The 142,970-nt window shown below is 28.0% G+C and overlaps 3 protein-coding genes across 3 annotated transcripts in view; 2 read left to right on the top strand and 1 right to left on the bottom strand.

Annotated features, from left to right (window-relative positions):
- Positions 1-20,579, top strand: part of LOC100213614 (acyl-CoA synthetase short-chain family member 3, mitochondrial) — a 101,040-nt gene extending 80,461 nt beyond the window's left edge. Inside the window, exons 14-19 of the mRNA XM_065790996.1 lie at positions 6,439-6,514; positions 7,298-7,420; positions 12,331-12,430; positions 19,712-19,824; positions 20,102-20,164; positions 20,438-20,579. Of these exons, the coding sequence (XP_065647068.1) occupies positions 6,439-6,514; positions 7,298-7,420; positions 12,331-12,430; positions 19,712-19,824; positions 20,102-20,164; positions 20,438-20,512 (550 nt within the window). The 3' untranslated portion in view covers positions 20,513-20,579. The remainder of the gene's footprint in view (positions 1-6,438; positions 6,515-7,297; positions 7,421-12,330; positions 12,431-19,711; positions 19,825-20,101; positions 20,165-20,437) is intronic.
- A 6,546-nt stretch (positions 20,580-27,125) lies between these two features.
- On the bottom strand, positions 27,126-116,391 carry LOC101239878 (protein GPR107). The gene is made up of 20 exons (XM_065790995.1): positions 116,256-116,391; positions 113,859-113,972; positions 113,321-113,371; positions 98,778-98,869; positions 88,357-88,576; positions 81,945-82,046; positions 59,930-59,977; positions 59,657-59,742; positions 55,388-55,463; positions 54,892-54,965; positions 54,600-54,717; positions 51,272-51,340; positions 47,694-47,755; positions 47,563-47,606; positions 42,220-42,269; positions 33,302-33,349; positions 31,527-31,562; positions 27,469-27,512; positions 27,306-27,386; positions 27,126-27,220 (listed from the first exon to the last, which is right to left on the bottom strand). Exons 1-20 carry the CDS (start codon positions 116,340-116,342, stop codon positions 27,154-27,156), a joined length of 1,569 nt encoding a protein of 522 aa, XP_065647067.1. The 5' UTR covers positions 116,343-116,391; the 3' UTR covers positions 27,126-27,153.
- Positions 116,392-124,138: 7,747 nt separating this feature from the next.
- LOC136076958 (uncharacterized) lies at positions 124,139-126,386 on the top strand. Its single transcript, XM_065790994.1, has 2 exons — positions 124,139-124,574; positions 124,681-126,386. The coding sequence occupies exons 1-2, from the start codon at positions 124,317-124,319 to the stop codon at positions 124,963-124,965; spliced, it is 543 nt and encodes a 180-aa protein (XP_065647066.1). The 5' UTR covers positions 124,139-124,316; the 3' UTR covers positions 124,966-126,386.
- Positions 126,387-142,970: the final 16,584 nt, after the last annotated feature.

Below are 142,970 nucleotides of genomic sequence, written 5' to 3'. Positions count from 1 at the left end.
TAGATTTCTTGATAGTCAGAAAGCATTGCTTCACATGTTTTAACGCGACGCTCTTTTTCAAAGAAATTGAGAAATTTCGACACCAAACGTGGTTTGAGTCTTCTGAGGCCCAAATGATCCTTCAAAATCGCTTGCACCGACCCAAATGATATTCCAACCATGTCAACAAGGTCTCAAATGATTAACCGACGATTTGCAAGCACCAATTCTTTGATTTTGTTGATGTGGCGATCATCAATCGAAGTCGATGGTCCTCCGGAGCGTTCCAAGTCATTAACACGTTCTCGGCCTTCTTTGAAGTCTTTGTACCACTTGTAAACATTTTTTTGAGACATAGTCTCTTCACCGAAGGCCTTTTGCAACATTCGATACGTTTCAGCAGCAGAAATATCATTCCGCAAACAAAATTTAATAGCACTTCTTTGCTCAACAAAATTAGACATCGTGAAAATCGCCGAATGCACTTTTGGTACTTCAGAAACAAGTGTAAACAAAAAAAAATAATTATGAGTTTGACATGTAATTTGGCGCAAATGTTAATGACATTCCTACCAACTTAAAAATAAAAAAGATTGGACGATTGGAATAAGGCGGGAAGTTTAAATTAAAAATTCACCTTACTTTTTGATCACAGTAGTATATACTAGGATTGATATATATACATATATACACATATATATATATGTGTGTGTATATATATATATATATCATATTATATTTTATATATATATTTTATATTATATTATATCTATATATATATTAGGATTATATATATAATATATATATATATAATATAGTATATATATATATATATTATATATATATATATATATATATATATAATTGTATTATATTATATTATAATATATATATATATATATATATATATATATATATATATATATATATATATATATATATATATATATATATATATATATATATATATATATTAGGATGATATATATAATATACAGTGCTGCTCAAAAGTTTAGCACGCAGCCAAATTAAATTTTTTTTTTTAAATCTAAAAAGTTGAAGTTAAAACTAAAGTTTTTCGTTATTTTAAATACAAAATTTATTTTTAAAAATATAAGGAATATATTAAAAAAACAACAAAAAAACAACAACAATGAAATAAAAATTTTTTTGTCGGAAGTTAATCATATATAAAATAAGAAAGCAAAAGCTGCTCATAAGCATGCTTAGTTTAAAATAGTTTTTAGGCCATTCCTCAATAAGGTATGTTTCCATCTCTATTTTTTATGCATAATGCGCATCTTCTTATAGAATCAAAAAGTTTACGACAATATTCAACTGTCAAACCGTTAAATGATGAAATTTAAATTTTCTTTTAGATCATTAGCTGAAGTTACTGGTTCTTTAGTCAGTTTTTGGTCCAACATAGCCCAAACATTTTCAATTGGATTTAGATCAGGTGATCTTGCTGGCCACTGAAGTATTTTGATATTGTTTTGTTCAAACCATCCTGTTACAGATTTTGCTTTATGGCATGAAGCATTATCTTGTTGAAAAATCCACTCAGACTCGTTACCAAAAAAAATGTCTTTGGTAGGCATTAAATAGTTTTCAAGGGTGTCAATATATCTATATTGATTCATTCGACCATTGTATAACATGTGTAAACCTGGGCCATCATATGTGATGCAACCCTATATACCAACTGAGCCACCTCCACCTTGTAGCCTTGGTACTATAAAGCGACAATTATACTTTTCATTGTGGTGCCTACGGACAATTATTTTATTCTTATGATTTAGGACGGTGTAGTTTGATTCATCACTAAAAACAATTCTTTTTAATTCATAGTCACTCATTTTTAAAAGTATTTTACAAAATTTAATTTGTTTTAAGCGGTCTAATGGTTTTAATAATAGTTTTTTGGCAGCAACATAGCAACAAAGTTTATGGTCTATTAGTCTTCTATTAACTGTTTGTCTTGATATTTGGTTTTTAAGTGCCAGGTTTATTTCTTGTGCAATCTGTTTTGCTGAGTATTTTGGATTTTTTCTGGTGGTTCTATAAATAGAATTGTCATCAGTTGTACTTGTCATTCTTGGTCGCCCAGAACGCTTTTTGTCAGCAGTACTACCAGTTTCGTTAAATTTGACAATAGTTCTAGTTACACATGAAGGTAGAGTAACCTCCCATATTAAGGCCAATAATACCCTGTTTGATTTCTTGACTAATTGTTTTTTCCCATGGCAAATTTTTATACAAAAACTAAACAAAAAGGATTAATGAATTTAAAACAAACGTTCAAAATCTCTATATCTTAACGAATTTTTTATATACAAAATATTTTTTTAAGTATATTTTTTAATATCTTATTAAAAAGGAGAGTTAAATTTACTATTATGTAACTTTTTTTTAGCAATAAAAGATAAAAGTTCTCCTTAAAATCTTTAAAGAGAGTCAGCATGCTAAACTTATGAGCAGCTTTTTTTTAAGTTAAGAATACCAGCTAATGTATGTATTAAAAACAAAGGATGTGCTTAATTTTTTCAATTTTCTATCATATTTTATTAGGCTAGGTCTAATTAATTGATAATTAAAAAAAAAAAAATTTAAAGCTTTTTCGACTCAAAAAATACTTTAAATGATGTATATATATATATATATATATATATATATATATATATATATATATATATATATAATATATATATATATATATATATATATATATATTACGTTATTTTTTTGAATTTTTATGTGCACACAGTTTTTCCCCATTCTTTAGTGTTCTGATTGCAAATATATATAAAAAAAAAACATTTTTTATATATATTTGCGGCCTCATTTTCAGTCATATGTAAAATTCCATTTTTAGTTAAAATCCAAACTTCACTTTTTTCTAATAAAAATACAAAAATGTGTCAAGAAGAATGTATTTTATGTTTAATAAATTTTAGCTAATTTAATTATTTAATAACTATTATTTATTATTTTCTATTAATTTATTATTTATTTTTTATTTATTTTATTAATGTATTACTTTTTATTGATTTGCTATTTATTATTTAATAAGTTTAAATATAGTTATATTATACCATAACTGGGACTTATATTATGCTATAATTGGATGAATAAGTTTTCAAAGCTCAGTGGACTCTGATTGGTAGCTTAGGTTTTCCAATCTTGAACTTGTCAGGAAAGTCATACTGAACTAATCTGCAGGAAAGTCATACTGAACTAATCTACTCAACATTTTTTTCTTCACTTCCTGCTCTACTTCTTCATCAGCCACATTTAGCAGCACCAACTGCTCAGTCAAGTAACAGTTATGTCTTTGCATACTAGCAACCAATGCCGAATCACGGTTGGGATATTTATCTTTGATGCAAAAAGCATTCTGAAAAGCAGCAAGATCATTTGAGGGTGAATTTGTAACCAAATACGACTTTAGAAACCAAGGTGCATACCAGACAAATGTGAGGAAGACTGCTGTCTCTATCATCTTTCTTTCCACTTCGCTCATAATCATGGTGATCTTATCCTTTATTCTCAGGGTAGAATGTATAAAGCATCAGACATAAACCTATAGAGTATGATTTGGTCACCATTAATATTAATTTGTTATATTATTTTATTTATGTTATTTATTATACTTACACATTTATTTTTTCAATATACTGTATCTTGCTTCACAGTAGGCTCCAGGTTGATGGAAACAAAGTCCAGGTGCTTCTTCTCCCAAAAAGAAAACAAAAAATTTGTATAGTTTCCTGTAATGACTCCTGACAAATATTTTTTAGGCAAGGGTGACCCAGCCTGAAGCTGGCTCCAATCAAACCTAAATAGGTCTATCATTTTGTCCACCTCTTTCTAGACTAAACACTAATTTTTCTGGAGTTTTACATACAGCCTTTCCTTGGGCCCTTCGTCTTCTCTTCAGTCAAAGCCTTCATAAAGTGTGAGATGTATATTTCTAGCATATGTCTTTTACAAAGAAACCATATAAGCGAAATATTTAGAATAGACCTAAGGATAACAACAGCTTCAGAGTGTGTTCCAGTTTTAGATGCTGTAGTGTCACAGCAAACAGAAAATATTTGATTTATGTCAAAGTATTCTACCAAATTCAAAATTACTTCAGCCTGCTCAATACCTTTGGAACTTGGTGTTTGAACAACACCTAGCAGTATGTCATCTGTGTAATCCATATCAGGGGATGTAACACTGACCGCTATTCTTTCTACTGAAGCAGTTGTTTTTAGATTTTCTTCAATCTGTTTTGCTCTCATTCCATCAAAATAGCATTTTTTCCCTTCAGAGTGGTTATAATTTCTTGCCTGAGCTTATCTCCTAATATCTCAATCTTCTTGAATCTCTTTCTACCTTACTTCTTGATAGGGTAATATCTTCTAGCTTCACACCATTTTAATTGGTAGCAGCTGCTACTGAAGTTTGTTTGTATATACCTACTCTGTATCGGGCAGAAACTGCAGCAGTACAGTCAACCAGATCTTCAACACTTATACTTATCATTAGATTTAGTAGAATGATTGAATTAGTTAAATCTTCATCATCTGAAGAATCTAAAATAAGTTCCAAATCAGAATCATTTCCAGATAAATGAAAAGAAATCTCTAATTCATTGAATTTTACTGCATTCATTGTGATTCTACCTTTACCTCCTTCCTCTTGAGCTGAATATTTTTATTTTTAGCTGAATTTTGTAATACTTTATCTAGTTCTTCTGTTTTGCTCTCCTTTTTGATCTAGGTAGAACTGAATATCCTTCTTAGGCATTCTCAGAACAAATAAGATTCTTATTTACTTTTTGTTCAAAACTTGAACAAAAAGTAAATCAGGATCATATTTGATCCTGATCAAATATGATCCTGATTTACGAAGAGTTCCAGTTCAATGATTTGAAATGATGCAGATTTATGTACTTATTATGGAGCTTCATGTATCTTATTCCTAACACTAGATTTACTAATGATAAAATCATAAAATCCTGCTTTCTACCAAGCATCTTTGTGCTTTCTTCCAAGCGTCTTTGTGCTTTCTTCCAAGCGTCTTTGTGCTTTCTTCCAAGTGTCTTTGTGCTTTCTTCCAAGCGTCTATTATAACAGAGGCAACACATATTAGTTCAGAATTTTTTTGTTCAATTTTTGTCTTTGTGCTTTCTTCCAAGCGTCTATTACAACAGAGGCAACACATATTAGTTCAGAATTTTTTTGTTCAATTTTTGTCTTTGTGCTTTCTTCCAAGCGTCTATTACAACAGAGGCAACACATATTAGTTCAGAATTTTTTTGTTCAATTTTTGTAATATTTGCTTATTTCTTTTTATTTTTACTTTTGAGTTTTTTTCAATGAAGCAAGCGTTTTTTCAATGAAGCAAGTGTTTTTTCAATGAAGCAAGTGTTTTTTCAATGAAGCAAGTGTTTTTTCAATGAAGCAAGTTACTCTTTTACAAAAAATATTGCATTTTAGTTTCTCATTTTCAACACATTTGAGAATGCCACATAAAGTTTGCACAATATTTTGAAAAAGTACTTAATTATTAGACATGATGGTAAAGTTAGTATAATAAAGAAAGAAATCTATTTTTAATGTATTGTAATTTCAGTTATATTTCCATATATACTTTAAAAAATATTAAGTATAAATATGCAAGTTATGCAGAGCAATATAATTTTTTTTTCCTTTCAGAGACCTAAAATTTTCTAAGACCTCTTATTTCACAATTAAAGTCAGGCAACTTCAAAAATGAGTGATGTATAACTCATGATAACAAAACAAATGGTTTTTGTTACCATTATACTTTGAAATCAAAAAATTATCATCAAATATTTTGAATTAGGTTATTTTCTCTTTACCTTTGGATTCGGCACTTTCAAAAATGGTTAGGTACCAATTTTCAGTAATATTCCTCCACTAAAACCTAAATAATTCACACAAAAAGTATTGCTAAAAAATTTATAATAAAGAATGTGAGCCTATAAAAATTTTTTTTTTGCCTAAATTTCAAGATGACATATTTTTATTATACTTCAAGAGACGAAAACCATTAAGATTCCATTAAGATAGTCTAAGATTTCCTCTATCATTTGATTAAAAAATTGAATTCATGAGACTTGGGCAGCTCTGTGAGATTGTAAAAGCACAACTCATGGTAACAGAACAGGAAAATTGGTTGGTCATTTTAAAATCAAAAAATAACCATCAAAAATTAAAATTGGATTGGTTTCTCTACATTTTTGAATTCAGCAATCTCAAAAAAAATTGCGCATCAATTTTTAGTCAAATTCTTCCACTAGAACTTAAATTATTCACTAAAAAGTACAACTTCAAAAACCATAATGACAAACTTGGTCCAAAAAGTTTTTTGCTGAATTTCAAAATTTGTTTCATATTTGGTTTGATTGTGATGTCAATTATTTCATTATTGTTATACTTTTAGATTACCATTACCTCCTGGAGCAATGCAAACCTTATGGAACAATGACTCAAAATATGTTGAAACTTATTTCACTAAAGTATTAATTTTTTTGAAAATTAAGTTTTTTTTAGATTAAGTTTATTAAATTATTTTCAAAATTATTTTTATTATTAAATTATTTTTTTATTTTAATTAAAGTTAACATAAAAATTCTCAGTTGAATTTATAAGTTTTTTATTTAAAGTTCTTGTTTGCTAATTTACTTTTTTCATTTTTTAAAGTTGCTATAGTACTTTTATTAATGTAATGGAATACATTATATAATTTGTTTTTTATTAATGTAATGGAATACATAATATAATTTGTTTTTTATTAATGTGAGGGAATACATTATATAATTTGTTTTTTATTAATGTAATGGAATACATTATATAGTTTGTTTTTTACATATAACTTTTTTGTAAATCATTACCTTTAATTTTTTTTCAGACCATTTTCATAGATTTCATAGACCCAAACCCTTTCGTTACAAGTTGTATATTAGCAAAGGTTGTATGGTTACTGATTGTATAGGAGCAGGTTGGGTTGCAACACTCAGATTATTTAGGTTCATAATATTGATATAAATAGTTCACACCATTTAGTTGATATAAAATATAAATAAATAGTTCATACCATTTAGTTGATATAAAATAAAATTAGTTTTGTTGGGTGACAAAGTTTGTAGCTTTAGGGTGAAACAAAATTTAAACAGATCCATAAGTGCTCTTCCTTTGTAAAGTTGAAATTCAATAACTATAACTAAACTATACTGAAGATGTGAGGAAAATTGTGTAATAATAAATAATAAATATTTAAAATAATATTAAATTTTATTTAGGGTTACTACATGACAATGGATACTGGCAAGGTTGATGATAATGGCTACATACATATTGGAGGACGTATTGATGATATTATTAATGTAGCAGGTCATAGGTTGTCAACAAAGCAAATGGAAATGGTATTCAAAAGTTTGTTGTTGTTTAAACTTTTTATTATTAAAAATATTTGTTATATCTTTATAAATTATTCTGTATTTTCTAAAATAAAAACAATTATTAGTAAATCCCCTCACATTGTCACATTGGTTTCTTAAATTTGGTATCAAGTTGTCACTATTGAATATATAAATGATTTAGGGTCTCAATCACTATTTAAGTTAAGTAATATATATGTTATTTGAAAAAGATAAAGAAGATAGTTAAAGAGCCAAATATGAGCCAAATATGAAAAGCTACAAATTATTTAAATCAGGAAAACAACTTCAGAATTTCAAACTGACTAAATCATGAGTCACAGACAAAAAATGCAAAAATAATTGCAATTGGAGATAATAACTGCTCAAGAAGAAGAAAAAGAACTTCACAAGAAGAAAAAAGCTATGAAGTAGAATCTTGATTTGAATTTATAAGAAGGAATAAAAGTTTATATGCCTGCTTGAATCCAAGGGATCATTTAAAAGTTACACTTGTCAACAGAGAGACAGAATACATTTCAAAGCAAGATTTCTGTCAACAGAGAGACAAAAGCATTCCCAAGCAAGATTTTTGTCAACAGAGACACAGAAGATTTCCCAAGCAAGATTTCTGTCATCAGAGACACAGATGATATTCCCAAGCAAGATTTCCATCAACAGAGAGATTACATTTCCAGGATTTTTGGTACTATTTTATTCCTTTTCGTTGATTCAAAATTAAGCTTCATTTCTACTCCATGGTTTCACCTTCTTGTGCAGCTGCTATATCTAATCATAATGATTTTTCAAAAGAACTACTCTCTTGAGAACAAAAAGCACTTTATTATTGTAATAAATCAATGGAAAAAGGTGCTGTCTGATCCTAAGCTCCATTATTCTCAGTTCACTAAATCTTGTATCTTATCTCAGAAGTTAGGCTCTAGAGTCTTTTGGAAATTTTTTTCTGATTTGAGTCTTGAATCTTATGACCATTTTCTTTTTCTATTTCAATTAAACAGGTTAACCCATTGTTAGACATTCAAATCACTCCAGCTTCCATTGCTAAAGTCATATCTGAATTAAACTCTTCTATGGCTTGTGGTACAGACAACATTCCTGTCATAGTCTTAGAAAACTGTTCTCCAGAGTTCTCTTCAATTCTCTCTAAAATGATTTATTAAGTACTTGACTGAGTCTTGTTTTCCTGACTTTTGGAAAATGACATCTGTTGTTCCAATTTTCAAAAACTCCAAAGAACATTTTGACGACTCCAATTATTGTCTTATCAGTCTTCTTTCTGTTATTTGCACAGTCTTTAATCAACAAATTTCTCATATCTCATCTTGAGTAAAATAACTAACTATCAGACTATCAATACAGCTTTCAATCTTCTCGCTCTACCGCAGACTTGCTAACTGCTGTGACTGAAAGATTTTATTGTGCATTAGATGCGGAGAAGCTAGGGCTATTGCTCTTGACATACCTAAAGCTTTCAACAGAGTTCGGCATGCTGGTCTTCTCCATAAGCTTGTTTCATATCGTGTATCTGGAAAAGTTTTTGAGATTATCAAATTGTTTCTTTCTTTATTAAAGTCATCCTTGAAGGCCTACACTCTTCTTCATTTCCAGTAAATTCTGAGGTACCTCAAGTTTCTATCCTTGTTTCTGTTTTGTTTCTTATTTACATTATTGATCTACCTGATAACTCTATTTGCTGATGACTCAACTTTCTGTCTTGACAAAAATTCTTCTCTTTTTGATCACTTAATCTTAAATTTCATCTCACTTTACTGCAAACAACTATCGCAATACTGTCAACATTCCTATATTAATGAATGACAACCCTCTCACTAACCTCTTCTTTACATCTTCTTGGATTATCATTTACTACTGACCTTTCATGGAAACCATATATACAATCGATTGCCAAATTAGCATCAGCTAAGGTTAAGGTTAAGGTTGCTCCTCTTTATTGTGCTTGCTTTTATCTTACTCTTGATTCCATTCTCTACCTCTACAAATCTCTTATTCTCTATATTTTGTCTTTCTTATTTTCTACAAACCTCTACAAATCTCTTATTCGTCCCTGTATGGAATACTGTTGTCATAAGGTTCATTAACACATTGTAAATGTGTTTATGGACCTTATGACAACTCCATAAACACATTGTAAATGTGTTTATGGACCTTAAACTTAATCTTGCTTGACTCATCATTCAGCAAAGTCTCATTCATTTACTGTATCTGTCTCTGCATGCTCTAAAAACTTCTATTTGTCTAGTTTCTTTCTCCTCACTTCAACCCTTTGGAACTCTCTCCAATCTTCATGTTTTGCTGACTCATACAACTTCCCACTTTTCTTCCAAGTCTTCTGTCAAATGTTTCCTTGCTCTATAAGTTTGTTCTTTTTTTTTCCTAGTAACTCCTAACTTAACAGTGGTTGCTTGCAGCCTTGTTGAGAGTAAATCAGAATAAAAGATTCAGCATTTATCATCCTAAGCAGGAAATATTGTAGTACATATTTTCATCTATCCTATTTACTTGATGAGGATGAGATGTCAAACTGGTTGTCAGTAAATATATGTTTTTTCTTTGTCTTTGCCTGTGGTACTTTTTAAAGCTTATTTTGTACCTTGAAAGCAGTAGTAGTAGGATGCAGTTTACATCATATTTAAGATGGGTTTTTATCAAAATAATAAAATATATCTTTAGCTTAACTTCAAGCAAGAGCTTCTTTTGGTTAAAATTAAATGTTTAATTTTTTAAATTAATGTCCTATTTTCATTAAACAAAAAAACAACTCTTTTCAGGACTTATTCAGGAAAGTCATTTTGTTTTGGTGATTTTCATTAGATTTTAATATTTGATTATAAAGAATCCATGAATTTGCCAATTTCATTCAATGAATTTCTAAAAAAAAGTGTATATACTATTTCTTAAGTATAATTTTGTGCCTAACAAATATAGCATCCTTGAAATCAACACCTGCCATGAGATGATAGTACTCTTAAATGATAAATGAACAATTACTGTCTATCTTTATCCTTGTTTTTTTTGTCGAAGTGGTTTATAGTACCATTTTCTTGTTTCATTGAAATCTATTTCTTTAAATAATAAATTAGTTTTGTAGAATATCTACTGGCAATAGTTCATCTACTGGCAATTGAGCTTTCAGAGGAACCATACATTTTTGACATGATAAAAAAGCGTTTTGTGTAGTCATGAGAAAGATTTTTTATGAGTTGAATGTTTATCTTTATCATTAAAATAAATAAAGTAGCAAATTTTTTCAAATCTTTTAAATGTCATACAGTTTACATTAAACCTTAAACTCTGGGGATAAGATTGCACATTAATCATAATATAGAGTTGTAAATAATAAAATTGTCTCAGTTCTGATTGCTTACTTTTGTCATCAAATTTAATTCATTTACAATTTTTCAGCATCTCGACTTAAAAAAGATGTTGAAAACATTTTTAGGTTGAGCTCATATAATGATACGCACTTGGAAGACTACCATTCCCATAAAATTTGCTGATAATAAATAATAAAGTTGATCTTCTGTCACGTTTTTATTTTTCTACATTATTTTTTCCTCTTTTTTTTTTTTGATGATTTAAAATGGGTAGTTGGTTAGATTGATAGATGGACAGATTTTGTTCTGATCTGTATGTTTTCTAAAAATTCATATAAATTAAATGTTATAATTTGGTTTGAAAGAATTAGTTTGGTTTGTATGTTTTCAGAAATAGATATTTATTTTTTAAAAATTATTACAATTGTATTGCATAAAAATGAAGTTTGTTATTTTAATTTAAGATCAGCTTTTTAACAAAGTATAATAACAGCAACAACAACAACAAGCTATTTATTTTCCACAATTATTTTTACAATAGTTTTAATAATAATAATAGTAATAATAATATATTATAATAATATAAGATAAAAAAAATTAAAACAAATTATAGTAATAGTAATAATAAGTTAATGATTTATTTAGGGTGGTGTCATTCATACAGAAATCTGATCAAAGGAGTGACAACAATTTTTAAACATAGTATAAGTAATAATAAGCAAAGACATGCATTAAAACATATGGACCATAAAACACATAGATTAAAGCACATAGAACGTACATTAAAACAAATATGTAAAAATCATAATTTGAAGGTTTTAATAATAATAAAAAATAAAAAAATAAACAAAAAGTATTGATAACTGTAGTAATGACGAAAATTAAATAAAAATTTTAATCATAAGGATATAATGTCTAAAAGTTAGAATAAAAAATTCATAATTTTTTTTAATTGATATTGTTTAAGATGGAGTAAAGGTATTTTAGGATATAGTTTTTAGGACTCATTCAAAATGCATGCAAGGCTCCTGTTCCATTCACAGACACACTGATAAACAATAGAATTTTTACCATACTTCTGGGTTTTAAAAGATGGTACATTTAGTTTTCCATTGTGTTTATTTTTAGTCGAGTAGGAATTTAATAGTCTACTTTCTGTTAACAAGTTTGTGATAGGAGATGGAGATGGTTTTTATTTAAGGAGTCAAAAACATTAGAAGATTAGCATACTTTGCGCTGGAAATGTTGGAATGAAAAGTTTTTTGAAGGACTTTGATGTATTTAATTTAATTAATTGAAAGTTTATTATTCTAATGGATTGACGCTGAGATGATAGCAACTTGTTAATGCGATAGTTTCCAACTATCCAAACAGATATTTTGACTTAAGATCAGCTTTTTAAGAAAGTATAACAGATATTAGATCTGTAATCTTTTCTTTTTAATTCATCAGTTTGTTATAAATTTTAATAAATAATACTGTAGTTTTTTCATCAGGTCATTATGAATTTTAAAAACAATACTGTATCTGTAACAATACTGCTCACTTATCTTTTATTAGGCTATTGGAAAACATCCTGATGTTTCTGAGCAGGTTGTATTGGGGATGAATGACTCCATAAAAGGTGTTGTCCCTGTTGGATTGGTAGTATTAAAAAAACGTATGCTTTTTTCTTTCAAGTTTTTTTTCTTTGTTAAGTTTTACCATATTTAAAAGTTTGAAAAAAAAAGGTCAAATTAAATTATGCTTTTATGACATTTCTAAATTTTTTCTTAAAAGTTTAGCAAATCAAGTTATATTCGAGTGCGAATCAGGTGGTTTACTATTTATATGTTTAATAAATAAATAGGTTTTATGTTTACTGGCATTTTTTTATGTCTGCTGTTTTTTTTTTGTTTTTTTGTATTATTATGTATTGATTATTTTGTGTTATATCTACTGACTAATTTATATTTTGTCTACTGACTGATTTTTTCTTTTGTTCCAACAATTCTGCAACCACTAATTAATTTGGATGTTACTAAAATTTTTTGTTCCAGCATTTCTGCAGGCAACCACTAATTGATTTGGGAGGTATTAAAAAATAAATTAGCTTGTTAAAAAGCAAGCAAAAGCAAGTGGTTAAAAAAAACACTACACGAGTCAGAAAAAAGTAAAGAAGAGTGTTTGTACCAAATGAAAAAAAATTAGATGAATTAATTATTTTCTAAGCACATTGAAACAGTTACAGTAAAAGTGTAAAATTTTGTTAAAAAAATGAATTGCACAGAATTGAATTTTAGTAGGTGGATTACAAGATTTTCTTTATCACAAAAACCAACCAACAAACAAACGTTAATGTTTATAGAAAAAAGAAAAGAATGCAAGTATTCAAAGGTATGGCAGAGATTAAACTTATCTGTTCGAGCAGGCTTTTATGTTTACAATGGGTATTTGCATTTCACTTTTAAAAAACTCAGTAATTACCATATTATCATTTAATGAGTAATTAACATAATAATTATTAGTGATAATACCATTATCGCAATAATTATTAGAGTTAGAATTTAAGAGTCACTATTAACCCCAAGCTGCCACAGGGAAATGATCACATTTAACGTGGGCTGTCTTTTTTAACAAATCAAAAATAGAAAAATTTTAACTGCTTTTAAAATATTAGTGTAGAGAGTTCTGGAGAAAGCCTTGGTAAGACAGTAACTGGTTTTCTGGACCAAAAGAAAAGTTAAAATTTTAAATCTTTAAAAAAGTTTAAGTGAGAAACTTTGTCAATGGAGGATTGAGTAGATGTCTAGTTTTTGAACTCTGCTCTCCCCCCCCCTCTCCTTCTACAGCTACCATTAAATACCATTGACTGATCAAGCTGTAGGTGCAGTACAGTGCATATTCATTGACTGATTTTAATAGGCTAGGCACTCTTTTATTAAAAAGAAATGTTTCTAGATTTAAAACAAAAAAATCTAAACAGTTGTTTTGTCACTTTTTTGCGTCAAATCAGATACCCTCTCTCCCCTTTTTAAACATCATTAAAATTGCTAACAACTTTTTTCCCCCACCCTACCTTTTTTTATTGCATGACATAATTTGTGGATTTATTATGTTTTGTCTGGGACATCAGGAGGAGTGTGGATATTGGAATGTTGAAAAATTTAAAATATTTTCTTTTGTCTTTAAAAAAGGGAATATATAACAAAGCTCAATAAAACAATTTGTTATTTTGTAGAGAATTTGTATAATATTTCTCATTTTGATTTCAAATATGCAACTCATTTTTCACCATCATGTCAAGTTGTAAAGATATTTGGGTTCAAATCTTTAGCATTTGGGGCAAAATCCCTAATACTGTCAACAACAAAAATTATTCAAAAGTATGTAAACTAGGGTCTCAAAAAAAAAGAGTATTTTCATAGAGATTTTAGAAAAAATATTTTTTTGTAATAAAAATAAGTACTTTTTGTATTATTGCTGAGTAACATTGTGTTAAATTTTTTTAAGAGTCTTTAGCATTTTTTCATGTTTTATTGTCAATAAATTTTAAGGAAAAGTATTTGTTTACCAGAAAAATATTTTATTTTTGTTGACCTGTGTAATAATATATGAAAGATCGAATAATAATCTTGTTAATGACACTAATAAATATTCTTCAAAAGTTTCTTTGGCCTATCTTTTGAGATAAAGTGTGAGATTTAATAACTTAAGAAAAATGTTACTAAATCTAACCTTGTTACTAGACAATATCACTTTGCATTAATTATTATTATAATTTTTTTAAACATCTTTGCTTCCAACAAGGCTGCAAGCAACCACTAAGTAGAGTTGGAAGTTACTGGAAGAGAAAGATGAAGATTGTAGAGCAAGATAACGATTGACGAACGACTTAAAGTATTGCAAATTATATGAATCAGGAAAGCAAGATGAAGGAAGCGAATTCCAAAGAACTGTTGTTCGAGGAAAAAAACTAGACAAATAAATGTTTTTGGAGCACTTAGGAACAGTCACAAAAAAAAGATGAGACTTAATTAAATGACGAGTAACATGAGAATGAATTTAAGTAGATGGCACAAGAGACGTTAGCTCTTTAGAGCAGTGCCCATTATAGAATTTGTAGAAAAGAGAAAGAGAAGCAACATTATGACGATGTGATAATGGTTGGAGGTTGGCTGCAAGAGCAGGTCCAACTATGTTTACAATGTGTTTTTGCACCTTGTCTAAAAGAGAAAGGACATCATTAGAAGATCCGTACCAGATATGGCAACAGTATTCCATACAAGGCTGGATTTGAGATTTATAAAGATAGAGAATAGAATCTGGAGTAAGAAAGTGTCGAGCTCGATAAAGAATTGTTCTAGTAAAAAAAGAAGAGTATTATGGAGCAAGTGTGAGGCTTGAATTGAAAATGGAAAAAATGCTTCCTTGCCTGTCCAATTTTAAGAGGCTGCATAGAAGGCACAATATTCAGTAAAGAGATGGAAGACCAAAGAACAATATAAAGATAAACATGAAAGGCATTGCAGACTTAAATATGGTTTTGTAAAAAGCAAGATTCATCTAATAGGTTGATAAAAAAGATCCTAAGATTCCAACCTAATTATATGACAAATAGGTGAATTGATACATTGGTGTAAACACTATGTATATATATATATATATATATATATATATATATATATATATATATATATATATATATATATATATATATATATATATATATATATATATATTAAGGTTGCAACTTCATGATATTAAAAATTTATATTGTTTTTTATTTATGTTTATCTATGTCAAAAATTAAAAAATTAAGATGTTTTCTCGATAAATAATTTATAAATATAAATAATAATTTTTTTACTCAAAGTGTTCTCTATCAAAATGTCTTCATGTCTTTCTGAAAAAAGATATAATGAGACAAAATGTTTACAACTAAACTTTGAATGAATGAGTTTACTTACTTTAATATAATTTAAGTCGCTTTTAAATAAAGTTTTTCAAAATCGATTGTTTACAATAAACATATAAGAGACTGAATTTTCTTTTTTGTATTATAAACATAACAAAGGTATTTGATGATATAAATGTTAAAAAGATATACTGTATTTAAAATATAAAAAATTTAAGTTCTCCATCAACTTTACTCATTTCTTCTTTGTTTGTTTTTAAAATACTTTATATGACTAGATAAATTTTTTATTTTATTTTATTAAATGACTTGTTAAAGCAACTCAAAGATATCATAATTTAATAAAAAATAAAAATTGCTAAATTAAAATCCAAATTAAGATTATTTTTATTGCTTATTAAAGTTATTTTACAGAACAGTTTTCAAAAGTCCAAAACTTTTATCTTGATAAATAAATATGATTTAAAACATTGTCTAATATAATGCTTTAACAAGAATTTGGTTTACCATGAGCTGTCATCTTCAATTTTTTTTTATTTTTTTTATTCTGATTCACTCCTAACTAGTCTGCAAGCAACCACTATTAAGTTAGGAGTTACTTGAAAACAAAGAATATAGTTAAAGAGGAAGGAAATGGTTGTCAGAGGACTTAAGAAATTGTAGGTTGAATGAGTCAGGAAAACATAAAGATGGGAGAGAGTTCCAGAGGGTTGAAGTGCAGGGAAAAAAAAGTAGTCAAATAAATGTTTTTAGAGCATGCTGGGATAGATGCTATAAAAGAATGAGACTTTGTTGAATGATGAATCAAGCAAGAATAAGTTTTTGATTGATGGAACTAGAGATGATAGCTCCTTAAGCATCAATCATGATAGTATTTGAAAAATAGAGAAAGAGGTGCAACTTTACAACAATGGGAGAGAGGCTCAAGCTTGGCAGATAAAACAGTTCCAACTACGTTTACAATAAGTTTTTGGGCCTCGTCTGAAGGAGAAAGAACATCTTTAGAAGAGCCAGCCCAAATACGACAACAATATTTCACAAATAAAAGATTTGTAGAGATTAAGAATCAGGAGTAAGATAATGGTGAGCACAATAAAGATAAGCAGATGCTAACTTTGCAATCGATTCATGGTCAGAAGTGATAATCCAAGAAGATTTAAAGAAGAGACCTCAGTGAGAAAGTTGTCATTCATTAATATAAGAACAACAGTATTGCGAATATTGTTTGCATTAAATAACTAAGTTTTGTTGGAGTTAAAATTCACAAGCTTCTGCTACCCCCGATCTGTTTCAGAAGTGAGGCTTTTTATCAAGACAAGAGTATAAAATTGAGTTACCAGCAAATAGAGCCACTCTAGATGTATGGTTTTCAGGAAGATCATTAATGTCAATGAGAAACAAAAAAAAGACCAAGGATAAAACCTTGAGATACACCAGAAGTTAAAATAATCAAAGGATTAAAAATTCGGTTTACCTTGAGCTGTTATCATCCATTATTCAAAAGATTAAATATACTAAAGAAAGTTAAATTTCAATACTTATTTTAACTTTTTTTTTCAATTTTAATAATTTTTTGGTTAAATAGTTTGGTAATTTTAAAGTAACTTGTACCTTCCATGTACATGTTTCATCTTTATAATAGGCAAGTTTTAGCCATCAACTATTACCTATCAGCATATAACTATTAACTATCAACATATAACATAATTTTGAGGTCTTCATGGTAATGTAAAATATTACTATGAAGACCTAAAACGTTTTTAAAGATAAAATATAGTTTTTGAAAATTTAAAATATTATCAAATTTTAGGAGGAGGGGGAGGGTACAAATTTGCTACTTAATTTTTGCAGAAGGAGGTCATTAAAACGTGAAAAATTGTTATTAGGTAGAGGGTCCAAATTGTCAAAAATTGCATGACGTAGTTTATGAATGACCTCCAACTCTCTTGAAAACAAATACCTTTTTATCATTGCAAGAAGTAAATGCAAAAAAGTATTGTCTGGTGCTAAGCTCCATTTTTTTCCAACTATTGTCCAATCAATTTTATCTCTCTATAATTAGCAAAGTCCTAAAAATTTATTAACAAAATCTTTGATTAGCAATATTATAATATTTCATTTTGAGACAAATGCCAATTGAAACCCTTCATTTAAATTCTCTCAACATGAATTTTCTGGTAATAGGAAGCGTTTATTTGGTTTTCTTTGAGCAATTAATTCTCCAGCTCAGTAAACCATTGCTTGATTTGAACATGAGAAATGTTTGGCTGCTGGTGGCCCAAATTTTCAAGTATTCTCTTTGTAAGATCTGAATGCCTTTTAAAAAACTCAAATATAAAATAAAAAAGTTAGGTTTAGCAAATTAAACACGCATTAAGCAATCAGCCACAGTAATTATATTGAAATAAGTCATATTCAAAAAATTTAAGATAATAGCAATTATTTTCCTCCAAAACTCGGCAAACGACGAGCTTACTATTAGCTAGGTATTGCTTCATTATTGCTTCATTATTGTTGAGTTGATGCTCTGCTACATAATGCTGTTCTTTTTGTTTAAAAGATTTTTCACTATGCTTGGTACTTCGTTTTAAAAAATATCCTATTTCTGCTGCTTTTATCAAAAGATCTTTTATTCTTGCTTCGTCCTTATTTTTAAAGCAGGTTTGCAACATTAAAAAAAAAATTATCAACTTATATCTTAGTATAACTTGTGTATAACAATTTTATACTACAATACTAACTTATATTTTACATAGTAGCACCATATCTGTCATTTATTTTATTCCCGATTGTCTGTGCAGGTATGTTATATTTTATACTTGTCTTTGTCCATGAAAAATGATCTCAGACATCAGCAATAGCGGCCGTAATATTTCATTGGTCTTTTCTTGGAGTTCATTGAGAACAACTTGATTAAAAAATTATAATATGTTTATTGCTCAGTCATTCAGTTTTTTGAAGTGCAAATTTAATTTCAAATTTTAATTTGGTTAAAAGAATTCAAATCATGCAGCTGTTTAGTTAGTTTTAATTTTTTCTTTTGTTTTGTTTTGTCTAAAGAACGTCATTAGCAACCATAACAATTCTTTTTTAATTATTCAAATCCACAAAAGCAATCAAAAACATCGTTAAGTAAAAAATTTAAAAATCCACGAAATTTAATACTTTGGAATTTAATTTGGGGCAGATTTTTTGATATCAAAAAAATATAATTGTTTGCAAATTACGAAATATTTTTAATTTTGTTACTATTATTAACTGAAGCATAATTATTAACTGAAACGCAAAAAGATACTGTTATAAAATTAAAGGCATTCTGATTTTTTTGATCCCAAAGGCTGTCTGCACAAAATTCGATGCTGCCTGAAATTCATATTGTTGTAAAATGAAGAGTAAACCAAGATAAACTCAATATTATCTTCATATAAATGACATTTGTAAGAAATTATTTAAATTTATAAATGTATTTTACCAGGATTCACTTTAGTGTTGACTCAGCTCAACAGAAGGATATTTTTAATGAATTCTTGTTAAAATATCATAAAAAGGTTTGTTAAAAATATCCATATAAGGGTTCTCTTTCGTTCTCCTATTTGTTCTCTCTTCTTTCTTTTTTTTAGCATTTCATTTCTATTTTTTTTATTTTAAATGATTAGAGATGTTTAGGTTGATTTAATATTTTGACAATATGAAACATAGATACACTTCTTCTTCTTCTTCTTCTTCTTCTTCTTCTTCTTCTTCTTCTTCTTCTTCTTCTTCTTCTTCTTCTTCTTCTTCTTCTTCTTCTTCTTCTTCTTCTTCTTCTTCTTCTGCTGCTGCTGCTGTTGCTTCTACTTTTTCTTTCTGCTTCTTTACTTCTTCTACTTCTTCTTCTTCTTTTGCTTCTTCTTACTCTTCTGCTTCTCCTTCTGCCTTCCTCTTCTTTTTCTTCATCTGCCTTCCTCTTCTTTTTCATAGATTTATTCTTATTTATCAATAATCTGTGAATCAGAAAAAAATTTTCATGTTAACTATTTGTTTTTAATTAAATTTTTTCTTTAGATTGCACAAAATCAAATGATGATGTTATAAAAGAAGTAATTGCTTTGGTACGCAATGATGTTGGACCAGTTGCAGCCCTAAAAAAAGTAGTGGTTTTACCGACACTTCCAAAAGTAAATTTTCCTTAATTTTTTGTACTATTTAATACGACACTATTTTATAACTGTTCAAATATCCATTGCGTTTTTTTAAACACAAAGTATCACATGATTTAGCATTGCTTTTCAAGTTAGCAAGTCTTTTAGTTAAATGTTAGCAAGTTCTTTAGTTACAACTAAACAAGTCTGCATGTCAGCAAGTCTGTAAGTTGCAAGTCAGTTTTAATACTGTAAATAAGCAAGTTATATTTAAAGTTGTTTTTGAATCAATATTTTTTTGTTACAATTACAGACGCGAGCTGGTAAGTTTGTTCGTGGTGTGTTGAAGAAAATACTTAACGGTGAAGAATATCAGGTACACTTTCTGCATATGGAAAATTTCTTTTTATCGTTGTTTTTAGTTTTAAAATGGTTCACAGTTTTTCTCGAATTTTGTTGACTTGAATTTTGATGATTTCAAAAATTAATGAATTTTCATGACGTTGTATCAGATTTGAATTTTTATGACGTTGCATCAGATTTGAATTTTCATGACGTTGCATCAGATTTTTTGACCTAAAAGTTTATGATTGTTGTCAACTTTTATAAATCTGAAGATTTCATAAAATATTTTTTCTTCATTTTTTAGGTTCCACTAACATTGGATAACGTTGATGATTTTCACGAAGTCGAATGTATATTAAAAAATTACAAAAATTTATAAATAGAGTGCTTTTAAAAATATGCTGTTTACATTTAATTTTCTTTTTTAATAATTAAGTGAAAAGAAACTTTTTTTTTTATCTGAGCTCTCATAGTTAAAGATGTTTGAACCGCCCAACTCAAAATAAATTATCTTACGCGGTGCACCTTTTTTCTTTACACATTCTTTAACATCTGTTAGCTATAAAGCAGCTAACAAATGTGACTGTTTAAAAAAAAAGGGAACTAAACAGATATATTTGAGTAGAGTTCCATTTTACATTTATGACTCTATGCAGATAAAAAATGTTCATTCGGGTTGAGGACACCGCGACAGAACACCGCGAAAAATACTTAGTCTTAGTACATAAAATCCGCTACTTGGGGATCTTTGAAAAAACATCCATAACTAAAATTAAAAAATCAAATTAAAAACTTTTCTTTAAAATTAAATTACCCTTGAAGGATAAAAATCTATAATTTCTGGAAGAAATATCTACCACGACGTTTTCTACTCTTTAACAAAGAGAACAGTGAGATAAAATGGTGGGACTTTTAGGTCATGAGAAAAGCAGAATGTTGCGTTAAGTATCATTATTCAAACTGTGCACAATGGGCCGGATATAGGACATATGGTGGACAAAATTATTTTGATCGTTTTTTTTACTAAAAACTTTTACATGTCCAAAGAATAACTTTGTATTAAGATATATTTACTTTTATTATAAATTTTCGTTAAATAGTTGCTAATATTAAAAATTATTTAACAAACTTTAAAAACTTTAAAAACGCGGATTTATAATTTTTCAATTTCAAATCCTATAACTTCTCAAAATCGTGGAACTGAATAACAAACTCTTCTTGTGGAATAAAATTTAAAAAAAAAAAAAAGATAACAACAAGCCTTAAAAATAAAAAAGCACGTAAAAATTGAAAATCTATCACTAGATTTGAACTAGATTTCAAATCTAGTGATAGATTTTCAATTTTTACGTGCTTTTTTATTTTTAAGGCTTGTTGTTATCTTTTCTTTTTTTTTATCTATTATCGATAATATTGTATAATAGATTTGAAATATATCGATAAATATATAGAGATATATAGAGAATTTAAATAAATATATAGATTTGCAACTATATTATTGATATTATTATATCCCACGATGTTTTGAATAAGTCTTTATTATTTATCATCTCTATATATAAGAATGTAAATTTTTTATTTTTAATCTATTTGCCGCACATTCTGGATGAATAATATATTACAACATTATTATTATAAAGTCTACTAAGTTCTAAAGGCAAATAATCAACAGGCACTCTTCATTCGTCGCAATTTTCATTTTAACTTACCTGTTTGTAAACACTATATCCTGGAACACCATCAAAACCAGCCTTGCAACTAAACTTCAGTTTAGTTAATTCTTTAGCATTATGATTAGCACAGTAGTTTTTAACCATAACCATTTTAACCACATAGCTTTTTGAGAGTGTGTTTTAGAAAATCTTTTAGCAATATTTGTACTGAATAGCCATATATGAATGTTTTTGGGATAGCATTTAGCTTTTGAAGATCTAATACCATTAAATAAAGGATATATGTGGCCGCCGTTTTTTTCAGCACCATCTCTTAGAAGCTGGTATGTTGATTTTGATATATCACAATTAATAATTAAATCTAAAGCTTCATCAGGTGAATATATCTAACCAGATTTAATGGAATTTTTATTTCAAATTTCAGAAATTTTTGTGCCAGTTTTGTACTTAAACTCACTTCTTGGTTTCAATTTTGTTGAATTGAAACTAAGAAGTGAGTACTAACATTGTTAAGCTTATTCGTTTTGTTCAGTTACAAGCTTTTTCAAAAGAGCAACACGGTTTCCCAACTTCATTAACTTATGGTGTAGCATTTAATGTAGTCTAGATGTATTGAAAATCTTTAGCCAGTCAATTTTTATTACTTCTCATTTATTTTTGTTTACGAGAAATAAAAGTTGATTTCAAGCAAATAACATAAGTTATAAGTCATTATTTTAAAATGTTAAAGAAACTCAATGGGGAAGTTAGGGGCAGTGTATATAGTTCAAATAGGTTGTATACAATTACGTTCAAATATTAAATATAGGTTCTCGTAGGTTCCCAAAATTATGTGACGCTTTTTGTACAAAATAAAAGTACTAAATGTTAAAAATTTACTTCGATATTTTCAAGCCAGATTATAAGTGCATTATAAAGGCTGATCTTTACTTTATATTTTTTTCGTAAAGCTTTACTGTTAGATAGTTTAAATATACAAACTAATCCCGTAAACTCATAAAATTTTAAAAGTTACTGTTTACTATAGCTATGCATAAAAAATAAAAATTTAACCCTTTTTAAAAAAAAAAAAAATTATTCATTACATATGAAACCGCAACTGATTTTTGTGGTTTTAAAAGATACTATTATACTCAAAACAATTTTCAAGATTTTAAATCAGAGTATTACAAAAATGTTTTATTAAATGGTTTTGAATATAATAAATATTCATTTTTTAGGTTAGTCCACCACCTGGCCTACTGTGCTGTGTGCGTATCATTATTCAAAACTTATAAATATTAAATATTTATAGATAAAATTAATGTTTTTAGGAAAAAATCAGGGGAATATTTTCTGGAGGAATTTTTTTTCTTCTTTTTATTTGTTTTGATATTTTTTGTTTTCAATTTTTACACTAAATTAAAGTGTTTTTATTTAATCAGTGACTAAAGAGGCTCTATAAAAAGGCTCTATAAGGATGATGTGATGATTAACGCTCTATAAAAAAGCTCTATAAGGATGATGCGTTAATCATCACATGATGCGTTAATCATGTGATGATTAACGCATCATCCTTACCTTCTTTGACTTCTTTTGACTGATTATAACAGTATATATATATATATATATATATATAAATATATATATATATATAAATATATTTATATATATATAAATATATATATATATAATATATATATATATATATATATATATATATATATATATACATATATATATATATATATATATATATATATATATATATATATATATATATATATATATATATATATATATATATATATATATATATATATATATATATATATATATATATATATATATATATATATATATATATATATATATACACATGTATAAATTTGTGTTTTTTTGTTTATGATTTGTGAGTAGACAAGCCCAAAAATTATAAAACTTCTTAAATGGTCTTACACTGTCTATATGAAATTATGCTCATATAAATTTTTTTTTTATTTCATATTACTTTTGAACAGTTTTCCTAATTGACTTCAATTTTCAAACAACATGATGTGTTAAATACATGAATTTAAAAAATTCTCATTTTTATATAAAAAGTAGCATTGGCTTAGGCAGAGTTCAATTAATTGGTGAATATCAGTAATAGTTAACCTAGTTCTTTTCGCAAGATCATCTTTATCATTGTTGAGTATGTTAATAATTACAGGAATCGCTTTGTCAATTAGAATTATGGGGTACAAAGCTATCACATCAAACAAGACTTAAATTTTATTTGGGGAAATAACCCAAGAATTTCACTTCGTTTTCAAATGAAGAGGAGTTCGGTAATCTTGTTTTATTTTTATTTAGAGTTGGTTGTATTATTTTAACAAGATATTCTAAAGAACCATTAGGCGGAGTACCGATAGCGGAAACCACTAGTCTTATTTTATAGTTTTTATCTGATTTATGAGCTTTTATAACGCTATACAGTCGTGGAGGAATGCAACCAGAAGGTATCATTTATTTATTCTTTAAACAATTTTTTTATATTAGTTGAAATACGAGGGTATATACAACCCCAAGAAATATAGTATTATATTAAAAAGAATTTTATAAGGATAGGTTTATATACTATAGCATATGTTTTAACTTAATTTAATTCTTATTTGACTCTAGGATGATTGCTAAAATTTTAAGCATGCATCATTGAATACTAAAGTTTCAGAAACCAGGGACGTGTACAGGAAATTTTTAGGTGTTAAAAAAATATTATTCCCCCTCTTACTCCCCATTTTTTTAGTTTTGGCCGGATTAAGTGTATAAAATAAACTTTATAAATACTTACCATGAATCAAAAAACTTATTGTAATAAATGCTAAAAATATTTTTACAAAGATGTCTGGCTATGAAAATAGCTGTTCAACTAATGGTAGCTATGACGTTTTTTATAATTTTATTATATTTGAACTTTATTTAACACAATTCACAAGTATTTATAACAAACTTGTTAAAAACTCGTTTACTATATATAAACAACTCTGTGAAAAAAGGCTTAACTAAACATTTCGACTTTATCTACCATTTTTCAACTTCTCCGTACCACTTTCTTATAACCTTTTAGGCACCTTAGTAAAGAAAAGGTTTGAAAAATGCACTTTTTAGGCTTGTTCAAAGCATATTTGAAGGTGTTAATTAAAAATATTTCTAAGCAACGAGACAACATCTTTAAATGCTTGAATAAGGTTAAAACTATAAAAAATATCATTATTACTTGCTTGCACATTCGTGTAATTAAGAGTTATATCAAAAACATGTTTTGTTATTGACAGTGCAACAACAAAGTCAAAATTTTTTATTAACTTCAGTAGAAGATGTAGTAGCAGAGGTTAAATGTTATATTGATATTTAAAAACATTCTTTAAAAAAAGCCCCGTAGAAATAGTATCCATGCCATAATTTCACAATTCATAACATTCAAAGAAGAAAAATCAGTAATAGCATTTATTAAAACATTAAATTGTTAAATTTTTCCTTTTTCTAATTTGGAATTTTTAGTACTAAAAAAACGTATCGATTGTGCAGAAAAGGGCACAAAAATCATTTAAAACTCTTTCATAACTTAAGAAGTGATAATAATTATTATTGATAATAAAGTGATAATAATTCTCATTATGGATAACCAATTCGGCTAAATAATAATATATACTTAATAAGTTCAAAATCTGGATATAGACATCCTATTTTTTGTGTCACAAAGGCTTGATTATCCAAGAAAAACAAAGAACAAAGACTAGTTTTTATCGATACAATTATAAACAGCTTCTTCTTGTAATAACTCTGTCTTCCTTTCTTTATCTAAAGGATATTGTGATACTGAAAATTCTGCAATGTTAATATAATATTTGGTTGCCTAACTTTAATTGAAATGATGTTTTTCTAATGTTTCTCTTCAACGAACTAACTTTTTCTTTGAAGTGCTATATAAACTTGTGAATTTAGTGGCACTTTGAACTAATCAACGACTATATTTTATGTTTAATAAAACAAAAACCAGTAAGGATGTATGTTGAAAAGGTAGTCTGAATTTAATTTTTTATATTTAAAACTTTTTCCTAATTTTTAATTAAAAATATAATAATTAAAAAGTTATTACAAAGATACGCAGTTAGTGTGTCTACAGTCTAGTGTATTAAAACTGGGGATGTCCATTGATATATTTTAATGTGTACTTGATACTAACTAGTTTAGCCTCCTTATGATAATTAAGCTATAAAATTTGAAAAACTTTTTACTCAGGGTGTACGTCAAAATTTATTCTAACTGAAATAATCATTTTTATTTCTATTTAAACAAAAGAAAATATTTAAAAAATAAAGTTCTATAAAACAAAAGTTAATTCGAGCTTCTAATTAAGTTGTACAACTCAAATGTTAGTTTTAACCTCCATCAAAATACTGAAATGTTTTTTTTTATTTAATTGCAAAATTATAAAACCGAAATACTATTATGTTTTCCGGTTTTCAATTTCTTTCCAACCGTTTTAGATAATTAACCGTGCATAATTTGTTTAGTTATTGCTGTAGTTTAGTTTTAATAGTTATAATATATACAATAACAGTAAAACTTTAAAAAAACTTTTTTTTAAATAGTAAAACTTTTTTTTTAATAATATATTCAAAATGAAAAACTCTTATTTGATTCTTTTGGGTACGTCCAACGACGTAGCAGACATCCCCAAGAACCTGCAGTTCTCTCTTTAGAACTGCACACGATATGGTCGTTTTGAAAATGAAATAAGTTTCTGGTGTACTTTTTTTTAATTTTAATTTTTTTCCTCTGGGGTGTGCCTCAGACAGTTTCATTAGCACACATTAAATTTTGGATCAATAAATTTAATTGAAACTCCCAAACACTAAATAATAGAGTTTAATTTACAATTTGAAAATAGTTGCTACCCCCGCTCTTCGTTAAAATTTGAAGCTTTTTCTTTGAGTCTTTGAAGTTTAGACTGAACTAAAATTATATATAAAATCTGAAACAATCTAAATTAAATTTAATTTTCAAAACATTATCTGTTTCAAAATTACGGCAAACTTAAAGTACCAACTTATTATATATTAGTAATGCTTATTAAGTAAAATTACGATTTTCAAGTAATTAAGTAAAATATGCAAGACTAGTAATAAAATCAAACGTTCGGAATAAATTAAACTGAGTTTTTTTATTTACAATAAATAAAAACTCAAATTTTTTCTGTAGTTGTTGCAAGTGTTCTTTTTATGTTTCTTGTTTTTGGAAGTTTTTTTTAAAACAGTATATAAAACGGTTTTGAAAAAAAAACTTAATAAGAAATTCTTGAACAGAATAATTATATTTATTTCTAAACAGTGGAGTTGCTGCCTTTATTGACTCTCATTAAATTTTCACTGAAGGCGGAATGCGGCGAACTAAAATAACAATAATAAAAAAAAATTGTCAAAAAACATGATGAAACTTGGATTAAAATATCGTAAAAAATTTTATGAGACATACATTTCATTCATTTCCGTGTAGTCAGGTTCATCTTGAGGAACGTTTAAATAAGGATTATTGTTGGCTGGTCGAAACTTGTAACTAAAAGTTTGAATTTGAAAAAGATTTTTAAGAAATACTACACAACCAAAAACAGTAGAAGCAATAATTTAAAAAAACTCACCCAGTCATAACATAAAAAAGGAAAGTTCCCATTTCTGTGAAGAACTGAATTAAAAAAATATTTAAAATCATTTCAAGGTGTTATCCTAGCACATTGGTATATAAAAAAATATTCTTCGTGTGCACAATTAGAAAATAAGTGAATTTATTGAAATACTCCAAAATAAAAATCTTTGAAATTATTTTTTTTTAATTTAAAATGATTTTTTAAAAGATTATTTATTGCTTAATGGGAGTAACATCTAAAACAATTTTTTCACTAATTCTTATTTAAACTGTAAATTTTTAGCAATGTACTTAAACATTTTGAAACCCGATTCATTAGATTTCAGTTGACTTAAAAACCTAATTAACTAGATTTCAGTTGACTTAGAAACCTAATTCATTATATTTCAGTTGACTTAGAAACCTAATTCATTGAACTTCAATTAATTTTAAATCCAATTCAAAACAAAAGCATTACCAAAAGAACAAAAATTAAATCGAGTTATATATAAATCTCTTTAATTTTTGAAACCCGATTCATTAGATTTCAGTTGACTCAAAAACCTAATTCATTAGATTAGTAAGCAGGTTCCTGCACATCGCAGGCAAATTCTGCAATATCCAAGATTCACTCATAAAAAAATTGTCAAAGATTCATTTATCACTCAAAATGTGATGATTGTAAATGTTATTAGATTTATAGATTCTAGAGAGAGCAGAGTATATTTCATTGTAAGTTAAAATAACTGAGAAATAGTGAATGAAATCAAAATAAAAAAAGGCTTTTCTCTGCCTTTATAGATTAAAAAACCATAATCTTTGATATATTTAAACAAAACTGAACTTGCCACAAAAAAATTGAGGTTGCCACAAACGTAAAGGTCGTAACCAAAATGCAAAAAAATTTTCTGATCTTAGATTGGTAAGATTTTCGAAACATATTTTTTCCAGCAGTAGAAAAAACATTTTTTTGCACTGTTTTAAGGAACATTTAGAACTAAATTTTATGAAAAATAAAAAGACTTAACTAAAAAAACTTCATTATATATTTTATATAAAACTTATATACTTTAAAATATATACAGTAATGTTCAAATTATTATGATAATTGAGAAAAAATTTTAAGTTAAACTTTACTTTTTGTCATTAAAATGCATTATAGTAAATAAGTATTATGATTAATATCATACCTGGGGCATTATTGTGAGATTTTAGTGCCTGCATATTAGATTTGTACTTCGAAAATTTAAAAAATACGTTAGTAATGTTCTTAGTTATGAATATTCAATTTTTTCAATTATTTGCAATTAGGCAGGGATTATTTTGCAAGAAGTTAGGCTACCAGAAATGACTCGATTTGAGGTCCTGAAACCAGACCATCAACTTCATGTACAAAATCAAAATAGTCTTCAGTGTTTAATTGTTTTACTTATTTACTTTAGTAGCCATGGGGAAAAAAAAAGATTTATCTCCCCGTAAAAGGGGTCAGATTAAAGTTCTTTTGGAGAATATAGAGCTTAGTCAATGTCAGATAGCTTTAGAATATGGGGTGACTCAGAGCATCATGCCAAGAATAAAAAAGAACATGCAGCATGGCTCAACTGGTACTCCTAAACGTAAAGGAAAATGCGGAAGAAAGCTAAAGCTCGATCATCACCACAAGATGATCGAGCTTTGGCGAGACTCTCTAAATCTAACCGCAAGATGACATCACGCAGATTGATGTTTGAAATAAACACTTTAGGTGTTCAAATGAGTAGCAGCACAGTGCAAAGAAGATTAATTGAAGCTGGTTTGAGGGCGTACCGACCAAGAAAGAAACTGAAATTGACTGCTGCAATGATGAAGAAAAGATTATCATGGGCCAAACAATTTGCCACGTGGACAGCGGAGGACTGGAAAATGATGAGTTGTCTAAAGGTACTTCCATACTGTCCAGCAAAATTAGCGACAAACAAATTAAATGAAATTTAACCTAACTAGAAATTTAAATTACTAGAATGAGAATAATTGTAACAGTTGTAAGCCTATAATAGCAGTCTGTGTAATTCACTGTATATGTGTGCGTTTAAGGTATGTTTTTCGGATGAATCAACACTGGAAATATTGAACAACGATTGCCACTATGTAAGAAGAAGACCAAGAAAAGTTTCTTCCACAGTGTCTGGCGCAGAAGGTCAAACATCCAACTAAAGTCATGGTTTGGAGTGTGATATCTTTCAAAGGACCTGGATGTCTATACATTGTAGATAGCATGATGAATGCGAAACAGTACAAGAAAGTGATGAGAGCTTGTCTGATTCCTCAACTAGAGGACTGTTTTCTTGATGAGAACTGCATTTACATGCAAGATGGGGCACCCTGTCATACAGCATACATTATCAAGAATTACTTTGTTGACATCGGTATGGAAGTGTTGCCCTGGCCGGCAAGTAATCCTGATATGAACCCAATTAAAGGGGTATGGCACAATCTGAAAGACAGTAAACGAGGTCACCACTATTAACCAGCGTGACCTAATCGAACGCATTAATCATGTATGGTATCACAATCCGGATATCACACAGTTATTTTCCAAATACTATGCAAGTATGACGAATAGAATTGCAGCGCTTATAAAAGCCAAGGGTGGTGCAACCAAATACTGAAAACATATGCACAATGAGTAAATTGTATGCAGTACATGTATTTTTGCTAAATTTGGGCTTATATATTGAACACGAGGAGTAAAAACTAGTTTTTAGTGTAAAAAACAAGTTTTTTGTCAATTATCGTAATAATTTGAACAGTACTCTATACTATAAATGTTACAAACAGATTTAGAAAGATTTTAAAGACATTTGAATTACAAAGCTGAAAAAACACGTTTTCGAAAAGTTAGTTTGAACTAGTGACCACAAAATTTGGGTAGTAGAACATTAGGGTTATATTTTAATAACGAGTCTAAGAAGGTATCTACTATACAGTGTACACAAATATGAAAATCACATACAAAGTATTGTTTTTGTCATTTAGACAAATAACACAAGTAAATTATTAATTTTACTTTACTAAATTCTGTGAATACGTAACAAAACTTTATTTGTAACCACGACTGCAACCAAACTAACTGCATTAAAGATACTTTTAAAGCATAGTAACATAAAATAAGCTAATCTTGTCTTTTAATTTTATACTTAAATATTTATACATATAAATATTTCAGTATAAAATATACTATACTTATAAAGAAAGTTTAAGATTTTTTAAGTTTCAAATATTTCTCAAGGTTTTAATAGTCTAGACACAGCATTAATTTTAGCAGTATACGTATAACTCCACAAGTCAAATAACTCCACAAGTCAGATTGCAAGATTAGTCATAAAACTCTTTTGTTCCTTCATGTTCAAAAAACTTTTATCAGTATTTTGCAAAGATCAGTGCTTTGGTATTCTCTAGCATCTTTATGTTTTCTTGGCACATGCAGTTTACATTTTTTTAAGTCTTTTGCCAACCGCTTTTTGCAACTCTTCTTTGTTTTCTGTTATAACTTTAATTAGTGGCAGTCTTGTTGTTTTCTGTTAAGACCTACCTTAATTAGTGGTTGCTTGAAGCCTTGTTGGAAGTGAATATGTTTTGAAAAAAACTTTCAAAAGGAGACTTGAAAATTTTTTAAATAGGCAAATTGTTTTATTGTTTTTAATTTTATTTGCAACTCTTTCTCAACCCTAAACTTAAAACAGGTTGAACCAACCTTAAACTTGAAACACCTTTAACAATTGTGCAAAGAAACAGATTGAATGCAGAAGTGCCAGAAGCATCAGAGTGGATTTGAACCTTGAACCTCTGGATACGAGCGTTCTATTACTAGTATATTACCAAAATTGTTGTATTTTAATAAAAATATTTTTCTATATATTACCAAAATCCATTATTTTCTAACTGTATTAGAAAACTCCTTTATTTTATTCTATTTTAATAAAATTACCTCATCTAAATATTTTAATAAACTTACCTCAATATTTTAATAAAATTACCTCATCTACACATGTATATTGATAATAATAATAATAATAATAATAATAATAAAATTACCTCATCTAACCATGTATACTGATAAGGAACTGTTATCTAAAAACATTCAGTTAATAATGGTACAATAACATATGTAAGTCAACAAAAAGAAATCTGTTAAAATAATAAGAAGTAAGTTATAAAAGTTCATTATAACCATAAAAAAAAAATTGCATTTATTCCAGTTTTTATTAAGTTATTTAAAAATATTCAATTAATCTTGGTACAATACCAAACTGTTTTTGTACAATACAGTAACAACAACAACAACAACAACAACAACAACAATTACAACAACATTTATAAACAATAATCACAATATTAGTAATAGTAATAACAAAAATTGTTTTAAAAATAATTACTATTATTACTACTATTGTTAAAAATAATAAAGTAATAATAAAATTAAAAATAGAATACATTTCATTATATAATGATTATAGCAATATTTTTTTAATAATACATTGAAATCTACAGTGGGGTGAGAAGTATTAAATCATCTGCAAATTTTACTAATTTTTTCAGTTTAAAGAATGCGTGTTTAGGTTTTTATAATACAGTAAAAAAATTTTTTTTTATTATTTTACTAATAGTTTCTAATAGTTGTGTAAAATGCTATCTGATCTAATTAGGTTTTTTTTGGGACCAAGCAAGTAGCCACTGCTAAACAATTAAAAAGCCAAATATCTTTAGTAGGCATGAACCGCCACCATTTTTTAGTAGAACATGAGCTGCCACCATTTTCTATGCATTAACATAAACTCCTGTTTGGAGCAAACCAGGATGAATCACATTATTTATTGCACACATTGTTGTGTGCAACAAAGTATTTTTTTCTCATATGCAACCTTTAAAAATCTTTAAAAAGCTGAGTTACTTAATTTAAGTTAAACTGTTTCATACATTTGTGATTCAGAACATGTCATATGACCTAGTTAATGATAGCATTGATAAAAAATTTCCAATCTTCCATGGCAATGGATAGAAGTTTATCAGAATTCAGTCTAAAATTTAAAAGTTGTCAACATTCATAGCATAAACAAACTTACAAATCTAATTAATTTTGCTTTAAAAAATGTATGAAAAAAATTATATTTTTATAACCCCAACATCTAAGGAATGTGCCTAAAATTTAAAATCGACAAACTAAAACATGTTGAAAAGTTTGTTAAACTAAATTGTGTATCAATGAATTGTTTGATTTAAACAAAATAAAGAATTTAAAAAATTCCTTTACACCAAGCCATTGTTTTATGCTTTTTTTACACAATGCCATTGCTTTATGCTTTTTAAGTTGATGATTCTAATACTTTTCAAACCTCTGTAAATAATAAACCAAATTCAAATTTTTTTTTCTTAACCAATACAACAACAACAGCAACGACATCGATAATAATTCAAATAATAACTTCAGATAAAAACTTAAATAAGTCAACAAAAAAAAATCTGTTATGATGATAAGTTAGCTATAAAAGTCCATTATGATAATAAAAAAAAATTTGCAAAAACAACATTTGAGGGGTTAATAGAGCTAATAATTAACAGGTAATTATTAATATTATTTAGTTAAATACTTACAAAATATAATCAGAGATAAAAAGAAAAGTAAAAAAAAAATCTTAAAAACTTTTAAATAGAACTTGCTATAATAAGAAAAATATTTCATAAATAAATTCAAAAATCTTTGAATAACTTCACTTATTTTAAAAACATGATTTCAAAATTAATTAACAAAAAAATTTTTACATCATTTTTGATATAAAACTAAATTTGAAAAGAGAAAATTATTAGCTTACCTTTATCAAATAAACAATAATACGTGTGAAGTAAATATAGCAAACAATCTAAACAATAAATAGCTTCAAGGTATGTTGTATCATAGCAATAGACAATTGCTGATGACAGTATTGTCAGGGCAATACTATCATCAGCAATTGGGTCATGTGCAGGAACTTTTTTGGTTAAAAAAAAGAAAGTACAAAAATAATATTTTTCTTGGATGGGGGCGAGGTGTATAGAAAAAGAGAACAGGTTACAATTAAAAAATTACATTTTTTTGTAAAACAAAAGTAAAACAACTTTGTTATAATAAATAATTATAAATACTGTGAATATTTGTTATAATAAACAATTATGAATATATGACTATATTATTTTATGAATATATGAATTATGAATATATGAAAACAATTATGAATTTGATTAAAATTTATTTATAATAAACAAGTAACAGTTTTATTAAAATCTGTGATTCCAACTAGATTATATCTAGTATATAAATTATTTATATGTTAGATATAATCTAGCTGGACTGAAAATTATATATATTTAATATATATATATATATATAGCTTTTAGCATATATATAATTTTTCAACTCCATTATGACTTTGGTATAAAAAGTTGAGGGGGTCTTTTTAAGCCCATTTAAGCATTAAAAATGCACGTTATTCAAGAGTCTTTGTTTTATATAAAAAGAAACGAGCATTCATAAAATCTGAAAAAAAAAATGCTAAGGTTCACAAATGAGGCAAAGGGTAAAATGAAGGAAGTCCAAGCCTATTTAAACTTATTAGATATCCGTTACAATAAAAAATTTAATTAAATAGTAGATAATTAAAGCAAAATTTAAAACAATAAAATTATTTAGAATGTTAATGTATATTTACTTAGACCTTATAGTTCAGTGTATGAAAAAAATATTTAAAACTTCTTGTTTTTGTTGAAGACTTCTAACTGAGTTTAGATTCACACCATCCAAGTTTTCTGAATAGTTTACAGTCAGTTTGCTTAACAGACTTCATTTGGAATATATACCTACATGAAATAGACTTAAATATCCAGAAGAGCACACTCAACACACAGAGTAACTTTGTGGTTGGTTTTTATCTAAGAAGAGTTTAGTTTAGCATTAACTTTTGCATAATGCTCTAGAGCAAAAAGAAATTTGATTATTATTGAATCATGTGTTATATTATTACAGTACAATCTCTCTAATTCGAATTTTATGGGGAAAAATAAAAGTTTGAATTAGAGAGATTTTCGAATTATAGAAAGTTGACCTTTTTTTCAAATATTCTTTTCAAAGTAACGAATAGAAATCAAACAAACAAAAAAATAGTTATTCTTAGCCCTAAAAACAATATATATATTATTTGTTTTAAACTTTTAAATTTGAAAAAAAAAGTCAGTAATTGTAGAATGTCATTTATAAGCTAGTAAATTCATGTCACAATTTATATCTGTAAGAGTCTTCGTCAAATTATCTCCAAATTAATTTGCTTTTTCTTAAATTAGTCTAGCCTCCTTCCAAAGTTTGAAAATTTTTGAAGCATTTTAACTCTATCGCAAAATGTGAAGCCTTTTATCTTACCAGCAAGCCACTAATTGGTACATTATCAGCTCTCATTCGTTTAAACCATTTAAGTACAGCTTTGTTTACTAGGTAATACGAATCAACTTTCACCTGTTTAATCAAATTTCCTTGACAAAAAGCGTCAAAGATTTTATCTTTACTCTTTTTCTAGATTGAAAGAGTGTTTGGTGGAATATCAAAAATTTTCAAAACCTCTTTATTTGTTTTTTTCTTTCTTCAATTCCATTAGATTTTTTTATTTCCGCTTTAAATTGTTTTCTTTATGTCTCTTTGATGCCATGATTTTTTTTAACAGTAGAAGATAATTTACACTAATCGTTTTTCAAAAACTAACAACATTCGAAATTTGAAAAAAGATTTTGACGGTTTAATGAGCTTTTCACGTCAGAAGTTAAAAAAGTTCAATTTACAGAGAGAATCTTACTGACGGATCTAATTCGAGTTTTGGAGGTTTTTGAATTATAGAGATTCGAATTATAGAATGTTAAACGTAAGTGTTTCTTAAGCGCATTTCACGGTGACTTTGCATTTAATCGAATTATGGAGGTTTTCGCATCAACTTGTGTTACTTTTTCCAAGACATACATGTGGTAGTCAGAAGCGATCATTTTGTCAGCAATGGTACAAGCTGTTTCCGTGGTTGCATTACAACGAATGTAATGATACAATTTTATGCTACTATTGTATGTTAATGGAAATGCATAATTAATCATCTTTATAATGCAGCGAGGATGTTTTCAAAATCTGGATTTTCTAATTGGAAAAAGGATTTACAAAAATTCCAGAAACACCAAAATACTCTTTCTCATCAAGAAGCAATCGAGAAGGTAATAACTATTCCTTCAACAATTAAAAATATTGGTGAACTTCTCAGCAAAACTCATGCGGAGGAAAAAATGGAAAATAGAGCAATGTTAATAATAATAAAGAATATTCAGTTACTCGCCAGACAAGGTATTGCTCTGCGTGGTGATTACAATACAAAGATCATAAAGAATTCAATTACTTAATCTCAGAAGCAAAGATAATCCCTCTTTAAATACATGAATGAGAAAGTCGCAAGCTAAATTTACAAGTGCAACTATCCAAAATGAAATTATGCAGAAAATGGGTCACACTATACTCAGAAAAATTACATCCAACAATTTTAGAAAATGGTTTACTATTATGGTAGATGAAACCACAGATCAGTCCAACACTGAGCAAATGGTGATTTGCTTGCAATATGTAGATGACTTGGAAGTGCATGAAGTGTTTGTCCGACTTTACATTATAAAAAACGCATCTGCTGAAAGTATTACTGCAACTATCAAAGATTATGCAGATGAAACTTTCAATTAATAATTATTGCGGTCAATATTATAATGGTGCCAGCGTCATGACAGGTTAAACCCAAAACATTATATTTGCATTGTTATGGTCACCCTTTGAACTTAGCAGTACAAGATAAACTTAAGCTATCAGCATTATGAAAAATGCTCTGAACACTGTTCATGAAATTACAAAGTTGATAGCAAAATCTCCCAAATGTGGATGCCTTTTTAAATAGGTAAAAAAAAAAATTCTCCCTGGGACACCCGGTATTCGTGTACTCTACCCTACAAGCTAGACGGTAAGAGCAGCATCATTTTATTCTATATCTGGAATAAAATGATGCTGCTTAAACTATGAAGCTCTACAAGTTGCTTGGGAATAAGCTAAATCTGAGATAAAAGACAGTGAGATTGTTGCTCGAATAGGTAGAGTTACAAATGAACAAACTCCCTTTCTTGTTTGGAAATGAATTGGGCAAGATTATTCTATGCATAGTAGACAATTTATCAAAAAGTTTGCAAAAGGTTACATTTTTGGCTAGTGAAGGTCAGGAAGTTGTTAAAAGAACTTTGATTACATTGAAATCTATCTGGTCTGAAAAATCATTTGAGCTATTCTGAAACAGATTGAAATTAAACAAAAATTGCTTCAACTAGAAAAACCTGCTTTGCCCCGCCATCGCACAGTACCTCAGTAATAGGAGCATTTGCATCAGTATTATCTGAAAATTCTAGCTTGACTTTTTCAAGAAGATATACTTCGAAGCTATAGAAATGACAATTGGCAGCATTTAATCTAGATTTGAACAACAAGGATATTTAATGCTTCAAAAGATAGAATCATTACTTATGTTTCATCTGAAGGTAGTTCAATAAATAAAGAAGTTGTTGCTTTCTATGCTACAGATTTGAATGCTTCAAGACTGCATGCATAATTACAAGTTATGCATGAATCCACAATTGAACCATTTGACACTCTACAAAAAGTCCTTAATTTTTTTAGATTTGAATGGATTTCCTGTAAACCTCATTCTTATTTATTTAATAATTCCTGTAAACCTCATTCTTATTTATTTAATAATTCCTGTAAACCTCATTCTTATTTATTTAATATCTCAAATTGACTAACATATGCACTACAATGCGTATTTGTATGCTAATACAACACATAACTTTTTGTGTTTTACAGAGAAGCAAATGAAGTTGAAAAAGAACCATTATCAAAAATCAGGAAGCTGATAAAACTTATCCTTCTGATAACAGCAACAAAGACTACCAGCGAGAGAGCTTTCAGCACACTACGAAGAATCAAAACTTGGTTAAAAAGCACCATGAACCAAGCACGGTTAAACTGGTGTATGCTGTTAAACACACAGCTGATGAACTTAACATCATAGATATAGTTTTTTAGCCAAAGTAAAGGTAGAAAAACTGTATTTGGACAATTTCGAAAAGATTCTTGAAACTGCTATAATGTTTTATGAAGGTCTTATACTATATAAAACTTGAAGTTTGAAAAATAGCCAAAATGTGTTTTACGTTTCTAATCTATATTTTAATTTCCAAATCACGTACGCATTCAAAAATATTATATATTAAGGCCGAATTTTACTTTATATCAATAAAAACATTTTAAAATAATAAATTACCACAAAAACTTACGAGAAAATACATTTTAAAAAAAGTTAGTGTAATACAAACAGTTTAAGAATTACTACAGAATTCTGAAGAGTTTTATTGTTAAGAGACGTGTTATTTGCGTCCCTACTCTTCATAGCCCCCCAAATTGTCTACGACCATGAACTTAAAAAAATAATCTTTCAAAAGATTTTTAGAAAGACATGGAAAAATAGTTTTAAACATTAAAATTTTTCATAAAAAATACATACCTACCAAAAAAAAATTTAAATATAACATTTAATTTACACATAAAAAATCTAAAAAAAACATACAATATTTAATTGAAACTATTTTATTAAAAAAACAAAAATCTGCAATGAAATATTCTATATAATAAGGAAAGAAACTACAATTTCACTAGACTAACGTTAAATAAACTGAATAACATGACAAAGATTTCGGATGCATAACTCGGTTCCGTAAAACCATAAAAATTATATTTTAAAAATTTGATTAGACACTGTCCGACCCAAACAAGTTTTGATTGGACATTTTGTCCGGGACCTTTATATATAATGAAATTAAGCTCTGCACTGTTCTCATAATAAAACAGCATATTAAAGTGTGAATAGCTCAATGTACACAAACTCCTTTAATTGAATTTTTGGTACTTTAAGTACCAAAAATTCAATTAAAAATATGTTCTTTATGTTTTTTGACTTAACCATTAATTTTTTGTAAATTTCTTTCATTAGTTCTACAAATTTCAATATTTAGTTAATATAAGACCAAAATTTCTTTCTAATATATCACGTATATCACGTTTCTTTCTAATATATCACGTATATCACGTTTCTTTCTAATATATCACGTATAACACGTTTCTTTCGAATATATCACGTATATCACGTTTCTTTCGAATATATCACGTATATCACGTTTCTTTCTAATATATCACGTATATCACGTTTCTTTCTAATATATCACGTATATCACGTTTCTTTCGAATATATCACGTATATCACGTTTCTTTCTAATATATCACGTATATCACGTTTCTTTCTAATATATCACGTATATCACGTTTCTTTCTAATATATCACATATATCACGTTTCTTTCGAATATATCACGTATATCACGTTTCTTTCGAATATATCACGTATATCACGTTTCTTTCGAATATATCACATATATCACATTTCTTTCGAATATATCACGTATATCACGTTTCTTTCTAATATATCACGTATATCACGTTTCTTTCTAATATATCACGTATATCACGTTTCATAATCAAAAGCTCTTTATTGTCATACTTACTAAAACATTTTTTAATTAAAAATTTTTAATAAAAAAAATGTTTTTCTAAGAATAAACTTACTAATAACTTTTTAATTAGTAAAAATAATATGAAAACCTTATGTTTGGGTGACACTTTGAAATTCAACAATGTTTTTTGCATGTCTATGTATATTTGTTTCATTATTTTTCCATTATAAAACTATTTTCACAAAAATGAAAGTAAAACCTGGAAAAAATGCACCATATGGTCTTACTCTAATATAAGAAAAATTGCCTAATTATTCTAAATACTCAAATAATTATTCTAAATACAACCTTCACAAAAACTCAATTTGGTCATTTTTATGACTTTTTTTAGTCAAATATGAAATTGTCATGAAACATAATAAATGATAAGTTGAATACAATTTTTTACAAAAAAATTATTTTTTTTAGTCATTTTCCTGTTTAAAACATTATCAAACCCTCTTCTAGCAAGAAACCATTAAATATTTTTTTCAGATTCAGAATTTATAATCTGAACTCTTAACTCTTTTTGTTAATCAGGATGCTCCTGTTATCTCATGATGTCATCTCAAAAATTACATTAAAAAAACAACATTTTTCGAGTTATTATCAATCATTTTATTAAATTTAGGTAATAAGACTTAAAAAATATAAAGTATCTAGTGAACTAACACCCTAACTAGACTTTACTTTAATACAAATTATGCCAGCAGCAGGAAAAAACTTTCTTGTTTTTCTTGATACTTATTGGCTTTATTGTTAATAAAGCTAGATAAGTCCACAATGCTTCCCTGTAGTGTGTTGTTCATTAAATGCTTCCCTTAGTAAAAGTAAAATTCTTTTCTAATTTTTACTATTTTATTATCTATTTTTTATTTATCATTTACTTTATATTTTATTTTATATTCAATATTTAAATTTAGCAATGGCAACACAGTCCATTAAACTGAGGTTAAACTATGCCAATTTAGGCCTCAAAATTTATAAACATTTATCTGCACTTATTTTTCCTTGTACTCGAAAAAGAAATTATAGAACTTGAACTTTTTCTAAACAATATACTTCAAATTCCTCAGTGGCGCTCACTTGTCCAATATGAAACCATAAACTTCAAATGCCTCAGTGACACTCATTTGTCCAATATGAAACATATACTGCCAATTCCTCAGTGAGGCCTACTTGTCCAATATGAAACATATACTTCAAATTCCTCAGTGACGCTTACCTTACCGCACAATAAACACCATCAGTAAATAAATATATTTTGGACAAATTGAGAAATTTCGTTTTTAATGTGAGTTTGATTAGTTGAAATATTTTGTACACATAGGTTAAATCATGTCATCTGATAAAAAGCAGTAAAAAGTTTCAGTATACTTTTCTTGTCTTTATAGTGACATACTATTACATCTATAGAACACTGTTTGATGTTCCAGTAAGAACTCTGTATCTGAATCTTAGACTATGAAAAGCATAAGTTGAGTACATCAACTGACTAAATAATTTGAGCACATACATCAACTGACTAATAAGGGAGAACATGCAAGGAGTGCTGCTACATCTACTAAGGGTTTGGGATTTTGTTTTAACTTTTCATAAGTTTTTGTTTTTAATTCTTTTTCTGAAAAGTGCACATTTTATGAATTAAAGTGCACAAAATATATTAGGAAATTGTGTTCTTAGATACATGTTATATTAATGATAAATTGTTTCATCACAATTTTTTTTTGAGGGAAGATTAACTTTTTATTTATCTAGTTATATCTTTTACCACTGTTGATGTGTGCAACCTTTTGCTTTCCTTCTGAGTGTATATTTTTGAAAATTTTGAATGAGATTTTAAAGGAAATATGTTAAAAACCTGAAGATTATTGTTATTTTCCTGTTGTTCAACCTGACTTTGTTCCTATTCTGCAAGATTTTCTCTTCTGAAGTAAAAGTAAAAGTGAAATGATGAAAATTTGAAATAACTGAAGTGTAAAAAGCTTGTATGAAACTTTATGTTGTGTTTTTTAAAATGCAAATTAAAAAGTTATATAGAATAATAAAATGTTCAAATTTTACAGCTATTTACTAGTAATTCTCTTCATGTGTAGATTGAATGGATCACAAGCTTTCTGCCATATAGGAAACATATTTAAATATTTTGTAGAATGTGTTTCACATAATTTTTTTAATTTTGATAAATCACAGCATAAAGATATAATAGTTTTGTCTTTCATTATTAAATATCTCAATAACACCTTGTTGATCTTTGCATATCTCTGATGTCATTAAGCTAATAGAACATAATTTTAAAAAAATCAATGAACACACATTGAAATAAACCAATAGAACACATATTAACATGCTATGAACAGTAAGAAGAAAGGATTTCAATAACAAATAATAATATAATAACAAATAGTAAGAATTCTTCTTTGTTACTTTATTTTCTGTAAAAAAAAAAAAAATTTAAAGCAGATATAATTCTTAACTTTTAGATATAATTCTTATATTTTAAAACTCCTTCTTTAGTCAAATGTTTTGTACTGGTAAATTTTGTTAATTTTGTTCAAATAAAAATTTATAAATAAAAGTTTTCTTTAACTGATCTTTTTAGATACTTATAGGTTTATATACTATAATTGCCAAAATTCAAAAAACACACTTAATCAGTTTTTAGATAAAAATTGTTATATAAAAACAAGTGCTTTTCAATTAATGTCACACATATTATGTAGGTCTTTTTAAAATATAGTTTTTATAAATATTTCATTTTTTTCTTCAAGAGTCTGTAAGCCAAATTTAATACTTGAACAGAATTATATTTGCAAGTTTTTTTTTTATAATTTATTGACAAAGTGCTATATCTTTGAAATTATAGTTTTATATGCTTTTATTGTTTTTGAAGTTAGATTTTTTTACTAAAATTTTAACAGGAAAAAATAGCAAAAAATTTTTTTTTTACATGAGGACGTTTTATGATATTTAACACAAAAGTTAGATTATATAAAATTATATGTTTTCTTAATTTGAGTGATTTAATGTGGAATTACCCACTAATGTTTTCTTAAGTCTGTATATAAATGGGTAAGTAAAAAAAACTACCTTACCATAACATAAAAATGTCGAAATAGCTTTAACTTTTGAAGACTGATTGCAGCTATAAAATAAAGTTAATAAAATTTTACAAAAAAACTTTTAGGCACACTAATATAAAATAGTAAATACAAAAGCAAAAAAAAATAAATAAAAAATTACCCCCCTCCTTTTCAACACACAATACATAATTTAAGGTTTTCATTAAACATTAAAAAATTATAATTAAACCCAATGAGCATTACACTTTCAGTTTTATCAGATCTTAAATCTTATAAAAAACATATATGCAAAGTTTAATGTCAAAAACTTTTCTTTATTCTCTTGATATTTTCACTGATATGTAAAACGAATCTATGTGTTTCAAGTTTAGCCATACTACCACCATCGTCTCAATATCTAGCCATCATACTCAAACATTATTCACAATAGTCTCACTGTGTGTATTTAAAACCTATGTATAGCAGTTTACCCTTATTCGCTTCATATTCTCACTCTTATGTATATCAAATCAAAGAAAATCAAATTTCTGTTTATGGTCTTTTGTTTTTATCAGAGCTCAAAATTATATCTTAAACTGTATCTTGCAATAGTTAATAAGGTAAGATAAGTAAGAGTTGAGATGATAAGATGTTTTAAAAGTTAAAGATATCTTTGAGGTTCTACCAAGGTTTATTGTTATAAGCTTGTGAAAAATTAAACGGACAATTCCTCATTGTAGACAACTTGGTGGCACTGGTAATCGGAATGGATATATTAACAAAACATACCTCAATTACTATCAATTTTGTAGGAAACAAAGTGTCACTAAAATTTTGTCTGACAACAATAAACATGAAATGTACCCCTTATGCATAAATATATAGAATTAATATTGACAAAATTAAACTGGTCACTAAAACATCACAACAGGTTCCCAAAAATAACTCCTTCATAAAAGACAAGATGAATGTTATAACAAAAAATAATTTAAGTGAGCTGTAGTCCTTGATATGCACAATGTTTTGCAGTATCAAAATAAATAAAAAATCGTCTTGTGATCGATTATTCAAATTAATCTGCACATCCCATTGGATTCATACCTAACATCTCAAATTGACAACTTGATATTTGAAATAGCAGTTCATAAAGTCTTCAGCACAATTTTGAACTCAAATTGGCATATCATCATGTGAAAATAGGGCCTGAAAATTACAAGCTAATCACATTTGAAGCTAATGGCAAATTATATGAGTTTAAATGTTTACCATTTGATTGCACTAATGATGTACTAATATTTCAGCAGAATATGGATGAATTTATTCAGGCTAACTGGAAAAGATGCCCAAGAGTATGATAAAAATCTTAGTTGTTTTCTACATGTAGCTAAAATCGCTAACATAGAAATAAACAAAAAAAGAAACAAATTTAAAAAAACTTACATTGATTTCTTTGGCAATATTGTTAAAAATAGAACCTTGAGACCCAACCCAAAAAAGATGCTAAGCCTTTATAAGTATGCCAGAGCCAAATACTTTAAAAGAACTAAACCGAATTTGGTTTGCCTGCCTATTACACTAATGGATACACAACTGCATTGAGTTGAGTTTTAAGCCAGAGACAGTTTTCCAACTAGGGGCTGACTCCACATAAGAAAGAAGCAATTAAAAAGCTCAAAATTAAACTTGTAGAAGCTTGCCTAGCTTCGCCAAATTCAAAGTTCCACTAACTATTGAAACAGATGCTTATGACACAGCAATGGTAGGAATATTATTGCAACCAGGTAGACCCATGGTCTTTTTCTCAAAAACACTAACAAATGCTGAAAGAAAGCCTGCAAAAGTTGAGAAAGATGGTGCTGTCATAGTAGAATACCGTAGAAGATTGAAACACTTATTTAATTCAGTATATCTTTTTTAATGAAAAAGAAAATGTAGATAGTTTTTATGTTATAAAAAAAAAAAAAATCAACATTTTTTTTTTAAACATCTTCGCTTCCAACAAGGCTGCAAGCAGCCACTAGTTAAAGTTGGAAGTTACTAAAAGAGAAATGTGAGATTGTAGATTGTAGAGTAAGATAACGATTGACGGACAACTATAAGGATTGCAAATTATAAGAATCATGAAAACAAGATGAAGGAAGCGAATTCCAAAGAACTGATGTTCGAGGAAAAAAACTAGACAAATTTTTTTAGAGCACTTAGGAACAGTCACAGAAAAAGGATGAGACTTAATTGAATGATGAGTAACACAAGAATGAATTTTAGTAGAAGGCACAAGAGAAGCTAGTTCTTTAGAGCAGTGCCCATTATAGTATTTGTAGAAAAGAGAAAGAGAAGCGACATTACGATGATGTGATAATGGTTGAAGGTTGGCTGCAAGAGCAGGTCCAACTTTGTTTACAATGCGCTTTTGCACCCTGTCTAAAAGAGAAAGGGCATCATTAGAAGAACCACCCCAGATATGGCAACAGTATTCCATACAAGGCCGGATTTGAGATTTATAGAGATAAAGGATAGAATCCGAAGTAAGAAAGTGACGAGCTCGATAAAGAGATGCAACCTTAGCAGATGCTTATTTTGCAACTGATTTGATATATGGTTTCCAAAAAAGATTGGAAGTAAGAGCTAATCCTAGAAGATGAAGTGTAGATGTACTCATATATTTATGAACGGTGATGTACTCATCGAGTACATCACCGTTCATAAATATAGGAAGACCTAAATTATTGCGATAATGATTGGCTGAAAAAAATTGAGTTTTATCTGTATCGAAGTTCACCAGCCACTGTGAGCCCCATGCTGTAGCAGAAGTGAGATCCTTTTCAAGCTCAAATGCCCCCTCCAAAAAATCGGAGAGTGTTGGTTTCTTATCACGACAAGAATAAATGGTAGTATCATCAGCAAACAATGCCACCTTAGATGTGAGAATATCTGGAAGATCATTAGAGTATAGGTCCAAGGATAGAACCTTGAGGAACCTCTGAAGTTACAGAATAAGAAGAAGAGTGCTGTCCATCGAGGACAACTTTTATACTACGATTGGAAAGGAAGGATTCAATAATCTTAAAGATGTTGCCAGATACACCATAAGAAGAAAGCTTATGGAGAAGATCAGCATGCCAAACTTTATCAAATGCTTTTGAAATGTCAAGAGCGATGGCCTTAACCTCTCCACCTTTATCTAATGCACAATAAAACCTATCAGTTATTACTGTTAGCATATCAGCTGTAGAACGAGAAGATCGAAATCCATATTGATGGTCAGGAAGTAAGTTATTAGATTCAAGATGAGAAATTAAGTGTTTGTTAATTAAAGATTCAAAAACCTTGCTTATGATAGGAAGAAGACTAATGGGACGGCAGTTAGACGAATCAGAACGCTCTCCAGAATTTTTGAAGATGGGGATAACAGATGCCGCTTTTCAGCAGGCTGGAAAACAAGACTCTGATAAGCACTTGTTGAATAGTTTTGAGAGTATAGATGACAGCTCCGGAGAACACTTCTGCAAGACAATAACAGGTATGTTGTCTGGGCCACAAGCTGTAGAAGAGTCTAGACAGGAAATCACTTTAGATACAAAAGCTGGAGTTATATGAATGTCAAGCAATGGATCAACCTGTTTGTTGGCAATATCAGGTAGAACGCAACTAGTGGAATCAAGAGATGATATTGATGAAAAGTTTTTAGCAAACAATTCAGCTTTGTCTTTAGGTGAGGTGACAAAGTCTGAACCATACAAGAAAGGTGGAATTAAAGATTTGCCCTTATTATTATTACTATTAAAGATTTTCCAGAAGTCACGAGAGCCTAATTTTTGAGATGAGATACAAGATTTCATGACCTGAGAATAGACAAAACCTTTTTACAATTGTTTTTAGCAGTAATAAAAAGACGTCTGTTTTCTGGAGAATTGTTTTGCTGATAAATATGGAAGTAACGGTTTCGATTGCAATCACAGCAGCACAGTGCGAGGAAAACCATGGAGGAGAGTGAGGCTTGACCTGGAATCGTCGAGAGGGAATAAAAGTTTCAATGCCAGCCTGAAAAGTTTCAATGCAAGGTTGTCAGGAAAGCGAGTTGGAAAGTTGACTATTTGAGTTAGGGATTGAGAAAGGCAAAAGTTGTGGGCTTTAATGCCAGCAGAATCAGTGACACTAGAGCCAAGCCATCCAGAGTGGTGAGCATTAAAGTCACCAACAACAACTATATTAGCTGATGGATAAAGAGAGAGGGCTTGGTCAATATGATCAGAAATAACATCAAAAAGAGTGCAGTCTTGTGATGAAGGAGAGCGATATAGAACAAAGAGAAAGGCAATAGAGTGAAGTGGTGCTAAACGAAAGCACATGAAAGAATAGTCTGTGGATTCAAACTTAGTTTCACGACAAATAGGTGAATTCTTAAGAATGTAAATGCCCAGGCCAAGCATGGACTATTGAGTCTTTACGAATTAAAGGAAGATAACGATTAACACTAAGATCACAAGATGAGACAGCTAAACTCAAATGAAAAAGCAAAACCCATGCATTGAGTCAAGAAGATCCAGCATTCAACATCCTAAACTGGAAACAATGTATTAAAAATAAATCTGTGCCAGCCTAATAGATGAAGAAGGGGTGCAAGGCTGGTCAACAGATAGAATCTGTTAACCCCTTAAGAATATCAGTAAAAAACTTAAACATCAGTAAAAAAAAAGAGGACAAGAAACTGCATAAACTTCTATCCAACAGCAGATTGCTCAGGAGCCAAGTCAATTCCTCAGGAATAACTTAAAATCACTGATTTCTGATGAATATACAAATTACAAAGGGAGAGACTCTAACAAATCTATAACTAGCATTAATGTAAAATGTGAAAACATATTTTTAGGTGATTATTAGATTTCATACAAACTTACCAGATTTTTATTTCTCAATGGCTAAAATACTATTTAAAATATAAAGTGTGTTTACATATTCTTCTTATTTTATTATTACATATTCTTCTTATTTTATTTATTAATTATTAAGGTTCACTTAGAAGACCATCACATAGCACCATGAAAGAGCATTTAACCACGAAGCCAGCATTGAACCATGATCCTCTCCGTTCTCTAAACTGAACTATAACCACTGCGCCATGGCTGCTATTTAATACTAATAATTCTGCTAATTTAATTCTTGATTACAAACAAATCTTTTATTTTTTAAAACATCAATATATCTAATATAATTACATAATAGTTTCACTAAACAACAGATTTTTTTCTTTTTATTAAACATACTACATTTAAACTTGATAATGTCAAAATTTACAGTATACTTCACAATATATTTTATAATTAATTAAACTTTATGTTAAAAAATACTTATAACATTTTAAAAAATGTCAAAAACCTTTGCCATCAGTTTTAGCTGCCTCTGTCAGATGTCTTATAGACCTAAATTTAAAATGCAGATATCAATATATGATACAATGCTTATATTAAGTAATTTTTAACAAGTTTCATAATAATTAAACTTCATACCACACAACTGGAAGCAATATGGCTCCACAACAAACCAGATCAACAAAGATTGTAATTCTCGAGTAAACTTGCAATGTCAAGAAAAAATTATTAATACAAGCTGTGTCAGGTAATTAAAAATTAATAATACAATAAATAATGTTCATAACTTCTATATATGAACTTTGAATTATGTACTCTAACTTAAAACTTTTCCTATATACATACATACATATTTATATATATATATATATATATATATATATATATATATATATATATATATATATATATATATATATATATATATATATATATATATATATATATACAGTGAGCAAAAAAATTAATCATGCAGCCAATAGAAATTAATACAAATGCATTTTTCTCAAAAAGTATAAACTTTTTTGAAAAACTAATTTCACCAAAAGATAGCGCTTAAAAAATACATTAAAAATCATGTTTGAAAATAAAAAATTTGAATTTGTTATATCTAAAAAAATAAAGAACTAACTTTATTGAAAATTCCTGACAAAAAAATTAATCATGCAACAAGAAAATTCGAATGGTAAGTATCAAAAATTATATTATATTTAATTATATTATCTATTTATATTAATTTAAACTATATATTTATATTAATAAACTTTCCAGCAATGACCAGCATTGAAAATATAAAATCTAAAAGAAGCTACACATCTCATTCGATCGGACTTCGTGCACAAGTAATTGCGTTATGGCAAGATGGCCAAAGCCAAAGATCAATAGCTAAAACGCTATGTATATCGCCTGCAACCGTTTTGCAAGCCAAATCCATCGAGGAAAAGTTTAAAAAAGTTGGAAACCTTGAAAATACTGCGCATCAAGATCAATCTTTGATCAAAAGATTTGAAAATAATCCAAGATCTTCAACAACAGCAGCAGCAAAAGAGTTGGAGGAGAGTTTTGAATTGTCTCTCACACCGCAAATAATTAGAAATCGCTTGCATGAAGCGAATTTACATGGACGAACACCACGCAACAAGCCATATATAAGCCCAATCAATAGAAAGAAGCGGCTCGAATGGGCAAAAAAGTACGTGGATAAGCCACAAGAGTTCTGGGACTGATTTGAGTCATTTGGTCTGACAAGTCGAAATTCAATTTATTTGGCTCTGATGGAGCTGTAAAGATATGGAGGAAGCCAGGAGAAGAGCTTCAATTGAAGTGTTTGAATGCCACAGTTAAACACGGTGGCAGTAATATTATGGTCTGGGGATGTATGGCAGCGAGCAGAGTCGGGAAATTGGCATTTATTGATCAGAGAATGGATCAATATTTATATAAATCAATTTTGCAAGATAATTTAAGTTCATCTGGAGAAACTGTCGGGTTGAAAGATAATTTTATCTTTTAACACGACAATGATCCCAAGCATACGGCTCGTTCGGTCGTCGATTATTTAAAAGTTTAAGGGTTCAAAATGCTCGAATGGGTTGCTCAATCACCAGACCCAATCGAGCATCTTTGGGCTCACGTCGAGAAAAAATTAAAAAACCGGCGAATTTCGGAGAAAGCCGATCTGAAAAATTTAATTTAAGTTTTTGGTCAGATATCGGGTCAGATATTACCAGAAACTTGGTAAATTCAATGCGTAGACATTGTTTAGCCGTCATTCAATCAAATGGTGGACCTACGTGTTATTAATTTTCTTTATTTTTAATTTAATTTAATTTTTTAAATTATGCATGTTTAATTTTTTTGCCTTTTTTTGATTTTTCATTTCTTTTGTAATTTTTCGTAACTTATATTATTATTTTGTAATTTTTTAGTTCCTTTTTCGATAAATTCATATATAAATTTTAATTATTTGATATAAAAAGCATAAATTTTAACTTAATTTAGTTTAAATTCAGTTTTAAAAAGTTTTTACTATGGTGCACGATTAATTTTTTTTGTTCACTGTATGTATGTGTATATATATATATATATATATATATATATATATATATATATATGTATATATATATATATATATATATATATATATATATATATATATATATATATATATATATGCGGTAGTGGTGTAGTGGTAAGAGTGCTCGCTTCATAAGCGAGAGGTTCGGAGTTCGACTCCCACCACGTCCCTGGAAGTACCGCGCTCAACTTAGTTTCTCCGCGCAGCGGCCTTGCTCGGAAAGGTTCGTGTTTCGGAGTTAAAGAGTTGAGAGAGGGTTGTACCACGAATAACAAATTAAAAAAAAAAAAAAAAAAAATAGAGTAGCCTCCTCGACTGTAGTGGCCCCCCTCGGGCCTTGGAAAGGTGAATAATCTAAAAAAAAAAAAAAAAAAAAAAAAATATAACTTTATATATATATACTGTGTATAACTTTATATATATATATATATATACTGTATATAACTTAATATATATATATTGTATAAAACTTTTTATATATATATATATATATATATATATATACATATATACAGTTTCATTTACTGCTATAGTCGATAATGTTAACTCAAGAGTGCGAGGGATCTCGATTAATAACCAATGCCTTTCTAGCATTATAGTATACCAAGCTACTTTAAGTTCTGGAGATCCTTAATTCTAAGATAAAGTTTATTTCGGTATAAGTGAAAACACATTTAAATTAAGATATGCCAACCATCTTAAGTCTTTCAATTCACCTAAATATAAAAATGACACTGAACTTTCCAAAGAAATATGGAAGCTTAAATCGAAAAATATAAAACCTGTTGTTAAATGGAAAATAATAGCACAATGTAAGCCCTACAACCAAACATCAAAAGTTTGTAATCTTTGTCTCTGCGAGAAATTTCATATACTATCATATAAGGGAGAAAACTTACTTAATAAAAGATATGAAATAATATCAAAGTGCCAGCATTCAAAGAAATTTTTACTATCCTTTTTCAACACTGGGGACTAAAACCTTTGATGTCATTTTGTTTTTGTTTTGTTTTGTTTTTGTAACGTCAGAACTCGTTTCACCGTAATTTTAATTTGTAAATTTTTAAACGGTTTTTAAGTGACGAAATATACAATGGCTGATAATTGCCGAAAGGCATGAAATTCAGAGTTCCATCAATAGTTGTTTTTATTCATTTTATATAAATAAATAAATATTGCTCTATTATTTAATAATATTGAGCACTCTTAAACGCACAAGAGTATTATTATTATTATATCATAATAATACATTATCTATTTTGTATATATATGTGTGTGTGTGTATATATATATATATATATATATATATATATATATATATATATATATATATATATATATATATATATATATATATATATATATATATATATATAAATATAAATATATATATATATATATATATATATATATATATATAAAATAAGCATAAAAACATGCAGTATGAGATTATTTGTTTCTTTTTTTTTTTTTAATAATGGAAAAAAATTAATTGAATTGCTGGTTTAGATGAGCACTCTGATGTCACACTAAAATAGCCTGCTGCCGGGGGCTTTGGTACATACATTGACTGACAAATAGCCTGACTTGCAGCGGAGTACTGTAATTTTTTGCATCAAATAAGTTTTTGAAAAGATATCCAGTTTTGATATGATGCATTTCCTTCTTCAGAAGAATCAATAATAATCTGAGCAACATTTGTAATTACCTAAAAAAAGAGAAAAAATTTGAAAATTTAACTTATTATTTTAACTATATGAGTTACTACATGTTAAATATTTATTTGTTGAATACCTTTTAACTATGAGTTATTTTATGTTAAATATTTACTTGATGAATACCTTTTAACTATATGAGTTATGTTATGTTAATATTTTCTTGTTGAATACCTTTTAACTATATGAGTTATGTTATGTTAAATATTTACTTGTTAAATACCTTTTAACTATATGAATTATGTTATGTTAAATATTTACTTGTTGAATACCTTTTAACTATATGAATTACGTTATGTTAAATATTTACTTGTTGAATACCTTTTAACTATATGAGTGACTACATGTTAAATATTTACTTGTTGAATACCTTTTACCTTTTGTACAGTTATTAATAAGGCAACTAACAATTGCATATTGTATATTATCAATGCATATTTTTTTTCCAGTAGCATTTAATAAATGTGAGTAGGATATTTGTTATTGAAACAAATATCCAACTTGCATTTATTAAATGCCACTGGAAAATGTTTTACTTGAGTAGGCAGAACCCTAATGTTAAACCCCTGGTTCAAACAAGTATAATTATTAAGTAAATTTGATTTGATTTGCAATATAATAACTTTTTACTATTTTGCAATAATTGGAATGTTTTTGTGGGTTTATCTGTTTCACTTGTAAAAAAAATTTTTAATTTAATAAAGCTTTATAAAATTTCAATATAAAAAAATTTTAATAACAATTTTTATTTTTAAATTTAATTTAAATAAGGTTTGTGTTTTTATTTTAACATTTTCGAGAAATTTATAAAGATGTAGATATTATTATTAGATATTATAGATAAAGGTAGATTTGTTAGATATGCCAAAAGTAAAGCAATCCATATCGAGTAAATTGTGAGAGAATATCCTTCAGTATAAATTTTATTTTGCAAATTGTGTGATCAATTTGTTTCAGCAGAGAAAATATTTACTGCTAAACAACACCTACGAAGTGTAAATCATATTGAAATATGGAGTGTTAATTCTGCGGCAGCTTTAACACAGAAACTAATTGGGAGACAAGCAGTTCTATCAGATATTTGCAATTTGCTCACAACTTGTGTTTCATGACTTGTGTGGCGCCTGACTCACCACTATATAAAATTCGCAACAAATATATCATAGATTGCTTACTAAAGTATAAGGTAAAAAAAGTACTTTCTGAAACCACTCTTTTCCAATCTCATGTTAAATAACTATATAAATTTTGCATTAAAACCATTTTAAAAAAAATTATTATTTGTAGATCACAATTGAAGAAACAACTGATGCTTCTAGAAGATGATTATCAACTGATGCTTCTGGAAGATGCATATGTTGTTATCGAAGTACTGCATCAAGAGCAAGAATTTGCATAACAAAAATTTGTATTGAAATTTGCTGAGCTTGGAGAAAGCATAGCACTTAAGATTCTTGGAGAATATTTTGACAAAAATATTATTTTGTTTATTGTTTTTAATGCTGCACCATATATATTAAAAGCAGCTCGAGTAATACAAACATTTTACCGCAAAATAAAACACTTAACTTGTCTTTCTCGTGGACTACACAGAGTATGCAAACAAATACAAAACATTTATCAATAAAGCATAAGCAAATATTGATCTATATAGCATAAGCAAATATTGGTCCACTTAATCAAAAAATAAAATAAGTATTTTAAAAAGCTCCATTAAGAGTAAAAGTTTTTAAATGTTTACAACCAAGCCTTGCTTTACCACCACAACCTTAATAAGATGGTAAACTTGGATTGATGCAAATATTATGCAGACTATTTTGAAAAAATTACGCAAATGCATTAGATGAATAGGAAGTAGTTTCAATTAAAATCTCATAAGAGATATCTGCTGACCTGTCAATAAGAGTTGATATACATTTCATCAAATTATGGATTTCTTGAATTAACAATTAAAAAACTGGAATCTTATGTGGAACCACTTTATACACAAATTTGTTTATAGTCACAGAGCTGTTACTGGTGCTGTTAATACAATGTTAAGTATAGACAAAGAGAAAGCGAATTCAATTAAAAATAAATTAAAACATGCAATTGAAAAAACTATGGTTTTGATATATTAAAGAAAATTTCCTTAGAGCTATGCAGATTATTAATTAATCCAACACAAAATTATACTATTGCAGAAACCTTAGCTTTCAAATATGTCCCAATAACATCTGTAGATGTTAAATGAAGCTTCTCTATTTGTTAAATGAAGCTTCTCTATAAAGAAATACATTTTGTTACATAAGTTAATTGTTTTTACAAATAAAATTATTTTCGATGCTTATTACAATGCTAAAATAAAATAATGCAAATAACTAATTTTCTATTATTAGGTAAACCATGAAAAGAACTTTTATAAAGCATATTTTTATATTTTAAGTGCTTATAATTGGTTTTTCAGGACATAATTTAGGCGTTTTTAAAAAAAATTTTAGAGCATACTTTTGGTTGCCCTATATATTGTTTGAACCAGTGGTTTAACTTTAGGGTAATGTTCTGCCTACTCAAGTAAAACATTTTTTTATATTTTACTTAAGCCAACCACTATGATTATTTGAAGTCCAGTACCATTTTTATTTTTTATTAGCAAATTTTATCAAGCTCATAACATTTATGAAACATGTTGAGCAATTCACAATTCTGAAAAAAAAAGTTAAATAAAATTTTTAAAAAGAATAGCATTTTATTATTTTAACCTTTTGATTTCTTTTTAAAATTTTTAATTTTACTTACAATAAAGTGAAGTTAAATTTATTTTAAGTATAAATAACGCGTAGCATTTTTTTTTGTGTGAAAATAAACAGAACTATTAAGTACATTATAAATAATGCATAACATTTTATTTTTGTTAAAATAAACAGTTAAAATAAATAAAATAAACTATTAGGATGAATAAAATCAAAACAAAAATAATTTTCAAAATAATTTAATTATGGTTTAAATGATAGTTTACATTTTCTGAAAAGTTTGCCCAGTCTTACTAAACCTTTGTGAACTCTTTTGAAAATAGTGAACCCTTTTAAAATATCATGATTTGTTCAAATTTAAATTGTAAAAAAAGTTAAAAATAAAATATTATGTGCAAGAGCATTAATGATTAATTATTAATGATTTCAGTTTATATTTTTATTTAAACCATTGAGTTCACACTTGTTAATAAACTGATGCTAATGACTTTATTAATAATAAATAAAATGATTATTTAACCTGCAGTGGTATAATAATAACAAAAAGCTTCTTCTCTTTACTTGAAAGAACATGTTTTATAAAAAAATATCCAGTACCAATCAAAACAATTGTGGTAAACATTAAAGCTCCTTTCAACCTAAAAGAAAGGTTGTTCAAAATATAAACATGAAATGAATTTGTAAATATATATCTACAAATGAGAAAAAAAGGTATGAACAAAAGAGACAAAAGATATAAACAAAAGAGACAAAAGTACCACACAAAAGAGGAAGTACCATATGAATATACAAAAGAAACAAAAAATACATACAAATGAATAATATAGTATAGTATAGCCCAAGTTTGAACATGAAATCCTTCTTTTCCAGTTTTGAAGAAATTTATCTAAAACACATCAACAATTGATTATTATAAGAAAACAAGCAAATATAAAATATTTATTAAAAATATTATGAAAAAAATAAAATAAAAAGGTTTATCTATTTGATAAGTAAGTCCTAGACAAATGTTTGGAAAATTGTTTTTTAGAATACCTCTAACCATAAAACCTCAAAATGTACCTTGAGCTTTGGTAGAACCAAAAACAAAAAGTTCTAAGCCTTTACATTTTGAAGGTAGTTTGTAGTATTCATGTAGTATTTGGATTTGGATTATTTGGAGTATTGTTTGTTTAAATGATTTTCATAAAAATTTTTTTTATCTAATCATAGTATTTAGGTACAAATTGTTTCAGACAAAAAAAAATTATGTAGAACTTAAATTAATAGTTTAAATTTTTAAAATTTTTTAAAAAGAAATATAATTACAGCATGAAAAGCCACAGCAACTGCTTTAAGATATACAACTATTGCCATTAACCAATGGATTTTAAAAGTCCATTTTCTAAAAATAAACACACAATGTTTTTTATTGTAACTTTTTAAAATTTAAATTAAACTTTTTACTAACTTCTATAGAGCTATAGAGTAAAATAGAAATATAAAATATGTTTAGAAAAAGCGTAAAAAAAAAAGTTCTAAAAATTTCATGTTTACAAAAATAATTAGAAAATTAAAAATTTTTAAAATATTTTTTGCCATTATACATATAATTCACATATAGTTCATTGTTCACTATTAATACTTGAAGGCTTCAAATTATGTTTATAAGTTTCCAACCTCATATAGTTTTTTCTGCATAGCTTACAAAGTCATAAACAAGCAGCTTGCAGAAAATACTTTCTGATAAAAAAGCAAGTGTCCTCTTAACCTTTTTTGTATTTTCCTCATTAGTATTCTCTCATTACTAAATATTTTTGAATAATAAAAGGCATTTGACATCCATTTTGACGATTAGAACCAGCATAATAAACTATTATGTTCTCTGGAGAAAAATGGAAAAAAAAAAAACGTAATTGCTGTATCATAAACAAGTGCAACAACTCATATTTTTAATTGACAATTATAAGTTAAACTAAATGTTGTGTTTCTTAATTACCCCTTATGATGTCTAAATTACAAATTTCATGTTCTTATTATAAATCTAAAAAAATATTTTTTAAAAGTTTTAACAACTAAGATTTCGAATCAAAAAGTTGTAAGATAAAAAAAGCCTCTACTATTAATAGTAACTAGTAAATACGAACTTAAGTAATTATAAACTACTTAAGAAAAGGGGACCGGCTCTAGTTTGTACGAAAGTATTAATTTGTCAAAGTTTGTTTAACTTTAAAGTTTACCACACGATTTTTGTAACTTTTTGGTGGAAGGCTTTGGAGCTTAAAGCACTTTGCCAATTTTTCTCTCCTACTACTAAAAAAAAACTAAACAGCTAAAAGCTCCTCACTTTCGAAATTCTAAAAAATTCTATTTCTAGCTTCTTTTATTCTGTTTACTGATCTTGCTCTATGAAATGATATTTTAGAAAATGTAATCTTATTGCTCTGTAATGTTTTAGAAAGTGTAATTCCTCAGTAACATTTTAAAGTGTAATTCCTCAGTAACATTTTAAAGTGTAATTCCTCAGTAACATTTTAAAGTGTAATTCCTCAGTAACATTTTAAAGTGTAATTCCTCAGTAACATTTTAAAGTGTAATTCCTCAGTAACATTTTAAAGTGTAATTCCTCAGTAACATTTTAAAGTGTAATTCCCCAGTAGCAATTTAAAGTGTAATTCCTCAGTAATATTTTAAAGTGTAATTCCTCAGTAACATCTAAAGAAAATTTAGAGCCAACATCAACATCATCATTAATGGTGAAGTAAAATTTAGGTTTTGGTTATTGCTTCTGAAACAAATTCTTTTTTTTTTTGTCTATCATAGTTCAATGCTTGATTTGATGTAGCTCATTTTTAGCAAGTATTTTGTTTATTCATGCCATTTAATTCACTTGGGTAAATTGTTATTGGTATTCTAGAAACTTCAAACCACTAGGTCAATATTACTATATAAAAAATTTTCACTTTTATTCTGTTCCTGGGTTGAAAGTGTGTTTTCCTAACCCGTTAGGAAACCACTTTCAAACATAAAGGAAATCACTGTTATTCCAGAAAAACTTTGCTTTTGTGACCAGGACAATGATAATTTGAAAAATCATGTGTTTTCTAGAAAAAAAAAGTTCTAAGCCTTTTTTCAAAAACAAAAAGTTCTAAGCCTTTACATTTTGAAGGTAGTTTGATAGAAAAACATACTTCCCTCACCAGAAAGACATAAAAGATTTAATTAGAGACCTCAGGCTTACAAAAAAATAGTTTACAAGTCACGGATCTGAGGAAGCGGCTTTAAAGAATCTCCAACTTCTATATTCATCACGATAGGCTGTGCTTCTGTAACGATGTTGCTGATCTATTCCAGACTATAGGTATCGCATGTAATCCTATTGAATGGCGCCTACTCATAGACTATTTATCCCAGAGCCTCAAATACTAATTCACTCTCAACTAAAAGCAACCACTATTAAGTTGGAAGATACTAGAAAACAAAGAATATCATCAATATTATCTCTTGATTCCACTAGCTACATTCTACCTGATAAAACCAACAAACTGGTTGATCCATTGCCTGACATTTGTTTCACTCCAGCTTTTGTATCTGAAGTGATTTCCTGCTTAGTCTCTTCTACAGCTTGTCGTCTGGACAACATACCTGTTATAGTCTTGCAGAAGTGTTCTCCGGAGTGTCATCTATACTTTTAAAACTATTTAATAAGAGCCTATCAGAGCCTTGTTTTCCAGCCTACTGGAAAGCAGCTTCTGTTATCCCGATCTGACTGGTTTAACTACCGTCCCAGTAGTCTTCTTCTTATCATAAGCAAGGTTTTTGAGTCTTTAATTAACAAACACTTAACCTCTCTTAATAACTTACACTCTGATCACCAATATGAATTTCGGATCTTCTCCTTCTACTACCGATTTTTTAACGGTAATAACCAATAGATTTTATTGTGCATTAGATAAATGTGGAGAGGTTAAGGCTATCGCTCTTGATATTTATAAAGCTTTTGATAAAATTTGGCATACTGGTCTTTCTTTCTTAGTCAAGATGCAAAAATGCATTGTAAACATAGTTGGACCTGCTCTTGCAGCCAACCTCTAACCATTATCACACAGTCATAATGTTGCTTCTCTTTCTCTTTTCTATAAATACTATAATGGGCACTGTTCTAAAGAGCTAGCGTCTCTTGGACCATCTACTAAATTCATTCTCGTGTTACTCGTCATTCTATTAAGTCATATGCTTTTACTGTAACTGTTCTTACGTGCTCTAATTTTTCTTCCCTAGTTTTTTCCCTCGAACATCAGTTCTTTGAAATTCCTTTCCTTTATCTTGTTTTCCTAAATCATATAACTTGCAATCTTTTAAGTCGTCTGCCAATCATAATCTTGCTCTATAAACTTCATAGTTTTTATTCCAGTAACTTCCAACTCTAATAGTAGTTGCATGCAGCCTTGTTGGAAGTGAAGATGAAAAAAAAAAAGCAAATCCAACAAGGCAGCAGGATATGGGACATACAGTCTTGGTTTACTTGTTACCAATAGCTTGGTGATTGTGATGGTCTTAATCTGATCTGGAATAATTGAAGAAGTGAATTCAGTTGGCAATACTTGAAAACATTGAAGAGGAGAGTTTAGAATAGCATAAGAAAAAAACATTACTTCTAAAGAAATACTGGAAATTAAGTTGAACCTATGTTATATACACTAGCTAGACAATTATGCAGAGTTTGGATCTAAAAACATGAGTTTTAAACATAAATTGAGTTTTTTAAGGGAATTAATATGTCTTTGTGGTTTACAATTAAAGTTGAACACAAGTTTACTGAAGGACCAAGACATATTCTTTACTAGTTTAACCTTCTGAAACATTAATTAAATGTAGAAATAGTAGAGATTGTAATGCAAACATGTTCAGCCTGGTATGCTTTTTATGAGTTCATCATACAGACGCTTGCCCTTCATAAAGAATGTAAAGAAAAGAACAGCATAAAGTTAATTGTGAAAATCAGAGGTCCTGATTAAGAAAAACTTAATGCTGGTAATAAAAATGATAAATCATTCCAAAAATCAACCATTATGCAACAATGCTTAAACAGCCAACTAGATTATATCTAATGAGAATAATCTTACTTATGATCTGACAACAGAAAAAGTAAAACAAAACATTTCAGCCTATAAATAATGAGAGTCAGCCTTTTATTGGGCAGTCAATTGAAAGAAGAGTTTAACATTTGTTCATCATGTTCTCATAAAAGTTCATCATGTTCTCATAAAAGAGAAATGATTTTATAAGAGGGCAAGACTTATTCAGACAGTCGATGTCTACTAATTGATCAAAAGAGATTTAATTTTAATAAAAGGAATGTAAATTTTGTTTTCTTAAAAAAAAAAATTGTTAGATTCCCATTATAAAAATATTAAAGGAAAAAAATAAACAAAAGATAAAGTAAATGGTTATAAATGTCAAATGGAAAGTATTATAAATGTTATTAATAAAAATGATACAAACTAATCGATAAACTCCTATTCTGAATCCTACTCAAAAATTAAATTTTTATTCAAAATTTAAAAAAATCTAATCGCATAGAAACAAACCTTTTACCTAAATGTTCTTAAATAAATGCTCCATATTATTGCTGCTACAAAAAACAAAAAACTCATAAAACCAAACATTATTGGCAAGGGAATCTAAAGAAAAGAAAGTTAAAACAAAAACTAATAAAACTCTTTATAGTTCAAAACAGATACAATTAAAAAAAAAACATTAACTTCAGCAGTGAAGCAAAACAGGGAATTGGTGAATAAAAAATTAACAAAAGTTTAACTTTTTGTTCAACAAATAAATTGTAATTAATTATTTTCAATGGTCAGATACCTCTCCTGCTGCAAGAAATGTTCCAACATTATATTCAATCATGTGAACCTAATAGTTAAAAAAATATTTTTAAAAATTCAAGAAAGTAGTTTATAACATCATGATAAAAATCAAAATATATTTAAAGTATTTATGCATAAATAAATCTTAAATTATTCTTATGCATAAATCATTTGTAAAAAAAAATCATATAGAATATGTATAATATGAAATTGATATCGAATATACAGTATATATATCTTAATATACATTACATATATGTCCTCTGGTAACAAAGATAAAATATTTTAATATGCTTCCTGTGCAAATTAATCAAATAATGAATTTAAAACAATCCCTATCACACCGGAGTTTTTAATTTTAACATTTAAGTTTATTTTGGTAATATATTTTATCAGGTAAAGTTAAAGGACTTACAACAATCCCCACCACACTAGAGGTTTTATTTTGATCATTTAATTTTATTTTGATAATATATTTTATCAGGTAGAGTTCACAAATTTAAAACAATCCCCATCACACCAGAGATTTTAATTTTACCATAAACATTAAGTTTATTTTAGTAATACATTTTATCAGGTAAAGTTAAAGGATTAACAACACTACACATCACTCCAGAGGTATTAATTTTAATATTTAACGTTTCTTTGTAATATATTTTATCAGTTATGGAATTTTTGAAAGTTTGTTGTTTTATCAATACTAGCTAATTTTTTTCAAAATAAATTTTTTTAATTAAAGTCTTTTAAGAAAAGACTTTAATTAAATAATAAAATATCTACTATCATATTTTAATTCATAGTAGATACTTTATTATTATCCATATATATCTATATAATAATGCTGAACTTGAAAAGTTCTGAAAAACAGAAAAAAAATAAGATCATATTTTCAGAACAGCTACTGTATTTGTTTTGAAAACTTCATCCAACTAAATGAATATGGTATAAAATAATATACTTTTTCAATACTTTTTTGTATTTAAATAAACAACTTTCTGTATTCTTTTTAAACAATGTAACACATAACACTTCCAATAAGGCTGCAAGCAAACACAAATAAAGTTGTAAGTTAACAGAAAACAAAGAAGAGCAAAAATGATATTGTTCAAAAACTATAAACTATATAAATCAGGAAAACAAGACTTTGGAGAATATAAAATGAATATAAAAGCATTGATATTTGAGAAGAAAAGCAGTGATGTTTGAGAAGAAAAGCATTGATGTTTGAGAAGAAAAGCATTGATGTTTGAGAAGAAAAGCATTGATGTTTGAGAAGAAAAGCATTGATGTTTGAGAAGAAAAGCATTAATGTTTGAGAAGAAAAGCATTGATGTTTGAAAAGCAAAGCATTGATGTTTGAGAAGAAAAGCCTAGATAAATAATAAAAGTTTTTAAATGAAAAGTTGAAAAAAGTGATAAAAGTTGGTTGATGAAACAAGTAATAAAAGTTTGAGCAGCAATCAATGTAGTATTTATAAAAAAAAGAGAGAGATTCAACCTTATGACAAAGGAAAAAAAGCTCAAGCTTGACAGGTCCAACAACATTAAAGGAATGGCTGCATTAGCAGATGCTAGAATTGAAAGATAATGTTATCCACCTAGGGCAACTATAATACTGTAATTAGAATAAAATGATTCAATAAATTAAAAAAATTTATCAGATATATATCTGGGAAAATTATTAATGAATATGAAGCAAACCTAGAGGACTAGTATGCCACACTTTATTTAAAGCCTTTGATATGTCAAGAGCAATAGCGTCTTACTTCTCACTCACACTCAATGCTTCCAAATAATGAATGAAAAAACTCTTATGTTATAACAAAACAGCAGTAGAACAAGAGGATCAAAATTTGTATTGTCAGAGAAAAGAATCAAGATCAAAAACCGAAACCACAAATTCCATTTACCATCAAGTATAAAAAACCAAAACCACAGATTCCATTTACCATCAAGCATAAAAATCCAAACCACAGATTCCATTTAACATCAGGCATAAAGAACCAAAATGACAGATTCCATTTACCATCAGGGGTAAAAAACCCAAACCATAAATTTCATTTACAATCAAGCATAAAAAACCCAAACCAAAGATTCCATTTACCATTAAGCATAAAAACAAGATTTAGAAAAAATTATGCCCAGGCTAAGCACGGGACTTATGGAGTCTTTGTGAATCTAAAGTTAATAGCAATCAACATTAAGATCTGAAGATGAAACAGCCAAATTTATATTAGTCTAATAAAGTGCAAGAAAGTATAGTGCACTTAATAAAGTGCAAGTAAGTATAATGTCAAGTCTAAATCAAGTGAACTAAATTTTGCAAAAAGCAAGATTCATCAGATGAAAAGTTACACAAAATATTTAAAGACCACAAATATTTCTAAATCGCAATAATTTAGATCTTCCAATGTTTATGGATGGTAATATATTTGATAAGTCAACTACCCTTCATCTTCTAGGATTAACTACCCTTCATCTTCTAGGATTGTATATGTATTATGTATATATATATATATATATGTATATATATATATATATATATATATATATATATATATATATATATATATATATATATATATATATATATATATATATATATATATATATATATATGTATATATATACACTTATATATTGTCTGAAAGTTTTCTTCCATATTTTGTTGACAAAAAGTAAAAGTTAAAATGCAAGACCGGATTTTTTTTTTTTTATTAATTGATAGACTGCATGCCCCAACCAAACCCTCAGTCGATGTAGCAGCACTCCCTTGCGAGTCAGGCTATTTGTCAGTCGATCTACATCGACTACATCTACAGCACTCCCTAGCGAGTCAGGCTATAAGATAGTCGATGTAGCAGCACTCCGTGCATGATTTACAGTAAAAATAATAAAAATAAAAACATTTTATTAAAAAAAAGAAAAACAAAAACATTTGAATTAAAAAAATAAAAATAAAAACATTGTTTATATTGTTAAAAACATTCAGAATGTTTTAAAAAACATTCTGGTCAATTAAATTTGCGTTTTTGCGGCTTTTTTAAAAAACGATTAACTTGTAATTAAATTAATGGTTTTTACTTTCTGACAACATGCAAATGTTGGATGAAAGTAAAAAAAAATTAAAAGTGACATATGTGTTGGCGTAAGAATCACTTTTTTCCTTCCGCTCTTCCCAAAGACAACAAACTATAGATCTATATATATATGTATGTATATATATATATATATATATATATATATATATATATATATATATATATATATATATATGCACACATATATAAGGCTCTGAAAAGGTGGCAAAGCTAAGGTTTATCGGATATGATGGCTGATGGTACAAATTCTTGTGGCTTGCCAAGAAGAGATTTCAGGTGTTGGTATTTTATTTATGAATGAAAAAGTGATGGTTTTAATTGTAGCTACAGCAGAGAAAATAGAATTAGCCTCACCTTTATTTTTCATTTTAATTTAACAAAAATGGCAGTAAAACATTTATAAAATCTACTTTATTTCTTATTATCTTTTACTACATCTAAAAAGGTTATAAATTGGTATGTTTAATTAATTACAAATAGAAAAAAAATTAAAAGCATTTAATTTGTGGAGAAAATAGAATTAGCCGCATTTATGTTATATACAATAAAATACAGAAAATAATTTGTTTTTAGACTCATTTAATATTTAGTATTGCTTCCTGAATTTTTAATGACTTCAAATATGCGACTTGACATACTAGTCAAAATTACAGTCAGATCAGGTTATCCTGCTACTGGTAACATGTAACCCAGTACAATCTGCTTCATATCCTGCTGCCTTGTAGGATACGCCTTTTTAGCTAAAGGCTAGGAGATGACAACTCCGACTTAAAACACTCCCTGCCTAAGGGCTCTTGGTTGAGTAAAGGCTAGAGATGGTGTCTCGATAAAAATACTCATCTTGGGCAGATGTTAAATGCACCCGGCTACTGTCTTGTAGAAGGCCTCCTAGGCTAAGACTTAAGGGGTAAACAGATTCTATCATCTATTAGGCTGACGCAGATGTATTTTTAATACATTGTTTCCAGTTTAGGATGTTGAATGCTGGATCTTCTTGACTCAATGCATGGGTTTTGCATGTGTCTGTTTTTATGACTAGGCAACTCATTCTACTATCTCCTAATGAGAGTACAGCTCTAAAACTCAGTTTTATGGTTCTGAGGCCGGCTGGTAGTCAGGTTTCCCGAACTCTGTGGTAGCTCTCAGAGAGGCTGATTCCATCAACAGCTGAAAAATATCAAAGTATTAACAGTGCCATGTTGCGCATGGATGGTGCCCCTGTTTGTACTTTTGGTGTGCATTGCGGAGGCCACATTTGGAGCCCTTTGTTACGGCTTAGGGTTTATTAGTAGTAATAAGGCAATTGCTTGGGCTATTAAACAGTGTTCTGAGTACTATCTATGCTTTGAGTCAAGTTCTTTAATCTAACTTAAAAATGAATAAACTACCAAAAACTATAATACACAAAAAACCATCATCATCACCAAGTTCTCTAAACCTATCATTCACTAATATTTGTGGTCTTCGAAGTAACTTTTCTTCTGTTGAGTCTTATCTCTTGCAAAGTTCACCAGACCTACTTGCTCTTTGTTAGACTAATTTGAGTTCAGCTGTCTCATCTTGTGATCTTAGTGTTGATGGTTATCTTCCTTTAATTCGTAAAGATTCCAATAGTCACATGCTTGGCCTGGGCATTTACATTCTTAAGAATTCACCTATTTGTCGTGAAACTAGGTTTGAATCCACAGACTATTCTTTCATGTGCTTTCGTTTAGCACCACTTCACTCTATTGCCTTTCTCTTTGTTCTATATTGCTCTCCTTCATCACAAGACTGCAGTCTTTTTGATGTTAGTTCTGATCATATTGACCAAGCCCTCTCTCTTTATCCATCAGCTAATATAGTTATTGTCGGTGACTTGACATTCGCTGACACTAGAGCCAAGACATTCAGAGTGGTGAATGCTCACCACTCTGAATGGCTTGGCTCTAGTGTCAGCGATTCTGCAGGCATTAAAGCCCACAACTTTTGCCTTTCTCAATCCCTAACTCAAATAGTCAACTTTCCAACTCGCTTTCCTGACAACCCGAATCATTTACCATCTCTACTCGACTTATGTATTGTTTCTGATCCTAGTCAGTGCTCAGTTTCTCCACATTCACCCTTAGGTGCTTCTGATCACAGTTTGATCTCTCTAAAACTAATATTTTATTCTTCTTCATCACCAGAATCCCCCTATTATCGAACCTCTTACAATCAGTTATTACTGTTAGCTGATTTGCTAACAGTAATAACTGATAGGTTTTATTGTGCATTAGATAAAGGTGGAGAGGCTAAGGCCATCGGTCTTGACATTTCAAAAGCTTTTGATAAAGTTTGGCATGCTGATCTTCTCCATAAGCTTTCTTCTTATGGTGTATCTGGCAACATCTTTAAGATTATTGAATCCTTCCTTTCCAATTGTAATATAAAAGTTGTCCTCGATGGACACCACTCTTCTTCTTATTCTGTAACTTCAGAGGTTCCTTAAGGTTCTATCGTTGGCCCTATACTCTATTTAATTTACATTAATGATCTTCCAGATATTCTCACATCTAAGGTGGCATTGTTTGCTGATGATACTACCATTTATTCTTGTTGTGATAAGAAACCAACACTCTCTGATTTTTTGGAGGGGGCATTTGAGCTTGAAAAGGATCTCACTTCTGCTACAGCATGGGGCTCACAGTGGCTGGTTAACTTCAATACAGATAAAACTCAATTTTTTTTAGCCAATCTTTATCGCAATAATTTAGGTCTTCCTATATTTATGAACGGTGATGTACTCAATGAGTACATCACCGTTCATAAATATATGAGTACATCTACACTTCATCTTCTAGGATTAGCTCTTACTTCCAATCTTTTTTGGAAACCATATATCAAATCAGTTGCAAAATAAGCATCTGCTAAGGTCGCATCTCTTTATCGAGCTCGTCACTTTCTTACTTCGGATTCTATCCTTTATCTCTATAAATCTCAAATCCGGCCTTGTATGGAATACTGTTGCCATATCTGGGGTGGTTCTTCTAATGATGCCCTTTCTCTTTTAGACAGGGTGCAAAAGCGCATTGTACACATAGTTGGACCTGCTCTTGCAGCCAACCCCCAACCATTATCACATCGTCGTAATGTCGCTTCTCTTTCTCTTTTCTACAAATACTATAATGGGCACTGCTCTAAAGAACTAGCTTCTCTTGTGCCTTCTACTAAAATTCATTCTTGTGTTACTCGTCATTCAATTAAGTCACATCCTTTTTCTGTGACTGTTCCTAAGTGCTCTAAAAAAATTTGTCTAGTTTTTTTCCTCAAACATCAGTTCTTTGGAATTCGCTTCCTTCATTTTGTTTTCCTGATTCATATAATTTGCAATCCTTGAAGTTGTCCGTCAATCGTTATCTTACTCTACAATCTACAATCTCACATTTCTCTTTTAGTAACTTCCAACTTTAACTAGTGGCTGCTTGCAGCCTTGTTGGAAGCGAAGATGTTTGAAAAGAAAACAAAAAGAAAACAAAAAAAAAACTTTTACTTCCAATCTTTCTTGGAAACCATATATCAAACCCATTGCAAAATTAGCATCTGCTAAGGTTGCATCTCTTTATCGAGCTTGACACTTTCTTACTTTGGATTCGATTCTTTATCTCTATAAATCGCAAATCTGGCCTTGTATGGAATACTGCTGCCATATCTGTCAAGGAAGCATATACAAAAAACCCATCAGTGAAGCCTAGAATATCCAAGGTTCATCGTCTTATGCAGGAAACAATACAACACAGGTTTACAATTACACCGGCCTAAAAGATAAGCCTATAAAAAGTGGTGTGGGACTGTTTAACAGAAATTTTCTGCCAACCTTTTAAACTCTTTACATTGGAGGCTTTTTAAAAAACAGTAGTCAGATACATATAACATCTGCTTAGGAAAAATGAGGTAGGCAATAAACCGCCATCCTTAAACTTTTAGAGATTGGCATTAGGTTGGCAAAAAAAATTTAACCCAAAGGGCTTACCATAAAACATAGAAACAAGGTCGTCAATTTTTTGCTGACCTTAAACACATTTAGGTTGCCAATTAGGCTGGCATTGCTGAATGTCGACCCTAAAAGCATATTTTAAGCATTTCAAAAAGTCATTAAGTAAAGTATAAATAGCAAAGGTCCTAAAATAGAAACTTGTGGAACTCCACTTTTTACGTGTAAAGAACTAGATAGAACTCCATCACAAGAAATCATTTGTGTACTATTAAAAAGATAGTAGTTTACTAAGCAGGCAACTATGACTCAAGGTATCAAATGTTTTGGATAAGTTGAAAAATACAACTCCAACAAGCTTTCCTTGGTCTACTACTTTGCGTAGTTATACATAAATAAGCTCAGTGGAACAAATACACCTGTATCCGAATTGAAAACTGGATTAAAACTTCAATATATACAAAAAAAGCAAAGAACATAATGAAAGAATACAGAAAAAAGCTATTAGCTCACGCTTGTAACGAAGCAAATCACAGATTATACTCAATAAGAAATTAATTGATGAATTAAATAGATCTATTCAGAATAAAGTAAGATTAAACGACTATAAATTAATAGTATAACTAACAAATCAAAAAATTACCATTATATTAAGAAAAAAACAGAAATGAAAACAAAATTTGATAAATTACAAACCATATTGAATATAAAAAATACTCCTAGAATAAATCTCTGAATCAAGTTGTTAAACCTGCTATACTTAATTTAACTAATGTTATTTTGGATGAAACAACAACTGAATTACTCAATCTACGTCCAAAGTTTATGCCATTACAGAAGAAAATCCCTTATATGGACATTATAAGAAATATTGAATGTGTGCTTTGCAAATTGAAAAACTGGATAAATTACACATGGAGAATCTCTAAGACAGAACTGTTCTAAAATTTTGACAAATTTGTTAAAACTAAGATAAAAAGATAACTTAACTAAACAACTATAAGAAAATTAAAGATGACTTCGGATATAAGAATTTATCCCTTTGATAAAGGCACAGGTTTTGCATTACTATACGAAAGGAATGCATGTCTTAAATTAGAAGAACAAATTAAAAATAGCAGAACTATTGATGGGCCCAACACCCACACTTACTCCCAAATTTCAAAAACAATTGTGTAAATTAAGAAAATAGGGTAAATTAGACACAACTATGTATTTTAAAATGTATCCATCAGATTGCGTACAACCTAGAATATATGGAATGATTAAAGCGCACAAACCCAAAAAAGATTACTCAATGCATCCTGTTGTATCAACAATCAACACACCACCATATGGAACCTCCAAATACCTTGTTAATATCATTCAGCCAACACTAAACAAAAACAAAAATAGATTTATTAATCTAAATAATTTTGTTAATGAAGCCAGACATTGGAAAATAGATCCCAATGAAGTTCAAGTTTCTTTTGATATAGTTAATTTATATCTGTCCATACCCATTAACGAAGTTATTATAGTTATTATTGATATATTAAATACACTGTTGAACTCGAAAACCACCAAAAACAACTTAATTTTCTAGATATTAGTATTACGAACACAATACATGGAGCTTATGAACTTCAAATACATCGAAAAGAAGCAATAACAAATATTCAACTTAACCCAAATTTAAATATCAATCCTAATATTATCACTGGCGTAGTAAAAGAGCTTTTATGCCATGCAAAAAGAATATGTTCTCAAAAATACTTTGTTGAAAACAGGCATGACAAAAACAATTTAACTAATATTGCCAGAGACTATATTAAAATAGATGAAATAAAGCTACCATGGATACCAATTGTGGACCCTAAACTTAGAAAAGAATTTAAAAAACATAACATAAAAGTTATATTTACATCAACTCCAAATTTAAACAATATATTCTGTAACAATAAAACAAAACTTCCTCCAAATACAAACCCAGGCGTCTAACAAATAAAATGTTCATGTAACTTTATATATATTGGTGAAACCAAAAAGAAAATTATATCAAGATGTATTGAGCACCAGAAAAAAAAGAAAAAAGAAAAATGGGCAAGTTCTGGTGCTACTGAGCATTCTAAGTCATACCAAGGTACATTTGACTGGTTAAACCCGAAAACCATATCAGTAGCTCCAGAAATTCATATTTGGAAAATTCAAGAATTCCTGAAAATAAACAAATCTAAAGTTCGACAAGTATTAGGAAGTGACGAAAATGTTCTTCATTGGGATGATGGTGATAACGTCACAAAAAAAGCTTGGGGCTGTTTTTTATTAGACTATCTGATGTCAACATTTAATCCTATTTTATATTTTCTTGTGCTTTTTTTAATGTTATCTTTTTAATGGTTTGTTTTTATTATAACAATTTTCTTTGTAACGATTTTTATTATACCTTATGACTCTGATCACAATAGATCAGCGAAATATCGAATAATATATATTGAAATAAAAACAAATACATATTTTTTCAAAAAAGTTTATACACAGCCATATTTATTGAATTTTAATAATAACATTGTATCCTATAACGAGAAAATGACTTTCAAAGATTATACACACACACACACACATATATTAGTGTTCTTATATAAATCTAATTTTGTAAGTATTTTTACTAATTTAACACTAACATAATTTATATATATATATTTATATATATATATATATATATATATATATATATATATATATATATATATATATATATATATATATATATATATATATATAATGTATATATATTTAAGAAATAATATCTAAAAATATTATCTAAAATTAAAATATTATTTTTATTAAAAATGAAATTGTTTTTTTGCTTCTTTTATTGGTTTAGTTAGGGTAGTTTGGTAAAATGACCCTGATGAATAAAAAATGAATCAAAAATGAATCCAGAATTAAATTAATAATGATAAAAAACAATTTTGACGAGGGTAATCATAGTTACAAGAAAGATATTCTTATAACTAAATAGCAATGATATTATGCTTTCTTTTGATAATATATTATTGGGAAACCAAAATTAGATTCAAATAATGTTAGATAAGGTAGCATCCAAAATTATATAGACATGCAATATAAGTGGGTTACCAAAAGCGTACAAGGAAGGGGAGTTAGTTTCTAGGTTGTAAATAACTAATACCTTTTTTTTCCTGACTATTGACAAATATAAAGGTCAATAATTTAACGTTACATTTGCTTTTAATTTAGTTTGTTTATGTTTTAGAATTTAATAGTGAATTGGGGCCTGTTTACACTGAAAATTTTTCAGTGTAAACAGGCTTTAAAAACCACCAAACAAGTAAATCTCAATTTATCAAAAAAGAGCTTTTAATATATTTCTCACTAAAGTATAAAACTTATATTAACATATTAAATCCTATTGAATTTATTATAGAACAGCTGTTAGAAAATGCAATTTACTGCAAGCCACGCTAGATTTAAATAGTTTTATGCGTAAAAATTATTATGTAAAAAATATTGGTTTGGATTTATAAACTGAAGTTTTTTTATAAAAACATTTATATTGTAACATTAAAAAACTCCCCCCCCCCCCCGTTTATTAGATCTGGAATAAAATTCCCATCCCCCCACCCTTTATTCCCCTCACCCCTTGTATTAAGGACTCGAGAGTACCAGTAATTGGACAAACTAAAAAACTGTGATTTGATTGCGTTGACATCTTTTCTGCAAATCTTTCAAGAATAACTAATTGAACACCATTTCAAAGTAAAACTTAAACAACTTCTTTAAATAAATTTGCAAATCTTTGTAAATTTCTAAAGAAAGAAATATTGTTAATTTTAAGCTCTAATCAAAACTTCCTTCTTTTTGATCTATAGATTCTTTCTACAATTTATTATTTTAGTGATTCAACCATCCGACAAAATTATCTACTGATTCATAAAGTTTTAAAAATGGCTTTCTCTTTGTTATATTTTCAATGTTGTTTTTTACATTTAAACAATCAAAAAACATATCCACCAAAAAACAAATTTCTGTAGTTTTAGCTGCTTCTAGTAACAGTTAAATAAAATGATTCTGGTGGTATATTAAAGAAAGTTCTGTAGATCTAGCTGTTTCTGGTCAAAAAAAATTGTGTCGATTGCATTACCTTAAAAAAACAAATTGCACAATTTTCACAAGACTTACCAACAAAAAGCATTTTCAATGAAAACACAAAAATAATTTGGTAAAATAACAGGCAAACGCTAACAACAACAATTTTTCTGTACAGGTTCGGTAGTCCGGAAATGTGAAAAAACAGTATGAAAGAATTAAAACAATCGCTTTTGTTTGTTTCCAAATCTTTCTTATAACTATAGAGAGAGAGAACAAGTTATTTAACATATATTTTAAGAAAAAGATTTAGATAAAATAATATTTTGTTCAATAAATCTTGTAAACATCTGTATAATTTAATGGGATATTATTTTTAAATAATTGTTCAAATTATTTGCTAATTAAATGCTACTAAAGTTGGAAGTAGTAAGCGACTGGGTAGATATTTGACAGGGGCTAGGTTTGATAAAATATAACTGGGGCTAGAGCCAGGTTTTTGACCGGACCTGCATAAACATTTATACGCCCTAATGTATATTTTTTTAAATTCAAAACCCATGTTATACTTTGTATATATATGCATATATAAACATCAATATGATCAACATAATCATCAAAATCATCATTTCCACCATGATGATGATCATTATGATCATTACCAGCATGATGATGATGATCATCATCATCATCATCAGGCTTTAGCCTTCCTCATTTATGCTGTTTCTCTAATATAAATAATCTAGACCATTTTCTTTCCATAGCTAAAGCTCATTCATACAATATATAAGGCACTCTCTTTAAGTTTTCTTACTTCTACCACTACCATTTTCTTTTGAAACTATTGCCTAAATCACTTTAATCTTCTCTAATTAACACTGTTCAATACAATGTTTTTTTCTAATCTAAGATTATGCCTCCTTTTCTTGTCTTGTTAGTCGCACCACACATCTATCTAATCATCTTCTCTTTTGGCAAACACTACTATAATAAATAAATGTCATTTCTCCTCTACTATAATATGTAGAGGAGAAATGACATTTATGACATTTTTTAAGCTTTTCCAAAAGTCTTTAGAACCTAACTTCTGAGATATTTTACAAATTTTAGTAAACTGAGAAAGGACTAGATCAGCATCAGACAATACGTTTATGTATCAATTTCCTGAAACAATAAAGAGGTCTTGCTGTCTTTGTAACAGGATGAAAGTTTTAAGAAAGAAATTATTGTGATTAGAAATAGCAGCTGTACAAGAAAGAGAAAACCAGAGGGTATAGAAAGACACAAAAAATATGGAAAAGATATAAAACCATCATCATCATCATCATCATCATCATCATCATCATCATCATCATCATCATCATCATCATCATCATCATCATCATCATCATCATCATCATCATCATCATCATCATCATCATCATCATCATCATCATCATCATCATCATCATCATCATCATCATCATCATCATCATCATCATCATCATCATCATCATCATCATCATCATCATCATCATCATCATCTTCTCTTTTGACAAATACTACACCATATGAATACTAAAGTTTATAAAATTATGAAACAATTTTGTATGCCAGCATCTGAATAAATAGCAAACATATGTGTTTATATCCATGATATGTATGCATAAAGTGCATATTGGAAGCTTTTAATTCTTCTGGAATAAAAGTTTAGAAGCTTTTATTCCTTTTCCTCAATTTTAAGTCAAGCCTCATTCTACTCCACATTTTTAACCATCTTGAGCAGTTGCTTTATTATACAGTAATCATTTTTTTCATATTTTTTACAAGAACCTCTCTAAGATCAAAAAACTTTTTATTATTGCAAGAAATCAATGTAAAAAGATCCTGCCTGATGTTAAGATCTGTTATTCTCAGTTTTCTAAATCTTGTACTTTATCTCAGATGTTAGGATCTAGAGACTTTGATAAGTCTTCAACAGTGTTATTAACTTAAGTAAGTCTAACATTTAATCTCTAATTCATAGGTTTGATATTTTTACTTCTCTCCATAATATGTTACAAAGAAATCTTACTCTAATTTGACTTTTGAATCTAATAGCCATACTCTTCCTGCCAGTTAAACAGATTAACTCATTGTTAAACATCCAAATTACTATGGTTTTTAATCTGATCTCTCTTCTGTAACAGCCTAAGGCTTGCAGTGGCTTGTAGATTAAATTCTGGATATAAAATCCACAATTTTTGTGAGACAACAAAACTCATTTATTAACTGCAAAAAAATATTGTAATATTGTTGGCATTCCTATATTGACGAATAACAAACCTCATACTCTCAGGCAAAATCTAAAAACACATTGTAAATGTAATTTGACCTGCTTTATCTGCCAAGCTCGAACAACTCTTCCATTGTTGTAAGGTCTTTCTTTCTTTTTTCTACAAATACTATCAAATGAGCTATCGTCACTATTACAATAAACCAAAACTCATTCTTACTTGGCTTCTTATTCAACAAGTTGCATCCTTTTACTGTATCTGTCCCTTCATGCTATAAAAACTTTTATTAATCTAGTTTTTTTCTTTGCACATCAAAAAAAACCTTATAACTCTTACCCATATTCGTGTTTTCTTTTTTTAATCAACTTTTTAAGTCTACAGTTAAATGCTTCCTAGTATTTTAACCTATCCTCTATTTTAAAGTAACTCATAACTAAATAGTGGTTGTTTGCAATCTTGTTGGAAGTAAATTAGAGTTTAAAAATATATAAATATATGTCAGTATTTAATAAATAGTAAATTTAAGTATAATTTATAATACAAAAAGTACTATAAATTTTTTTCTAACCCCTGCTATCAACCCCTGCTAAATTTTATAATTTTGCCGGGGCAGGCTGGGTTCGCAAAAAGTCTTATTTTTAGGCGGGGACAGGGCCCCAGTCACTTCATGGTTGGAAGTTAGTATATATATATATATATATATATATATATATATATATATATATATATATATATATATATCTATATCTATATCTATATCTATATCTATATCTATATCTATATCTATATCTATATCCATCTATATATATATATATATATATATATATATATATATATATATATATATATATATATATATATCTATATCTATATCTATATCCATCTATATATATATATATATATATATATATATATATATATATATATATATATATATATATATATATATATATATATCTATATCTATATCTATATCCATCTATATATATATATATATATATATATATATATATATATATATATATATATATATATACATATACATATATATATATATATATATATATATATATATATATATATATATATATATATATATATATATATATATATATATATATATATATATATATATATATATATATATATAGCGAGCAATTTAATATTGAACAATGTGAAGGAAAAAGAAAAACAACAATATTCAAAAAATGAATTAATTTTTTTTAAGAAAAAGTTTCTTATATTAAAATATTACTCAGAAAATATTAAATAGGCCTTTCAGTATTTATCATTAGTAGTACTATTGCAAATGTTATTATCACGATTTTGATATATGTAAAAATTATATAATAGAAATATTTAATTGCAGTTTTTGTAACTATGAGTTACCATTGTTATGTCATTATAAAAGGAAGTATTAGTTGAAGGTGTCATGTTTTTGTATATGAAAATAATTTTCATAGATCAAAAAATTATTTTCATTTTTTAGTTCAAGAAAAACAAAAAGCTGAAAGAATGGCTCTGTAGATTTTTTGTGTTTGTCTTTTCTTTTAATCATATACATGATTTTCGAATCTATCTGTTAAATTGCCAGTTTTGCAACTGGAAATATGTTCATTTGTGCAGTTTCTTAAATTGTTTGTTTTTTCAGTATAAGTAGATAGTCTATTACATTATATAAGCATTTTAGATATATATGGCATTTTTGCTATTACATGTAATCGGACTTTTAATTGATTGTTTTTGCATTTGAATAGCCCCATTTTTTTGATAGATGACATAGAGTGAAATTTTGAGTACGTTATTTGTCTTAGTAAGTTTAGTGGTTGTTTGTAGGAAATTACTAGTTGAATATTTGAAAAACTTTTTTTATTCTTTCATTATCAGATAAACTAAGTAAAAGGTTAGCTTCAGTTAAAATTGGTTGACAGTTTAAATTACTATAGAAAATAGTCACCAAAGGAAAAACTTCTATTGATTGTTTTATTGGTGTTGGCCCTTGTAACTTTGCATTATGAAATGCTTTTGCTATTAAATAATCAAGGGTAATAACACTCTTTTAACTATATTTTAAGTTCTGCTAGACATAGTTTTTCTGTAGCTTATTCAGACAAAGAGATTATTTTTTTAGCAAGGTTTTAAGGTATGTTATTTTTTATATGATACGGATGATGACTGTTGAAGTTTAAATTGTCGAGTTTGTTTCTTTATAAAAAATATCTGTTTTAATGTATTTGTTATTTTAATGGATGTCTTGAAAATTAACTGCTTTATATATTTTTTCATTCTCTTTGAATTTGATGCCAAAATCAATAATTAATTGCAAAATTAATTGAATCATGTAATTCTGTAAGAAAAACATAAATAAATATACATTATAGCATATATAATATATATATATATATATATATATATATATATATATATATATATATATATATATGCTATAATGTATATTTTTTTATTTTATTTTTAAATAAATATACATTATAGCATATATGTATATATATATATATATATATATATATATATATATATATATATATATATATATATATATATATATATATATATATATATATATATATATATATATATATATATATATATATATATATTGTAATTATATATGCTATAATGTATATTGTAATTACTAAATTTTAAATAAATTTTGTTTAATAGATTTTATTTTATTAGTTAACAATGCTAAAAAAGCAAATAAAAATAAGAGAAGTATTTAAGTAAAAAATAAGAGAAGTATTTAAGTAAAAAATAAGAGAAGTATTTAGAGAAAAGAAAATAAAAGTAAGAAGTATAGTAACTGAACAAAAATCTCAAATCAGGTACCGTGTAGTACACCTAATGACATAGTTAATATGTCAGGTACCATGTAGTACACCTAATGACATAGTTAATATGTCAGGTACCATGTAGTACACTTAATGACATAGTTAATATGTCAGGTACCATGTAGTACACTTAATGACATAGTTAATATGTCAGGTACCATGTAGTACACTTAATGACATAGTTAATATGTCAGGTACAATGTAATACACTTAATGACAGTTAAAAGCTTAAATTATGAAATGAAGTTGTGTCCAAAATTTTGACTCATAGAGTTCGAAATCTAATTTGCTGAAAATGTAAAAAATTCGGAAAGCGTCTTTTAAGACTTTCTCGATATGAAATTTTGATATTAGTTTGTGACTTAACTGAAGAGTTGAAGATAGAACATCATTTCAAAAAGAAGAAAATGATCGCAGGAAAAGATTTCTTTATAGGATTTAAAAACAGATACCCAAAATTTTAAGTTTTAAGAACACCCTAATCTAGAAACCTTATGAGAGCTGTTGGTTTCAACAAGTAGATTGCTTTTATATATGTTAATAAAGTTGACAGAAAAATACTATCTTCCAAGCATCAAGGATGAATAATGTTGATGAAACTGGTATTTCATGCATTCACAAAAACCAAAAAAAAATTTCTGTAAAAGGAAAAAGACAATTGGTAAATTAACATCTGGAGAACAAGGCAGAAATATAACATTGTTTTCCATGGAGGTAACTGTACAAGTATCCCTTCACACACCACCCACAAATTACAACCACTAGACAGATCTTTCAGGAAACTCTTCAAAGCAGGATTTAGTAATGCATTAGCAAAATGGATGACAATTAACTTTGGAGCAAAAATTTTAGACTACCATATTGCTGGTCTTGCATCCAGTATATTATAGAAAGTTTCACAGTATGAAATAGCTTTGTTCATCTACCATCCATGATAACAGGTATTCCTATAGTAAATGAGCCATTAACAACAACAACAAAGCAGATAAATGATTCATCAGCAATAAAAATACATCAGCAATGATCCATTAGTAATAAATAAGCAACCAGCAATAAACGAGCAATGATCATTGAAAATGAAAATCTCAGGATTCAAATAGATAGAGACAGGATTCAGTGCATTAGGTGAAAAGATTAAAAGATGAAGACAGGATTCAAAGCTTTATGTGTAAAGATTAAAAGATGAAGACAGGATTCAGTGCTTTAGGTGAAAAGATTAAAAGATGAAGACAGGATTCAGTGCTTTATGTGAAAAGATTAAAAGATGAAGACAGGATTCAGTGCCTTAGGTGAAAAGATTAAAAGATGAAGACAGGATTCAGTGCTTTATGTGAAAAGATTAAAAGATGAAGACAGGATTCAGTGCTTTATGTGAAAAGATTAAAAGATGAAGACAGGATTCAGTGCTTTATGTGAAAAGATTAAAAGATGAAGACAGGATTCAGTGCTTTAGGTGAAAAGATTAAAAGATGAAGACAGGATTCAGTGCTTTAAGTGAAAAGATTAAAAGATGAAGACAGGATTCAGTGCTTTAGGTGAAAAGATTAAGAGATGAAGACAGGATTCAGTGCTTTATGTTTAAAGATTAAAAGATGAAGACAGGATTCAGTGCTTTAGGTGAAAAGATTAAAAGATGAAGACAGGATTCAGTGCTTTAGGTGAAAAGATTAAAAGATGAAGACAGGATTCAGTGCTTTAGGTGAAAAGATTAAAAGATGAAGACAGGATTCAGTGCTTTAGGTGAAAAGATTAAAAGATGAAGACAGGATTCAGTGCTTTAGGTGAAAAGATTAAAAGATGAAGACAGGATTCAGTGCTTTATGTGTAAAGATTAAAAGATGAAGACAGGATTCAGTGCTTTATGTTTAAAGATAAAAAGATGAAGACAGGATTCAGTGCTTTATGTTTAAAGATTAAAAGATGAAGACAGGATTCAGTGCTTTAGGTGAAAAGATTAAAAGATGAAGACAGGATTCAGTGCTTTAGGTGAAAAGATTAAAAGATGAAGACAGGATTCAGTGCTTTAAGTGAAAAGATTAAAAGATGAAGACAGGATTCAGTGCTTTAGGTGAAAAGATTAAGAGATGAAGACAGGATTCAGTGCTTTATGTTTAAAGATTAAAAGATGAAGACAGGATTCAGTGCTTTAGGTGAAAAGATTAAAAGATGAAGACAGGATTCAGTGCTTTAGGTGAAAAGATTAAAAGATGAAGACAGGATTCAGTGCTTTAGGTGAAAAGATTAAAAGATAAAGACAGGATTCAGTGCTTTATGTTTAAAGATAAAAAGATGAAGACAGGATTCAGTGCTTTATGTTTAAAGATTAAAAGATGAAGACAGGATTCAGTGCTTTATGTTTAAAGATTAAAAGATGAAGACAGGATTCAGTGCTTTAGGTGAGAAGATTAAAAGATGAAGACAGGATTCAGTGCTTTAGGTGAAAAGATTAAAAGATGAAGACAGGATTCAGTGCTTTAGGTGAAAAGATTAAAAGATGAAGACAGGATTCAGTGCTTTAGGTGAAAAGATTAAAAGATGAAGACAGGATTCAGTGCTTTAGGTGAAAAGATTAAAAGATGAAGACAGGATTCAGTGCTTTATGTTTAAAGATTAAAAGATGAAGACAGGATTCAGTGCTTTATGTGTAAAGATTAAAAGATGAAGACAGGATTCAGTGCTTTATGTGTAAAGATTAAAAGATGAAGACAGGATTCAGTGCTTTATGTGTAAAGATTAAAAGATGAAGACAGGATTCAGTGCTTTATGTTTAAAGATTAAAAGATGAAGACAGGATTCAGTGCTTTAGGTGAAAAGATTAAAAGATGAAGACAGGATTCAGTGCTTTAAGTGAAAAGATTAAAAGATGAAGACAGGATTCAGTGCTTTAGGTGAAAAGATTAAGAGATGAAGACAGGATTCAGTGCTTTATGTTTAAAGATTAAAAGATGAAGACAGGATTCAGTGCTTTAGGTGAAAAGATTAAAAGATGAAGACAGGATTCAGTGCTTTAGGTGAAAAGATTAAAAGATGAAGACAGGATTCAGTGCTTTAGGTGAAAAGATTAAAAGATGAAGACAGGATTCAGTGCTTTAGGTGAAAAGATTAAAAGATGAAGACAGGATTCAGTGCTTTAGGTGAAAAGATTAAAAGATGAAGACAGGATTCAGTGCTTTATGTGTAAAGATTAAAAGATGAAGACAGGATTCAGTGCTTTAAGTGAAAAGATTAAAAGATGAAGACAGGATTCAGTGCTTTAGGTGAAAAGATTAAGAGATGAAGACAGGATTCAGTGCTTTATGTTTAAAGATTAAAAGATGAAGACAGGATTCAGTGCTTTAGGTGAAAAGATTAAAAGATGAAGACAGGATTCAGTGCTTTAGGTGAAAAGATTAAAAGATGAAGACAGGATTCAGTGCTTTAGGTGAAAAGATTAAAAGATAAAGACAGGATTCAGTGCTTTATGTTTAAAGATAAAAAGATGAAGACAGGATTCAGTGCTTTATGTTTAAAGATTAAAAGATGAAGACAGGATTCAGTGCTTTATGTTTAAAGATTAAAAGATGAAGACAGGATTCAGTGCTTTAGGTGAGAAGATTAAAAGATGAAGACAGGATTCAGTGCTTTAGGTGAAAAGATTAAAAGATGAAGACAGGATTCAGTGCTTTAGGTGAAAAGATTAAAAGATGAAGACAGGATTCAGTGCTTTAGGTGAAAAGATTAAAAGATGAAGACAGGATTCAGTGCTTTAGGTGAAAAGATTAAAAGATGAAGACAGGATTCAGTGCTTTATGTTTAAAGATTAAAAGATGAAGACAGGATTCAGTGCTTTATGTGTAAAGATTAAAAGATGAAGACAGGATTCAGTGCTTTATGTGTAAAGATTAAAAGATGAAGACAGGATTCAGTGCTTTATGTGTAAAGATTAAAAGATGAAGACAGGATTCAGTGCTTTATGTTTAAAGATTAAAAGATGAAGACAGGATTCAGTGCTTTAGGTGAAAAGATTAAAAGATGAAGACAGGATTCAGTGCTTTAGGTGAAAAGATTAAAAGATGAAGACAGGATTCAGTGCTTTAGGTGAAAAGATTAAAAGATAAAGACAGGATTCAGTGCTTTATGTTTAAAGATAAAAAGATGAAGACAGGATTCAGTGCTTTATGTTTAAAGATTAAAAGATGAAGACAGGATTCAGTGCTTTATGTTTAAAGATTAAAAGATGAAGACAGGATTCAGTGCTTTAGGTGAGAAGATTAAAAGATGAAGACAGGATTCAGTGCTTTAGGTGAAAAGATTAAAAGATGAAGACAGGATTCAGTGCTTTAGGTGAAAAGATTAAAAGATGAAGACAGGATTCAGTGCTTTAGGTGAAAAGATTAAAAGATGAAGACAGGATTTAGTGCTTTAGGTGAAAAGATTAAAAGATGAAGACAGGATTCAGTGCTTTATGTTTAAAGATTAAAAGATGAAGACAGGATTCAGTGCTTTATGTGTAAAGATTAAAAGATGAAGACAGGATTCAGTGCTTTAGGTGAAAAGATTAAAAGATGAAGACAGGATTCAGTGCTTTAGGTGAAAAGATTAAAAGATGAAGACAGGATTCAGTGCTTTAGGTGAAAAGATTAAAAGATGAAGACAGGATTCGGTGCTTTAGGTGAAAAGATTAAAAGATGAAGACAGGATTCAGTGCTTTATGTTTAAAGAATAAAAGATGAAGACAGGATTCAGTGCTTTATGTGTAAAGATTAAAAGATGAAGACAGGATTCAGTGCTTTAGGTGAAAAGATTAAAAGATGAAGACAGGATTCAGTGCTTTAGGTGAAAAGATTAAAAGATGAAGACAGGATTCAGTGCTTTAGGTGAAAAGATTAAAAGATGAAGACAGGATTCAGTGCTTTATGTTTAAAGATTAAAAGATGAAGACAGGATTCAGTGCTTTAGGTGAAAAGATTAAAAGATGAAGACAGGATTCAGTGCTTTATGTGTAAAGATAGGATTCAGTGCTTTATGTGTAAAGTTTATGCACAAATTGTGTAGTTAGATCCCACCTCTGATCTCAAGTATAAAGTATTTATCTGTGAAATTTCATTTTCGGTGGTTTTGATTTACTGGTGGATCAAATCCACCAAAATGGATTTTCAAAATCCTTATTTCAATCCCATTTCTTCTAATCAAACTAGTGGGGATTTTTTTTAAATGTGTCAAGAACTTTAAAATAATATCAAAATTATCATGGTCCTGTAATTTCGGATGGGGTTGGATGATGTTAACTATATTAAAGAGTTTAAAAAAACCTTATAAATCTATAGGATTAGTCACACAAAAATTGTGTTTATATTAATCCTGATTATTACAAGAGGAATGATAAAATGCAAGTTAAATAATATATTAAGTTTGTGCTTAATGATTTAAATGAAGTGAAAGTTATGTTCTTTTTCAAACATTTTTCCTTATATGTTTTAAAGAGCACTATAATTGTTCCTTTGTTTAATTCAGTGTTTCTTTTTTTATAAAAGTTTTTTGACACTTTGTTTTCCGTTAGCATATGAGCAATAGATTACTTATTCTTAAAGTGTTCGGGGCTACCCAACTTTCTCCTATATAAGTTGTTTATATTTATCTATTTATCTAATTAATCATATACTACCATATAACATTATATCATATTTATACACATATGAATATGAAATCTTTGTTATGATTTTTCATTACGATATTAAATTGAATTTTATATAACAAATAAATTCAAAATCAATAGAAACAAACAAACCTCCATATCAACTGCAGATGGTTTGTTAGAAGTTGTAAGACAATTATGAAAGTATAAATTATATAAACCAGCTTGTTGTGAACAGTTAATTTTAACGGTAAACTAGAAATAAAATATTATAATTTTATTTATCAAAAAAAAAAAAAACTTGAAAAAAAAAGGTTCTGATTTCAAAAATATTAATAAACAACAAAAATCATTGTTAATAAGCAAAACTTTATAAAAAAAAATACAATAAAAGACCTGCAAATGAAAAATTTTCAATAGTTGCAGAAAACTACAGATATAATGCACAAAAACTACAATAACTCAACTTGGTGTAAAAATATCTTTTATTTTCCTGATATACTAATTGTCAATAACTTGTGCCTCAGGTAACTTAATAATTTGTACCTTAGATAACTTAATGATTTTTACCTCAGGTAACTTAATGATTTGTGCCTCAGGCAATATAAATCTGAAGCACTTTTTTTTGTATAAACACTATTTTTACACCACCCTATTTTGCATAAACACTATTTTTACACCAATTTTTTAAATATTTAATTATTTATTTTACAGCCTCATTTAAAATGTTTATTTTATTGTATAAGTTTCTTCCTTACGTTTATCATATAACCTCTTTCCTTATGTTGATACAAAATATTTTGTAACTTTTGACTGCATTATTCCATTCATTTTATACATAAAAAATGTCTGATTTCATTATGTAAAAGTAATGAAATCGACTTTCCATCATAGATTGTAGTGTGCAAAAGCAAACTAAATTTTTTTTTCTTATAAAAAGGTGAAGTGCTTTTGTTTAAGAGAATTCTTTTCACTAATGTATTTAAATTTTGTTTCTTATTAATTTAATATAGTGTAAAGTTCTTTTGACGCAATACATTCTTATTGGTAATACATCTTATTATTATTATAACTGATAGAAGCTACAAATTATTTATAACATATTTAATGTAGTATTAAAAATACTACATTAAATACGTAAAAATTAGAATACATAAATTGTAATAAACAAACAAAAGATTATGTTAAGTATAAGATTGTTTTATAATAGGAAATAAATTGAAAAAAGGTAATATAATCTTTTTTGAATACCAAGTTTAGATTTTATTAATAATTTTTGTTCAATAAGTTTAAATAATTTTTAACATGGTTCAAAATTTAATTTAATTGCAAAGCGATACTTTAAAATAATTTCAAAATATCAATAGTTTCCAGGCTCCTGTATCAAATAAGATCTATATAATTACAACACATTAAAAGCAAAGGTTTTTAAAGTATTTGTAAACTGTTTTTTTATATTTTTCCATACTTGTTTTTTGTAAAAAATTAGTAAAAAAGAGCGACTATTTTTTTAATAAAATAATTTAATTAATTCGAGTGAAAAACCTAATGCCGTGTATATCAGCATTTGATAATCAGCATCAGATTTGATAATCAGCATCAGATAAAGATCTGAAAGTAGAAAAGCGAATGTTACCAATAGTTTACAATATTATTTTTATTTACGCAAATTATTTCTAGTCTACAGAGCCCAAAATGACATCTTTAAAGATGTCATTTTGGGCTCAGTGTAGATTTTAGTATAGACTAACCTGTGCCTCATTGAGGATGAAATCTGGAAAACTTGGGGAATTTGGGAAAAATTTGTAATTTTTTTACTGTAAAATGAAAACAACTTAACCTATAAATGTGATATGGGTCTCATTTTGTTCACTAGGTTATTCCCTTTAATCTTTACTTTTTAGCTACAGCCAATAATTTCTGAAATATTTAGATTTTTACATATGCAGATTAAAAAAGGGTTGAAATCCCTGTTACGCAAAAAGCACAAGAACTTATATGCTATTGTAAAAATACCTTTAAAATAATAGAATTTGTAACCTTTGTAAATTATTCATTGAAAGATAATTTAACAGATTTCATTTAAGCGAATCGCTTGCTTAAAATTAATTAATTAACTTATAATCTTATGTGTTACAAAAATAGGGCTTAACAAGATCTTCAACTAATAGGAAGTAATAATAATTAATTAACTAATAATAAATTACATATGTATCATTTTCAATTATTAATTAATAAATTTTAATTATTACTTATATTCTGTTTTTTTGCTTTTACAGTGGGGAAAAAATAATGAAACAATATGCAATTTTTACATTTCATTTGGAATTCACTACTCACTACATCGTTTTTAAGACATTTTTCTGAGATTTGATACACTTTAATTTATTGATTAGAAAGCAGTGGTTCAGATAAGGAGGATTTAGAGCAACGACTCTTAAGCTGTTTACAACTTTTTGACCTCTTAAGTATTCTTGGTTTTTACTCATGGTTTCGGATCAATAAGTTACTCATGGTTTCGGATCAATAAGAACAAAAAAATTGTAAACAAAATTGATTGGTAGGGGTGAAATGAAAAGTTCACATGTTTGCTCAATACATCAGGTATCTCACTTAATATTATTAATAGTTGCATGTTGCAGTAATTGTCAAGATCTTCATCTACTTCTAATAACTTCATCGCTATTCTCCTCTTTATACAATTACTTAAAGATTCGCTAAATAGTGCAAAAGCAGCCTATTCTTGATTCAGATACCACAGATGACTCATAATTTTTGATTATATGTGTTATATCTGAAATTTGTTTATTAATTTTCTTGTAATTAGCTAAAGATTTTATTAATTGTAAATCTTGGCTCGGAGCAAATGTTATTTTTGGGGCATCCAACCATACTTTTGCATAAATAAATAGGCAGAGATCATGAAACCCTTTTCACTCCAACTCATCAAATTTAAATTGATCCATAAAAAGATATATTGTCCATATAAAATTGATCCATATAAAAGATATATGTATCGAATACAGCATATTTTGCCAACCATCTTGAGTGATGAAAAGCTCCAGGAGTAGCAAACGCGATGTTATCTGAAGGAAAGCGTCCCAAAAATATTAAATAAACTTTTATTTGGTATTTGTAATCATCCCTTTGATGGTGAACTGTTAACTGCTCTAGTAGATAATTGACCATTTCATCAGGGTTGATCACTTTGTTTGCTGTAGCCTTGTTATCTATTTCTGGCTTTTTTTTCTTACCAATCTTCTGCCATTCTGCTTGAAATCTTTTGAAAATATCAGGTTGAGAGCCTGTTGTCTTTCCCATCAAACCATCAAAAACAGATTTTAATATTACTTTCAAAATGTGGTGGTGACATGGAAGGTAAAGCAATTTTTTTCCATTAATTGCTCTAATATAAAACAAGAACCCTTAATACAATCTGTATTTACTGAAGCTGTATCGAAACACATTGCTTCAATCTTGTCTAGTGCGCCCCACTTTTTAAGTGCTGCATAAACTCATTTTGCCACAGCACTCCCAGCACTATTTTCTAACTGTGGCCCTCCAATTAACTGCTCTTCTTCTCTGCAGCTTATCAAAACAGCAACTTTCTCAACATTTTCTTTATTTAAAATATCTGGAAGTAACTTTCCATCCAAGTTTTTTCCATCACAGCTCCTTTTAAATCTGATTTTATCAACCTATACTGAATAGGTTCTGCTCTTTCTCTTTTCTAAATTCTTGCACGCATAAGCAAATGATGCTCCTACTCAAAACAAATATCTGAGAGTCACGAACGAGAGATTCTATTGTTGAGCAGTGTCTCTGTCTGAGATAGCACACCATCCAATATTAATGATAATTTTTTAGTAATAATTTTCTCAGTTCTTAGGATGTATTTTTTTTTCTTTTTGTCAGGCTCATCATCTAGTAATGCTATGTCTATCTCCTCTGTGCATTGAACATTATTCTCAAACCCTTCTTCATCTGATGTACTGCTATCTAAAGACTCAAACTTTTCTAATTCTGAAAAATAAAACACATTACTATAATTAAAAAAAATTTCAGAGTAATTAGTTTAAGGTATTTAGAATTACTTAAACAATACCCTAAGTTTGACCTTTATTTCTATTTATATAAATAAATTTCTAAACTGCTACTCCTTCTTTTAATATTTTTTTAAAATCTGACATTAAACTGAGGAGAATATATATTTTTTAGAACTCACGCAAAGGGAATATATCATATCTATATATATCTAAATAATATACGCTATATTATTTAGAAGTCTCATTAATTGATGGAAAACAATTACTTTTTTTAAGTAAAAATTCATTATTTTTTTAAATTTTATATATATATATACATACATACATACATACATACATACATACATACATACATACATACATACATACATACATACATACATACATACATACATACACACATACATACATACATATATATATATAAATATATATATATAAATATATATATATATATATATATATATATATATATATATTATATATATATATATATATATATATATATATATATATATATATATATATATATATATATATATATTGTGTGTGTGTGGAAAGATTGTGATTAATAAACAAAAAAAATATAAAATATAAAAAAAAATAAAAAATGAATAAATGAAGTAAATAAAAGTAAAAGTATAATAATAACTTTTTTTTATTAAATAGAAATAACTTACACATTTCTCGGATTTTACTGCTCTCATCATTTCAGAAACATTTTTGCTGACACTCTTCAGCTTTTAAGAACTTAAAATAACCTCCTCCCAGGCAACTTAGGCAACTATTTTTTCTTTGTTTGAGTAAGAATAATTTGTCATCTGCGATTGCAGTTTCAAGTGCATTTTGATGAGCAATGCAAAAAGGTCATCAAGTGTAGCCTTAAAAGCTTCTTCCTTTTCAGTCTAAGCAGCACTAGTTCAATTAACAATTTTTGCAGCTTTCTCTATTCCTTATGAAGTTTTTCTAGCTTTGCAACACAGTCTTTTAAGTGTTTTGTTTGTATTCTTGCTTTTTCCCAAAAAATAATAACTTCCTGTTTTGCTAGTCTAGCTGCATCTTTTACATTTATCTTTACTTGACGAATATTAAAAAACAAATTGGGTAAAACTTGACTATTTGATGGTAACTTACTACCAGTAGTTTGGTGAGTCATGTATCCAACTAAATAAATTTGATCTGCTTGCCTTGAACGAAATTATCTCTGCAGATTTTGATGAAGCCATCTTTACTTTCTCACTATGCACTGAACTCACTAAGCACTAAATAAATGATTTGAAAAAAAATGTTAGAACTGTTTAATGAATGGAAACCAAACTTCAACTAGAAAGAATAAAAGACTTCAGGTAACAGACTACCTGAAATTTTTCTTCATCTGTAACGGATAAGGAAGGGGTGTAATGAGCCTCTTTTTATTTACAGTTAGCTAGAATATGCTCCCTTCATTTAATAAGGGCCTTGGTACCTCCTTTTAAGTAATCTTAAGATTACTTTTTTTTTCTTTTCATTGTATAAATTGTACCTAATGTTAAACCAAGACCATTTTTTTTTTTTACAATACCTCTTAACTATAAACACAATTTATTTTTTCATTTAAAAAATCTGTTAATTTATAAATAATAGTAATATTGCATATTGTTTCATTACTTTTTCCCCAATATAAAAGTAATAAAACAGAATATAAGTAATAATTAAAATTAATTAATCATACAAAATAATACATTTAAGTTCTTCTGCATTTTTGCGTAATATGAAGATTTCCCTTTTTTAATCTAAATATGTAAAAATATAAATATTTCAGAAACTATTGGCTGTAGCTAAAAGTTTAAGTTAATGAAATTTAAAGGGAATAACCTAGTGAACAAAATGAGATATCACATTAATATAAAATAAAACCTAGTGAACAAAATGAGATATCACATTAATATAACATAAAACCTAGTGAACAAAATGAGATATCACATTAATATAACATAAAACCTAGTGAACAAAATGAGATATCACATTAATAGGATGATCCATTTTCATTTTACAGTAAAAAAATTACAAATTTTTTCCAAATTCCCCAATTTTTCCAGATTTCATCCTCAATGAGGCAAGGGTTAGGATTGTCTGATTGAGCTGAAACATTATAGTTGTCATTTTCTAGTCAAGTGGCACAATTTAGGAGGTTCCCCCATGTAATTTTTGGAAATTTTTTTCACCTTTAGCATTATAGTAACCACCCTAATATATATTTTATACTTCCTAATTCTGAGAACATAAAATCTTTGGTAAAAAAAATCATTTTTTCTTCTTTTAAAAAATACAGAAAAAAAAAAAGAATTCCATAACATTTTAATTGGATCTTACAACACCGTGATTTTTATCATCTTTTTTTAATTTTAAACATATGTAACTTAATACAACTAATAAATTTAAAAAAAAAAAAATGATATACTTTTTGTAATGAACCTTTATTTAAAAACTAATTTAATAACCTATATAAAAAATTAATTTCAAAAAATAAAACCATATACCTGTCCAGAAAATGAAAGTTTATTTATATCTTGAGTACGTTTAAACAAAATATTCTCAGCACTTGTGGAGTTTTGACATTTACTCGATTTTCTTGTTGATGTAATAGCAGTATAAGGTAAGCTGAACTGATTAAAGCTCCATGAATCTTTTTTATTTGTACCATTTGTAATTTGAATCAAATTGAAGTTGAAATCTTTTCCAGGTTTTTTAATAGTGATTCTGAAAATAAAAAAATACTATTATAATTTTTATCCCTTTGCCAACTTCACAAGCCGAGCAGGTATATTTGAAAATAATTATATAGTCTTTTAACTTTTGAGCTTTAAATAAACCAAAACTTTATTTAAAATTTATTTAAATACTTAACTTATCCTTAACATCTATAAAAACTCATAGATTTAATATTGCCCTAATTAATTTGTAATTTTCACTTTTTTAAAACCAATACAAAATCAAAAACTCAACAAAGTGTTCAACACTGGCATTACTTCAGTTAGTATGCCAACTACTTATCATCATAGACTACTGTTACCTAATCTCTTAAAATAAAAGCAACAGATTGAAATATACCTTTTTAATTTGAGGATTATTGTGAAGTTAGTATATGTACTACTCATCTCCAAGATCTATAAACTAATAAAGCTAAAAAAACCAGATTGTTATATCATTATCTTTCTTCATGTTGCAATTATAAGTCTGATCCCTTTAAGTAAATAAAGTTAACAACTTTAATTTTCTGAATACAAAATTCATAAATGACTTCGGATGCAAGTTCTTTTGCTTATGGATGTTCTTTCTGAACAAACATTTTTCTTGTCAACTTTTTTACAGTTTCCCCTTTGCATGGTGACTTTCTGTGGATGTGGCAAGATATGAAAAGTTCAATGAAAGTTAAAACATCTGCTGTCAAATTCATTAGTGTTGCATGATCCATAGTTTGGCATTTCCTGATCTCAAAATCATCTTTATATTCTCCCAAAAAATCTCATTCAAGCACATGAAGAATGGTTCTTTTCCAGGACACTATGCAAGCATCTATTCTTTGTTTTTTACTTAGCAAAAAGTTATAGAAAGTAAATTCTTATACGTTTTATTAATATTTAAGGGTCAATTAGCAATATGGCACTTTGATGATAAGAACAAACACAAACAGAATGTAATACTTGCACCTGGCAAATTGCATCACTTTGGTCTAAATGAAGCAAATTTGGAATTTGTGGATTGTATTGTTTGTTTAATCCATATAGTCCTTTAAATTAAATAGAGGGGTTTTTTATGGATGTTCTTTCTGATGCTTATTCAGAGAAAAAAAATTAGTTTGACAAAGTCACTTGAGTTATAAATGTTTAAGAGAATCTTTAACATCTATCAGTAAAACATCACTTCAATACAATGGAGAAAATTGCCAACAATATTTATTCCAGAAATCTGCCTAGCTATCAAAGTTTATTGAGTCATTTTTGCCAGGTATTCAGTAACTGCAAAGATATTTTGTACTTTTAATATCGGCCAACTTAGGAATGTTACTTTTTGGCAACCTTTTGTTCACGAGGTTTGCAGAGTTTCTTCTCAGGAGCTATATACAAACTACTTCTAATTATGGATTGTAATTCTATTATTGTAACTACATCAAAACTTTTTAAAAATAACAGTGAAAATAAAAATGAAATGACTGATAATTTGTCTGTATATTTGTATAAAACTTGACTTTGTTATGTTTTAGTAAATAAAAATTAAAAGTTTATATAAATAATGAAATTTTTAAATTTTACAGCAACTTCAGAACAGGTTTGCTAGCCAACCCTGTTGATTACAACAAGCTTATATAAAGCTTGCTATTTATAAAGCATATATTTTCAAATATATTTCACATGATAACACCTCATTGATTTTCACATGTATCTGATGACATTTAGCATATTAGAAATATATTGCCAAGATAAATTTCTTAGTATGAATAATAATAAGAAAACATTTTTTTTAATAAATGAGAATTCTACTTTCCTACTTAATTTTCATACATATTAGGAGCATTTTAAATGTTCAAGGGTATTGGAGCACCTCTAAAAATTTATTTTTTGTTCAAAATTTAGTGTTATTTTATTATAAAAAACAGTTTAAAACTTAGACTTGGCAATAATCGAAAATGGTTGTTTTTTCATGCACCCTACTTTTTATAAAATAACGTAGTGTAAGTAATAAATATTACTGAACATTTTTGAATAAATTTCACTCAAAATAAGCAAGTTTTCTTTGCAAAAATATTTTTATTTCTCCTCCCGAAGGCTCCATAAGGCATAGAGAGCAACTGCAGTCAAGTAGGGCACTTATATATATATATATATATATATATATATATATATATATATATATATATATATATATATATATATATATATATATATATATATATATATATATGTATATGTATATGTATGTATATATATATATATATAGATCTATAGTTTGTTGTCTTTGGGAAGAGCGGAAGGAAAAAAGTGATTCTTACGCCAACACATACGTCATTTTTAATTACTTTTGACTTTCGTCCAACATTTGCGTGTTCGACGAAAGTAAAAACCATTAATTTAATTACAAATAAATTGTTTTTTATAAAAACTACAAAAACGCAAATTTAATTGACCAGAATGTTTTAAAAACATTCAGAATGTTTTTAACAATATAAACAATGTTTTTATTTTTATTTTTTTTAATAAAATGTTTTTATTTTTAATTTTTTTAATAAAATGTTTTTATTTTTTATTTTTTTTACTGTAAATCATGCGCGGAGTGTTGCTACATCAACTATCTTATAGCCTGACTCGCAAGGGAGTGCTGCTACATCGACTGATAAATAGCCTGACTCACAAGGGAGTGCTGCTACATCGACTGACAAATAGCCTGACCCGCAAGGGAGTGCTGCTACACTTACTATCTTTTAGCCTGACCCGCAAAAAAATAAAAAGAAGCAGATATAAAGTTTTTGAAATAACCACCATTTTGTTTAACCCTTGTAAAACAATGTTTTTAGATTTTTTTATAATAAGTCAACTTAACTTGTCTTAAATTAATATTAATTTAAGACAAGTTAAGTATTTTAACATATTTACAAAATTTATTTTATTTAGCCATGTGAGAATATATATGATGAAATTTATTTTTAAAATTTACTGCATATGGCTTAAGATTGCAAAAAACGTAAAAAAAGTTTTTCAAAAGTAGGTCAACCTGGTACTTAAAAGAAGCAAAATTATGTAAAAATATTGAAAACAATTATTGTTTCATATAAAAACTTATATTTGGCACATGCTTTAATAAAACAAAATTGTTATATGTAAACTTTTATATGTAAGCATGTACTTTTTATGATAAGTTTAAATGTGAGAAGCTCTGAGTTTGATCCCCATCATATTCCTGGTAGTACTGCGCTCAACTTGCTTCTTCGCACAGCAGCCTTATTTGTCAAGGTTTGTGTTTCGGAGTTATAGTTGAGAAAGGGTTGTAACCACTAGTAACAAACAAATGTAGCCTCCTCGACTGTAGTGGGCTTCATGGCCTTGAAGATGTGAATTGAAATAATTAAAAAAAAAAGTAATTTGTTACATAATGTAAAATCATTTTGCAAAACTTTAATAAAACGTTTTAGATAAGATTTTAAGTAATATGTTTCAAACGCAGTTAAAAACATAATAAAAAATAACTTTTGCTTTGAGTTTTGGGCATGGAGGTCAATGTAAAGGTCTTCGAAAATGCTAAAAAATTCTAAACTGGAAAAAGATGAACATGCCATTTTTATTGTTAATGTTTTTAAATATTTAAAACCTGTTAAAGTTGCATGTCTTGCTTCTAGTTTGTTATCTGAATATGAGTCAACCATTAACGAGTACAAAGACTTTTTTGTTAAACTTGGTCTACAAGTGTCATACTCATATTGAGCAGATGTTAACTGCATCCAGCTAAATTTCTCCTGCCTTAGGTCTCTTGGTTGAGTAAAGCCTAGATATGGTATCTTGATAAATATAATCATCTTTGACAGATAATAACTGCATCCAGCTATTGTCTTGTAAGAGGCCTCCTAGGCAAAGACTTTAGGGGTAAGCAGAATAATTCTTCTAACCAGCCTCAAGCCCCTTTTTCATCTATTAAGCTGGCGTAGATAAAAACCTGAGTTACATTGTTTCCTGCCTAGGATGTTGAATGCATCTTGACTTTTTTTATAGGTTCTTACTTGTGTCTCCTTGATAAAGACTATGCAACTCAGTTTTATGGTTCTGAGGTAGTCAGGTTTCACGGCTTGGGGTTTTTTAATAGTAATGAGGCAATTACTTGGGCTTTTAAATAGTGTACCGAATACAATCTGTGCTTTGAGACAAGTTCTTTAACACATTCAAAAATGACAAAAGTACCAAAAACTATAAAATACAAAAAACCATCATCATCACCAAGTTCTCTAAACCTATCATTCACTAACATTCATGGTCTTTGAAGTTTTCTTCTGTTGCATCTTATCTCTTGCAAAGTTCACCAGACCAACTTGCTCTTTGTGAGACTAATTTGAGTTCAGCAGATTCATCGTGTGATCTTAGTGTTGATGGTTATCTTCCTTTAATTCATAAAGATTCCAATAGTCACATGCTTGGCTTGGGCATTTACATTTGTAAGAATTCATCTATTTGTCTGGAAACTAGGTTTGAATCCACAGATTACTCTTTTATGTGCTTTCGTTTAGCACATAGAATAGTCTGTGATTCAATTCTATCACTATTTTCTTTATTCTATATTGCTCTCCTTCATTTCAAGACTGCACTCTTTTCAATGTTATTTCTGATCAAATTGACCAAAGCTCTCTCTTTATCCATCAGCCAATATTGTTGTTATTGATGACTTTAATGTTCATCACACTGAATAGCTTGACTCTAGTGTCAGTGTCTCTGCAGGCATTAAGGCCTACTACTCTTGCTTTTCTCAATCTCTACTCAACCTATTCCACATTTACCCTTAGGTGCTTCTGATTACGGTTTGATCTTTCTAAAACTATGATCTCATTCTTCTTCATCATCAGAATCTCCCAATCGTCATACCTCTTACAACTACCTAAAAGCTGACTGGGACTCTTTCCATGATTTTCTTCTTGATGGCCCTTGGGTAGAAATCTTTCGCCTTCCAGCTGATAAATGGGCTTCTCATATAACTTCTTGTATTCAGGCTGGCATGGAATCTTTTATTCCCTCTTGACAATTCCAAGTCAAGCCAATCTCTTCTCCATGGTTTTCCTCTCATTATGCTGTTGCAATTTCCAATTGAAATCATTACTTTCATATCTATCAGCAAAACAATTCTCCAAAACACAGACCTTTAATTACAAATGCTAGAAACCATTGTAAAAAGGTTTTGTCTAACGCCAAAGCACGCTATCCTCAGGTGATGAAATCTCGTATTTCAGCTCAAAAATTAGGCTCTCGTGACTTCTGGAGAATCTTTGACAGTATCTATAAAAGGGGAAATCTGTGAGTCCACCACTCTTAAATGGTTCAGATTTTGTTACCTCAACAAAAAACAATGCTGAATTGTTTGCTGAGAACTTTTTATTTCATCTCTTGATTCTACTAATCACATCCTACCTGATAAAGCCGACAAACAGGTTGGTCTATTGCTTGTTATTCACATCACTCCAGCTTCTATATCTAAAGTGATTTCCTTAGCCCTATACTCTTTTCAATTTATATTAACTATCTTCCAGAAATTCTCACATCTAAGATGGCATTGTTCACTGATGACACTACCATTTATTCTTGTGACGATAAGAAGCCAACACTTTCTAATTGCTTGGAGGGACCATTTGAGCTTGAAAAAGATCTAATTTCTGCTAGAGCATAGAGCTCTCAATGGCTGGTGAACCTTAACTCAGATCAAACTCAATTTTTTTAAGCTAATCGTTATCGCAATAATATAGATCGTCCTATATTTATGAACAGTAATATACTTGATGAGTCATCTACCCTTCATCTTTTAGGAATTACTTTTTGGATCTTTCTTGGAAACCATATATCAATTCCATTGCAAATTGAGCATCTCTATTGTGCTCGCCACTTTCTTACTACGGATTCTATTCTTTATCTCTATAAATCTCAAATTCATCCTTGTATGGAATAGTGTTGACATATCTGAGGCAGATCTTCTAATGATGCCCTTTCTCTCTTAGACAACGTGCAAAAACGCATTGTAAACATAGTTGGACCTGCTCTGGCAGCCAACCTCCAACCATTATCACATCGTCATAATGTTGCTTCACTTTCTCTTTTCTATAAATACTTTAATGGGCACTGTTCTAAAGAGCTAGGGTCTCTTGTGCCATCTACTAAATTCATTCTTGTGTTACTCGCCATTCTATTAAGTCTCATCCTTTTTCTGTGACAATTCCTAAGTGCTCCAAAAACTTTTATTCGTTTAGTTTTTTCCTCGAACATCAGTTCTTTGGAATTCGCTTCCTTCATCTTGTTTCCTGATTTATATAATTTGCAATCTTTTAAGTCATCTGTCAATCGTTATCTTGCTGTATAAACTTTATCTTTTCTCTTACAGTAACTTTCAACTCTAATGGTGGTTGCTTGCAGCCTTGTTGGAAGTGAAGATGCCAAAACTACTGTTATCTCCTAATGAAGGTACAGATTTATAACTCAGTTTAATTGTTCTGAGGCCGGCTTGTAGTAAGGTTTCCCAAACTCTGTGGTAGCTCTCTGAGAGGCTGATTTCATCAACAGCTGCAAATTATCAGAGTATTAACAACGTCATGTTGCGCATGGATGGTGTCCCTTTTAATACTTTTGGTGCATATTGTTGAGACCACATAAAGAGCCCGATGTTACGACTTAGAGTTAATTAACAGAACTGAGAAAATTGCATAAAACTGCACTCATATAGATAAAATTTCTGATCAAATTGACCATGCTCTCTCTCTTTACCATTATTGTTGTTATTGGTGACTTTAATGCTCATCACAATGAATGGCTTGACACTAACGCCATTGATCCTGCTGGCACTAAAGCCTATAACTTCTTAAAATTTTTTAATCTTTTACTCAGACTGTTAACTTTGTGACTTGTTTTCCAGACAACCCTAATCATTTACTTTCACTCCTCGATTTATGTCTTGTCTCTGATCCTAGCTTATATTCATATTCTCCTTTTTCTCCTTTAGGTGGTTCTGACCATGCAATGATCTCATTAAATATTTTATCTCATACTTCCTTTTCGGATTCACCCTATCATCGCACCACATACTACTACCCTAAAGCTGACTGGGACTCTTTTTGAAATTTTCTTTGTGATAGTTCTTGGGCTGATGTCTTTTCCCTCTCAGCTGAAAAATGCGCTACCTCCATAACCACCTGAATTCAGGCAAGAATAGAAACTTGTATTCTTTCTCTTTGGTTCCAAGCCAAGCTTTATTCTACTCCGTTTAACCTTCTTGTGCGGCTGCTATATCTAATTGTGATCATATTTTTCATCTTTTTCAAAACTCTTGAGAACGGCTATTTATTACTGCAAGAAATCAATATAAAAAGGTACTGTCAGATGCTAAGCTCTGTTATTTTCAATTTACTAAATTTCGTATCTTATCTCAGAAGTTAGGCTCAAGAGACTTTTGGAAAATCTTCAACAGCGTCATTAATAAAAGTAGGTTATTATTCCATCTCTCATTCATTGGACTGATTTTATTACCTCTCCCAAAGATAAGGCAGAACTATTTGCAAAGAACTTTTTTTCTAATTCGACTATTGAATTTTATGGCCATTCTTTTTTTCTACTCCAACTAAACAGGTTAACCCATTGTTAGACATTCAGCTTCCATTGCTAAAGTCATATCTCGATTAAACTCTTCTATGGCTTGTGGTCCAGATAACATTCCTGTCACAGCCTTACAAAATTTTTCTTTTGAACTCTCTTCAATTTTCTCTAAACTATTTAATAAGTGCTTGACTGAGTCTTGCTTTTCTGCCTGCTGGAAAATGGCATCTGTTGTTCCAATTTTCAAAAACTCTAGTGATCATTCTGACCTCTCTAATTATTGTACAATCAGTCTTCATTCTGTTATTACCAAGGTCTTTGAGTCTTTAATAACAAATTTCTCAAATCCCATCCTGAAACAAATATCTTGCTGTCAGACAATCAATATGGTTTTCGATCTTCTCGCTTTTATCATGCATTAGACGGAGGTGGATAGGTTAGGGCTATTGCTCTTGACATATCTAAGGCTTTCGACAAAGTTTGGCATGCTGGGCTTCTCCATAAGCTTGTTTCATATAGTGTATCTTGGAAAGTTTTTGAGAATATCAAATCGTTTCTTTCTAACCGCTTTATTAAAGTTGAATCCTTGAAGGCCAACTCTTTTGTTTATTTCTAGTAGTACTAGGTACCTCAAGGATCTATCCTTGGTCCTGTTTTGTTTCTTATCTACACTAATAATCTTCATGACAACCTTACATCTAAAGCACTTTTTGCTGATGAATGAACTTTATACTCCTGTCTTGACAAAAAGTCTTTTTTCGATTGCTTAGAACAGGCAGCGCTCTTGAATCTGATCTCACTTCTGTAATAGATCGGGGCTCACAGTAGCAAGTAAATTTTAACTCCAACAAAAAGTTTATTCTCAATATAATATTATATAAACTAAAATATCGCTTATATTTCATAAATAATAGACATCTGTTGCATTACATCTATACAAATAACAATATATAGGGTATTATATTATACGTTGAAATTCAGTAACTAATTTTTTTTTCATTATTAGAAATTATTTAAAAAAGAAATTAATTAGGTAATGTGTCCATTTTAAAATTTTTCAAGCGAATGACATCATTTGAAAAAAATAATAAAAAAAACATTTACTTTTCAAAATATTCTTACATTTATAGCACTAATAATAGTTTTATTTTTAAAATAAAATAAATATAAGTTAGACATATAAGTTAAAATATACATTAGTTATTAAAGTGCCTACTTTTTGATCGTGTTATTTTTATTTGGTTATTATACATTCAACCCTTAGAATTAGTGTTGGCATTTGGCAATGCTGACCTAAAAGTGTTTGAGGTTAGCAAAAAATTGCCAACCTCGTTTCTATGTTTCATGGTATGACTTTTGTATCAAATTTTTTTTTAATGAGGCAGACCTCATGCCGACCACTAAAAGATTGAGGTCGGCAAATTATAACCGACCTAATTTTTCCTATTTCCGAGGGTTGTACATTTAATAAATGGTTATATATTAAGGCATTCTTCTACATAAAAGTTAATTGCAAAAAGGAAAACCCTTGCACAACCCTTTTAATTTGCAAATTAATTGCAAAAGAGAAAACCATTACTTCTTGCAAAATTCACAAAACTTGCTTACTCTTAGTGAGACTAATTTAAATTCAACTGTTCCTTCATCAGATCTCAGTGTTGATGGGTACTATCCTTTAATTCGCAAAAACTCCAACAGTCAAATGCTTGGGTTGGTGGTAAACACACACATCAATTCACCTAATTGTTGTGAAATCAGGTTTGAACCTTTTGACCATTCTTTTATTTTGTTTTGCTTAACACCTCTTCACTCTATCATTTATGTAACAGATTAGGGCTAACAGTGGCTTGTGAATTTTAACTCCAATAAAACTCAGTTATTTATTGTAAACAACCATCACAATACTGTTGGCAATCCTATATTAATGAATGGCAACTCTCTCACTGAGTCCTCTTCTTTACGTCTTTTTGGGTTATCATTTACTACTGACCTTTATGAAAACCATATATACAATCAATTGCTAAATTAATGTCCGCTAAGGTTGCTTCTCTTAATGGTGCTCGTCATTTTCTCACTCCTGATTCCATCCTGTATTTCTACAAATCTCTTATTCGTCCTTGTATGGAATACTGTTTTCATATTTGGGTTTGTTCTTCTAACAGTGCTCTTTTTCTTCCAGACAAGGTCCAAAAACACATTGTAAATGTAGTTGAATCAGCTCTATATGCAAAGCTTGAGCCTCTCTACCATTGTTGTAAAGTTGTATCTTCTTTTCTTTTCTACAAGTACTATCATGGTTGCTGCTCAAAGAGGCAATCATCTAGAGTTCCAATAACTAAAACTCATTTTCGGTTGACTCTTCATTTAGCAAAGTCTCATTCTTTTACTGTATCTGTCCTTGCATGCTCTAAAATATTTTTTTCAAAAGTAGACAATCATTGATCAGCTTTCCAGTGCTGCTAGCACTAATCATATTAGCAACTTTTAAATGCAAATGAAAATATTATTAACTTTTCATAGTATATGATTTTTACGACAAAATGGCCCATGCCATATCATTTTAGCTTTTAGAAAATAAGATAAAATATTTATTATCCAAAACTGAATTGAATTAAAAAAAAAAAAAATTAAACCTATCATGAACCAAGTCAAAAACAAAAAGAACAAATTTCATGTCTATATCCGATTCTTTCTTTTCCAGTATACACGTTTTTGAAATTTTATCCTAAAAAAAATTTTTTAATTTTTCTATATTTTGTAGATACTGGTACCTTAAACTATGATATATTTTAAACACACAGTTTATGTACTGCAAACACACAGTTTATGTACTAAAAACACACAGTTATTAAAATTACCTAGTGTCTTTTAAATCAAATGGTTTGAATATTAAAATTGTATTTTAGGTACAAAATATTGCATGTAAAAACTACTTTGTTCTTTGTGAAATTTTTTAATGAAACAATGCTGTATGCATTGTTTCATTAAGAAATATTGTAAAAGTGGTTTCTGTGAAAGTTTATTGCACATAATATACAGCATAATTACAGCATTGTTACACTAAAAAATGTAAATGAAGTTTCTGTGAAAGTTTAAGTTGTAAGTAATAAATTATTGTTAAGGTTTCTAAAGACTTTTAAATTTAAACTATTCTTAAAATTTACACTTAAAAAAAAATGCATTAATAAATTAAGTTAAACATAATTGTGTGTTATTTATTAAAGTTCTTAATAAATAACACACAATTATAATAAATGATTCTATAAAATATTTTTTAACTTAATATTTATTGATTAACTTTCTATTGAAAATTGAATTGGTGACTCAATATGTCAACTTACCCCTCTATTTGTTGTACAAAATGGCCAAAACTACTTTTGAAAGAACAGGGCAAACCAACTGTGTGGGGTGAAAGTACATGGCCCCTAGTTTACTGGAAAACAAAAATTGAAATCAAACTATTTCTTTCAAGAAAAAAAATGACTTTAAAGTTTTGCTATATTTTTGCCTAAAAATGAAATGACAGCTTTCCAAAATTTCTACAGTAGAAAAAAAAAGGAAGGATTTGCTCTGAAAATCTTAATGAATTAATATGCTTTTAATTCTTTATTTTGAAATATATTGATCATTATGCTGACTCATCAGTGTTTAGTTCAATGAAAAAAATTCACCAAAGAGCAGGGCTTTGGAGCTGCTTCGGAGCTGGAGCGGAGCTATTTGGAATTGGTATTTTTACACAGAACTGAGCCAGAGCTGCAGTTAAAACATTTCTAGGTGGAGATGGCTCTGGAGCCAACTCCAAGCTAGCTCCACCTAGAAATGTTTCAGCTGCACTCACTTAAAAATTTAAAAAGATCAAACTATGAATATTTTTTGATTCCTAAATACTATGAAGTTATTTTTAATAAAAAAAATTTTTTAATTAAACTGTGATTAATAATGTCATTTAAAGTTTTATGATTTCTGAATAAAGTATTTTATACTTTGACATTGACATTTTATGAATAGATTGAGTGTTAAGTGTTTGATGCTTACCTTGAGGCACTTAGTAATTTAATATTTTATAAATTATCTTTTTGAGCTGATGTATATAAAATTATTTTTGTAAACATTCAAAAAAGTACTTGCGTTTTTTTTTAAACTAACTCAGATCAAATTGTTTTTTGTAATATGTCATGTAGTTTATGTTATTGCATACAATACTTTAAATGTTACTTTAAAACATTTGAGACAATCACACTTTTAAATAAAAATTCAGATGATGAAAATTTTCTAGATGAAACTATAAAGAATGAGGAACATGAGGAGCATTTATGACAGGATACAAACATGAAAGAAAGTGAAGCAATTTCGGAAAAAAATCTAACCTTAGTTCTCCATGTGAAAAAGCACATCACCTCAATCTTAGTAAATGTACTAAGATTGAGGCGATGTGCTTGTTTACATTTTGCAGCTAGCTAATTGTAACACCTTAAAAGAAACATACACAATCTTTGGCAAAGGTATGCTATGTTGTGAAGAAATTAAGAAATTCATAATATATTTCTAGCCGCAGTTTATGTTGATGCTAGTTGTAGAATATTGTTAGAAGATAATCAGATATATGAGCAAAACAAGCCTTAAAAACAATAGCAGAAAATAAAATAGATGCCAAAAATATACTGGTAAGTCAAGAAGTAAGAAAAACAGCTACAGCACTTCATTCAGTTTAAAAAAAAAAATAAAAACACTTAATACAAATTTCATGGACAACTATCACAACTGGTAAGAAAAAGTACATTAAAAAGTGAAATCAGCTATAACTTTCTCACAAGCAAGTGTAGAAAGGCTATTTTCTGCACTTGATTTTATATCAAGCAATCTCGACAAAACCACCAAAACCTGATATTTTATAAAACATTTTATTTTTTTGATTTATTTTTTCTGGAGCTGCTCTGGAGCTACTCTGAAGCCGGAGCTGGAGTTAAATATTTTAATAGAGTCGGAGCTTGGAGCTGAAGAGAATTTTTCGACCTCAGATCTAAAACCCTGCCAAGCAGCAGGTTTACTTTTAGTTTATCAAGATTTTTGCAGTGACAGTTAAATTAGAATATTAAAGAAAAAGATTTTGTTTTTTAAAGATTTAATGCAAAAATGCCAAATATTTGAAAAAATCATGGTCTTTATCAAAAACTGTTTGTGTGTGAAGAAATGAAGTAATGTTCTGTGTGTGAAGAAATGAAGTAATGTTCTGTGTGTGAAGAAATGTTCTTTGAGTGTGAAGAAATGAAGTCACACCTTTGATAAGGAACAGGATCAGAATTGGTTATCAAACTGTCAAGATTTGCTACTTAAAAGAGCTGAAGGTGTATCAATTTAACTCTTTGCACTATTTAATTTCTCTTCCATTCAGCCAAAACCTAGCACACAGGGCATATACTGCCCTGTGTGCTAAGTTTTGCCCTGTTGTATTATCTGTCAAACTCGTCATTCAAAACTGAATGGAAGAAGCCCAATTGCAGCCAAAAGTGAAGAATTCTCTTTGCCATCAAGAAGATGTTCAATTTGTTCAACTAATTCTCATTAGTAAAGGTCTGCTTCATATATGCAGTTAATACACTTTAAAGAGAAATTATGAAAGAGCTGGCATCCAAAGATGTAAAAACAGCAGAGCAAATTGATTCTAATATCATAGCTACTAAAGAGGCTTCAGCCCATGGAGCTATTTGCATCACCAGAACCAATAATGGGCCATCATTTCCTTTGACTCCAGGTGTGTTTATATAGTTACAAAGGATAATTCTAGGACTCTTGCTTTTAGTTACTTTCCTTTTTTTTTAATAAAAATCATTGAAAGCCTCCTTCTTGTTTAAATTTATTAGCAGGAAAGTCTGTGAAGTTCTAGAGTGAAATTTTATTTTTTCTTATTCCATATAAAAAGCCCCTCAAGCTCCAGATGTCTTTTTGATGAATTAGCATTAACAACTGAGATTCTCATTCAAGTACAGCTAAATACAGGCCTGTCAAATGTTGTTATAAAGAAATTTGCTTCTACTACCAATCAAGTCTCAAGTACCAAATTAGTAGAATCCAATTTTGCAGCCAAGCTGCAAGCTAATGGAAAGAAGCAGACTGATTTCTTTGTCCATTGCAAGAAATTCGATGATATCTTGAATGAAACTCTGCTTTGCAGAAAAGTCTATGAAGATCACTTTGTAAAAACTGGCATTGATGAGGGAGGTTGTTTTTTAAAAGTCCCACTTGGTATCATTTGCACAAGCTCTGATGATAAAAATCTCCTTGTTCCAAGCAACTCATCACACAAAATTATTCTAAAGATACAAGTGCAAAGTCACAGATTTTTTTGGCAGTTTGTAAACCTGCCAGAATACTTTGAAAATGTAAAAGAAGTGTGGTCACTCCTTGCCATCCAGGATGTCAGATTTTCCCTTGCTTGTAATCTGTAGCTGGCAAATATTCTTCTTGGCTTGCTACCCAATGCAAGTGCTCACCCATGCACATGGTGTGATATATCATAGAGAGTTTTATTTAGAGTTTTGATAAACTCAATCCTTGAACTGTGACAAGTCAGTTGACACCTATTGTTTGTATCTTATCTGATCGTCAAAATCAAAATCATTTTTTCAAACAAATTTTACCAGTAAGTCTTCAAATATACTTTACAAGGACAGTTGGAACATAGATCATAGATCATCCAGATCATATTTTAAAAATTCTGAAAATTGTTTGGGTAAAATTTCTGGAATATATTTTCCTTTATTTTCCTCTAAATTTTGTTTTTAGTTTTTTTTTAAAACTTTTTTAAATTTTGTATGAGTGCTGAGTGAAAAAGCTTAAAAAAGAAGTATATATAAAAAATATATACCTAAACTTGTATACATGAAAAACGTTTTAGATATCCGGAAAAACTAAAAATTGAAAAAAATATCTGAAATTCCAGAAAAAGATAACCCCTGATAGATAAATAATCCAGCTTTGACTATCTATATTACAAACACATAATTTCATCAAATATTTATAATATATCAAATGGCCCTTAGGTAAAGTAGCAAACATCATCATAGCATTTTGAAAATAAGAACATACACAAACTGAGTGACATCTACTACTATTAATTGTGACGCACCATTTTGGCCTTAGTTCACAGAACTTGCTGAATTTTGTGTTTAGGGTATTCTTAAACTTCAGATTAAGTTCCTCGAACTCAAATTTGGCATTTTTGTTTATGAACTTTCAAGTCTTTTTTTCCTGGATATTGTTTTGTGACTTTCTGCTTAAGAATATCTTTGATTGCCTTTTTTTAATCTCAGGCATCCATTTTTCATTTTCAGGCTTTCTTAACAAGATGTTCTGAAACTGAAAATATTTTTTCAATTGTTGAAAATGAATTATTGAAAATGTTTTGCAAGTTTTTTTAATTGTTTGTTCTGAAACTGAAAATGTCTTGCAAATTTTCAAATGACTATCAAGATTTGATGTTAGTAACTGAACTTTTTCTTCCTTCAAACTTATTTTCACTTAGTTTATTGCACCTAAAAGTTTGTCTAAATTATTAAAGTTAATGCACTTTTTCCCATACTATATCTTTAGGGTCTATATCAAATGCTGATGCTGCTAGGTTATAAGATACTGTATCTTTTGGGTCTATATCCAATGCTGATGCAACTAAGTTTGTCATACTTGCTGGCAGTATGTATCTTTTTGTTTTCCATATCCTAATTTTTTGTGTTTCCTTACATTTTGGAGTAGAGATACTTCCAATAAAGAAACATACTTATTTAAAACTGTCTTATCAAGGTCTAAACAACTATAATTTTTTTCAGCAACTTCATCTTGAACTTCTTTTGTATTTTGTTATTTTAATAAAATATTTCCAGTTTAAGATGTTGAACGCTTGTTCTTCTTGACTCAAAATATGGATTTTGTTTGTGTTTAAAACTCATTTTTATAGTTCTGAGGCCAGCTGGTAGTCAGGTTTCCGAAACTCTGTGGTAGCTCTCAGAGAGGCTGATTCTGTCAACAGCTGAAAAATATCAGAGTACTAAATGTAACACGTTGCACATAGATGGTGTCCTTGTTCAAACTTTTGGTGTGCATTGTCGAGGCCACATTTAGAGCCCTTTATTACGGCTTAGGGTTTATTAATGGTAATGAGACAATTACTAGTACAAAATTTTATATAGTTTACAAAGTAAAATCTATGCTTTGAGTCAATTTCTTTAAAAAATTTAAAATGACTAAAGTACCAAAAACTATAAAACACTAAAAACCATCATCATCACCAAGTTCTCTAAGCCCATCATTTACAAATATTTGTAGTCTTCGAAGTAACTTTTCTTCTGCTGAGTCTTATATCTTGCAAAGATCACCAAACCTACTTGCTCTTTGTGAGACAAATTTGAGTTCAGCTATCTCATTTTGTGATCTTAGTGTCGATAACCATAACATCAACCATCAAGATAACTATCTTCCTTTAATTCGTAAGGACTCTAATAGCCACATGCTTGGCCTTAGCATTTACATTCGTGAGAATTTAATTATTTGTCGGGAAACTAGGTTTGAATCCACAGACTATTCTTTTATGTGCTTTCATTAAGAACCACTTCAGTCTATCGCCTTTCTCTTATCGCTCTTCTTCATCTCAAGACTGCACTCTTTTTAATGTCATTTCTAATCAAATTGACCAAGCGCTCTCTCTTTATCCATCAGCCAATATTGTGACTTGAATGCTCATCACACTGAATCGCTTGGCTCTAGTGTGCTAGTGTTAAAGCCCTCAACTTTTGCCTTTTTCAATCTCTAACTCAAATAGTCAACTTTTCAACTCGCTTTCCAGACAACCCAAATCATTAACTTTTTCTACTCGACCTATGTCTTGTTTCTAATCCTAGTCAGTGCTCAGTTTCTCCACATTCACCCTTAGGTGTTAGGTCTCCACATTCACCCTTAGGTGATCATGGTTTGATCTCTCTAAAACTAATATCTCATTCTTCTTCATCATCTAAATCCCCCTATCACCATACCTCTTACAACTACCTTAAAGCTGACTGGGACTCTTTCTGTGATTTTCTTTGTGATGGCCTTTAGGTAGAAATCTTTCGTCTTCCTGTCAACAAATGTGCTTCTTACATAACCTTGTGGATTCTGGCTTGCATGGAAATTTTTATTCCATATCTACAACTCCAAGTTAAGCCTCACACTTCTCCATGGTTTTCCTCACATTGTGCTGCTGATTTTTCAAATCGAAACTGTTACTCCCATATCTATCAGCAAAACAATTCTCCAGAAAACAGAAGTATGTTTACCATTGCTAAAAACCATTGTAAAAAGGTTTTGTCTAACGCCAAAGTCCGTTATTCTTAGATTATGAAATCTCATACTACATCACAAAAATTAGGCTCTCGTAACTTCAGGAGAATATTTAACAGTATCAATAATAAAAGCAAATCTGTTTTTCCACCACTCTTGTATAGTTCAGATTTTGTCACCTCACCTAAAAACAAAGCCGAATTGTTTACTAAGAACTTTTCATCAATATCATCTCTTGATTCCACTAGTTGCGTTCTACCTGATATAGCTGTCAAACAGGTTGATCCATTGCTTAACATTCGTGTCACTCCTGCTTCTGTATCTAAAGTGATTTCCTGCTTAGACTCTTCTACAGCTTATGGTCCGAAAAACATACTTGTTGTAGTCTTGCGGAAGTGCTCTCCGGAACTGTCATCTATACTTTCAAAACTATTTAACAAGTGCTTATTAGAGTCTTGTTTTCCAGCATGCTGGAAAGTGGCATAGGTTATCCCTATTTTCAAAAATTCTGTAGAGCGATCTGACTCGTCTTACTACCATCCCATTTGTCTTCTTCATATCATAAGCAAGATTTTTTTAGCTTTAGTTAACAAATACTTAATTTCTCATCTTAAATCTAACAACTTACTTTTTGATCATCAATATGGATTTCGATCTTCTCATTCTACAGCTGATTTTCTAACAGTAATAACCGATAGGTTTTATCATGCATTAAATAGAGGGGGAGAGGTTAAGGCTATCAATCTTGACATTTCTAAAGCTTTGGATAAAGTTTGGCATGCTGGTCTTCTTCATAAGCTTTCTTATAACTGTGTATCTGGTAACACTTTTAAGATTATGGAGTCCTTCTTTTCCAATCGTAGTATAAAAGCTGTCCTCGATAAACAGCACTCTTCTTCTTATTCTTTAACTTCAGGAGTTCCTCAAGGTTCTATCCTTGGCACTATACTCTTTTTAATTTACATTAATGATCTTCCAGATATTCTCATATCTAAGGTGGCATTGTTTGCTGATGATACTACCATTTAATAATGGATTTTCTATAAATCTCAAATCCATTCTTGTATGGAATACTGTTGCCATATCTGGGGTGGATCTTCTAATGATGCTCTTGCTCTCTTAGACAAGGACCTGCTCTTTGAGCCAACCTCCAACCATTATCATATTGTTGTAATGTTGCTTCTCTTTCTCTTTTCTACAAATACCATAATGGGCACTGCTCTAAAGAGCTACCATCTCTTGTGCCATCTACTAAAATTCATTCTTGTATTACTCGTCATTCAATTAGGTCTCATCCTTTTTTCTGTGACTGTTCCTAAGTGCCTTAAAAACTCTCACAGGGATTCTAAACAAAATCAGGTCTAGGAAAATATTTTTAAATTTTAAATTAAAAAGTGATTTGCAATATTTCATATATTTTTAATAATATAACTATAATGTTTCATATATTTTTTTGTGTTTCATTTATAAATAACACTACAATTATAAAGATTTTGAATCGCTAATTTTAAACCACGATACCTAATATATTGAAAGTATCTGTTGTAATATTTTTGTAATATATGTCACAATTTCAACTAAATAACAATAAAAAACTTAGATTTTTGGCAATAACTTCATAAATTTAATTTTTAGTAAAAAGTTTTAATTAAATAAACAATGCTCTTAATTTAATTCTGCATCATTTGGTATCTAATTAATGTTGTAGCCAATTAGATAATGCATTGATAATTATTTTTTGACTTGAACACCCAAGTGGATCGATTAAAACTGGTAACCACTGACTTTTTTATTAATGTGTTTTAGAACCCAAAAACCAGGTATTAGGAGACACTTCTTGATTTGCTAAAATTTTGCCCACCTTAAAAAAATTATATATATCTATATCTATATATATCTATATCTATATATATCTATATCTATATCTATATATATCTATATCTATATATATCTATATCTATATATATATATATATATATATATATATATATATATATATATATATATATATACATATATCTCAAAGGTCTTACGATAAAACATTGAAACGAGGTCGTCAATTTTTTGCTGACCTCAAACACTTTCAGGTCAGCAGTTAGGTCGGCATTGCCGAATGCCAACCATAATTCCCAGGGTGAGTATGTATATATATATATATATATATATATATACATATTTTAAATGAAAAAATACAACTTTATAATGGAACTTGAAGTTTCATGCCATTCGGCAATCATCAGCCAACTCTTAAACAGTTGAGAGTTGTATTTCTAGCAGTATACAACATTTATCAATAAAAACATATAAACATATATATATATATATATATATATATATATATATATATATATATATATATATATATATATATATATATATATATATATATATATATATATATATATATATATATATGGGCAATTCTGCAAGAAAGAGGAAAAAAAAAAGCATTAAAATTACGAAAACACATACTAAACTTCTTAACTCATTTTTTTAAACTATTTTAAACAGTCCTGTTGTATGGCGTTAAAAATCGTTTTATAAAACCATAATTGAGAACTTTGATAATGTTACAGTGCATTTTTTTAAGATAATTTACATGGTTTTTAATAATCCTTTATACTTTTCTTCTTACATAATGATTTCGAAGTTTTATTCGTTGCGTTTTAATATTGGATTTTTTGTTACAACCGTTACCGTTAAGACCATCATGACAAAAAAAAAATGCTTGTAAAACTTCTAGTAAAAATTATGAAACTCAGCATTTAATAATATCAATATGTGCTAAATGCATACACAAAACAATTTTTTTTAACCATGCTGGTAACCATTGCTGTATTAAGTCTGACAAAGTTGTTTTGTTCAGAAGTGATAAAAAGTACACTGATGCATCGACCATTTAGCCGATGCTTTGGCATCGGTCTTGGTAACCATTAGTCGGTGTTAATTGCTTTGAAAAATCAGTACTTTTACCTTTTTGTTTTTATATTGTATACAAAAATATAATTATTCCATAAAGGAAAATGCATGTATAAGCCTATATAATATAAGCCTGTATGTATAAGCATGTATAAGCCTATATAATGCATGTATAAGCCTATATATGCATGTATAAGCCTATATAATGCATGTATAAGCCTATATAAATATAAAAGGAAAAGCATGTATAAGTTAAGTAAACCTTTGAATGTTTTTTGAACTGATTTTTGTCAGGAGCTGGAAAAAAATGCATTTAGTGTCTTTTTATAAATTAGGAAAGCTATTATATGACTTATGGATCCAAATTATACAACGAAATAAGTTTAAAATCAAGAAACGTATTTGTGATGTAAAATGTAAAGAAAAACTGCCAGATGTTTCACTTCTTGCTATTTTTATTTTACAAAATTTACAAATTGCTTTGAACAATTATTTTCATCTATACCAAAATAGTGTAATCAAAATAGTGACTTTAAGTTGTTGATTTATTTCTTATCTAATTGATGATTTATTTCTTATTTAATTTTATTTCAAATTTAATTCCTTTAATATAGTTAAAAACTTACATCCATACATACATATATATATATATATATATATATATATATATATATATATATATATATATATATATATATATATATATATATATATATATATATATAAATTTATATATATATAGGCCTTGTTTTAAAGCGTTACGCATAGAGCAAATTATGTATACCTTAAGCGATTTTGGTTAAGCAACTTTTTATTATTTTTTAACTTTTGAATTATTTTATAGGCCATAAGATAAAAGAAAAAATTAATTTTAAAAAAAGCACGTTAACTTTTGAATGTTTATGTAAAAATATTTGCTACAAAAGTTTGAATGACAATTATGTTAGATATAAGCACTATTTAATAATGAAAAAAACTCAAATAAAATTAAAAATTTATTCTTATTTTGTTTTTATTTTATTGTAATGATGGATTTTTTTGCTTGAAAAACGCTAATACATTAAGCTTTAAGCAAAGATCATAATAATATAATTTAATTCTGATAAAAAATATATGATTTAATTTAAAACTAATTTAATAAAATTTATAAACTTTTTTCTGATAAAAAAGATATATAGGGTTGTTTTCACACCTAACATGACTCCACACTTATCAAAGGTTTTAAATATTAACAAATATTGTAAAAAGTAGTAATTATTTTTATATTTTGTGTATCAACAACATCGTCATGCACTTCTATTACAATACATAGAAACTGCAATACATAGTTACCTTTATGAACTCAGTGGGTTTATTACGTCAGCCTTTGAAAATACTTTTTTTTTAAGTACCAGCTGTTAGAAGTAGCAGCTATTAACATGCACCAGAATGGGATTTGCCATGTCTGTAGTACAGCTATTAGATACTGTGCAAAAATGTTTGAATTCCAACAATATAAAAACACAATTTACTAACAACTGTTCTCCAAAAGGTTGGTTTTATGCATTTCATCTCAAAAACGAGGTGAATACTTAAACTGAGCTAGAGGAGGAGTAACTGAAAAAGCCATAGGAGATTGGTTTACTGAAATTCCGAAGCTTTTAGGAGAAATTGCTCAATATTTAAATGATTCGATTCGCATTTTCAATATGGATGAGAATGGTTTTCAGTTGTCACCAAAAACTAATTTATTAATTGGTGAATGAGGAAAAAATACATATGAAGAAAGTGCTTAAAGTAGTAAAAAAAAACATCACCACTTTATTTGCAGTAAATGCCTGCTGAACTTTTGCTCCATCATAAACAATTTTTAAATATGTTTGCCTTCCAAATAGAATTATAAATGGTGCTCCATCAGGATAGGGTATTGGAAAAAGTGAAAATTGTTGGATGACTGCAGAATGTTGTTTTGAGAATATTATAAATGTTTTTCATCCATTTTTGATAAAAGAAGAAATCCCTTTACCAGTTTTTTTTTTTTTTGATGGTCATGCGTCACATTTTTCTATCGAACTTAGTGAGTTTTGCACTAAAAATGGAATAACTCTAATAATGGAGTCAACTGTTGCTCCGGCTCCTTATTAAGAAGAGAACCATTCAAGCGTGACTTAATCAACTTTCTCACCCATAACCTTTATTGAATAGTGCATTGATTTAAGTATTTTAGAGCAGTTCAAAATGGCTAATGAAGGTTGGAAAGGTGAACTTGAATACCTCCAGTTGAATCATTTTTGGAAAAGAGCCATATCTGAAACACCTAAGACCATAATTTTACCTGATGAAATACAACAGGGTAATAAAAATCTATCAACAAGTTGTAATTTAGAAAATGTGCAAGGTATAACCAATATAGAAATGCCTGATTACAATAATGCAGCTGTAATAGAACCAAAACCAGCTTGTTTAAGTTTAAAAATAGTAGTAGAAATCATAAATCCAATCAAAAGTGTTTTATATCGCCAAAACAACCAGTCCAAATGTCCAAGCGTAAAGTAGAACATTTACCATCGGTTATAACATCTGAAACATGGCAGCAAATTCAGAAGGCAAAAGTGCAAGAAAAGTTACAAATAAAGGATGAAAAATTAAGAATGAAACAATTAGCTGCAGATAAAAAGTCAAAAGTAGAGGAAGAAAGATTAAGAAAGAAACAATTGGCTACGGAGAAAAAGTTTATAAATGAAAAAACTAAAAAAGAAAGAGAAAAAATTTTGAAAAAAAAAAAAAAGTTGCAAAAGAAAATGAAAGCCTTGAAACTGAGTCAGAAAACAAGTTCCATTTAAATGTTGATAATAATTATAAAATAAGACTCAGATAGTTATGATGAAACTCTATTCTTTCCAGTTTAAGAACTTAAAGGATATGTACTAAAGTAATGGAAATGCTTTAAAATCTTCGGTTTTAATTCATAATAATGTTTTTATTACTATATAATTAATGTTTATTTAATAGTCTGTTTTTTTTATTCATACACCTAAAAACGTTTAATAAAATGTTACTAATGCATTAAATTTTCATTTGAAACCGCGAGCACATTTTAAACTAGACATCAAAGATTTTAAGATATATGAAAAGTGTTGACAATATATACGATAAGTGTGAAATAGTTACGATAAGTATGGAACACTGCGCTTTAAAAGTTTGATCAAAATAAGTACATTATTGATTTAAATTTGAGAGTGAGAATAATTTTAAACTAACCCTTATAGTATTAGATTGACGACTGCAAAAATTTATTTCTAATGCATTTCTACTTTTTGAGTAATCTAACATATTATAATAACTTTTGTTAAACTCATGGTAAGTGTGGAAATGACCCTAACTTAATTTAGATTTAAAAATATATAATTTAATTTTGGTTTAAAAAATATATTTAAGTTTATCAAAATTAAAGTTAATGCTTGGGTTTAACTCAACTATCAAATTTATTTAAAAGTATTACTAAATATTGTTCAATATTGAATTTTTATTTGTTCTTAAAAAAAAATTAACTCAATTTTTTTTTGGTTTTCTATCCTAAACATTTTTTTTTACTCATTACTAAATTTTAAATAAACAGCTGCATCAAAAATTAACATGATTAAAAATATAAGTTAAACTTTTGTTTTTTATAACGCAAGCTAAATCGCAGCAATTATTTTTTAATACATAATATATGTATACAGCAACATAACTTTAATAAATGATGTTTGGAAAAATAATATTTGCTTTCACAACAAAATCGTTAATAAAATAATAAACTTTTAATAAATAAAGTAACGAAATTTTTTTATTTGTTACTCACTAATTTCTTAAAGATAAAAAATCATTTGTAGTTGCAAAGCCGCAATTAGAAATTTAAGAAATAATCATTTAAAAATTCAAAAATTAAACATATTTTAATTCATTTATGCAAGTGTCAAGAAAATAAAAAAAGTTGTTAATATCAATAATTTTTTTAAATGTAATATTAAATTTAATTATTTAAAATTAAAAAAAAGAAAAGAAAAGAAACATTCTTTTATAGTAATAATAAAAAAGAAGTTAAATAACATTCAACTCATTTTGGGGTAATTAATGTTATTGCAGTAATTTAAAAAAGTTAATGTCTTTAAAAAATAAAAAAATAAAGAGAACTTTATGACATCAAATTCACATTAGGCTATTGCCTAATGTGAATTTGATTTTAAAATTCTATTTTTTATTTAAAACAATACCTTTATATATATATATATATATATATATATATATATATATATATATATATATATATATATATATATATATATATATATATATATATATATATATATATATATATATATATATATATATAAAAATTTCGAACTATATTCAAGGAATTAAACTTAGAAATAAAATTAAATAGAAAATAAATTAACAATGAGCAAAACAATGAAGCATTATTTATGCATATTTGATAAAAAATCCTAATATATCTATTAGTAAAAAAAAAAAAAAGTACAAATTTATATTAATGGCTGATGCTGATGCATCAATATCAACCTGTATCAATTAGCATCGGCCAAAAGTTGGCATTGGTGCACCCTAATAAAAAGTAAATGTTACAACCATCACGCTATGTATAACAATACATATATTCTATAATTTTATTAAAAAGAATACAACTTCACTTTAATAAAATTTCTTAGATAATTAAAAATAAATTAGGATAAATTAAGGAGAGCAGTCAAAATTTAACTTTTTTTAAAGGGTATTTATGGTTTTTAAGGAGAAGTGGGAACCCTGATTTAAATATTTTTAGAGAAAATATTCCACATAACATGAGTGCTTGTAACTGCACCACAACAGATTAAAAAAATTTTATGTTATAAATTATAAGAAACCATATAATTTATGATCATCAAAAATAAAATTCTATACATTATAAACACAATATCTAAAACTATACCATATATGAAGAAACACCATCATTTGTTGTTCTTTGGAGAGATAAGCCAAGCTAAACATAATTGAGTGATGAAACTTATACAGTTGATTTTATTTTTTAAATGATTTGTAGTGACAAAGACAATGAACACAGAAAAAAACTCTTGTTACATAATTTCAGCAGCATTAAAAAATAATTATATATATATATATTTTTTACAATGGATATACACAGACACACACATACATATTGCTGACTTTCAACTTTTTAAGGTTGGTACAAAATTTACATACATACATACATACATACATACATACATACATACATACATACATACATACATACATACATACATACATACATACATACATACATAAATACATACATAAATACATAAATACATATATACATACCTTCTAGATTTTAATACATATAAATGCATATACTTTAAATTAATTTTTTTATTCTGCTGATTGATTATTAATATCGGTTCAATTATAATTTCTCTAGTTATTGTAGCTATTATATTAGTATTATACTATGTTTGTATTGAACATACTTTATTGTTTTGTAGATTTAAATCAGAAATCGCAAACTTCTTTATGTTAATAATCATTCTTCCTCCTTCATAAAATCCAAATGTGCTCAGTGGGAAATGAGTACGACTTTCATCCTAAAAATAATGTCTAATTTTAAAATAATACATTACTTTAAGTTTAACATCTATGTTTCTTAGGTGGTTTTCACTTATAAGGTTTTGATAGTTTTCCATAATACCATTCTATTTTATATTTTAAATGAAATTATAGAAGAGTTAAAGCAACTTTTTACAACTTGATTTAAAAAAAATTACTTTAAATTTCTCACCTTGGCATTAACCTATAACCAAACATCACAAAAAAGTTTATTAATTCTAAAGCGCATAATAGAAACTAACTCTTTTTACTTTTTAAAAAAAATACATAACAAAGTGTTATCCTCAGGTGCATAACAAAATGCATAACAAAGTGTTATCCTCAGGTGCATAGCAAAATGCAAATAAAGTATTATTGAGGAAGAAAAGAGGAAAAAGCTAACTACTGATGAAATAGCCATTAGGATGCTTCACACAATCTAAAATTTTTAATTTCATTTTCTTCAGTTTTGACTATGATTTTTGTGTAACACAAAAATCATAGTCAAAACTGTAAGATTTAGTGTTTTTATAGTGTTTCAGTGTTTTTATAACGGTTTCAGAAATGGTGAAACTGACTTGTGTGGACTTGATAATGTTCTGGTAAAGGCAGAGATAATTATATGGAGCATGGACTAGCTAATCTACAAGGTCTCCACTAGACACTATATATAAGAAACACAAAGTTGACTGGTAATTGTTTCTGATGGCAACAAACAAATCTGCTTTTCAAGAAGTACAATTTTAATGGAGTACAAAATATTTAAATTTATTATAAATATAAACTTAACAGCTACTTCTGCACATTTCCTCCATAAGATAATTTAGGAAACAACTTGTGAACCATCTGCGATTGGTTGTGTCTTATTGCTTCAATGAAAAAATTTCAAGTGTCAAAATGCTTCTTAAATCATCTAATTACCATAACTTCTGAAGATTTTGATGTTCGACCATGCAAATTGTTATAAATTTGTGTTAAAATAACTTCTACGACATGATATATTCTTGCAGCAAAAGATTGGCATAACCAATCTTTTGCTGCAGGATTTCAAGTTCTTATGAACTAAAAATTTTTACAAAACTATCATTCTTGATGACTTCCTTAGCATCTTTTAACCACAGTGGAGATCTCAAGCAGAGTTTTTTTTACTCATTTGCTTGGCAAGCTCTAACAATATTGAATTATTATCACTAAAGAAATTTTGCAATGTTTTGCATTCTTCTAAGACAATACAATAACTTTTTACAGGGTTTCTTTACTGTTATCATTGGAATATTTGTTTTCAGAAAAAATGGAATGACCTGATTCACATTTTTGCACTTTCACATTTTGAATAGTTTGTAGACAAGCCAGTTTGTTGAAGGAACATGTAGCATCCTAAAACATGTTTATTTATTAGTAAAAGACAACCTGTTACAGCATCTGCATCTTTATTTTTAGCCTTAATTATAAAAACTGTGCTTTTCTGTCTTTAAATTATCCAATATCCTCCAATAGCTAATCCTAATCTTATTGATCTTTTAAATCTTAATCTTAATTTAAATTTAATTTAACTAAATGATGTTGCTCTCTCATTCACTGGTTAATTTAGTCTTTTTAGATTTAGATTTTATTGCAGAATGCGACATTTGACTGTGACTAAGGGAGGGGGGAGGGCTGAAGTCCTTCCCCCCCCCCCTCAAGCCCTAACTTAACTAAAGCCATGTATATATATCTTTATATTCTTTTATAGCTTTAAACTTCATAAAAATAAATAAATGAAAATAATAAAAAGATCCTTTAAAAAAGTCAAGAGGGGCATGTCCCAGCCCCCCTCCCTCCTATTCCTGGTTGCGTTGGTCATGTATTACTATTATTATTATTATTATTATTGTTACGAATAACCATTATTTTATTAATTAGCTAGATGTCACTCTGTTAATATAACTTTTTTTGTTTAAATTTTATTCCATTTTCTATACATAAATTATTTCTCTGTAGAGTGGTATACTTCTCTTCATATTAATATTACAATTTTTACAATAGATACAATAGACTACTTTTATTGATATTCTTTTATTATAACTATGATTATCATTATTACTATAATTAATTATATTTAAAGGTGTTGACTTGAGATTACTATAGCATTACTATTTGTAAATATCCATGAAAATTTATTTTCAAAATATATTGATTGATACATAGTATGCATACTATGTTTTGTGATAATAATATTACTTTATAAAATGTCTATTATAAAGGTACATAAGTCTAAGATAAATCTAAAACTAATTACATACCTGCAATTTTATACTATGAATAGCACCATTTGCAGTATAAAATAAGTACATAATAAGTTGGAAAAAAGTGTTCCTCAAACAATTCATAATTCAAGTAATATTCTATCTTTTAATTTAAAAATGTATTCAATGTAGTATTAATATACAAAATAAAAACAAATAAAGATTTAAAACAAATAAAATTGACAAGAACAAAATCTTTTTCTTTACCCTATCCTCTGTGGAAATACAGGCCAATGGCACATTTTTTTCACAATTTATTTTTAATTTATCACTTATTGCATTAATATTATTTCTTTGTAAAATATTATTTATTTATTATACTATACATACTATCATTACTGTTAATATTACAATTAGTGTCATGATATAATTTCAATATTTTTATTCGTTATATTTTTTATATTATACAGATTATCATCATTATTAATTTTATAATTATTTTTATGGTATGATTTCAACATTTTCATTCATTACACGTAATAGAATATTACATGTAATGAAGTATAGAGTGTTTACAATATTATAAACACTCTATACTTTTTATGGCTTATTAAATGTTGGGTGTGCATGTGTGTACTGCACTTTTAAATGTGAGTGTTGCTAACTTCTATTTGTATATCTTCTTTTAAATACATTTTTTTTTTTCTGTTGAGTATTTTATAACAAAATTTTTCTGTTTACTTTTTATTGGTTTATATAATAATCATAATGAAAACAATTATATCTATAAACAAATTATTTTAATATTTATAAATAAATCTAATAAAATTAATATATTCATCATATTACTATTTTATTTTTTTTTACAATAGATTAAATCTAATCTACGTTAAAACGTTTTGTCTGTATATAACTGTTTATAACTATTCCCATCTGCTTATATATCTGAATATTCAATGAAAACTAATATGTATTTATTGTTATTAGTGATAATAATAAATAATAATTTTCATTGCATATTGAGCATATTATACTTATTATTATCTTCTTTAAAATATACTTCTTGCTAGTATGACTACCAACAACACACACACATATATATAACATATATATATATATATATATATATATATATATATATATATATATATATATATATATATATATATATATATATATATATACATATATATATATATATACATATATATATATATATATACATATATATATATATATATATATATATATATATATATATATATATATATATATATATATATATATATATATATATATATATATATATATATATATATATATATATATATATTCATTATAATTTTAGTGCGGACATGTTTAATGTTTAAAATTTTAAAGCGGCCTTAAATAAATGTATAACTTTTTCGCTCTCTTTCGCTAAGCTTTAAAAAATTTAATATTTTAGATTTTTAACGCAGACTTATTTAGATTTTTTATTAAATTTTAAATTAGATTTATATTTTATAGATTTTTTTTATTTAACATATTATTGTGTATTTTATTTTTTAGCTTTTTTTCTATTTTCATTAAAATATTTATAATAATATATTAATGATCAGGTTTGTTAGGAATTGTAGCTATTAGTTCCATGGGACCAAAAATTATATTAGGAGGGGGGGGGGGGGATAGTACTACCCCGAAATAGTTTTAAGGACCTTTTTTTTTAGTCATTTTTTCAGTCAATTTCTTCAAAATTATTTATTTGAAAACTAATAGGGGGGGGGGGGGGCCAATGCCTTGGTGACCACCCCCACCCCCCGGTTGCTACGGGCCTGACTAAAGATATCGTTTAAATCAACATAATTAGGAAATAAATTTAAATGATATTCACAATAACAATTTAGTCAATAATAAAAAAAAGATTAAATAACATCCAATTTGTATGTAATAAAATGTCATATAGGAGGTTAAACAAGAAAGTCAGTGGCGTCGCGACACACACGGTGGTTAAGGATTTTTTTTGTAATTTCTTGAAACCGATAACAAACTCAACCTTATATGTAACTTCTAAAATTAAACCCTAGATTAAAATTCAAAAACAGATCTTTTTTATAAAAAACATTTTTTTTTTTTTAGGGTAGCAGACCCCCACAAAAATCAAAAAAATTTAGAAAATTTTTTAAATTTGATTTCGATGCAGAATTTAGCAGAGATTGGTAATATGAAAACTCTAACTTGTAATTTAATTTAGTTTTTTAAGTAATTATGTTTTAGTGCACCTCAGTTTTCAGACTTCCTTAGTTACCGTCATAGCAACGGGTTTGTTGTTAGGTTTTTAATTTTTTAATCAGTAGTTTGAATGAAATTCAAGTCTTAAAAACATCTTGTTTGCTTAATTTTATTACCAGGGCTCAAAACAACCTTAAGATGGATTCCACAGCATGAACTTTAGTAAATAAAATGGTATCTTTTGACTATATTTGCATGCTAGTTTTGAAAGCTTAATTAAAGTTTGTATTTTATATTTTAAAAAATGACTCGTAGCACGATTAGAAAAAGGAAATATAAGTTCAAAGGCAATCAGTACACATGCAACGAAAAACAGAAAAATACTTTACCTTTATCAATTGCATGTTGTTCAAGTGCAAAGAAGTTATTTTCGAAAATGAGTACTACTTAAAATGTCGAGGATAAGAATGATGATTATGAAAACAATTATAACTTTATTATGAACTTTTCCATCTTAAAAAGATTATTTAGTAAGTATATTTGTTGTCCTGAATTTGGAAATAAGATTATTTTGCAAGGTAACCTTAAGAAAAAAATGGGATTTTGCTTGCAATTTGAAATTTTTTGTAGAAACTGTGACGAAGTTATAGACACATTCCAAACTTCAGTAGTAAATAAAAGAAGCGCAGAAGTCAATGCACAAATTGTTGTTGCTTTTCGAGAAATAGAAAAAGGTTATACTTCTATAAAATCATTTAATCGTTGCATGAATATGCCAAGACCAATGACAAAAAAAAACTATGGTAAAATTAAAAAGTCACTCCACAGTGCTTATGTTGAAGCAGCTAATAGTTGCATGTTGAATGCTGCAAAAGAGACATATGCTATTGTTTTGTTGGATAATAACAGTCATAATGTAAGTATTGTTGATTGCCATGTTTTTGTAGATGGTACATGGCAAAAAAGAGTTTACACATCCATTAACGGTGTTGTAACTTTGATATCAAGAAATAATCAAAAATGTATAGACCATTTTGTTTTATCAAAACAATGCAAAGGTTGCAAATATTGGAACAAAAGAAAGAATGAACCTGGTTATAATAACTGGCAAAATAATCACAATTGTCTTATTAACCACATAAAATCTTCAGGATCAATGGAATCTGTGGGTGCCATTGAAATGTTTGGACGATCTGTGGAGAAGTACAAACTAAGGTATACATCTTATATTGGAGATGGAGACACTTAGATAATAATTCATCCTCGTATAATGATGTTATTAAGTCTGAACCATATGGACCTAATGTTAGTATTGATAAAAAAGAGTGTATTGGGCATGTTCAAAAGCGTATGGGAACACGATTGCAAAACTTGCGTCAATTAATGAAACTAAATATACTGTCTGATGGGGGGAAAATAATGGGTAAAGGACGATTAACAGATAAAGCCATAAGTACTTTGCAGAACTATTATGGTACTGCAATAAGACAAAATCTCAACAGCATTTATGAAATGAAAAAGAGTATTTGGGCAACACTTTTCCATAACTCAAATATTATTGATGAAGCAGAACGGCATTAATTTTGTCCTCAATGTATAAACAGCTGGTGCATGTGGCAGTCAAATAAATTAACAGGTAAATCGAATTACAATGCTAAACTAAATCTTCCATTAGCAATAACAGAAATTTTAAAACCTATCTTTCAAGATTTAAGCAGAGATGAGTTACTATCCAAGTGTTTGCATGGACAGACGCAAAATAATAACGAAACAATCAACAACTTCATTTGGAAAAAATGTCCTAAAGATGTTTATGTTAGCCGAAGTACTCTTGAAATAGCTGTATCATCTGCTGTTTGAGAGTTTAATGATGGAGCAACTGAACTATATTAATTTTTTAAAGAACTGCAGATAAAAACCGGTCGATTGAGCAATTTATGCACATTGGGACAATTAAAAAAAATTCAACTCGAATAGGTTATATGACCAAAAAGACTTCCACAGCAGGTATCAGTAGTTACACACTGTAAACACACTGTTTTTTACCAGGGTTTTTTTCGATTTTATTTCATTTTTCATTTTTGCGATACATCTACATAATAATCCGATTAATAAATCATTTTTTACAATAAAAAAAAGAAAAAAAAGTAAATGTTGAAAATATCAAAAAATTGAATGTAGAGGGAGCATGTTGAGCGTACAGTTGCAGATAATTAGGATGCAGTGATTTAGAAGAAAGTGTAGGGTAGAAGTAGATAAAGTTAGAACACATTGCAGGTAATATGAAAAAACTATGGATTTTTATAGATTTTTTATAAATAACTTTGAAAGTTTATTATCACAAATGATCCTGATCATTGTACTTTCGTGTTTTGGCAAAAGAGGAGCATTTTTGTGGAGTATATCTATGATTTCAGCTGGCAGCTTTTCCAGAGAACTTTTAAAATATCTATCCAAATGTCCAGCATAGCACCGGAAGATTCAGATGTAGGTACATTTGAAATTCAAGGTTGGATTGAAACCGGAACCAAAGCATAAACCTGAGAAAAACTTTCGTAGTAGTATTTCATTTTAAAAGTTACAATCAAAATTAATCAATATAATTAAAATTAATAAAATAAATAAAGTTAAATAATTAAATAATAATTTAACAGTTATCATCAAAGTTTCTATTCTACAGATAACTTTGTCAAAAACAAGCATCAAAACTTCTATTCTACAGATAACTTTGTCAAAACACAATTTTAATTAATTTAAATATAGATAAGATAACGAGATAAGGAGAATAATAATTAAGAGTCTTTTAAAAAGACTACAAAAAAGTAAATATAAAAATACATCTAACATTTTAATTAATATATACCTTTTTCCCATGCATTTACCTTTCATGTGGTGTATGGTGCTCTGACTAATTGCTATATAGAGGCCACATACCAAGACCCACGAAGACAAGTTCAGCTCACTAAAGAGTATAACCCCCTTCGCAGACCAAGAGTAAGTGATTTTTAGAAGAATGAAGGATATTTGAGAGAAAGCTAGAAGAAGTCAAGTTAGAAAGTTGGCATAAAGACAGCGGACAGTATTGCAATAGCTGTTAGAATGTGAAACTTATGTTCAACATCAAGTTTACTTGATAGAAACCTTTGTTACGAATATGGTTTTACATAATTTACATAAGTTTTATTATATATATATATATATATATATATATATATATATATATATATATATATATATATATATATATATATATATATATATATATAGTGGTGTGCAAAACAATAGGTAACAATAAGGATAATGCGTTTATTACATTATATTTATGAATATGCTTGACATAAACGCGGGAATCCCACATATATTTCTAACCTCACTTTCTTATGTATGCTGTTTTGTTTGCTGGTGATGTATAAACAAGTTTGTGCGTGTATTTATTTGATTTTTTATGAACACTTCAATTTAAGGTGTGCAAAATGATAAGTAATGTATAGTTAAAATTAAATTATTTTTAATAATGATTTAATTTATTTACTTAAAAGATGAAGTTTGTTAACTATGAAATTTGAATTAAAATGTAAATATTTATTTTTTTAAAAGAAATAAAAAAAGGATAAAAAATAAAATAAAAATGGGACGTAATGTATATTGTTCCGAAGATAAAGGAAATTTAATCAATATTTTACAAAACCAAGGTAAAACTTTGAAAGAAATTTCAAATTCAATGGACTGTTAAACTAATATGATATGCAATGCAATTAAAAAAAAATGTACACCCGAAACACGTTGTCGAAATAGAAAAACATTTAGAAGAGATGACAAAAATATCGTTCTTTATTCCAAAAAAAATTCTTTTGCAACGTCAATAGAAATAAAAACTACTCTTGGCCTGCAAATTGATACTTCGACAGTTAAAAAAAGGCTTACTCAACAATATGTTAAAGCCAAAGTTTCAAAGAAGTGTCCATTTTTATCACCAAGTAATATTAAAAACAGGAAAGATTTTTCTAGGAAACACGTGGGCTGGCCATCTTCAAAATGGTGAAATATTCTTTGGTCAGATGAGACCAAAGTTAACTTGTTTGGGTCAGATGCACTGAAAAAATATGTCAGAAGACCAAAAAGAAAAGAATATGATCTTAAATATACCGTCAAAACGGTTAAACATGGTCGTGGAAAAATTAAAATATGGGGTTGCTTTTTATATGATGGAGTAGATCCCCTTTTTTGATCAAAGAAAATATGAACAAAGAAATATATTTAAATATACTGCAGGATGTTATGCTACCCTTCGCAGAAGAAAACCTACTTTTTTGATTTGGGTCTATCAACAAGAAAACAAATCATACAGCAAAGGTAGTAAAAAATTGGTTTCATAACGAGAAAATTCAGTTTTAGAAGTGGCCAGCCCAATCACCGGACATAAATCCAATAGAAAATCTCATGGGCACACGTTAAAAATGAATTAGGAAAACTTCCAAAGACAAAAATCAAGATGAGCATTGGAAAAACATTAAATACATTTAAAAAAAACATTTCAATACGTACATGCCAAAAATTAGTTGATACCATGCCAAAAAGATGTGCAGTGATAATTGCGAATAAAGGGTGTGATTTATTAATACTCACAATAAGTAAATTAAATTTTTACTTATTATTGTTCCTTATTTCCAAGAAAATATGTACTTAATTTTAATTTACCTATTTTTTTGCACAGTAGATATTTTTAGAAATAATCTTATTATATAAACTAGTAAACAAATTTTGTTTTTTAATTGTTTCCTTACATTAAAAATATTAGTTAATAATTGAATTCATTGTAGAATAACAAATTAAATAAATTAGATTATTATCAAGTATTTATTTGTACGAAAAGTCAAACTATTTAACAATTACCTATTATTTTGCACACCACTGTATATATATATATTAGGGGTAGTCATTTTGAGGGAATTTTTGAAAACGAAGTACATACCCAGCTAAAATTGGAGCAAATATGCTAAAACTTAGTCAAAAACTTTTTTAGGTCAATCGGGTGACTTTTAAGTCCCCCTCAAGACTAAAGTTGTTAAGAAATTGTACTTCAAAAAAGGAAAAATAGGGTGTGTTCAGAGAGTTTGAGGGGGATTTAAATGAAAAAATGATCTCCATTTTTTTTTTTTTTTTGTTATTTGTTATCTATATTTTTATTTTAAAAGGGTATGTCATCATGTTTTTTACATATTCTTGGTTAAAACAATGTATACGAAAGGAAAAAATGAAAATTTTATGTTACGCAAGGTTATGAAAATTGGCAACAATAAAAAAATTCTTATAAAATAATGCAGAAGAAAATGTGCTGAAGATTTTGCACTGTATGTTTAAGTCACTAAGAGTTTTTATAAACAAATTGTACGTGAAATTGCGTAACATTATTTTATTTTTGTAAATAACTTTTGTATTTACTTGATTGTTATTAATCGAATTACAATATAAAGTAAAATTGTATTGAAGTTTTTAACTAATTACAAATCATTAAATCTATTTAGATTGAATACAAAAATGGGAAAAAAAATTGTAAAAGATATTGAGAAGAGAAGGTTTCTCAGATCAAGAAAAGCAAACTTTTTGTCATAAATGAGGCTAAACCAGCTACTACATTTACATATCTAATTTAAAAAAATTGTTTTGAATTTTAAACTTTATGTTAAAAATTAAAATATTGATATTCTTCAACACATTGCCTACAGAAGATCACTACTTCCTCATGATGTTAAGAAGTCAACAATTTTATCATGCCCTCCTAACAAGATTCAGGGTTACAAGAGATGTGAAGTAGATGAGTGTGAATGCATTTTAGGCTTAATTAAAAGACCATGGCTTAAAGCAGGATTTCAAGTAATGTCAGATTAAAATATTATCAAGAACCTAATGAAGATGGACAAGAAGTATTTAGATTTGAGTAGAAATAAATACAGAGGAACAGCTAGAGACAAGGTTAATCAAGGGGAGTTTATTTCATTTTTGAAAAAGCTGTTTTGGATTGGTTCTACAGATTTAAAGAACCAAATTAGGAAGGATAAAAAACGCTCAGATAAAGATAAGCACGATGATTTAACTTTTTTGGAAGACCAGGAAGGACCGAGACATTTTAGTTTGGGATCAGAAGATAGAAAATTTAGCAAAAAGGTTTTATGTTGTTTTTAGTGGGTTAATTTGACCTTTTTATTAAAATTTGCTAATTTAACATACATTATTTGTTAATACACATATACCATGTTAAAGTAAATATTAGGTTTCTGAAGGTGTGAGGAAGAGGACAAGGCTAGAAGACGAATCTCCTAAGATTGACGCTACCTCAGAATTAGACTTGAGTTTCACTGACACTAGCGCTGATTCTGATTCAGAATTCGAACCCGAAGTTTGGCATCATAGAAGAGCAGATGATTGTAACATTACTGCCAAAGTCCCTATGAATATTTTTGATGGAAATGTATCTATCATAGCTACAGCAAATGATATCTCCCAGAATGTCTTACAAAAAAGTAACTCGAGCAATTCTTCAAGATTGTTGAGTTGATATCGCAAAATGCAAAGCCAGTGCTTCAACAGCATTAAGGAAGATGAAAAAAACTGCCAAGGATACTGCAGAAATTGCTAAAATAGTTATAAAGAAGGCCGTGTATAAGTCATTTTGACGGAAAGACTTTGTTTGAAATGAATCAGGGAAAAAGACTGAGTAATGAAAGATTAGCTGTGCTCGTTATTGAGGGGGTGTCGCATCTTCTTGGAGTACCTGCCTTGCCGTCTTCTACAGGTGAAGATATGAATATAGGAATCATGAAAATACTACAAGAATATGACCTCATTTCAAAAGTATGCAGAGCATGCTTTGATACAACTTCAAGTAATACTGGTTCTAAGAAAGGATCACTTATTAGGATTGCAAAAGAGGTAGACAAATACCTTCTTCTACTAGCATGTAGGCATCATATCATTGAGCTTAGAATGGTTTATTTCTGTGAAGCAGTGATAAAAGAGAATAGCGTAGGGCCTGAAAATCCCTTATTCGTAAAGTTCAAACATATGTTTGAGAACCCTAAATTCAAATACGACTAAAATAACCTGACCTCTTTTGATTGGAAAACCGTTGAAGGAACAGTTTTGAAGGAAGCTGCAAGGAAAACTTTAGATTACTGTGAGACCTATATTACTAAAAAACGCAATATGAGGAATGACCGAAGAGAGTCGGCTGAACTAACCATGCAGTATTTATCCCCTTCCGCACATTTCAAGTTAAAGAAAACTGGAGCTGTTCATCATGCTAGGTTTTTAGGCAAGAGTTTATACTACCTTAAACTTCAGCTTTTGTGCAAGCAACTGACATTTGTGCAAGAAAATGATAATTTACGTGAAGATTTAAAACTCATCTGCGAGTTCATAGTATGTTTTTACACAAGGTGGTACCTTCAAGCACATAAAGCAATTCAATCTCCTGTGTCTGATCTTGATGCAATCTTTCAGATGAATGAGTATAAGAAAGTTTGCTCCAATCCGGAGGCAGTAGACGCTGTGTTAGCATCTCTTTATAAGCATACATGGTATCTTGATTCAACAATTATTCCCTTGGCTCTTTTGGATAAAAATATTTCTATGGATAAAAAAACAGCCATTGCAGATGCTTTGCTTTTCTTCCAAATGCCGGATCCAGATTTTTTTAAACATAGAAGCAAAGAACGAATAGACGAGATTAATATCATAAATAATATGAAGGTACCAACTCTCTCTCTCTTTTGGTTAATGAGTTTTCATATTTAATTTTTTCAATGATAGGGTTGGATAATCAGAGAGTGAGAGACTGGTTGTCACTTCCAACCCAATATTGGCACACCCAGTCCTCATTTAAGAATTTTGAAAACTTTGCCAAAGTGTTAATTGTTGTCAATGATCATTCTGAACGAGCAATCGGAATGATGCAGCAGTTTGTGCAAAGATACGAAAATGAAGATGACTTTTAACCGTCGACAAAGTATGGTCAACTTTCAAGGTTTTTGGTGTGGGAAAAAGTAATATTACAAAAAAAAAAACTATCAGAAAACCTGATGTCACTCTCTAAACTAAAGAAAAGGAAATTGTAGACTTAGGAAATTGTTGTTCATTTTAAAATACTTATTTCAATTAACGCATAATTTTTGTCTTGATAGTATTTGTAAAGATTTTTATTAAATGGTAAATTACTTGTTTAGTTCAAAATAGTTTGTTTTTTTGGTTGATAACATAATTTGCTGATTTCATAACCACTTGCGTAACTTAAACTTTCCATTTTTTGATTTCTTAAATATCGTTTTAACCGAGAATATGTAAAAAAAATGATGACATACCCTTTTAAAATGAAAATATAGATAAGAAATAACAAATAAATAAAAAAAAATGGAAATAATTTTTTCATTTAAATCCCCCTCAAACACCCTGAACACACCCTATTTTTCCTTTTTTGAAGAACAATTTCTTAACAACTTTAGTCTTGAGGGGGACTTAAAAGTCACCCAATTGACCTAAAAAATTTTTTGACTAAGTTTTAGCATATTTGCTCCAACTTTAGCTGGGTATGTACTTCGTTTTCAAAAATTCCCTCAAAATGACTACCCCTAATATATATATATATATATATATATATATATATATATATATATATATATATATATATATATATATATATATATATATATATATATATATATATATAGTTTTTAGTAGCAAGTTTTTGATATATGGATTTATTAAATAAACTGGTTCCAAAATTTTTTTTTTTTTACTGAAATTGTTATAACTTTTTAAAATCTTATCTAAATGCATATACATACATAACTTGGTATCGAAAGATGGATATAAGAGTAGGCTACAAGTTTATATTAGTCTTTAGATATAGGGGGTGTCTAGAGGGCCAGAGGGGGTACAGCACACCATTGTAACCCTTAAAAATTCAAGTTTTTCACCCGAAAGATTGTTTTTCTTATAAAATTTGTTATATTTATACACAAAAAGTTGTTCTGATTCGCTTCATATTCCATTTTCAAATATTAGAGGTCTATCTTATGTTAAAGGGTGGATGTTTTCGTTCCATTTTAACACCCTCGTAGTGAAATGTTACATTCTTATAAATATTTTATATTCTTAAAAATGCTAATTATATTTTGAAATCAAAAGTATAAGTTATACTTTCTTACTTTACAGCATTTACAAATGGTGTATAAATTGACATTAGGGGTGGGATGTGTGCCACGCCCATTCCACCCCCCATCCTCCCTCAGTCTTCTCCAACCTAAAGAAAAAAAAATGTTTTTAAGAAATTTAAAAAAAGGTTTTAAATTGCGTTCATTGAAAAAGTGAAATTAGTATACAAGATTATTTTACTACATTAGTTAGGGGAGGGGCGTGTACCACAACTAACGCCCCCCTCTCATTCAAACTTGAAAAAATGTCAACAAAATTTAAAAACGTTTTTAAAAAAAAAATTTAAAAACGGTTTTAAATTGCGTTTGTTTAAAACAGAGACATGACTTTACAAATCTTACCACAAGATGCAGGTTGGAGTATCCACCCTAAAAAAAAGACTTCACATTTATCAAAATTATTACACATAAATTTAACACTGTATTTAATATGGGCTATAAAATCTTCAAAAAGTCCTGATTGTATTTAAAAGTCTATAACTATTTATAGATACAACTTGACTACTATTAATACTACAACTTTTAATCACATTGAAAACATATAAAGTATTTCATTAGAACTATTACACTTGTCAATGCTTCATTTTTAAATTATTTTGGGTAACAAAATTTAAAATGAATAATTCAAATGTTAGTAATTGTAAAAATTAAGACAAAATAAAAAATTGATGATATTATATATATATTTTTAATAAAAAAATAAGAATGGTGGTGCCTAATGATTGCCTAATGTATGCCACCATTCACCACAAAGCTGCCATCACGCTGTCTTCGCCGGCGAACTTCTTCACAACGGTTTCCTCTTCTGCTGTAGCTCCTAGCACCCCTGCTAGGAGGATAATAGGTCCAGCTAAACGATTCCCCATTATTCCCTCCTAACTGGATCCATCACAAAAATGAGCAACTGCTAGTCGGTCCAGGGTGCTGATACATGTATCTCCGATAGACACCATATGTAAGCTCTAAATAACAGTGAATCGTAAATAGATTAGTACTGAATGGCATTTTGTAATATTTAAATAAACCAACTATTTGTGAAAGTCATTGGCTTAACAAATAAAATGAAAAACTAATCAATCAATTATAGCTTTAAAAATGTAAAAATTGCTCATGATTTTACTTCAACTGCACTTTGATAACATAATAAAAATGTATTAAATAGTGTATATAAATAGAAATATTATGAATTCAGAAATCATTCAGAAAAGTTTCTTAGTCATAAATTTACTAGCAGGTTGTGCTGATTGTGGAAAAGGTTGTGAAACTAAATGAAAAAATAAGTTACAATAAAATAAAATTTTATTTGAAATCGATAAAAAAAGCCATACACGTATTAGAAATGATTGTTTTACGCATACATATTGCATAAACAGATTAGAAAACAATAGTTTTTTAACTTACCAATTGTAGCAGCTGAAGATGTAACTCAAGGTTAACAAAGTCGTAGTAAAAAATAAATTTGTAATTGTCGAGAAATGCATACATATTAAAAAGTAAAAATTGTTAAACTTATCACTTGTTGCAGATTATATTTGTTATTCTTTAATCAATACTAAAAGTTATCCAATACAAATTTGCCAACGGTAGGCTGTGTAGATTGGACTAAAGATAATTATAAAATTACACAAAACACTATCTTGTTGTAAACAGTAAGTTACAAAAGTCACAATCGTCAAATCAGTTCTGTGTAAGATGCAACAACCTTATTAACAAAATGAAAATAAACAATGAAAATATAATACAGTAAAAATATAAAGAAAATATATTTATAAACAATAAGCTAACATTGGGAATGTATATACTTTGGTTTATAATGGTATAATGGTATTTATTATACTAATGTTGTATACTTTGTTTATATATAAATTATGTTAATTTTTAGTTATATATAAACGATGTTATTTGTACTTATGATATCTTAAAAATAAGCATAATATTTGGTAGCTTCTAAACAATTAGTGAACATTAGGCATGCTAGTATAATGATTTAAACAATAATCCAGTTAAAGAAGTATACAATCGAAGTGAAAAAAGATGATAATAGTAATATCTTTTAATATATTTGAAAAACACTAAAAAATTTTTTGTTAGGATTAAACCAATGAAGTATCTGATTTGTATACTTATTTATACTTTTTTGTAGAGTCGACCCACCTATGCGCCCGTGTATTTAGCTTAACGAAAAAAACATAAGAAAAAACAAAATTAGGTACCAAAAGTTCTACACTAATAATGTTCTACACTATCTGCTGAGATTTATTTTTTGTTGAAAATTGGTATGTGCATAGAAAATGCATGTAGAAAACTATCGGAATAATAAAAATAGGGGGATCAACTACAAATTCATGTAATCAACCAAATTTTCAGGAGCAAAACAATCCATAAAAATGTTAAGTAACCATACACAAATGTTATATATAAATCAAGATTAACTTTTCTTTTTTCAATAAAGTATCTATGTGCATATATGTTTCTAAATAGAAGTTCTACAAAATTACGTCTGCCTCACGCTGACTAAAAAAGAGAAAAAACAAGAACTAAAATTTTAGCTTAAAAATCGGTTGCGTAAATCATGATTTCCGCGTACCTATATAATATATAGGTATGTAATATATAGGTATATAAATTTTTTAAAGTTCTTATTATTTAGTGTTACATTTTCATAGTATATAAAAGAAATACTAAACAAAATGAACTTTAAAAAGTTAAATTCAAAAGAAAAGAATCTTTGAGCATTGTAAATAAATAAAACATAATTTACTTATAAGTAAGGCTTTATTTACAATTTTATTTAGACATTATTTTGAATTTGCGATTGACAGTGTATTTATTTGAGATTATTTGTTTTTTATTATATGATATATAATAAAAAACAAATAATAATATGTGTTATCAGTTTTGAAATGAACGAACAGTTAAACCATGATAAAATATTACTTCTCACATAATAGATACCATTCTATTAGTCGTTAACCTTTTGTTAAATAATTTAATATTTTTTTTAATGTATTTTTTGCTATTGCCTATTTTGTCATAATTAATAAAAAAATGTAATTTATGTTTTATTACCAAAGGATATTTGTATATAAACTTTATATACAATAAAATAAAAATACATGTTTCGACTATTTTATAGTCATCTTCAGTTGGGTTAAAAAAAAAAAATAACTTTATATTATAAAGTTAATTTTTTATTACAAAGTATATATTTATAATATGTAAGTAATATTTTTATTATAAAGTATATATTTATAATATATAAGTATTATTTTTATTATAAAGTATATATTTATAATATATAAGTATTATTTTTATTATAAAGTATATATTTATAATATATAAGTATTATTTTTATTATAAAGTATATATTTATAATATATAAGTATTATTTTTATTATAAAGTATATATTTATAATATATAAGTATTATTTTTATTATAAAGTATATATTTATAATATATAAGTGTTATTTTTATTATAAAGTATATATTTATAATATATAAGTATTATTTTTATTATAAAGTATATATTTATAATATATAAGTATATAAAGTTAATTTTTTATATATAAAGTTAACTTTATATTATAAAGTTAATTTTTTTTTTTAACCCAACTGAAGATGACTATAAAATAGTCGAAACATGTATTTTTATTTTATTTGTTTAAAAAAATGTTTTTCTTTTAATAAGTGGAAAATATTTGTCATATTTTTCAATTGTTTTATTTATCTTGTGCAAAAAAGAAATTTCGGAAACATATAGGTAAACATTATACGATCAGACACATTTTAATGATATATTACTAAGTATAGTTAATATAATAAATAATAAATGTTTTTCAAATTTTTAATTTTTAATTATTGATCACTTCTTGTGTACTTTACTTGATTTATGGAGTTTACAAAATTTTGTATATGTTATATATACATTTAAAAAGTTAAATTTGATGCATACTCATTAATGGAGAATCAGATAAGAGTAAGTTGCAATATGCATATCTAATACGAATCCTGTTTATATTAATACAAACGATTAACAATTGTTACAACACCTGACTTTTCAAAGCAACTAAACATCCTGATTCTAACATACTGATATTATTTACCCATCATCAGTTCAGGAATCAGGTTCAGGAAACACTTCGCTTCCTACAGGTTGAATTCACAATGTGCACAATGCAGTTAAGCAATATGAATCATATAAATGCAAAAACTGTTAGCATGTGCAAATATTTTCAACAAACTACCATCTTTTAGAGTGTTTTAGCAGATGAGATATGAAAGACAAAAACAAGAACTGCATCACCATGAACTTATAAAAAAAAGATTTAAGTCATTAACTTAATAACAGATACACTTCAAACTAGCTTAAAATATTTCACTATATTATATCCAAAATAACCAAATTTTCAATTTTGAATACTCTTTGGATGATACAAAGTTGATTCTGTAACGCCATATTTCTCAACTTCGCTGTTTCGCAGGCAATCATAAAAGTTTAATTCTGCACATTGTCTCATTTGTTGTTGCTTTGATAATGTAAAAGTAATATTTTTGAAGTTAGAGATAACACATTATTTTAAAATTATTGTGCTCAAATTCAATCCATCATCATAAATGTCTTAAAAGGTAAAATTAACACAGCATTCTGGGGTAATGTATAAGATAATCCTTTTCTGATTTATTTTGTCAGGATATTCAATATTTAACAGATAAAAAAAGTTCCTAATGAGATATGTTAAATATGTAATTTGATCATTTGCATTTGATCGACTTGCATAAAGCATCGACGATTTGATCGACTTGCATAAAGCATCAAATCTTCTAAGTATTATGTTTGCTGATGACATAAACTTATTTCTATCTAACAGTGACATCTACCTACTATTCTCCGTTATGAACAAAGAACTTCAAAACATATCTAAATGGTTTAAAAGTAACAAATTAACATTAAATGTAAACAAAACAAAATGGATTTTTTTCCACCCGCTCTCCAAAAAACGTTCTCTACCCCAAAATTTACCAAAAATTTTTATTGACCATAATGAAATAAAAAGAGATTCTGTAACTAAATACCTGGGGGTTTTCATTGATGAGAACATCACATGGAAACATCCTATTAACTATGTCTGCTCGAAAGTTTCAAAAAGTATTGGAATTCTATATAAGGCGCGTACTCATTTAGATAAAAATAACTTAACTAAACTTTATTATTCTTTTATTCATAGTTATATAAGTTATGGAATTATTGCCTGGGGTAGTACTGATCAAAGTAAGTTACAATGTCTCCATCGCCGTCAGAAACATGCGATCCGTGTAATTAATTTTGCGGATCGGTTCTCAAATTCCTCAATATTTTTCAATCAAATGAAAATCCTCAATGTTTATAAACTAAACGTATATAAAAATTCATCTTTTGTTTATATGTGGAAGTATGATTTGTCTCCTTTAATTTTTAAAGACCTTTTTATTTTGAAACCTCTAAGCAAGTTTAACATGAGGAATAATAACTATTTAAATAAACCACTCTGTCGAACAAAGTTCAATCAATTCTGTATCACTTATCGTGCAGCTCATCTCTGGAACAAAATTATTTTGCCTAACTTCGGCTTACCCCTAACTTATTCTGCTTTTAAAATTAAATTAAAAGATCTCATTCTCTCTATTGAGAATATCTTAGAATATTTTTAATTTGTCTTATGATATATAATAATTTTGAAATGTATGTTCAATCTTTGTTTTATTCTTGTTGACAATTTGTTTCTATTTATCTAAGTACTATTTTAATATTTTTATGTTAATTTTTTACGTTCTCTTATTGTAAAAAGGCGTTTTTTATAATACTTTATGTACTCTGTTTTGTAAAAGGCTTCTGACGATAAGATCATTTGATCTTCTTTTAGAAGCCTTGTTTGTATTTGAAAAAAATATGTAATTTATATATATTACGTCAAATGTAAACAAAAACTTACGAAAAAAAAAAAAAAAAAATCATGTTTAATTGTGAAAGTAAATGGATAGTAAATTGAAATTAAGTAAATTGAAAGTAAAGTGAATTACAATTTGGTTTCAAAACAAATTGTTCTACATCATTTTAATTTTTTATTTATTTTAATTTTGTTATTTTTAGTGCCCCAAGAAGACCTAAAGGTCTTCTTGGTATATATAGTATATATATATATATAAACTAAAAATAACAAAATTAACTTTTGGTGCCCCAAGAAGACCTAAAGGTCTTCTTGGGGCACCAAAAGTAACAAAACACCAAAAAAAACTTGTCATAGAGCACCGCGGAAGTGAATTTTTCTAGGAAGTTCACGCTTCCTTCCTTACTGTGATGCAAAAATGTGCTAGAGTTCGTTTTGAATCTGGACCTCCTGCTACTTTTGCAAGCGTTCTTACCACTGCACCACGGCCGCTCATCTATATAAGCATATTTGCCTTATTAACTATGACTAAAAATATTAGAAGGGCTCAAGATAAAGGATTCTATAGGATTATCTATAGACATATTTGCCCCATGTATGCCCTATGTATCTATAGGCATATTTGCTCTAAGTATGACTGAAAATATTAGAAGGGCACTAGATAAAGGATAGTTTGGTTGTGGTATTTTTAAAGACCGTCAAAAAGCCTTTGGATCTGTGGATATTAAAATTCTATTAAAAAAACTAGCTTACTATGGTAGTTTCAAATTCCTGGTTTGAATCTTTCTTTACAAATAGAAAACAGTTTGTGTCTATCAACGGATAGACCTCTAATATTTGTAATGTCTCTGTTGGTGTGCCTCAAGGGTCTGTGCTGGGTCCATTACTGTTTTTAATCTATATAAATGATTTATCGAAAGCCATAAAATTTTGTAGAGTCCAACACTTCGCAGATGACACAAATCTTCTGTATTCTAATAAGTCAATCACTAAAATTAATAAATATGTCAACTATGGTCTAAAAAAGCTCTGCAACACAGCAAAATCCACGATTCTTGTTTTAAGCAAAAAAAGTCTTAAAACAAGAAAAAAAAGACTTGTCCGACACGTAAGAATTTTTTTTTCTTGTTTTAAGAATTGTTATTCTTAAAACAAGAATTTTTTTTCTTGTTACAAGAATATTTTTGCTCAGAATAAGAATTTTTTTTCTTGTATTAAGTATTTATATTCTTAAAATAAGAACTTTTTTTCTTGTTTCAAGTATTTATATTCTTAAAATAAGAATTTTTTTTCTTGTTATAAGAACAAAGTTTTTTTTTCTCAAATAAAGATGTTTTTTTCTTGTTTTAAGATTTATTTTTATCAATAAGAATTTTTTTCTTATTTCAAGCACATTTTTGCTTAAAATAAGATTCTATTATCTTGTTTCAATAATATTTTCTTGAACGGTAAAACAATATTACAAGAGTATTTTTTCTATGGAAAAAATGAAACATTTTGAAATTAGGATGATATAAAATAAGAATATTCAAAAAGTATTTATACATTTAAACAAATCTCATCGTTGAAATAAAACTTGTTCTTTGGAATGTCCAGTTATTTGGTAATGCTTGTAGCGGCAATACTCCTCCCATAGGCTACTCATCTGACTCAAACGAGTTTTTGTTGAGCTTTTATCTTTAAATAAAATATAATGTAAGCATAAAATAAAATGTAAATTATGTATGCCGTCATGACATGGGCGTCATAATCCATGCCCATTACATAGTGTATTCCAATAAGTCCAATAACGGCGTCAGAAAATGAAATACTTCGTAAAATAATTTTTTTGCTATGCATAACGATTGCCTCGTCTCCATCGTCTGTTATGATAAGGACTTATTTTATCTGAAAATAAATTTAACAAACTCAAATCTAAAATTTAACATTAACATCTTTTCATATGTTAAAATTTTTGAAATCCTTACTTTGATAAATATATATATATATGTATATATATATATATATATATATATATATATATATATATATATATATATATATATATATATATATATATATATATATATACATACATATATATATATATATATATATATATATATATATATATATATATATATATATATATATATATATATATACACATATATATATATATATACATGCTGATTTAGGTGAGCAGTGTAACATCATACTCAAATAGCCTACTGCTGGGGGCTTCAGTACATACATCGACTGACAAATAGTCTGACTAGCAGTGGAATGCTGCTACATCGACTGAGGGTTTGGCATGGGGCAGCAATCTTTTCATTCAATATTCTTCGTTTTTTTCTTTTTTTCCCCAAAAAAGCCATATCGATTTAGATGAGCAAAAAATGTGAGCAAATGCTTACATAAATATGGTATAATAGATATATCAACTCTCGTATATGTGTATATATATGCATATATATATATATATATATATATATATATATGTATATATATATATATATATATATATATATATATATATATATATGTGTGTGTGTATATACATATGTGTATATATATATATATATATATATATATATATATATATATATATATATATATATATATATATATATATATATGTATATATATATATATATATATATATATATATATATATATATATATATATATATATATATATATATATATACATATATGTGGGGATAACCCTGACCTCGTTTTCATCTTTTATGGTGAAACCTTTGTGAAAATGGTTTTATGTTTGCCAATTGTAATCTGATGTCGACCTGCAACAGTTTAAGGTCGGCAATTTATTGTCCACTTTAGTTTTAACTTATTTCTGAAATTTTTTTAATTTCTTAATTAACTACCAACTTGAGTATTCCAGAATTTGTGTCAATTTCTTAAGCCAAGCTTACTCTCACTGAGTCAACTGTGACAGAGACTTAAATACACAAGCTATCTTGCCAACAATCTGAATGAAACAATAATAAAAAAAAAGCATACAAACAATTTTAAAAAGCAGAGGATAAATATAGAATAACCCATTAGGAAACTAGATTTTTGAAAATATAACTACTCACTTTAAATAGAATTTGTGATTTTGAAACACTGATAGATTTTTTCCAATAACAATATAAAATCAACAATAAAAAAATAAAAAAATCTTACCACTGTCACATTAGAGAAACATGGGTATTTTTCTAAAAATGTGGCAATTCTATCAACTCTGTCAACTGAACATTTATTTACCCAGGTCCTTTTTTGAGTAAATTTAACATCCAATTTCTAATAACTTTGTTCTGGAGCATTTAAATAGATCATGTTATAAAAATAAAGGATAAAAGAATATAAAAAACAAATAAATAAATTAATAATATTAAATTTACTAATTAAAAAGTAATGTTTTCTTTACTTAGTTTACATTGCGTATATTTGGAAACTTGCAATTGCTAAAAAGAAAAAACACACATATATCATGTGTGTGTATAAAACATACACACGCATTTCATGGATATTTAGAAATAATACTAGTACTAATCTAAAAAAATTAGCAATAACAATATTAAAATAGCAATAATATTATAATCAATAACAATAATGATATGAGTAATAGTAAAAAGATGCTATAATAATAAATATATTACATATAATCATACCAAAAGCAATAATGATAATAACCCACAATGAGCCCAACATTTTACAAACAGTATCTTTTCAAAAAAAGGCATAAAGACAAGTTATAATATAATTTAGTGATTTAAATTGAATATAAAAAAAAATTGTTCCATGAATAAAATATGGTAAACTATTCCATGATTTTATGCATTAGTTTGAGATTTATGGTCGCACTAACTGAACAATGATTTAGGATATATAATTAAAAGTTACTAAAAGATGGAAGATAATAACGAGAACTTTTTATTGAAGTAAAGAAAATACAGATTGAGAGAGGTATGGTAACTTGCGAATGACTCCAGACAAATAGACAATTTAAAATATGCAAGAGCGCGCAATTTGATAATTTTGGATAGAAAGTAAAGGATATTAGAATTCTTTACGATATTCTTGAAGGTATATTATTTTAAATGTCTGTTTTTAGATAAGATATTCTTAAAAAATAATTGGTTGATAAGTAGTTTATAGGGTATTTCACTGAAATTATAAGTATATATATATATATACATATATATATATGTATATATATATATATATATATATATTATATATATATATATATATATATATATATATATATACTGAAATTATAAGTATATATATACATATATATATATATACTTATAATTTTAGTATATATATAAAATATATATATATATATATATATATATAATATATATATATATATATATATATATATATATATATATATATATATATATATATATATATATATATATATATATATATATACTGAAATTATAAGTATATATATACATATATATATATACTTATAATTTCAGTATATATATAAAATATATATATATATATATACCGAAATTATAAGTATATATATATACATATATATATATATACTTATAATTTCAGTATATATATAAAATATATATATATATATAAAATATATATATATATATAAAATATATATATATATATATATATATATATATATATATATATATATATATATATATATATATATATATATATATATATATATATATACTGAATCATGAAATCCATATGAAAATGATTTTATTTCATAGTTTAACTGGATTAAATTTATGATCTTATGTTCAATCATTTTTTAGACAAATGTAAGACATCTATTAATTGTCAATTTCAGAAGAAAAGTTCCCTCTACAATATCATGATGTAAATCTGGTGGAAAGTATTCAATAGCATTAAAGTAAGGCAATTTATCTTAGCTGTATGGTTTATTTATTTCAATATTGCTTTATTTGCAGAATAATTTTTAACTGCTTACAAATGTACAAGTGTTAAAATTACACAGTTCTTAATGAACAAGAATCTTCTAGGTATCTTAAAGATATGGTTTTATAATCAGTTATTTAAAAATTAACAAATTCTACCTAAACTGAAACAGCACCTAAAACCAGCAAGATAGTGGGCCCCTAAATTGTCTACAGATACTGAGGCAATACAAACATGAAGACTGTGTTCAGTTTCTCCCTGAATAACAGTCACATAAGAACTCATTAGGGATATTAATTCATCAAAGAGTGGCTTTAATACATCATGAAAAGAAAAAAACTACGGTATTTTAGATCTGAAAAAGGCAAGGTGTATTTGAGATGTTATTGAGCAATAGCGAAGATGCAAATTTCCAACAGTATAACATACACTACAAAGTTTTTATTTTCCTTTTTTAGAAACTAAAAAAGGAAAACAAAAAGGCTTAACAGTTTCAAATTCAACAATAAATAAATGGATACGAGTAGCTGAAGGGTGTTTTGTAAAAAAAGAACGTCCTTTGTAAATTTCTCCATTATAAATGTCATATATAATACCAATAGGGTTTTCAGTTACATGCGTGTGACATAATTCATTAAATATATCTTCTTAACCCAAAACCTTTTCAAAATTATCCTTTACACTAGTGTTCGGCAAAATCAAATATACGTCAAACCTTTAAAGATTTGAATTTGAACTGTTCTTTGAGGGGATAGATTTGAATTTGATTTGACAAATATCTGGAGGATTTGGATTTGATTTTCAAATATTCACTTTGTTCTCAATTTTTGCGTTTGAAAAAAAAACGCCAAATTTTACAGGCCCGCAAACATATATATTACTTTATTCCGGGGTCTTTCCGGGGGGTTTCCGGAATGGCGGTCGCCTTTCAATAACGGAAAAAAAAAAAAAAAAAAAAGAGTTTTTAATTAAAGTTTGTTAATATTAAAGAGAAAGTAAAGAGCATAGAGAAAGAAAAAAAAAAAAGAAATGTAAACAAAGTACAAGATTAAAAGAAAAAACGTAGAAAAAAATATATGTAAAAATCAAAAGAAAAAATTGCAAATACAATTTAACCACAATAAAAATGGAAAAAGTAAAACAATAACGAATCGAAAAACATTCATTGAAAGAAACAATCATTCGAAAAAAGAAAATAATAAAAAAATATAATAATGGCTTGCTTGAAAGCAAAGAATTTTTTTTTTTAATTTTATTAATTTTCTGTGCGTTTTTGTATATTGTCTTGTATGTTTGTCTATTGTTTGTATTTTCCGTCGTGTATTCAAATTCAAATTTATTTTAATATTCGTTATTCTTATTTTCATTAATTATTTTTCCTTGTTTTTCATTATAATAGTTGCTATATGTCATTGTTTACTTTTACGTTTTATCAGTTTTAACTGTTTGTAACTGTCTAACTTTGTTTATGTAGCTATTGTATTTATAAAGACAAGTGACTTATATATAATTATTATTATTGTTATCATTATTATTAATATTATTTTTATTATTTAAACCATTATTATTTTAATCATTTTCATTAGGTGTTTACTTAATATTAGTATATTTACTATTTGTAAACAACCTTGAAATGTATCTATTTCAGAAATATATATTACATTCCTAATTATGTCGGATAATCCAGAACCCGAATCTTTTTCTGTTACAAAAACCACCAAACGTTCACAATCAATTGTATGGGATCATTTCACAGTTGATGAGCATGACAAAACCAAGGCCATATGCCAGCATTGTCCAAAGCACAAGAACAAGTATGCTTACAATAAAGGTGGGACAACAAATATAATGAACCATTTAAATTCTCAACACAAAAGCAAATTACTTGGGGACAGAGAACCAAAGCAACGACGTTTAGATGACATGATAATGACACCAATCGTTTATTCTCCAGATCTATTCAATGAATACTTAGTTAGCTGGATTGTCAAGAATGATCAATCATTTAATGAGGTAGAGTCCAGCCACTTTCGTAAACTACTCACTCTACTGAAACCAAATTTGTCAATCATGAGTGCGCGCCAATTAAAACGCCAGATAATGGACACTTACAACACCAAAAAACAATTGCTAAAGACCCTTTTTTTGAATCTTGACTCAAAGGTTTCATTCACCACTGACTGCTGGACATCACCCAACAACATTGCTTTTATGGGCATAACGGCTCATTACATTGACAAAGACTGGAACCTACATGCCAAAACTCTTGATTTCAAATCCTTGCCTGATTCCCATTCAGGTTCAAATTTATTTAATGCATTCTTGTCAGTTTTGATTGAATTCGGTCTTACAAGCAAAGGAATGGGCATTACCTTAGATAATGCTTCCAATAATAATTCATTTATGGATATTTTAAATTCCAAGTACGAAATTAAAACCACCTTTGAGCATATCCGGTGTTTTGCTCATGTGCTGAATTTGGGCGCGCAAGCAGGTTTGGATGTTTTGAAAGATGATCTTGTAAAACTTAGAACAGGAATTAAAAAAATCCGATCCAGTCCTCAATCATATTCTAGGTTCAAAGGTTTCCAGCAATCAAATTGCACCTTAAAACCAATACTTGATGTCCCTACAAGATGGAACTCAACAGCTGATATGCTTAAACGAGCAATGGAATTAAAAGTTGGTTTCATTGCGTATTTTTGCGATTTTGACTCAACTGCAAACAATCCAGACTGTTGTCTATCAATTTCAGCAGATGTTTGGAACAGGTTTGAAACAATTGTTTTGTATCTTGAACCATTCAAGGAATTTACCCAGCTCATTAGTGGTGATTCATATTCCACATTGTCTTTGGTGGTTCCTCTCTTCAATATTCTTTTGGATCACATTACTGAATGGATGACCACAAAAACCAACCCTGAAGATAATCTACACCGCTCTACAGTTGCAGCGCTCGCAAAAATTTCAAAATATTATAATTTGACTAGTGACTGCTTTACTATCTGCACTGTCCTGGACCCAAGATTTGGTATTGAATATTACAAAAATGATAAGGGCGCAAACAGCGAGTCGTATACAAAGATTATGGACACAGTCAATTGTGAATATCAAATCAATTATGCCCCAAGCAATGGTACAACTGCTACAAGCATTCAAAACGTTTCAAAATATACCCCGTTCAAATCGCGTGTTTCATCAAACCCATGTAATGAGTTTGAAAACTATTGTAATGATACAAGTAAGATAGATGGCGGCAATAATAGCAACATATTACTTTGGTGGAAATCTCGATCTGACAAATATCCAAACCTATCCAGAATGGCCAGAGATTACCTGGCCATTCCTGCTACATCTGTATCATCAGAAAGGCTCTTCTCATTAGGAAAAAATCTTATTACTGACAAAAGAAATCTTCTCTCTGCAGATACCATTCAAGCTTGCCAGTGCTTGAAGTCTTGGTTGGATTAAAAAGAATAAAAGAAGCTGTAATGTGTGAGAAATAGTAACAAATGCTGCAATATGAATAAAATTTATAGATTCAGATAACTAAAATTAATAAATGAAATAAGTTAAATAACGTTCAAATATACATCAAATCTTGGAAAGATTTGAATTTGATCTAAATTCAAAATAGGAAGATTTGAATTTGGCCATTTCAAACATTTGACGCATATTTGATCAGACTATTTGAATTTGTGCCGAACACTACTTTACACTAACATTGTATTTATAAGCGACTCCATCTGACACTAAAACTATTATTACTTGTAGCTTCATCATTTGTAAATTACGTTGACATGGAATTATCAATAACGTGAACAAAAGTATCCTCTGAAATTTTTTGTATAAGCTCTTAGATATATGCATGGACATGATTTTAAAAAATTTTGAAAAATGTTTTGCGACGTCCGAGAAAGTTATAGTCATTTTAGCGTTTCTATCAAAATCGTGGAAAAAACTATATTTCTCGGCTGTTGTATTGTTCAGAAAAATGATTATTTTTTACTATTTAAATTTTAAAATTTTCTATTTAAATTTTCATTAATAACCCAAATCAGACTCATTTACAAAGAACAATACAATGTCATCTTAAACATTAGTTACCCAGAGATAATTTCAAAATAGAAAACTACCCGGTGGAAAACTACCGGGTGGGAAATCGGCTAGCGAATAGCTAGCTATAATTGTAACGATAAAGACAGCGATTTGTCCACGAGGATCGCTAGCTTTTTGAAGTTTGCGAAAAGTTATTGATATTTGTAAAGATAAAGACAGCGATTTGGCTACGAAGACAGCTAGCTTAATAAGCTAAAGATCCACTGGCTATTGTAGCTAACGTCTATCGTAATAAAATCGTCATCTAAAAAACTTTAGCTATCAAACAGCTATAGAATTGTGATATTTTGAAGCTAGCTACAAAGCTATAATATTTGTAGCCAGCGACACATCGTTACAAAATCGCAATGTTTAAAGTTCAATTATTCTCATAATTATAATAAACTCAACACCAAAA

This window comes from Hydra vulgaris, chromosome 02 (assembly GCF_038396675.1).
Source record: "Hydra vulgaris chromosome 02, alternate assembly HydraT2T_AEP".
Taxonomy (NCBI): Eukaryota; Metazoa; Cnidaria; class Hydrozoa; order Anthoathecata; family Hydridae; genus Hydra; species Hydra vulgaris.
This window is presented reverse-complemented; position numbering and strand designations above follow the sequence as displayed.

What these genes read in the sequence shown, in the direction of transcription:
- LOC136076958 (XM_065790994.1), top strand. Translation starts at nt 124,317, where the DNA reads ATGAAGATGGACAAGAAGTATTTAGATTTGAGTAGAAATAAATACAGA. An exon ending in ATAGAAAATTTAGCAAAAAG is followed by an intron (nt 124,575 to 124,680) that starts GTTTTATGTTGT and finishes AGTAAATATTAG; the next exon opens with GTTTCTGAAGGTGTGAGGAA.
- LOC101239878 (XM_065790995.1), bottom strand. Translation starts at nt 116,342, where the DNA reads ATGAATTGTTTGAGGAACACTTTTTTCCAACTTATTATGTACTTATTT. An exon ending in TTATTGTTTATTTGATAAAG is followed by an intron (nt 31,563 to 33,301) that starts GTAAGCTAATAA and finishes GAATGTTTTTAG; the next exon opens with ATAACAGTTCCTTATCAGTA. An exon ending in TACACGGAAATGAATGAAAT is followed by an intron (nt 27,221 to 27,305) that starts GTATGTCTCATA and finishes TTGTTATTTTAG; the next exon opens with TTCGCCGCATTCCGCCTTCA.